Here is a 144,179-nt window from a genome sequence, read left to right on the forward strand (position 1 = left end):
ATGGTCTTCAATAGAGTGGCTCGCCTGGAAAATAGTATTGCGGCAATTAAAAAAGAAATTGGGATCCAAACCAATCCCTGATATTGTAAATATTTATTCAGCTAAAGCTATCACTCTGTATGGGGCAGCAGTCTGTGACATGATGGACGTAGAACCACTGCAAAAGTAGAGGATGTATTCAGTAAAATAATTTTCTCACTCTCCAGCACTTGCACAAACTAAGTTTACCATACCTTGAGGATTTGATCAGATTAGCCCCATTACTATTATGGCAGTCTATATGGAAAATAGACATTGAACCAAGCTATACTTAAGGATTGTTTAAAAATGGATTATGCCCATAATATACCATGGCTGAATTGCGCGGAAACAACACTGTCAGCAGTAGGCCTCAGAGCATTGTTCAACTCCCCATCATTGTGTGCCAGTTTCCCGTAGACTAGGTTAAAAGAGATCTCTTGGAAAAATGCTGCAGAGGACAGATGGGAGAAAAATAAGGATAAAAGTACCGAGGCAATATACCATACGCTTGCCCCCCGCAAAGAAGGGAACTCAGGCTTATTTGACTTTTGTAGAGAATCCCCAGCACAGACAAGGTTCTGTTTAAATTATATCTCACTTATGTTTGGTTTTCCTTATAATATTTATTCTACAAAGGAGTTACCCCCTTACCTACACTCGTATATGTGTATATATCTATATATTTCAAACTGCTATATTTTGCACATTGTTTATTATATCTTCATTTTGGTATCCACATCATTATGTTGTACTCCATATCCCTGTGGGTCTGATTGCACTATACTAATTACAAATAATAATAATAATGTAAACAAATATTTGGGGGCTGGCCTTAATGCCTTCAATGCAGCGAACCCACTATCATTAGTTCTCTTAGTTTATTGGGTTAATGGCCAACCTACCTTTTACAAGAGACTCAGACCAGACTCTGTGCCGTCACCTGACTGTAGAGGTGGATTATTAAGTGGCTAATAACGTTGTGAGTCTGTCCTTGAAGCTGTTTATTTTGGATAGAGTTTTCACTATGCAAATTTACAAAGCATATGAGCCCATGAAGCTGCAGTAACTCGCAGGTTTTCAATTTCCATCCATGAGCTGCTCCTCTGGCTCTTTAGCGTGTTTGTAGTGCTACATTTTTTATAACAGGAGCAAACTGGAGCACCTCAAGCAGCTATTGCGGGGTGCATCATGCATATATTGCAGAATGTCCATCCTGCACCCGAAGCACATAAGGTACTCAGAAATTGCTGCCCATGGAGAAATGGAGGAAGGAGCTGCAGCACATAAGATAGAAAGTGCAAGGCAGTTTCAGAAACATGTTTAACTTAAGTAACACCAATACGAATGAATCTCAACACTGCAGTTTGACTGCCAAGCTTTAGGTAAATTAACTAAATTACTAATCTGTCACTCATGGAATAAACAGGCTACATGTAGTAGAATGCAATGACAAAACCTAGAATATATCAGGTATTTGAACATGATTTCAAGAAACTTGAGCACTTTGGAGCCAGTAAATGTTTGTCAAGGACTGAGCCACAATTGATTTGTTGTTTACAATTTGCTTCATGGCTTTTGAAAATTAGTTAGAAGTGGGTCAAATCCCATCCGGGGCCAGGACAGCAGGAAACAGCAACTGGTTTGTGCATAGGTCCCAACTTTAACAAGTTTAACTAGTATGGCAACTTCAAATGTGGTGTTTGTTCCGTTTGTTACAATGCACATCTGCTCAGTGGCTCCATGTCAAAGTAGGTTTTAGCAAGGTTTTAACAAAGTGTTTCATAAATCTATTCCTAAACTCCATAGATAAATCCATGACTAATTGTAGATCCCTACAAACTTGTTTGTTGTCTAATGCTCCAGCGAATCATGAATCACAAGAAAGATCATGAGGATTCAGTGATGTCTTGGGATGATTCAGGAGTTTTCGTGGGGTTTTGACTTAGTGACAGGGATTCTTAGGGAAAACCCTTTCCAAAAATAATTGACATAGAGAAAGGGCGGAAGAAAGTTTAAGTGTAGGATAAGTCTTCATTGAGACTAACAAAAAGAATTAGTACATTTTAAGGATACAGACAAGAGAGTCCATTAAACTCAGCATTTAGATATCAGGATGTCTTAATGTGCCTGTTAAAATGATCTGTGTGTAACCTGAAAACTAAATTTCGAATGGGGGCATGGGTGACATAATGTTTTATTATTTGGAAGGTGAGAGAATAAGTAGTTGAAGAATATGCTTGGCAATTTCATGACTGGAACTTCACTTCTGTAGATCTGTGCTAGAGTCAGTTACATGTTAAACTTGCATGTTGTGGCTATTCATCCGTCTTAGGTCTCAAAAATAGGTAGCAGTGAAATGGGGTGCTCATGACGGGCGTGTCCCTCTCAAAGAGGTAGGTGCGAAGTGGCCCTATGTTATATATGACACACTCTACATAGACATATCTTAGGGCAACATATTGGCAATTGGCCCACAAAAGAGTGACAATTTGAGTGCAGTGTACATTCTGAAAAATATCACATTCTCCGAGTTTTATCACTTCAGGAAAATGTGGCACAGGTTGGTAAAATGATTTGACTAACGTCACAATTTGAACAAGTGGGGAAAACTGGGATTTAAGCTCAGGTTTCCTGGTTTCACAGTTATATATATAGGGCTTGAGAATAGGAGGTGAACCCTTTGTCAAGTCAAGAGGGTAAAGAGGTTCTTCCACCTTATGGAAGGGGTACCGGAGGGATAGGTCCTCCCAAATTATTACATATAAACAAAGAGTATCACACCGTGTATATATCTAAAAAGCGGGGCACTAGTCTCTTCAGCTGGTGCCCCGCCTCACTAAAGGCGGGAAAGGAAAGGATTCCTTTTCTCTATTTAACTCTCGCACACTCTAATAGTGTCAAGCTTCATCATCGGGTTCACCCTGACTCCTAAAGGTGTTTCAGGGAGCGCTTAAAGAATTAGACCAGAGGGCATAAAGATTAAAAATCCTCCAACCTACTCCAAGATATCCCTTTATTGATGGAGTTGTTGGGGATATTTAAAGGTAAAATAGATAAGTTGGGTATTGCGGTTAAAATGGTCCTATGACCCTAAACTAACATGTTTCAGGGCTACTCTATGGCACCTATGGGTCCATGGCTTTCATCAGGGTGATCAATCTTACCTCCCTGGTATGTATGCTCAAGAAACTTTCGAAATTATACAAATGAGATGCAAGTACCCGACTGCATCTGAGGGCCAAGTGTATACTTGCCCTTTATTTTGTTGCTTTTTGCTCTTTTTTTTAGGTCCAACCTGTAATTAAAAAAGGCCATATTAGTGACTGTATCTGGGTTTGCCAGTTTCACTTTTTGTGACTGGTCAATGCGTCATTCAGAACCCCTTAGCGAGATTCTTAATGCGGGCATACATCAACCAGTGCATGCTCATATTATCGTGACATGGGGATTCTTGTTACCCATTCAACTCATATTCATTGCACCGTGGAGGAGAATTTTCATTTGGTTTTGCTTCAGTTCCTTCAGCTCATCCCAATTTTATGATTAGTTTAGGCACTGTGTGATGTTAGTATCAGGTAGAAGGGAGGTGCCTCCAGAATTGCAGACGCTATTTCATCAGTATATGCTAGTCCGAGCAATTCAGTCATCTTGGTGATTGTTAGACACGTGTATGGGTATTGGGGCTATCAAATGTGAGCTGTATGCATCTTGAAATTTAGAAAGAAATGTTCTTATAATAAACCCTACAGATGCGGGCTGCACTTACAGTGAAATATATAGGGCCTGGAAAAGGGGAGGTGAACCCTTTCTAAAGCCAAGAGGGTAGAGCGGTTCTTCCACCTTATGGAAGGGGTACTGGAGGGACCTTTAGGAGTCAGGGTGAACCCGATCATGAAGCATGACTTCATTAGAGTGTGGGAGTATTATATAAAGAAAAGGAATCCTTTCCTTCCCCACCTTTAGTAAGGCGAAGCATCCCTGGTTTCACATCCTGACAGGAGCACTGTTGACCTGCACCTTGATACTCGCTCCATTCAATTATTCAGCCTATCACTACTAGATTAATCTTACAATCTTTTGACTAAGGGGAATGGCTTAATGAGTGCTTGTTCAACTCCTTCCACAATCAGGATTTGCCGTTGTAATGGACAGAAGCTAAGTAGAAGTGAGAATATTAGAGGGCTGCAGAAAGATACATGTGATGGTGTTAAAAGGAGGTGAAGAAAAGGGATAGAGATACTGGAGTAATGCAAGAAGGGGAATTATGGAGATAGTGATACATTAATCCAAAGGTGAAGCAACAGCTAGACAAATATGGAGGTGAAGATGGGGAGTTATGGAATGAAAATGAAATTGAAGAAGGGAGAAGTAAAAATCTGAGGAGGATTTATGTAACAGATGAGGATATGAAGGTGATTGTTATCATGTTTAATATTCCTGTCTTTGTTGGAATCATTTAAAGTCTTCGCATTCTCTTCCAACTGTCCATGGTATGTAGGTAAAAATCTAAAATTTACTGGAGTTAAAGGAGATGAGGGAGGTCTGTATGTGAGATATTTGAGTAGTAATCACAGAAAGAGGGTCCAAGGGGAGAATGCGACTGCCCAAACCATACCACTCCCTTGTATACTTAACAAACACAATGGGATACTTCTGAGAAACTGCAGACATGTCATTGGACTGTGAGCAATTATTTTACTTGGGCTGGTAACCCTCACCCACACAAGGGTGTCAAGCTTCCTCATTGAGTTCCTTCTCCTACCAGACTAAAGGTATCTGGTGTGGGCTAGAACCCCCATCATAAGGGAGGAGCTGTTGAGGTGTTTTCTTGAAGGTATTGTCCACAGTGAGATAATGGTGTGAGTGAGGAATGCTGAATCTAGGGTGTGTATTTAAGTTAATTAAAACTACCTCTTTGACAGCTAAGTCAACATAAATACTATACTCTGGTGCATCCACAGGATAGAATAAAAACTAAGAGGGCAATGAAAAACCTCAATCCAATATAAGAAAGGTCATCATGTTTCTGCAATACTTATCACCCTATAAAGAGGCTTTGGTAATTCTTCAGGACCCTGATTATATGTAATTCTGCAAATATAAAGGAATAATTATATTGAGAATGTGTTATTGGACTGATACAGTGACTGTATGTGATAAATGTCAGAAAGGGAGGGGGTCCACTGTCGTCGTCACTCACACTAGTCAGGTGTTGTGCTTCAACATAAGCCAATTTTCATGCAAATCTATAACAACAGGGCCATCGCAATCCACAGTTGCCTCCTGCTCAATGTCCCCAGCAAGAAAAGTAGCTTTTATCAGGTTGAAATATATACACAAAGTAAAATAAAACTCACTTAATGGTACTGCTGGTGGATAAATTGTCCGACAGGTTTTCTTAAGTAAGCAAATATGATAAGGAAAGATATAGGAGAATAGTGACCTTGATTGCTTGAGTACAAACCAGTTACTTTGCAGATATGAAAGTAAATAACTGAGTTGATTTAAATAAGAAGTGCAAACTCCTTCATCGGAAATATTTACATGTGGACTGTATGTCTAGCAAATATAGCACTACCGGTGTGGATAATGAGAACTTTGTCCTAGGAAACTGGTGACTGTTGTCCATATCAATTGAGTATCTACTTATCACTTTTACCTTTTCATATAGTGCTTTCCTTGCTGCTGATGTCAGTCATTTGTGTCTCCTATGTATGTTTTATTTATCTACTTTTATATGTACAAAAGGCTTTCAAGTTTTCCAGGTCCGTACAACAGTAGGTCATATGCAGGTCTGTGCTCTACATTGTGGGTATCTAGTGCTCCCAATATATTAATGGGATAATAATAGGACTACAAGTCCCACAACGCAAAGCAATAACATGGACTGACTGAGTTACTAAGTCCTGGATGTGGGAAACTTGGGAGTTCTGTGTAAAGTGATTCCCTTCCTCTTAGATGTAGTTATTGCCATATAAATACTCAAATTAAAAAAAACAACGAATTAGGGATAAAGAGAAGATGGTCGCAAAACATTTACATTTGAGGCACTGGTTAATGAGGTCCTTTTTCATTTGAGACATCCTGGCTCTTATCACTAAAATGAATAGAGTAGAGTATGGGAAGCATGTGTTGGCTTGTCCCCTATTTGGACATCACAATGTCATGATGGTCTGATGGTTTGTCCATCATTGCAGACAAAGGACCCAATGCACTATTCCTCAAACCAAACCAAGGATGTGTAAATTACATGCTAATAATTTTCTAGGCCTTAAACGTGGTCACTAACTGCATAGCTGTCCTGAACAACCAAGTTTAGGATCTCCAGCTACATAGAGGCAATTATATTGTCTCCTGGACAGTTGCTAAAAGTTAAAGGATCATCATATGATCTGGATGAGGGAACAATTTAATATACATAGCCTGGGATCTGACTCTGCTAAAAATGTCTATCTCTATTTGTGGAAAAGTTATTTTAGCTGGTAATGCTATAATCCGTTACCCCAAACTCCATCTCTGCTCCGCGGTCACAAGATTTACTGGTCCAGAGTTTTGGAGTAGCTCAGTGGTATCATGAGTATCAACTTCCCTTTTATGGAAATCAATTGATCCTGAAACAGGAATGTTAGCTTGACTGATAGTCTTCAGCCAGGTTTGCCACACCCCCCCCATTTGTATGGCTAGTTTCTTTCTATATCTACATTTTGTCCAACTTGACATCTTTGCAAAATAAATTTACAAAAAGTCAAAAACAATATATGCACTCTGAAGTGAACAATTAAAGAATTTGCAATAGAATTAAAAATGATAAAAAATGTAAGTTTTAAACAATATATAAAAATAAATACTTTTATTAATTCTTCCATTAAAACATCAGCCTTAATTAGGGTAGAAGAACACCTCTTCTTAGTTTTCAGAGCCTCCAGAAAGAGTTTGTTATGCATTTGCACAAAAAGTAATTTTGTATCTAGTAGTATAATTCTTCATTCGGTAAAAATAGATATATCTATAAAAGATATTTAAAATCCAAATAAAACAATCAATGCATGACATCAATATTTTAGGTTGTTCAGCAATGAAAAAGGGACAAAGTGCATAACCACAGTGCAATAAACATTTGCGTACTGCCATTCTACCTAGGAAACAAATAGAGCTTTCCAATCTGATTAACAAAACTTTTTCGTGGTTTATTTCAGATGCATCCATTTTTAGGGCATTGATGTGCTCTGTGCTTCGTCACCGGAGGCAGAAGAGATACCTGATCCTAGCCTCAGAGGTGCAGATAATAACAGCCTGACTGCTGCTGTGACTGAAAGCAACACCCCTTCCTGAACAGCCTGACCTTCCTCCATCAGTGTTTGGTCATCACGTTAAGTTCAGTTTTTGGTGCTGAGACTGATGCCAAGATGTGGCTAGCCTCTGGGGCTCTGTCCAGACTGATTGTTCAGGTAACTGCATGCTTCTGTCTGGTCTCTAACAGAGTCAGCACTACTAAGGACCCCTCTCATGAAACACCCTTGCATCTGGATGCCTGGTATGCTACTGAGCAGTACATGTGGGTGTTACCCTCTCAGTAGCAGCCAATTGAGACCATGAAGTGGCGCGCCAGCACCTCCATAATTGGCCCAGGCAGCAGTGAGGCAATATTCCTGTAAATCTTAGGAGCCCAATGTGGCTAGGCGAAGTGAGGTAATCGTTCCTGAACTGCATGCAGAGCCTGACCCCCGGCCATCATGGGACCGCCTTTGTGCCTTCCACAATATCACCCCATACTTTAAATTTTAATCCAGTCCCATTCCCCACCACCATACCGCGGAATGCTGGCTGTACCATCTCCTGCGAAGGCTGTCTCCTAGCTGTGACTTCATCCTTGGACTCCTTGACAAGCTCTGCTGTCTACAGAGGTGAAGTTTTTCTCTGGAAGAGCTCCTCTCAGCAGGAAGGAATTCTGTTTTCTTCACTTCTGCCTCCTCTACTTTTTCTCTCCCTCACAGCAAACAGTATACAATGTCCTCTTCCGGCAGAAGTGCTAAGAAGGTGAGAACTTCGGCTGATGAATTACGGGTTTTGTTGGCTGTCTTAGATACTAGACCACACATAATTTCATTTTTTTGATGAGCCCCCTAGTAAACTATGCTCCGCCAGTGGTCAGCAGACTTTTTGTTGAGCTTCATGCTCCAAGCAGAGCACAGAGAGCCAAAACTCTGAGAACTTTGATGGTGAAGTTGAGTTTATCGCCCACCCCTACTCTAGAACATTAATATTAATGGTACCTAAAAAGGGAGTCAGAATGTACCCCTTCCTAACACCTTGAGTAATGGGAAAGTGTTTGGTGCCTGAACCGTCCTCCTTGAATCTTACTGATGCAGACATTTTCATGTGAATGTCCCCCAAACAGGATTCCAGAGCTGGATCAACATCTAGAGACAGTAACTTTTTCCAGAGCTTAAAATGGTCCACATGGTCAAATGCTGATGTAAGGTCCATAAAACCCAAAAAAAGAGAACCCTTTTTGGCTACCATATACTTCTGGATTAGTAAATGCAGATTCAAACTCGGATCAATAGTACTCAGGCCATGCCTGAACCTATGCTGTGAGTCTGAAGTGATGTTTTTCTCCTCGGCCCACATAGATAACCTTTCCAGGTCCACCTGGCCCAGACATTTGACAGTAGTTTCTATCAGAGATATGGACCTATTACATCTTGAGTCAGCCCAGTCACCATTTTAAAAATTGGTACAGTGATGGAATGGGACCAGAGAGGTTAAGTTCTTAAGCTTTATCAAGAATAAAAGCTGCTTGTTCTCAGTGATATGTACAGGCAGATCGAGGGATCTGTAGAGTCTCGTAAAAGGTACGGGGTAGCGGGACAGTCTCAATATGGGTGCAGGAAGGGATACCCTGCGCACAGCTCTCAATCCTGAGCTGGGGGTTCCGAGAGGTCGAGCCACGGCAGCGCCAGCAGGTCTCGACAGGTGGTCTTTAACGGAGAGGAGGCCGCGGCAGCGCCAGCAGGCCTCGAGGTGGTTTCGGCGAAGATGGGCCGCGGCAGCGCCAGCAGGCTCTCAAGATGGTTCAGCAAAGGTGGGCCGCGGCAGCGCCAGCAGGCTCTCAAGATGGTTCAGCCGCGGCAGCGCCAGCAGGCTCCCAGGGTAGTTTCAGGTTACAGGAAAATGAGTTCTTCTGGTGTCGGCCGTGACAGCGTCAGCAGGGCTTTCCAGTCCAGGATACAACTGGCGTCCTACTCCGGGGCTGGCCCAGATATAGGACTGGGGTCCTTTGATGTCCGGACCCTCGCGCCTGGGGGCCAGAGGGGCCGGGATGATGGTGTCCAGACACCCAGCAGGGGGGTGGAGCCAGCGCCCAGGGAGGCCGGAGGGCGATCGATACCAGGCGTCCGGGGACGGCTGGAGGGCCATCGAAACTCCCCTTCCTCCGGGATCTGTCGAGTGGCCACTCGACCACCTGGGTGGATCTTGGTGCCTCGAGGTCGGGGCTTCGCTGGGGCCTGGACCGGGGCCAAGGCCACGTGTTCGTGACGTGGTGGGCCCAAGATGGAGTCGGGCGAGGCCTCGTGCTCAGGACGTGATGGGCCTAAGATGGAGCCAGGCCGGTAGTGGTGGTCCGGGATGGTAACCGGACCGGCAGTGTTGGGGCGTACAGGGTAGGGCAGAAGGGGCCGCCCGAGGCTCGGTGGAGGGCCGATGTCGTTCTGGGCCCGCCATGCGGGAGGGGTAGGACCACGCCATGAGGCCGGGTCCAACACGCGTCTCCCCCAGCTGAAGGCAGGGGAGAGTCACCCATCTTCTTGGGGGTTCTCCTCGCCGAGGCGGAAGAATCGGGACAGGCCGTCAGCATTGGCGTGGTCGTTGCCGGGGCGATGCTCCACAGTGAAGTCCATCCCCTGCAGGGAGATGGACCATCGCAACAGTTTCGGGTTTTCTCCCCACATCTGCATCAACCACCGCAGGGGCCGGTGGTCGGTCTGGACCCGGAAGTGGGTGCCGAAGAGGTAGGGCCGGAGCTTCTTTAGGGCCCACACGACGGCGAAGGCTTCCCTCTCGATGGTGCTCCACCGTTGTTCTCTGGCCAGCAGCCGCTGGCTGATGAAGGCAACGGGAAGGTCGGCCCCCTCAGGGTTTACTTGGGAGAGGACCGCCCCAATGCCGTGCTCCGAGGGGTCGGTTTGGACCACAAACTCTCGGCTGTAGTCGGGGGCTTGGAGCACAGGGGCGGTGCACATAGCGGTCTTTAGTGTGTCGAAGGCGACCTGGCACTCGGGGGTCCAGCGCACCTTTTGGGGTAGTCTCTTGGAGGTTAGTTCCGTGAGGGGTCCCACAATGCTTCCAAAGCCCTTTATGAAGCGGCGATAATATCCTGTGAGCCCCAGGAAGGCTCGGACGGCTGTTTGGGTGACCGGGGGCTCCCAGGCCCGGATGGCATCAATCTTGGGCTGGAGGGGAGCCACCTGGCCGCTCCCCACTTGGTGTCCCAGATAGGTCACGGACCCCTGGCCTATCTGGCACTTGCTGGCCTTTATTGTCAGTCCGGCCCGTCGGAGGGCCGACAGGACCTCCCAGAGGTGGGTCAGGTGCTCATCCCAGTGGAGGCTGTACACCGCAATGTCGTCTAGATAGGCGGCGCTGAACTCCTCTAGTCCGGCCAGCACCTGATTCACGAGTCTCTGGAAGGTGGACGGGGCGTTTTTCATGCCGAAGGGCATCACCTTGAAATGGTAGTGGCCATCAGGGGTTGAGAAGGCCGATCGCTCTTGTGCTCCAGGGGTGAGGCCGATCTGCCAATACCCAGCCGTGAGGTCGAAGGTGCTGAGATACTTTGCGGCCCCCAGGCGATCGATCAGTTCATCCGCCCGGGGGATGGGATGTGCGTCGGTCCTGGTGACTGCATTCAGCCCCCGGTAGTCAACACAGAACCGGAGCTCCGGGGGTGTGCCGGGGGCGGCGGCTTTAGGGACCAGGACAACGGGACTGGCCCAGGGGCTGTCGGAGGGTTCGATTACCCCCAGAGCTAGCATCTTGGCCACTTCGGATTGAATGCAGGCCCGAACTCGGTCGGGCACTCGGAAAGCTCGGTGTCTTACAGGCGGGCTGTCTCCGGTGTCCACATCGTGGACACACCACCGGGTGACTCCAGGAGTGAGGGAAAATAGATCTGCAAATTGCCCCAGCAGCTGTCGGCAGTCTTGGTGCTGTTCTGGGGTCAGGGTAGAGGAGAGCGTGACCCCTTCGATGGAGCCGTCTTTCTCGGTGGTACTCATGAGATCTGGTAGTGGTTCGGAGTCGTCTTCAGCTCCGTCATCGGTCGCTAGCAGCAGACTTAGTTCAGTGCGGGCAAAGTGCGGCTTGAGCCGGTTAGCGTGTAGAACTCGGAGGGGGTTTCTGGAGGACTCCATGTCCACCAGATAGGTGACGGGGCTCTTGCGCTCCACCACTTTGAAGGGCCCGTCCATTTGTCCTGGAGGGCACAAGGTTCAACCGGGGACATGACCCAGACCTGCTGGCCCGGCTCGAATTCGATGGACGAGGCGTTCTGGTCATACCAGCGTTTCATCTCCTCCTGACTAGCCTCCAGGTTGGCCTCGGCAAGTTCCCGGAACTTCCGAGTCTGGTTGCGGAGTGTCAGGAGGTACTGGTAGACATAGGGTGGAGCACCTCGGACAGCCGTCTCCCAGCCTTCCTTGACCAGGCTGAGGGGGCCTCGGACCGGGTGCCCATACAATAGTTCAAAGGGGCTGAACCCCAGGGACTTCTGGGGTACCTCGCGATATGCAAACAGGAGGCAGGGCAGCAGGACATCCCATTTGCGTCGTAGAGGCTCCTCTAGGCCCTTGATCATTCCCTTCAGTGTTCGGTTAAACCGCTCCACAAGTCCATTTCCTTGGGCGTGATACGGGGTGGTGAACTTATATGTGATCCCGCACTGTTGCCACAGGGACCGCATATATTTAGATATAAAGTTGGTGCCCCGATCACTCACGACTTCTCGGGGGAAGCCGACTCTGGAGAAGATCCCCATTAGGGCTCGGCCTACTACTGGGGCCGTGATGGTTCGGAGGGGGATGGCTTCAGGATAGCGGGTGGCATGGTCCACGAGAACGAGGATGAAGCGGTGCCCCTGAGAGGTGCGGGGGTCCAAGGGTCCCACGATGTCGATCCCTACTCGCTCGAAGGGGGTGGTGACCACGGGAAAAGGCTGGAGTGGAGCTTTGACTTTTCCCCCGCTCTTCCCGCTGGCTTGACAAGTCGGACAGGATCGGCAGTGATTATGCACATCGTTGCGCATTTTCGGCCGGTAGAAATGGGTCACCAGGCGGCTGTAAGTTTTGTCCTGCCCCAGGTGCCCGGCGAGGGGCACGTCATGTGCCAAGTTCAAGAGGAAGTCTCTGAATCGGAGGGGAACGACCAGCACCCGGCTGGCCCCTAGTTCGGCAATCTTCTGCTCGCTGTAGAGAAGGTCGTGGTCCCAATAGACCCAGTGGGACCCCGAGGGGTCTCCAGCGGCTTGAGTGGCGGCTTGTTGTCGGATTCCCTCGAGGGAGGGACAGGTTTTCTGTTCCTGCTGGAATTGTTCGCGGGTGGGGCCACCTTCTTGGCGCCATTGAGCTAGTTCTGGAAGGTGGCCGAGCTCGGTGAGGTCTTCATGGCTGGGCCCCTGGGGGCCGGGTTCAGGGTCGGTGTCCTCAGGGACGGCGGGCGGTGGAGGTGTGGGCCACTCTGGTTCCTCGGTCGGGGCATCCTCCGTTGGGGCGGAGGCTCGGGCGGACATGGAGCGGGTGGTCGCACAGACCCACTCTGGAAGGCCTAGCATCCCCAGATGCTCTCTCCGCTCGATGCCGGCCCAGGGGGAACTTTCCAGGTCGTTCCCGAGGAGGCAGTCCACGGGGGCATCGTCCCGGACGGTCACCTTCAGCATACCCGACACCCCTCCCCATTCGAAGGGGATACGGGCCATCTGGCACAAACTCTCGGAGTTGTCCGCCGTCCGCACCGGGCACAGGACATTGGGGAGAATTTGTTCTGGGGTCACCAAGTGACATCGGACCGCCGTCACGCTGGCTCCAGTGTCACGGAGGGCTTCGGCCCGGCGTCCATTGATGGTGACCCATTGGCGGTATTTCTGTGTGTTGCCTGGGATCGGGTCTCGGGGGATCATGTCTCGGTCACCCAGGCATGCCAAGATCATAGCGGCGGGCTCCCACTCGGCCTGCTCGGGGTCGTTGTCTTCTTTCTCGCCTCCTTCTGTACCCAGGACGGCGGCCGCGATCTGGCGGTTGGGCGGACCGGTGGTGCCGGGTCGCTGGTTCATCGGGCAGAGGGGGTCATTCGCATAATGACCCTGTCGCTGGCATCGGTGGCACGTAACATTCGGGCGGGGCCCCGGTCTCGCTGGGGGAACCCACCTTCGGCCCAGGGATGGCGAAGTGGAGGTAGGGGAGGACCCCGTGGGGGCGTCTCGGCCCCTGTTCTGGCCTCCTCCGCCGCTTCGTGGTCGGTGGTTCCCCGGGGATCCCCGGCCGTAGTCTTCCATCGGGCTCCGTGGGACTCGGGTGCTCACCCATCTATCCGCCTCGACAGCGAGTTTTCGTGGCTCTGTCAGTTTGCTGTCGAGGAGATGCTGCCGGAGTTCGATGAAGCAGTTGTTGGAAAGATGTTCCCATATAATGAGGTCGACCAACGGCTGGTAGGTGGTGACCTGGCTGCCTTTGATCCACCCCTCGAAGGCTCTGCTGTAAAAGTTCACGTACTCCACCCAAGTGGTACCGGGGATTTTTGTACAGTCTCGGAATCGCTGTCGGTACATTTCAGGGGTGAGTCCGTAGCGAGTGAGGAGAGCGGTTTTCATGTGTTCGTATGAGGTCATCTCGGCATCGGGAAGCTCTAGCAGGGCGTCCCTCCCCTCGTTGGCGAACTTCCCCCACAGGCCGGCGCCCCAGTCCTTGAGGGGTACTCGATGGGCGGTCATGGCTACTTCATAGGCTTTGAACCACTGTTGGATTTCCTCGTTCTTATAGTACTCTTTGACGACATCATTGGGTATGTGCACCTTCGTGTCCACCGGCGGGGGCAAGGTCTTGCCCCCGGAGGTGCTGGCCTCATTTGTCTTGGCCTTGATTTCTAGTTCCTTTAAGCCGCGCTCATGCTAGAGCATGAGTCTCTTTTCCTCGAGGTCTCTTTGTCTTCGTTTCTCCTCCAGGTCTCCTTCTATCCGTAGTTGCTCGAGTGCTATTTTCCTTTCCGCCAGCTGCAGTTCTCCATCCAGCCGGAGTCGGGCGAGCTCCAATTCGTGGAGCCGGTTCCTCTCTCGTTCTCGGGCGTCTTCGTGGGGGCCCGTGCCTAGATTTGCGGGTCTCTCCCCCACTGGGGTCGTGTCGGTCTCCGGGCTTCCGTTCGGGCCCGGGTTGTCTTCATTCTGGGGTGGCGTGTTACCGGTGTCCACCCATGCCTGTAGGGCCGATTTAAAGTCTTCCTTGGTGCTTAGGCCAGTGGTAGCGATGCCCAGGTCTTTGCAGAACTGTTTTAATTCCTTGTGACTGTAGTCTTCCATTTTCTCTTTTTCCGTAGTCGGTCTCGTTTCTTGCGTAGTCATGGTCGCGGTGTGTTTTTCTCGGTAGTGAGTGAATCACTCTCTGTACGATCTGCGTCGGCTCGGATCCCGTCGCTTGCCACCAATGTTAGAAAGGCGATCCCGGGAGAGGCAGAAGATGTCTGACTGACCACCCCTAGGTCCACCTCTCCGTCGAGAAGTAGCCGAGCGTTATCGAGAGGCCTCCTGGGTGAGGGTCCTCTCCTAGGATCGTACAGCAGAGTAACCACAACACTACAAACGGACACCACACGAGAGGTTAAGTTCTTAAGCTTTATCAAGAATAAAGGTTGCTTGTTCTCAGTGATATGTACAGGCAGATCGAGGGATCTGTAGAGTCTCGTAAATGGTACGGGGTAGTGGGACAGTCACAATATGGGTGCAGGAAGGGATACCCTGCGCACAGCTCTCAATCCTCGAGCCGGGGGTTCCGAGAGGTTGAGCCGCGGCAGCGCCAGCAGGACTCGACAGGTGGTCTTTGACGGAGAGGAGGCCGCGGCAGCGCCAGCAGGCCTCGAGGTGGTTTTCGGCGAAGATGGGCCGCGGCAGCGCCAGCAGGCTCTCAAGATGGTTCGGCAAAGGTGGGCCGCGGCAGCGCCAGCAGGCTCTCAAGATGGTTCAGAAAAGGTGGGCCGCGGCAGCGCCAGCAGGCTCTCAAGATGGTTCAGCCGCGGCAGCGCCAGCAGGCTCCCAGGGTAGTTTCAGGTTACAGGAAAATTAGTTCTTCTGGTGTCGGCCGTGACAGCGTCAGCAGGGCTTTCCAGTCCAGGATACAACTGGGGTCCTACTACGGAGCTGGCCCAGATATAGGACTGGGGTCCTTTGATGTCCGGACCCTCGCGCCTGGGGGCCAGAGGGGCCGGGATGATGGTGTCCAGACACCCAGCAGGGGGTGGAGCCAGCGCCCAGGTAGGCCGGGGGGCGATCGATACCAGGCGTCCGGGGACGGCTGGAGGGCCATCGAAACTCCCCTTCCTCCGGGATCTGTCGAGTGGCCACTCGACCACCTGGGTGGATCTTGGTGCCTCGAGGTCGGGGCTTCGCTGGGGCCTGGATCGGGGCCGAGGCCACGTGTTCGTGACGTGGTGGGCCCAAGATGGAGTCGGGTGAGGCCTCGTGCTCAGGACGTGATGGGCCTAAGATGGAGCCAGGCCGGTAGTGGTGGTCCGGGATGGTAACCGGACCGGCAGTGTTGGGGCGTGCAGGGTCGGGCAGAAGGGGCCGCCCGAGGCTCGGTGGAGGGCCGATGTCGTTCTGGGCCCGCCATGCGGGAGGGGTAGGACCACGCCATGAGGCCGGGTCCAACAGGACCACAGCAGCATTTAATATTTTAGGCAGCAGGAGAGTCCAGATGACCATATCACTTCTAAAATGGTCTGCCGGGACACCATCAGGACCAGAAGCCTTATTACAAGATAAGCACCTAATGACGCGCCTAACTTCTTCAATCGAAAAACAAAGGATGGAAATGCCCAGTTACTTTTTCCCAGTGCCTTGAATTGCAGGCTCCGTCCCAACCATAGATGAATAAATTTCTGAAAGAAATCATGCCACTTAACTTCGACTATCACTGAGGCCAAGGCTGGGGCAGCCTCAACAACTAGAAAAGGAGAGTTAAGGACTCTTCAGAAGGTACCGCTATCATTAAGATCACTGATTTTCATGAACTGTTCCCAGATATCGTCTTTAAGGTACTCTTTTCTTTCCTTTGTAACCTTCTTGTAAATAGCACGTAACCATTTTATCTCACCCCTCTCCCTTGGGGAATATTCAAGGGCCTTCAAAAGGGCTCGATGATCTTTAGAACAGGACTCAATGAACCAACGAGCCCCCCTGGAGATAGTATGGCCTTGAATAGGTGCAGTGTGGGCAGTCCTCACACGAGCACATCATGCAGAAAAGGCATCTATAAAAACAGTGGGGGTTAGATTGGGATTGAGACTACATTCTAACTCAAAGCTTCACCCCCTAAATATATTTCCATGAAACTCCACTGGTATCACTTTAGCACATTTCAGACACCTACCCTGATTTGAAGGAGCCAAATATTTAATTGAAAGGGCCGGGGTGGCCGTCTCTGGCACTGACATTTTAATACTAGTGCTAAAGGATTATGATCACTCCAACCAGACCATTTGATCTGGTTCAACTTAAGAACTTGAAAGGGTCAAAGAAATCAAGATGTAATCCACAATTGTCAGTCAAAAAACAACTTTATTTATATCTTTTTACTTCATGCTTTATGGTTATGATAAACCAAATAAAGTTGTTTTTTGACTGACTGACTGACTGACTAATCCACAATTGATTCCTACCCTGTCCTAACATAGGTAGGGGCTACCCAAGTGCTGGATATAACCAGATTAAGGGATTGGATTGATAAATTCACCTGGTCCCCTTGGTTGGTGTGTTCAAAATGCGCCAATTGAAGATCATCTCCAAAAGGGAAATCATGAAAAATATGGTAAGTTTTTAAACAAGGTCGAATGTTTAAGTCACCCAGTACCATAATTGAGATATACAAGGTGGAATGTATGCCCAGAACCAAACAAAGAGGCTTATGTTTCCACACAACCGCATCCAGATACAAAATCGCTTCGAAATGAGGAATGTGTCAATTAGAACTATAAATATTTACAAACAATAAGATTGATTTATCCATAAAAGTAAGTAGAACCATCCCTATATTTGAGAATATTTATCACCACACACCCGCTCGCCTCGAAGTAGATGGAATTGCTGAGCAGCAAAAATGAGCAAAGCCATCCAAAAATGGTATGTTCTTAATAGACCAGGTTTCCTAGAGGGCCAATAAATTATATGGTCTGATAATATCTAGCCAATTCAGTTCCATGACCTTCTCCTCAGGCCCTGGTGTCATATAAGAAAGCTAGCTGATCGTTAAAATCAGGGCCTTAAGAGAAACTCGGTTCCCCCACCATTCTTGGCAGAAACAATATCAGACTCAATGGAGGGTAGTCAATCCCCCTCCTTAAGAGAATCAAGAACCTCAAATTCATTAAATGAGCAAAGGGGGCAAGCAAGCTCCCTGGAGCACCTAAGATGTGTCTTGTGTGGATCTTGTATTACCTGGGCGAGTGGGTCTGGGAGTTCTCACCTTGAGTGCAATCCCTGGTTCAAAGAATTATGTGGTAGCTGATCATAGGTCAAGTAATCCTACAAAGCTTAACTTTTAATGATTTGAGCAATGGAATGACCATTGCATTCTTAGTTGATATAGTAGGCAACCCAAAAATACATAGTCCAAGATTTCTTCTTCTAGACATCAAGGGCCCGATTGACAAACATAAACTTAGACCAATGTCTACCTTAGGGGCTGAATACGACTTCGGCGGTCCGACCACCGGACTGCCATTGCAGCAGTCGGGAGAACGCCACCAATCTGGCAGCATCCTGACTGCCGCATTACCAGTTTACCAGACTGGCAGTGTTGCAGCAGTGGTGCCATGGCAGCGGCATGCTTTGGCTGATAGAGAGCCTGCAGCTGTGGCACCTCCACTTGTTTATCGGTACACTGTGTACCATGCACAATGTCGTGCATGGCTGAGGGATAAAAATCTGAATTCCCCTATGTTAGTAGTATTAGCCATATATATGTTATGTTAGCATGATGTATCTATATATTCGTTCCATAGAGGTATGCATAATGCCTAACCTATATCTGTTTTAGCTAGATGGTAAGGGTATATTATGTTCGTGTATTCTGTTTACATGGAGTAGGCCGAGAACCATACAGACGCAATCTTCCTCTGCTTGTGTTAGACACGAGCAGTAATCACGTGTTACCTTCCAATGGTTGTCAGTCCCCAGTTCAGTTGAGTTACTGAGAGCAGCTGAATGCACGCTATTCTTTCTCTGAACTGGGACTCAAGGTCGCATCTGGCTTTGGGTGCGATAAGCGCATTCCTGAAGGTGCCGTGCCTGCACTCCCGGGCACCGGAACCAAAGGGAGTCGCCCCTCATGACCTCCCCAATAATAACTAAGCAGAGCTTTGAACTAATCATGTGTGCCATATATGGTCCTTCCTCTTGGCCCAAGAGCCAAGTAGTGTTTTTCCATCTACGGTGACTTCATGTACTATGCAGAGAGTATATATGTGCTGTTTTGAATGTAAGCCAGCAGTCTTCTCCAAGCACCTTCAGGGGTGAGGATTGGAGAAGCTCCTCTATAGAATATTTTGCACAATAAACAATTGAACTTTCTTCACTGCCAACTGACTGGTTATTTGGTATTTGGTATTGGGGCTATTGGTCAGTATAGCTCCTTATGTTATTTTTATGGTACGTCATGGCACACAGTGCACGAATGACACTGCAGGCAGAATGGGCAAAATAGCTCTGGGGTCTTGTTTGGGACCCCTTATCTGCTTTCCACCAATCTTTGCATGGCCTCCCATTCCCGCTGCTTTCACCACTGGTGCTGCCACGGGATCCAGGAGCCTGGCAGTGGCCGCAGTCTTGTGTCGGTCTGGCCACCATGGTCATGATCTGGGATTCGGGCCACCGAGGAGGGGGCCAGACAGCCACTGCGAGTTGTGTGGTCTTCTGACCAACAAACTCTTACTCAGGCTCTCAGATCAGAAGTATCACTTTACTTCTTTTTGATATTCACAGAGGGACTTATGAGCCTGCAGAGGTCCCGCACTTGGAGGGCAAACATTGGTATATGCTACAACACACCTGCCTAGACTCACACATCATGAGATATACATCTAGTTGCACAACCAACATAGTACAACATGCCTCCCTTAAAAATTACAGTATATGTAGTCACTGACTGTTAAATATGTGTATGTGTAGGACATGGACATGTAGGTAACAGTGGAGTGTGACAACATGCCACTAAACATTGGATTACTCAGTGAGTGAGGGACACTCATTACTTGGAGGTGAAAAACACAAGTTGGTGAACAAATGTGAGGGGAGTAGAACCAATTAGTTATAAAAGGAGTGTTCTTAATGTGTAACTGTGATAGCCAAAACACACCTCTACAGCAGTATAGACAAGCATTTGCAATGCAATAGGTCTCGCAGCATTAAAGTTTGAGTTATTGGCATTGTGTATGACAATGCGTTGCATAATTTTTTTAGCATACTTTGAATTGGTGACCAGTTTGAGTGTGTGCAAGAGTGCTGTTGCTCACAGCTGTTATTATTCACGCAGCTCTAATGATGACACAGAGTGTATTTTCTTCAAACAATATTATCAGTTTTTAATCACTGAATAAGTTTTACTTAAGAGGGTCGGATATCCCTTTCACGACGGGAGGGGAGATTAGGAGACTGCAGCACTTAGTGAGTAGATGTGGTACGGGCAAGGAAGCAGATATGGTCTAGTGGGGTTGGGTGGAGCAGTGATAACTCTTAGAGCTCACACAGCTTGGGGTACAGACATGGTGAGGTGGGGCTGTTTAAAGCAGTGATAGTTGGAGGTCACATCGCATAGGGAGCAGTGTCTACTGGAGGTGCGTTGGCTCAGTCAGACCTGCATTCAAGCTTGACTTCCGAAAGTCAATGACTACAGAGAACCGCTTAAAAGTTAAGGACTCGGTGCTGAGAGCTACGGTCTTCCTGCATATCGCAGGTCTGGAGTCTCTCCAGACTGACTCAGCCTTCACTCCTCTGAAGTGAGGCCTTTCCTCTGGTCCTGGGGCAGCCTGTGCAGTATTCGTGGTGGGAACTCTCGCACTGTTCTAGGAAACTATTGCACGCCTTCCGCATTTTGCTAAAGAATTTTTGCTACACTTGCAACGGGAAAAAATATGCAACAAGAAACCACAAGTTCATAAAGGGACAGAAGAATATATTTACTGTTCATACATCAGTGGCGTGCCTGCTGTAGAGAGGGTTCTCACCGCACCCTTGAATACAGCGCCTAGAGCCCTAGACAGATGTGCGGTCTGCCACGCACAGTCTACAACACACAAAACAGAAGGCGAGAATCCGTGCGAGCGCAGAGATGTAACATGTTGTTCACCTTTTGGTATTACTGCTTGGGGTACAACTTGGCGAATACCGTGTCGAATCCGTGTTCACACCTATTCTCAAAACACACACTTAAGCTTAACTGACAACACCATTTATTATTTTACGTGAAATGCACAAATATTTCTTTCACCGAGCATGCATTTGGTTATCACCCCTGCCTGACGTGCCGCTGCCTCAGAGCGCCCGCCGCGCCTCCTCCAAACCCGACAATGTGTGCTAAACCCCAGGATCCCCGCCAGTCGCCTCACCCCGCCCCGCCACCTCCGAGGAGTCAGAAAGCGCTGGTTACCTTAGAGGCGCCTTCTTGGCCTTGCGTCGAGGAGCCTTGAACCACACCATGGAGAGGAGCATCGCTCGGTGCGGTCGCGGCGGGATCAGCGCTGCTGGCTGCCGGCTCCGGAGGCGGCCCCTGGATACTCATGGGAGGCGGAGGCCTCCGGGCGGCGCTGCCTATGATTGAAAGCAGGAAGTAATAGGCGGAGTCCCCGCTGCACGCTGGTCGATGGGATCGCTGGAGGTCCTCCCTCCGGCCGCGCGCGGTGCAGGCTGGGATCGCGGGGGCGGCTGCGGGCCCCGGGAGATAGTAGGTGGAAAGGACTGCGGAGGACCCGGCGGTAGCCCGCAAGGAGCGGCTCACACCGGGGAGGGGGGCACCCGGCACCAGCGAGCGACCCCGCCCCCCCCCCCTGGATGGGAGACAGCCGGGGTGAGCTGCGGCAGCGGGCGGGGCCATAATTTAAGGTATTTATTTTATGACTGTGTAAAGCAGGAACCATGCCAGGCGTCAGAGCACTTTTCATATTTATTCCAGCGTGGGGAGCTATGTGACCCCCTCAGGGGAAGGGGGGAATGCCTGTATGTGTGCGTGTGTGTATGCGACGGCGGAGGGGTGGGGGGGGGACGTCTCCCCGTGCGTGTATGTGCGCTTGTGTATGTGTGTGGTGCTGTGTGCGCATGCGTGCAGGGGGAGGTGTGCCTGTATATGTTGGCGCTTCCCAGGAGACAGCCGCGCGCGTGGCCTGCGCCGATCGCCTTTTGAGAGAAGCGCGCGGCCGGCACTGTCTCCTGGGAAGCAGAGTCAGTAACATTAGATCTCGGCGAGTACAGTGCTTACGCACTGTATCGCTACGAGACCTAAAAAACCATGTCAGATACAATACCATAAACATATTCAGCTGACCCTTTTAGTGGCAAAAAGAACATTCTGAGTATATTTGTTGCAACATCACTTCTTCAGTTGCACATTTAACATTTACGTATCTGTCATCTGTCTTCCACAATCAGTTCAAATGTTAATGATATACACATGTCAAAACCTTTAATCAAACCACAGATTTCCAAGTTTCTTCCAAACACTACATACACATCTGTGTGTGTGCTACCCATCCCTCACCCAGCTCCACCAGAATGTCGATGGCCCAACAACCAATCACAGCCTGGCAGTATACAAAACATATGAGGAGCCATAAACAAATCCCTTCAGACCTTAAGACATGTCGCTGAATCTGTTTGTCAGATATTCGTCTGTAATAAGAGAGAATTATTTGAGGAGGAGGAGAGCTGAGAAGATCATCAGTCAAAGGATCAACATCGTAGTGATGTCCAGCCAAGATGTGACCTTCAGATTCTGTTTTCCACATGATGTCATCTTGGACACGGTTTCTGAGTATAAGCAGGAAATTGATTCTCTACATGCAACTCCCATGCCATCTCAGCCTATGTCGAGATCCTAGCAGCTCTACATTTATTTGCTACTGGGTCATTCCAGGGGATGTCCAGTGACATGCTGGGCATTTATAAGGTAAGCGAGTCATGATGCTAGCATCAGGTTCTAGGCTGCATACATAGCAGAGTGCATCTCTACATAGGTATACCACACACACTGGTAGGAAGGCAAAGCATAGCTAGAGATTTCTACCTCTTTTAACGCTTCCAATATGTGGTAGGTGCAATTGACTGCACTCATATGCCACTTCAGTCACCTCATCACAATTCAAATCTCTTCCGCAACGAACACCGCTGGAACTCCATCAATGTGCAGAGTGTGTGTGATGACAGTGGCTGCTTTACTGGTTTGTATGCAGTGTACGGAGGCAGCCCACATGACAGCTACATAATTTGCAGGTCACCTCTAGCCTCAAAGCTGTCAGCCTGAGAATATGGCAACATGAGGCTGTTGGGTAATTACACAGGCACCATACAAGTCTGATGTGTATAAATTCTGTTTGAATATTCACAACTATTACAGATGTTTAATTTTCATGACAGATACATGACCCCAACAGACCTTCTGTTGGGGTCATGTATCCCACAGATACACAACCATCATAACCGACATGAACCACACACTGACCACCTGGAACATCCTCTCCACTTAGGACACCACAGCCACCATTAAATACATCCACTCAGGAGCTCCCACAGACCGATGCCAGCATCACATCTTCAACCTCAGAAACCAAAGGATCGGCCAGGAACTCACCAACCTACTCAACACCTCTATCACCACCACAACATTTTCCGACACCTGGAAACACGCTGAAGTCAGACCATTACTCAAAAAACCCTCTGTCAACCCCAGGGAATGGAAAAACAACTATTAGTACTTCAATGAAGGTATGCCTCCATAATCTTATGATTGTGGGTGACTTCAATGTTCATCCATGCGGGGACCCCCTGTTTAAAAGCCTCTCAGATTTGTACTGTGACCGCTTGGAGGGCTTGCATTTGGAACACACAGCGGAGGGGGAATTTTTTAATGACTTACTGAATAATCTGGATTTATCATTGACAATGGCATTGAGGGATCCTTTTTAAGCGCTTTGAGATCCCAACTTTTAAGGGTCATGGGAAGGGTACCTTCATTGATTATGTTTTACTTTCTGTGTCAATGCAGACTCTTGTGGACTCCTTCATCATTGAACACAGTGAATTCAGTGATCATAATCCACTGACTGTACATTTGAAGGGGCCCTGGGTGGGCAAGGAAGGACAGAATTGTACCACTGGTAGGCTGAGCACCACTGACGGTAGACGGCGCCTTAAATGGTCTATGATCACACCTGACCTGTTGTATAAAGACATTAAGGATAATTGTACAGAGGAAATTGCAAAATGTACTCAAGAAGGGGCGGAACCATGTCAGGTTCTAAGTGCTTTACAAAATATTTCAGACAAGGTGTCTCAGTTGATGCTAGCCCCAGCAAAGCGTACAGAGATCGGGGGACCAAGATGGTTTAACCACGACTGCTCTATGGCGTCACGTAACTTAAGCATAGCCCTGGCAGCAAATCCCAGAATAAAGGAGAATATTTTTCAGTGTAGGAAAGAATACAAAGCCGTTATTAATAGATGCAAGGAATTTTTAAGAGAAGAGGCATGGAGTGAGATTCTCGAACCCTCTATTTTGAAGTGTAGCTCTAGATTCTGGGCGGTAGTAAAAAGACCTTTTCTGGTCCAGGACCCAGGGGATGGTCTGGAATGCTGCATAACAAAGGAGGAATGGGAAACACACTACACGCAACTGTATGGTTGTACGATGAATGATAATTTCATTTTCCTCCTTGCAATAGCGGTGATCCTATTAGGTTTGACAGAGGTGAGGTCATTGAGGGCATAATGGGGCTTACAGCTGGGAAAGCTCCGGGTCCTGATGGGATCCCGCCAGATTTATATAAGTCTGAGCCCAGCTTTTGGGCACCCATATTAGAATCGATCTTTAACGCAGCTGCTAAAATTGGCTGCCCACAGTCATGGGGGGTATCAACGATTGTCCTAGTTTTTAAGAAGGGTAACCCTCTTTGTTATAGACCTATTTCACTAATCGATTCCATGGTTAAAATAGTGGGCAGAATCCTACTGCAGAGGCTCTCTGACTGGGCGTTGGAAAACAGTATTATGTCCATTTCTCAGTACGGCTTCTGCAGTGGACGCTCTACTATTGCACAGTGCCTTAATCTCTTTCTAATATTAAGCAAGTGCACTGTTGCCCAAAAGGGTACTGTCCACCTTGCCTTCATGGATCTGTCTTCAGCTTTCGACTGTGTTAATAGGGGAAAGCTGTGGCAGTCCATGAGGGACAAGGGTGTTGACAGTGGGATTGTCAACTTCCTTGTTGATCTACATAGTAACACTAGTGCTAATGTTAGGTATTCTCAAGAGCTGTGTGTAACTGGTAATTTTAATATTGGGAAGGTTGTGCGTCAAGGATGTATTCTCGCCCCCTTTTTTTTTAACTTCTATATTAACGAGCTGGATAGCGTATTGCAGAATGTAAAGGCTGACTGTCCTAGAGTCGGCAGGCGAGGTATTCCAGTCCTTTTATATGCAGATGATGCAGTTTTAATTTCTAGAACAGAGAAAGGTCTCCAAGCTTTATTAAATGCTTTTAAGAATTTTATGATGGACAGAGACCTCTTGGTCAACAACTCTAAATCTTTCATTATGCAAGTTGGCCAACAACCAAGAAGGAACTTCTTATTCAAAATAGATAATGTAGCAATCCCCATCTCGAAGTCATTCTCGTATCTTGGGGTCCTTTTTGATTCCAAACTTAGTTGGGGTCCACATCTTGACAAAAAGAAAAGGGACTTAGTAAGGGTAAATACTACTATTTTTAACTTTGCATCAAAACTGGGGAAGAAACCTAATAATGCCATGATGAAACTCTGCAATGCAAAATCAGTGGCAACTGCCGTTTACTGCAGCGAAATATGGGGCTATGTGGCCGGTGAGCAACTACAGATTGCTGAAAACTCTTTCATGAAACGTCTCTTGTGTGTCCCAGCAGGCACATCTAATTTTGTAGTACATGAAGAGCTAGGGGCGCAATATCTATGTGATATTTCTTCTTTACGCCCGTTGACTTGCTGGCTAAAACTGTGGTTGAATCAAGATATACCACTGACCCATCTGATTATGAGAGATTATCTGTCTCAGGATAAGGCAATGGGCACACCCTGGATAAAATATTTAAAATCAAACTTCTCAAGGCTCGGCCGCTTGGACTTGTTTGAGCACCCGAGCGGGATTGTAAAGGGTGATGTGGAGGCAGTTAAGCGTGCCTTCCTTGTGGACAGAAAGCTCAAAAGAGAAGGAGAGGAGCTCCTGAAACCCAGTGTAAGAAAATTTGCTATGTTAAAAACAGGTGATACGATGGAGCCCTATTTGATGGGCTCGTTGACTTCCCATGAGAAGTTCCTGCTAACGAGGTTCAGATTAAATCTCTTTCATCATCTGCTGTTTAGACCAAAAAATGATGCTTTTATTAAACCTACCGCTCCCTGTGGCTGCGACGGTAAGTCTCCAAAGGATATGCTACATTTTATATTTTTATGCAAATTTTATGAATACCCTGGCAAACACTATCTGGTAGATTTTTAAAGAAACTTAATTTTAACCAGATCAGACCAGCATTATTGTATCTGCAACTTTTGCACAGTGACAGTATTCTTCAAGTTACTGAATTTTTTAAATTGTCTATTAAGCTTGGAAATTGTTTGGACCAATGATGGTATCTTTGTGGATTTGATTACTTTTACTAATGAATTTGCTATGTATGGAATTTGCTGTACCCTGCACTTTTGCATCTCATAGCTCATGTTTTATAATCTATTGTGTGTTTTAAAGTGTCTTAAATTGTCTATATTGCACATGTACTTTTATGGTTTGAATCAAAACCGAATAAAGTCTCTCTTTACTTAAAAAAAAAGAAACTGGTTAATGTTCCTGCTCGCATTTCCAGCAAAGGTACTGGAAAAGATCATCAACAATAAACTCATGACACACCTGGAGCAGAACCAGCTATTCGTCTCCTCCCAATCTGGCTTCCACAGCAATCACAGCACTGAAACTGTCCTGAGTGCAGCCGACAATGATATCCTAACCCTCCTCAGTCGAAGAGAAACAACAGCTTTGATCCTCCTTGACTCTCAGCAGCCTTCGGTACCGTATCCCACCACACACTGTTCGAAAGACTCCACCACATTGGCATTCAAGGAAATGTGCTCAGATGGGTCATCTCATTCCTCACCGGACAATCCCAGAGGATCCACCTCCCACCTTACACCTCTGAACCCAAGGAGATCACCTGTGGTGTCCACCAGGGGTCACCCTTCATCCCCATGCTCTTCAACGCATATATGAAATTGCTGGCCAACATCATCAGATGCAACAGTCTCAACATATTTTCTTACACAGATGACACCCTACTCATCCTCTCACTCACCGATGACCCCACCACCACCAGAACCAACTTCCACAGATGCATTTCAAACATCACCTACTTGATGAAGAACAACTGCCTGCATCTAAATACAGACAAGATGGAAGTACTGATCTTTTGCAACAGCAGCAATACATGGAATCCTGGTGGCCATTAGACCTAGGACCCACACCCTCCCCCTCCAACCACGCCACAAACCTCAGAATCATCAATGACAACAAGCTCACTATGAATTCACAAACCAACACCATCTCCTCTGCCTGCTTCCTCACTCTGCTTATGCTATATAAAATCTTCATGTGGCTACCCTACACACAAGACGCACTGTGACACAAACCTTCATCACCAGCCAACTGGACTACAGCAATGACCTCTATGTAGAAATTGCTGCCTATCTTCTAAAGAGACTTCAGACCATACAGAACACCACAGCCAGACTCATCCTAGGCCTTCCCCAATAAACCCATATCACGCGCCACCTTAGGGAATTCCACTGTCTCCCTATACGAAGGAGCTGCCAATTCAAGCTGCTGACCCAAACACACAAGGCTCTACACAATCAAGGACCCACCTACATTAACCACTGCATGGACTTTCACCAACCATGGAGAAGACTACGCTCCGCCTCCTTTTCACTTGTCCATACTCCATGCATCTACAGAAGCAGAAGTGACAGATGCTTCTTCTCCCACATTGTAACAAAGACCTGGGACAGCCTCCCTACACACCTCCTGGCCATCACCTGACTTCCAGATTTCCAAATGGCCCTAAAGACCTGGCTGTTCAAATATGCCTCTGGGGCCTGCAAGCACTTGGATACCCTCTTGGGTGATTAGCTGCGCTTTATAAATACTGATTGATTAAGACTCAAAGTTGAATCACTACAGTACACATACCAATCAGGCATAGTTTATGCTAATGTTAATTGGGATTTGTAAAACGCCTAATACCGGCAGGTCTCTAAGCGCTGAGAGAGAGTCACCATGGCCCACCCCAAGAAGTGATTGTTAGCCCCAGGTCAAGGTATGCATTATGTCCAGGCCTCTGCAAAGAGGAGGGTCTTCAGTTTTTTTCCTGAAGGAAGGGAGGGTTTTTTCTGACCGGATGTTTCCAGGTAGATTGTTCCACAGCTGTGGGATCAGTATCGAAAAGGCTCAACCCTCTTTACTAGTTGTGTTGAACCGTGGGCAGGCCAGTTGGGACTCCTCGGATGACCGAAGGGTCCGACCGGGGACGTATCTCCTTACACGCTCCTTGATGTATCCTGGGGCCTATCCATGAAGGGCCTTGTGGGTAATGCAGAGGCCCTTGATTCTAGCTCGCTGTTTGACGGGTAGACAATATAGCTGTTGCAGCAGAGGTGTGGCTCTTGGTCATCTGGGGAGCTTAAAGATCAACCTAGCTGCATCATCCATCGCTACTTGCAGCTTGCCTAGCAGCTTTTCAGGCAATCCAATACATAGTGCATTCCCATAGTCTAGGCAACACACAATCAGTGCGGTCACTACCATCCGCACGGTGGAACATGAGAGGAGGGGTGAAAATTTCCTCAGCTGCCTCAGTAGGCCCATGCAGGTCCCAACCACGGAGAACACTTGGGTAGACAAGGTGGATTTGTCATCTATTTTAACGCCAAGGCTTTTTACGACTGGGGCTGGAGTAGGTGTATCGCCCAGCTTCGGTGGCCAGAAGAAGTCAGACAAAGGGTTGCTTCTTGTGGTGATAGCTAGGACCTCCATTTTGTCTGGATTAACTTTAAGTGAGTTAGCTGGCATCCAATTGACCACGTGTCTAAGGATATTTTGCACGTGTGCGTGGGCGTGTGGGATGTTATCGATTTACAGGATTAGTTGCATGTCATCAGTATAGTTGCACACCTGGCAGTCCATAAGGGCCAGGGCCTCCACCAATGGTCTGAGATAGATATTAAGCAGAAGTGGCGATAGTGCTGACCCTTGCGGGACTCCACAGATTAATGTTCCTCTACTGGACACGTAGTCACCCAACTGGATCCTTTGCGTCCTGTCTGTCAGGAAGGTGATGATCGATTGTGTGCCATCCCACGGACGCCTATGTCCCTGATTCGTGCCAAGAGTTGACTGTGGTTGACCGTGTCAAATGCCGCCGAGAGGTCAAGTAGGACCAGGGCACATGGCTTCTTGCTGTCGGCTGTGAGCCTGATTCCGTCCAATACGGACAGCGTCACCAACTCTGTACTATGGTGGGCCCTGAATCCTGCTTGCCAACCATTGAGTAACTGATGTTCCTCTATAAATACGTACAGGGTTTTAAAGACATGCTGTTCCATTATTTTAGCCAGGAAAGCGAGTTGGGATATGGGCCTATTGTTCTTCATGTCAGTGGTGTCTGCTACCACCATTTTTGGTAGGGGGGTTACTCTGGCTTCCTTGAAGTTACTGGGGATCCTCCCTGTTTCAGAGATAGATTGATTAGGGTGAGGATCTCTCCCTCAATCGCTGGAAGGGCCAAGTTGAATATCCTTGATGGACATGAGTCTGCAGGTGAGCCTGACTTTTCAAATCAAATCAAATCAAATCAAAAATAGCTTTATTCGATTTATTTGGGTATATATCATAAAAGCACAATTACAAAATACACATTCATTTATATTACATCATAAACCTGGCTCAAAAGCATGGTGTTCCCGACCTTCTGACACTACATTACACAAAAGGGAAGTATATAGAAGCCCATTTCCAATTAAAAACAATACAAGATTATACAACATACTAGCAAGCGCTTCTTGGGTTTTTTTTTTTTACCTTGTGCAAACATTTAGTTGCGTAACAAACAGAGAGGGTATCATAGCTTTTGTCTTTACATAGTATTCCTGGACCTAATAACACTTTTTAAAAATAAGGACACTGCCGCCATAATCATTTTATTTTCCAGAGATTGTAACTTCAAGTAAGCAATTCTGCATTATATTAAACCCAAGCTTTTTAAAATTGGAATTAAAAACGTTTTCCTAGGTAATGTATGAAATTTACAGAATAAGATGGTATGTATCGTAGATTGGTTTGAGATGTCATCATATGGACCAAGAGGTAAATTTCGTGACCAATCATTAACTTCTGGAAAAGTAATCTTTCTATGTAATATCCCAAGACGAAAGTGTGTCAAAAGCATGTGGTCAAAGCTTCCCTGTATCAAGTAGGGCTGTATACCTGAACAAGTTAGCATCATTTGGTTATCCATAACAGTTATTTTTCCTCTTTCTTTGTGCCATCTCTAAATAGGTCAGACACTCTGGGGCATATTACCAGGCAATAGCGATAATTATCGCTATTGCTTGGTTAGAGACAAAATTTTACCGCTGTGCTGCGGCGATTTTTATCGCAGATAAACCTTGGTATTACCAAGGTTTATCCCAAATGCGATAAAAAACGGCCGCAATGCATGAATATCGCTGAAAAGTCAGGGATATTCATGCATTACCGAGCTAATGCTCTTAGCCATGTTATCCACCTCCCATTGGATAACATGGCTAAGAACTGCTCAGGGCAGGTGTTAGCTTTTGGAGATATTCGCGCTTAGCGCGAATATCTCCAAAAGTTGGTAATAGGAGATAGCGATGTTAGCGACTGTTTCCAGTCGCTAACATCTTGGCACGCCCACTTTGCATGTCATTAGTGATAAATATCACTGACATGCAAAGTGGGGCCCAAGATGGTCGCTATCTCCTACTAGCTGTCGCTAACTGGTGTTAGCGACAGCTAGGTAATAGGGAGATAATTTTATCTCCGCTTTCTTGGCTTTTAAAGCCAAAAAAGCGGAGATAAACCCCCTTGATAATATGCCCCCTATATTTTTAGTGCCTTTCTTGAAATAGATACCATATTCTCCGGTGCCTAATAATAATCAGGTTGGCCAATTTTGTTAGCCATTTCTTTAATATAGCCAGGCCAGGGTATGGTAATGGCCCTATCTAGTTTTAAACAATCCGTGATTACATCACATCACAATTAAAACTGGTTTCATTTGATACCCAAACCATATGCCAAAGTAAAAAAGGGTTCATTTTTATCATATTAGAAATAAAAGACAAATCAAGTTCAGAGTGGCAAATAAAGTTAGCAGTTGAATTTGGTACTGCCAACAGATAACGCTTAAATGCATTTTCAAAACATTGTAGGTTTTGTGCCTCCACAAATCCCCATATGCCTGCCCCTTACACAGCTGTTGAAATGCATTTTGATTTGTAGATGGCTAATAACTCAGGGATAGGTCTGCAATCTAGTTTTCTAGAGAAATTGGTCACCACACCTATGGCTTTATATAACAGTAATTTTCCTACTTGTATAGCTGCAGACCAAGACCCCCTATGGTCAAAAATAATCCCCAAATAGGAGACCCTTTCTTGCATACAAAAATAGCCTTGCCTCACTCCTTTTCTCATTGGAAATTTGGCTGAGCACTCCCCCCTGCTTCCCAGACCGTACCCTTGCCCCTGCATCCCTATATAATTCCCTTATAAATAAAAGTAAAGGTGGGTCAACTCCCATCCCTTCGAAAACACTCTATAGCTTATTGTGCTGTACGCAGTCAAACGCAGAACTTAGATCTACGAATGTCAAAATCAATTTTCCCTCCTTTTCCATGGTGTATTTACTTATTATCAGGCTTAAGTTCAGTCCTAGCTCGATTGTGCTGAGACCAGTTCGGAACCCTTATTGCAAATTGGATAGGACCGATCAGCCCATAATTGTAACTTGTTTTAAAATAACCCTTCCCACCATTTTCAGGAGGGAATCTAACTGTGGGATTGGGTGATAGCACATTGGTTTGTTTCTATCTCCCCTTTTGAAGATGGGAATCACTATTGCATCCGACCATGAGGGAATGAAACCATGTCAACAGCATCAGATTATGACATTAGTTAAGAGTGGTGCCCACAGCTCAAGGTTAGTTTTGTACACATCCACAGAAACTCAATACGGCGCAGGGGCTTTGGCGGAAGCACTCTCATTTATGCCACTAGTTACTTCCTCCACAGAAAAACAAATATCTAGAGGAAACGCTGAGGGCTGGGCACTATCATCAGGCACCATGATTACTGTATCTGCATCATCCTATGTCTTAGGCACATCACTGTAAAGACCAGTAAAATACTGGACCCATTTGTCCTCATGTGATAGCAATATCTATGATGTCAGTATCCCTTGTAGTAAAAAATGGCGCATTGACCACTTTCCAAAAGCTATTATTGTCTTTCCTGAGGCATGCATCGTGTAGGGACTGCCACGCCTCTGCTCTTAACTGCACATTTTGTGTTTTTTAACGCTTGCCGGTATATAGTTCTGGCCTGTGTATTTCCTCATGATTTCTATTTGTCCCATGTAGCGCTTTCTTAAAAAATGTATGCGCCTTACTACATTCCCGATCAAACCAGCCCTGGTCTTTTTGCATACTCAGTTTCTGTTCTGCAGTTAGTATTTTCTGAACCTCTCCGCTTATGTTACGAAAGGCATTTAAGACATCATCATCCCTTTCCTCAGTAATAAAAACTTCAAAGTCTTCTTTAAACCTTTTTATTGGTTGCTTAATAAAAACCATAGTATCTACTTTTGACCACTTTAATGAATACCCATTTGTGCTAGCAAGGCTAATTTTGGAATTATATTGTATACCCATGTCACTTTTGGCTCTAACACGGTTCTCCAGATCATAGCTGATGCTAATTAGATAGTGATCACTCATTGCAATGCAATGAGTTTCAAAAGCACAAATCTTTCTAGCATATCTATTAGAGGCTAAAACGAAATCAATAATAGAGTTACAACCTCTGCCATTAAAGGTAGGCTCAAAATGTACTGAAGGAATGCATAAATCATTACCATAAGCTAGGTCAAACTGAAAAACAATCTCATTTAACATATCCCCCACCAGCGTATGTGCAAAGAGGAATGGCACATCTTCCTAGGCCACAGATACTATTTTGGCTATGTTGACACAATAAACAATTATATAATCAACCCCCCATACGATACACATATCACCGGACATCTCGTCTTGTAATTTATTCAGATCATTATGTAAGGTCATTAACATACTTTTTGTCTTCCCTTTGGGGATGTTATTATAAAAATTAAGTAGCACGGCACAAAATCCTCCTACCATATGCATTACTAGGATCTGATAATAATCTGTGTTGGTAATGAATTTCGATTTGTTCATCCCCACAATGTTAGAAACGTAGATGCATAATCCATCCTTATTGCGCCCATTACCACTAGTAACCGCCGGTGTATGAAACGTTCAATAGCCGTGTTGTTTTTCCTTGACCAACCAAGTTTCCTGTAGGCAGATTATAGAGTACTCATTTATAAACATTACCTATTGGGGCTCAGATGCTTTTGTGGACAACCCTACAATGTTCCAAAAGAGTATTTTGCATGCTAACTCTCTATCACCCTGAATCTTAGTATTTGGTTCCGGAATGGGGGTATCTGCCCCTGTTGTACTTGACACTATGCCCTTTAGTCTAGATTCAATCTCCCATACAGGATTATTATTGTATATAATAGTGTCCAAGACCTCAGATTTTTGATGGAAAAATAAATTACGACCATTTCCAGTGCTGGAGATCTGGTCTTGTTTGATATCACTAGGAATTAGTATATTTTAAGGACTAATTCAGTCATCCCCTCTCGGGTGCTGTACACTCAGTCAGTCTATATCTTCAAGTGTAGTTAACAGCTTAAGGCGATTTGGCAGCAGAATATTAAATGAGCTCCATGTATTAACATGAGAGCCCCTTGCTTGGTTTCTATAGTGGGTCATAGCTGGGGGCTGATAAAAGCCTGGTGTAAAACATTAATTTCAGCATCATTAATAGGTACATTCCCTACCCTTGTCAAATCAGCATGTACTAGAAGGGGGTCGCTATGGGTCAATACAATACAATCACCCTGCAAGGTTTCACGACCATTTCCTACCTATGTGACCCATCTAACCATTTTAAACTTTGTAAAAAGTGCATCTTTTAGCCCAGTTTTTTCCCCTAGCCAAGAGAGAGATTTATTCCGTAGGGCCTCCCATGGTTCATACGCTGATGTATGTAAGGGAGGAACGTTGGCTAGTATTACTATATATGGTGTAGCAGCTGGTGGTAGATCGAGTTGGTTATAAACTAGATTCTCTTTGATTTCCATGGGCCTGGTTATATGTTCCCCTGCTCTGTTTTTTGCTCCCTTCTTATCCATTATAGACTTATTAATCTCGCTATTATCTTTCAACTTATTAAGGGAGGGAATAGGTCTATGTATGGCTGGCTTTGCCATGCTGGGCATAGAGTTTAACATCGTAGTTTCTACTCGAGCTATGCTGAGGGAAGAATTATCATATGTAGTTTTGTGAGCGAACTAGAAGGTTGACAAATATTAGGTTGTACATTGTCTTCACTGGAGGTAGCCCTATTGTCACCTCTTAGGCATCCCTCTATAGCCTCCACTCTTTCTATTAATTTCCCCAAAGCGCCAACCAAATAATTATATAAATCCTTCATTTTTCCCATAATTTTGCCAATTTCAGAAGTTTGACCCTCTATTAGCATGTTCACTGTGGGTCTCCCTAAGCTAACGGTCCTTCTACCCTCTCCTGTCTTTAACTGTTTGCCAGCATTTTTTTTTAAAAATTAAATTTCAAATCTTTATTTCGATCACATGATCATAAAAGATATACAAAATAAATGCATTTGATTAAAATCCAAATTAGAAGTAAGTCATTAATATTAAAAGAATTAAGAATTAAGGGAAAAAAGGCAAAACGAAGAGACAATGGTGATGGGAGAGGTAGCAATGGATCAAGGTATAAAGTTTTCAAGATTCTCCAGCCATCTTTATCAATCGGTTTCGAGTGTGCCACATTGCAGTTAAAAATGTTGCCACAGCAAACACAATTGGCGGAGATAAATCTGTCTTTAAAACTCTGTACGCGGGTAAAAATGTTCTAAAACCCAAGTTTTTAAGGAGAGGGATGAGCCAAAATTTCCTGCTTCTCTGGTAGGCTCGACAGAAGAAAATCACGTGGGCCTCATTCTCCTTTATGTGGTCACATGCCGGGCACATCTCCGTGGGCGGCCGGCAGGACCATGCTTTGGTAAAAGACATTAAAGGAAGGGTCCCGTACCTCCATTGCAGGAATAATTTTCTAGTTAGGGCAGGAGTCATGCCATCCAAAACACTTTCAAGGTTATATGAGTCTTTGATTGTAATGAAGCGTTGTGTCAGAGAGCCCTCGCGTGCACCATCCAGAGCTCTTGAAAGCATTTTGTCGTAGTATGCTCTGGACAGCGTTTTCCTCGAAATCCTGGTGCTTGTACATCCCGGATCTGACCATAGTTCTGGTAGTCCGAGGGTCTCGCAGGTTCTCTTGATATATTTTAACCAAGGGATCTTGGTGGCATTGGGTAGGGATAAAAATTCCTGCAACTCAGATCTATAGGAGAGGAGATCTTGGCTACTCCAAAGGCGACGCCAAAATGTTAGTGGCCTGAGCCCTAGTTCCTCCGTAATGGGCCTCAGGCCCAGGTCCAGCCTCAAGGGCAGGAGTGGGGTGCTTGGGGAAAGAGCAGTCAGCTGCCTCAAAAATTTGTTCTCTGTGGTTAGCAAAGCGGGCGATGTAATATAGCCCCACATCTCTCCCCCATAGGTAACACCCCCCCGTGCCTGTGCTTTGTAGATTTGAATAGCAGGGCTGAGAGGGCGATATGTTGACTTGGTCGCAATTCTCATAATACCACCGGCCTTCTGGGCTAATTTCATGTTTGCCTTTGTCTGATGTTCCCCCCACGTAAGGTTTTGGTTAAGTGTTATCCCCAAATACTCTATTGTGTGAACCCTCTCCAAGCACACTGTACCAAGCAAGGGGTTTGAACGCTTGAAGGACGTGGGGTTTAGGATCATGAATTTTGTTTTCTGTGGGTTGATTTCAAGTCCCCTTTCTGTACAGAATTCCAGGAAGCCGTCTAACACCCGCTGTATGCCCATCTGGGATTTGGACAGCAGCAGGGTGTCATCCGCAAACATGATTGCGGGCACCCTGCTGCTGGTCAATTTTGGGGCATCAGTGTTTGCAATCCCCGCCAGGTGCACGATTACCCTGTTCACAAAAAGGCAGAACAGGGTAGGTGCGAGCACAAAGCCCTGTCTCAACCCTCTGCGAACGGGGAATCTATCAGTTAGAATACCACTTCTCCCGTACCTAACGCGTGCGAAGTTATTGTGATGTAGTTTTATCAAGATTGCGAGAATATCTGAGGGGACGCCTACCTCCTCCATTACCCTCCACAGTTTTGTTCTTGGCACCAGATCGGAGGCGGCACGTAGGTCCACGAAAACCGTGTACAAGGTGCCGCCCTCGATCAATGCAGTCTTCCAATACATGAGGTTTAATCTAAATATTTGGTCAATGGTAGAGACCCTACTCCTGAAACCCGCCTGGTATGGGCTCAGGGTATCTGTTTCCTGAAGCCAATTCTGCAACCGGTCCAGTATCAGCCTACCGAAAAGCTTCTGGGATACATCAATGAGGCTTATTGGGCGATAGTTGGCTGGGAGCAGAGGGGATCCCTTTTTAAATATTGGGACCACCTCTGCGCCCAGCCAAGTATCCGGGACCTCCATTCTCCTAAGAATTGCGTTAAATATCAACATGAGATAGGGGGCCCATATCCCTGGCGCCTGCTTGTAAAGGTCTCCTGGCACCCCATCGAGCCCCGGGGCTTTGCCTGCTGCCAAGCCCGCGATTGCTGCCCGGACTTCTTTTTCTGTAAAGGGTTCTCCCTCCTGACCACTCGCTATGATGCGGTAGGGTGTGCTAAGGGCCTCGTCCTCTATTGCGTATAGGGACTGGAAGTGATTTTGCCAAACGCTCGGGGCAATGTTGGATTCAATTGCCGGCGGGAGATCTTCTGATCCTTTGTTGACTAACCGCCAGAATTTACGAGAATCTTTGGTGACTAGTGCCCCAGAGAGTTCCTCCCAATGTTGTTGGTCCCACTCGGCCTTGGCGTTTGCCAACAGTGTTTTATATGCCCGTCTTCTGGCTTGTATCTCCTCCCTACACCTACACGCCTTGATAGCGAGTAGGAGTTCACGCTTCGAGTCCGTGCATGTGGCATTGTACCAGGACTTTTTGTGCATCCCACTAGGTCTAACAGTGCCGTTTGAGAAGAGATCTAGCTCCAAGGTGCTTATTACTTCTCTGTGGGTTCGCCATAGTTGGTCTCTATTCTCCCCATTCCCCAGATCCAAGCCAAGATAGAAAGCTTTTTCCAGCACAGGGGTAATTCTGGCATAAAGCCTGGGTAACTTTCCGCCACTTGTGGCCAATTTTCCCCACCTGACTCTTCTCCTGTTATTCTCCAGGAGTAACCCTGTCTTTAGACTTTCTTTGTCCTGTCGCAAGTCCTCGATGCCTGGCATGGCATATTCGAGTTTGAGGGCATTGTGGTCACTGTCCCCTCTATCCAGTACCCTGAAATCGATGATTCGTGGCCGGCGGGACAGTTGGACTAAGATGTAATCTAGTCTAGATTCCCTTCCTGCTTTATTGTAGGTGCATTTGCTCGGAATGTCTGATTTAATGCGCCCATTGCAAGCCCTTAAACCATGATTGAGGGTAAGGGCGGTGATCTGCAATGCGAGGGAAGTCCAAGCTCTTGGTGGAGGTGCCACCGTGGTAGGTATCAGCCATCTTGAATCCTCCTCTAGGGAGGGTCCATCAAGAAGACCAGGCAGTGGCTCATAGTGCAAATTCAAGTCCCCTCCCACCACATGTGGGAGGTCTCTTGGAATTTGGCTCAGGAAAGCCAAGAGTTCCTCAATGGTGTTCGATTCGCTTTGCAAAACTACAGGTCGCGAATAGACATTTATTATCATCAGCTTGGTCGCATTTGGCCATTCTAGAAGGACAGGTAATATGTCTTCGGAATCGACTAATAGTTGTCTCGCCTGGCAACCTAGATGAGAGGCCACCCAAGTTGTCAACCCCCCTGACGGACGTCCCCTTCCCCCCCATTTAGCGGGTTTTGAGAACACTGCAAACCCCGGGTATGTATACTCCTCTCTTGCCCAAGTTTCCTGAAAGAGGCAGATGCTTTTTGAATTGACAAAGGAAGCCCACTCCGGACAATCCATTTTATTGCCCAGGCCAGCAATATTCCATGAAATCAGGTTAAGTGTTGGAGGACTTGGAGATGGTAGGAGTGATCCAGAATGGTCGTTCATATTTGTGACGGGGTTTACCATTGGGTGTTGTGGCAAGTCCCCCTGGCCAGCCCCTGATTTCCTACACTTCCCCAGTGTGTCAGCTGTGGGGAGGCCGGGATCCTGGCACTGCGTAGTATCATTAGGAGCAGTTGTCCCCTCTCGTGAAGCCTGGGGTTGGTCACAGGAGGTAGTTCTATCCTCACTGTCGTCTATTGGATGGAGTTGATGCAGGTCCCTAACTGTGGGTTCAAGCAGTCAGTCAACCATTTCGAGCCTGCTGTACCTATTTGAGGTCGGGAGGTAAGCTGGCTGATGAATTCTATATGGCCCCGGGACTCCTCTCACTCTTCCCCCCATCCGCCCCTCCTCCTAGTGCTAATCTCCCATCCCTCTTTATCGCCATATTGGGGTAAGTATTCGGGGGCCATACTCCTGTGGTAGTGAGTGTCCCTCCTCCCTGCACGATTGTTCTCCCACTCTTCTAGTAATTCTTGATGCTATCCCCATCTTTGGTCTTCTAATTGATACATGTTCAATGGGTAGAAGTATGAGAGAGGGAGAGACTGAATTTGGCTCTCTTGGTCTTCGAGGGCCCAGCTAAAGATGTAAGAGGCTGTCCTGGGTTCTCTGAAACTAACCACCACACAATCACCTCTGATTGTTTTTCTCGTGTTTCCAACCCAGGTGGTCCGTCTCACAATAAGAACATCGCTAGTTGTGCCTTGCGGAAGAGGTCTATATATGGACAGCCAATTGATGACTTTGTTCTTAAGGGAGGCGGTTGTCTCTGTAGCAGTAGATTTTAGCTCAGGTACACCCGCCAAGATGACTGGGTAGGGGGACGCTTCTGGTGGTAGGCTCGTGGGTTTAATATTGCGGAGGTTATGTGGAATGTTATCTTTGAGTGTTGGATCACTCTGCAATTAGTCCGAGAAGTAACGGTATTTTTGGGATGTGCAGTAATATTTGAGGGGGGGTGTGGTAATACCTGGGTTTGTGTAGGTGAGGTAGTTTTGTTTATAGTAACCTGGGGTTGTGGGGTCTTGATTTGGTTAGATTTGTATTGTGTGAGTTGGGAATTAACTGGGCCTTTTTTCTTCGTTGAGGATACAGAATCAATACCCTTATTAGGGTTTGGTTCCAGCCCCCTTTTAGTTCCCTTATTTTCTATTTTCAGGCTGTCTGCCAGCTGGACTGTATATTTTTCAAGGTTGACCAGCCTGGCTTCGATCTTTATCAGCCGGGCTTCAAGGGGGGCTAGGAGAGACCTGAAGAGTGTGCTTATGTCTGTAAGTGTTATGTCCTCACTAGAAGAATCCGTTGAAGTATTGATGGGATGAGAGGATGTACCTGTTGGTGCAATGAGTACTGGTTGATCCTCGACACTAATTTTGAAAGGTTGGCCAAAGGTGTTGCTACCCGAACTGACAGCATCCTTTGTGGGGATAGCCTTAGGCGTTTTTGGCTTGCATCCTCCCTTGGTTTGCCCCCCTTTCCTCTTTTTTTGAATTGCCCCTTCCCTTGCTCCCCTTAAAAGCTCCGAAGCGTTCTCGCTCATGGTGACTATGGCCGAGTCCGGGTTGGGGGTTAGGGGTAGGGTAGGTGGTATTTGGCCCGCCGGTAAGGTCATTAGGCTCATGTCCTCGAGATCATTTAAGGCCTCCCTGGTGAGGTCTGGGCTGGTAGGTGATTGATTAGCCCCCAGACCCTCAGGGTTGGAGTTGTTAGCCTCTGGCCTTCCTTCAGGGGTCTTAGCCAGAGCCAATGGGCCCATTGATGATCTCCTTACCCACTCAATTTCCTGGGAGATGCGTCTTTCAAGCACAAAGATTTGATCTATCAAAAGTGATCCTGCCTTGACAAAGTAATTATCGATTGTACCTTTAACGGCTCCTGCCGCAGCCAGCGTGGATTTGCTCCTTGTTTCCCTGGTGCACATCTCGACCTCGATGTAGACTGGGCCTGGTAGCGACTAGGGTAGAGGAGTGATCCGGCCAAGAGGGGGTGCCCGGTCCCGGTCTCTGCCGTCCTCAAACGGCCTCAAACGACCCGCCCTTTGCCCGGGCTTCGCTCCGCGCTTTGTTCCGCGCGCGTCCCGCGTGCGCGGGTATGAGTCTGGATATATACGTGTACGCTGTGGGCGTGGCTTCCGGGGAGAGCGGGCCAGGTGTCAGTAATTGGCCTCGCAGGGACTCCTGGTCAGTGGAGTCCCTGCCGTCACGCTCACAGCCCCGTTGAGCCGCTGCAGCCCCTGGTTACTGGCCTTGTTAAGCGGGAACCGCGGAGCGGGTCCGGCAAACAGCTTCTGATGTTTTTCAGCACAGGTCAGTGCAGGGCAGCAGGTTCTTTGCTCCGTTAGTCTCACGCAATAGAAAAGAAGAGTCCCACTGGTTAGGGAGATAGGGGCTGGTTTTCCCCAGTCCGGTGCGCTGTGGGCGTGGCTTATGGGGAGAGCGGGCCAGGTGTCAGTAATTGGCCTCGCAGGGACTCCTGGTCAATGGAGTCCCTGCCGTCACGCTCGCAGCCCCGTTGAGCCGCCGCAGCCCCTGGTTACTGGACTTGTGAAGCGGGACCCGCGGAGCGGGTCCGGCGAACAGCTTCTGATGTTTTTCAGCACAGGTCAGTGCAGGGCAGCAGGTCCTTTGCTCCGTTAGTCTCACGCAATAGAAAAGAAGAGTCCCACCGGTTTTTCTTATTTAACAATTTTTTACTTACATTTTCAGCATGATTAGAAGCATGTAAACCCTCATTAATCTCTGGGTTTTTACAACGTTTCGAGGGTGGTTGAGAATCATGGTCTAAGTCACCCACATATATATGCTCTAACGTCTCCTCTATACATCTATTCTGAGTGGCTTGAACAATTAGCCCCTCAGATGCTATATTTAGGTTTAAGATATTTTTATTATTGAACAATACAAGGAGACAGAACAGTCATAGCTCGTGAGGTTAGGCAGTACGTGCAGAGCCGCACACATAGCGTTGATCGATCAAGATAAGCATCATTGGTGCAAACCCCCACGACCGCCTGAAATGATATGCAGTATCGCGACAACGGAACAGTCCCCCCCGAACACCCCCCTCACCCTCCCCTCAAACCCCCAACTCCCCCCTCCCCCCTTCCCCTCCGTCCAGTGCATAGGGCCGTCTTTGCCTGCTACTCCGATCTCGCTTGGGCGATGAGGCTGGACCCATAGGTATTCAGGAGTTTGGCTCCTCGGGTGTCGTGAGTCTCAAGAGGCGTAGGTATCTCTGGAAGGTGATTTCCCTGAATTCAGTGAGTAGTAGAGACTGGAAGGGTTGCCACAGGTCATCAACTTGGTCTATGTCTCCCGCTACTGTGAGCGAAAGTTTCTCCATCCCCAGCACATGCCATAGTCTGTGGAGCCAGCTCGTGATGGAGGGGAGTGTGGGAGTGCGCCAGTGTAGTAAGATGTTCTGTACTGCTGAGCCTAACGCAATAGCTATCTGTCTGCCCCTGCGGGATTTAAGGGGATACATCAACCTGTTCGGCAATCCCAGCAAGATGTATGCCGGGAAGCGCGGCAGCTCGGTGTCGAAATGGGAGTCAATCTCACCTATCACTTCTTTCCAATAAGACGCTAGGAGTGGACAGTCCCACAAAATGTGTGTCAATGTGCCTACTCTACCGCATCCCCTCCAACAAGCGCTATCTTTGCTGCGATCCATTTAGTGTAAGCGTTCCGGGGTATAATACCAATAAGTGGAGACTTTAGTCATGGTTTTATTGAGTCCCGTATGGTATGCTGAGTGCCTCGCTCTGTATGAAATCTGCTCCCATTCTTTTTGTCTCAGTGTCCTGCCCAGTTCCCGCTCCCAACGCTCCCTACCTGGATTATAAAGGTGCGATGTAGGCGGTTGTAACATTTTATAAAGGTCGGTTATCAGTTTCTTATCTGATGAGCGGGTCATGAGCCACCTCTCATAAGAGAGGAGCTGCCGATCCGCCGCTTCCCGCACCTGCGGGCGCAGAGCCCAGTGACGCACCTGCAGGTAGCGTAGCCGCTCAGTCTCTTGGAAGGAGTATTCCTGTCGGAAGCTGTGAAAGGGAATGACACCCTCTGAATCGTATATATGACACAGAGCCCGGCAACCAGCCGCTCTCCAGTGCGTAAAGGCCCCCCTCTCGGTGCCGGGTGTGAAATCTGGGTTATCTACCAGGGGTGTGAGGGGTGAGTGGAACGAGGTGAGATTGCAAGTGATGTTCGTGGCGTCCCATACCCGTAGGGGTACTCTGGTGACGAAGGATGCATAAATATTTGCGGGTCGGTGAGCTCGACGCAGAAACGGCACTTCCTGTAAAGGCCGGCCTGCCACTGCCTGGTCCTGAAAGAGCCAGTGCTTGTCTGATTCCCACCTGCTCCATTCTACCAGGTAGCGCAGTTGTGCAGCTTGAAAGTATTTGCGGAGATCTGGAATCCCGAGACCTCCAGCCTCAGGGGCAAGCATGGAGAGAGATCTCCTCATTCTGGGTTTCCTACCCTGCCAAATGAAACGTGCGAGATCAGTCTGCGTCTGCTGAATCCACCCAACGGGCGGCTGGAGCGGTAGCGCTCGGAAAAGGTATGGAATCTGGGGCAAGACCGTCATTTTAACCGCAGCTATGCGGCCTAGCCAGGAGATGGTGCTGTGATTCCACCGTCCGAGTTCCTCCCGGATTTTCCTGCTCAAGGCATCATAGTTTGCTGACACCATGGTTGGCAATGTAGGAGCCAGCTGAATCCCAAGGTAGGGCACCAGATCTGATGACCAGAGCATCGGGAACCTGTTCTGCAAGTGTGTTCTAGTGTTCAGGTCAAGGGAGATATCCAACGCCACCGACTTCCCCATGTTCATCTTGAACACAGCGACGGCCGCGAAGGCATCGAGTTCACTAATGCAGGCCGGAAGGGCAGTCCGGGGCTCATCCAGGGACAGTATAATATCGTCGGCGTAGAGGCTAATAGTGTCGGTGAAGCCTCCAAACCGTATCCCCGTCGCCAATGGATTATCACGTATCCGCTGGGCGAATGGCTACATGTAGAGGGCAAAGAGCAGGGGCGAGAGCGGACACCCTTGTCTAGTGCCCCTCTCAATGGCGAAGCTTTGCGAGTTGTAGCCATTCACTCGCACAACCGCCAACGGGAGTGTATAGCAATTAAGGACCATAGAGCGAAATTTCTCACCTATACCCGCCTTCAACAGGACCCGCTCCAAGTAGGGCCAGTGGACCCGGTCGAATGCCTTCTCGGCGTCCACCGCTAGCATCATCCTCTCTCCGGGTATACGAGAGGCCTTCTCAATGAGGTGGGTGACCCTTTTGGTGTTGTCCACCGTCTGCCTCCCCGGAACGAATCCCGCCTGGTCCGGGTCAATAAGACCCGGCAAAAGGGGGCCTAGTCGGGCTGCTAGTATCCCGGTATACAGTTTAAGGTCTACATTTAGGAGGGAAATCGGCCTGTAGGAGCCACACTGCTTCCGGTCTTTCCCTGGTTTGGGGATGACGGTGATGGAGGCCCGCAGGAGGTCGGATGGGACGGCCCCCGACAGGCGAGTGAGGAACGGGGCCAATAACGCACAGAAGGTTTTGTAAAACAGGGACGTATAGCCGTCCAGGCCCGGGGCCTTGCCGTGCTTAAGTCTGGCTATAGCCGACACCACCTTCTCAATCCGGATCGCCCTGTCTAAGTGTTCAGCTTGTGAGTGTGTCAGGGACGGAAGAGTGACTGAGTCTAGATACGCCATTGACGCCTGTTCAGTCGGGGGTTCCCCTGCATAGAGATCCGCGTAAAACCTTCGGAAGGTTTCTGCAATCAGTGCATCGTCCGTGACCAATGTCCCGGTGGAGTCACCGATTACCCGCACCATATGCCGCTGTTGTTGCACCCGAAGCCTATTTGCCAGTAGGCGGCCACACCTGTCACCCCCTGTGTAGTAGGCATGTCTCAATCGTAGTGCCGCGTATTCGGCTCGGTCCATATCTAAGGCCGTCAGGAGTTTCCTCGCTCCTTTGAGCTGTTTCCACACCCGAGGGGCACCCGTTCGACGGTGCATTTGCTCGAGTTCCCGGACTCGTTGGGTGAGTTCCTCCCTTTTACTCTGTCTTTCGCGATTCTCAGCTGATGCGATTGCAATAAACTCTCCCCTGAGGACCGCTTTCATGGCCGCCCATTGTGTCGCCAGTGACCTGTCAGGGTTATCATTGTGAGACAAATATTCCTGAGTAGCCTTTGTGATGCGTTGGACCACCTCCTTTCTGTGCAATAGCGTGTCCTTAAGGTGCCAAAACCTGGGAGTACTGGTCTCCGGCGGCAAGCATAACGTAGTGAAGACCGGTGCGTGGTCCGATAAGGAGATCACCCCCATCTCCGTTGCTGTGGCCAGCATCCTCACCTGGGTTGTTACCAGGAGGTGGTCCAGTCTCGCATACGTTTTGTGTGCGTGAGAGTAGTAGGAGTATTCCCTATCAGTAGGGTGTGTGCAGCGCCAGAGGTCGTGTAGATTCACTTCCGACAGCTGTGTTTTGCAAGCGGCAGAAAATTCTCCTGCCTGCGGTGTGCGCTGTGTTGACCTATCAATTCTCGAGCCGAATACCATATTGAAGTCACCTCCAATGACTATGTGTCTGTCTTGTGAAGCAGTGATGTCCACCAGCGCGGACTGTAAAAAGTGCTCTTGTTGTTCATTGGGGCTATACAATGAGCCTACTGTGAATGGAATCCCACCAATCCTAAACCTGTACGCAAGCAACCTGCCTTTGTGTTCTGCCTGTTTATGAAGGACCTCTCCCTTGAAGTGTCGAGCTAGCAGGATTGCCACCCCCGCGGTCTTAGTGTTGCTGGAGGAGAAAAATTGTGTTGGGAACTTGTGGGAGCGCAGCCTGTGGGTGTCACTGGGTAGCAAGTGGGTCTCCTGGAGAAGACAAATATCTGCTCGCGTGTTTTCCAATAGAGACAGCACCGCCCGCCTTTTCACTGGGTTATTGAGGCCTCGGATATTCAGGGTCACTATCTTAAGTGACGTAGGAGGCATGAGGAGTGTATAAAGATAAAGCGGTATCCTCTTGCGAAAGTAGGACTAAATGAAGGAGTGGCAGTAAAGCAGCTAAGTCTTGTATGAAGCACTGGACGGTTTCTTTCCCTTCCCCCCTTCCCCAACTCTCTGCCCCATCCCAACTCCCAACCTCCCCGACCCCGCAAAATGACCCTCACACCCCCCCCTTTGCCCCCCCCCCCCCCTTCCCCCAACTTGTTCAAAAACTTCATAGTCCCAGGCCGGTCCTCCAAGGACGAGTTTGTGGTAAGTCACTGATGTGGATGTCCAGCCACTACACTCCCGCTCGCCCCCCTCCCCCCAGAACCCCGAACCTGCATCTTGGAAACTGCTGAGTCGATCTCCCCCCGGAGTCATCTTAGGCTGTCAGCGCCACATCACTCGAGGCAGTGTGACCGGCTGTCTCCTGGAGCGCACTGTCCATTCCGGCCCGAATGGCCGGCGAGTCCGGTCGGGCAGATGAAGCAGAGGACCGGCGTTCCGAAACCCTCTGCCAGCCGTCTCTAGTGATGCGTCATCGGCGTGGTGTGTTCGACTCTTCGTCTGTCGCGGTAATTCCCAGCACTTCACAGGTGTCCTGGAGCGACCGGAGCTGGTGCAGGACGCCATTCCATCGGAAGATAAGACGGAAAGGGTGGCCCCAGGAGTACTGTGTTTCATTGGCTCTCAAAAAGTCAGTCGCTATTTTGAACGATTTGCGTTTCTGAAGCGTGGTCGCCGATAAGTCTTGGAAACGGGCGATTCAGTGTCCTCGGAATTGCAACGATTGTTGTTTTCTCGCTTCCCGTAGGATTCATTCCTTTAGGGGAAAGTCCGGTAGGAAGGCTAGGATATCCGGCGGGGGTGCCGATGGACCGGCGCGCCATGCCCACTCTGTGCGCCCTGTCAATCCTAATAGGAAAGTCCTCCAGTTCGCCCAGTATTTCCCTGAACATGCTCTGCAGGTACCCTGCTGTGTCCTCTCCCTCCTCTTTGGACGGCACTCCCCGGACTCGAATGTTGTTTCGGCTGGACCGGTTCTCGAGGTCTTCATTATGGGCCTGAAGGTCCAGGTGTTGCTCTCTCAGGCGCAGCACTTCCTGTTGCAGTTGCCCAATCTCCTCGTCCCTCGAGTGTCCGGTTTCTTCCATGGACGCCACTCTCTCTCCAAGGCTATCAACCTCTCTCCGTACCTCTCGCACTTCTCCGGCCACCTCCTGCTTTAAAGTTTGAAAATCGTCCCGCATGGAACTGAAGAGAGATTCTAGGAAGGACCTGGTGACCGGCGGCTCTCCTCCTCCCGCATCCGGCAGGTTCCGCGAGGGGCCCGGTGAGTTTTGTCCTTTATCCTGCTTCATCGTTCCTCTGTTCATCATCTCCGGTAATGTCCGGTCACCCTTCTTGCCGCCCCTGTTGCCGGCCATCCTGATCTTGGGTGCTGCCGGGGTGAGGCCTGTCGGATAGTCCACAGTGCACCAAGGCCACGGGGGGTTCCGGTGGGACCGCGTCGTCCTCCGTCGATAGGCAGGCCCTCTTCCCCGGCAGGCGTAGCGAGAGTCCCTGGTTCCGGGCCCGGCAACAGGTATTCACTTTGGACCGTTTCCTATTCAGGGGCCACGTGGGCGCGAGGCCCAGTTCATCCCCAAGGTGCTTGGCCTGCGATCCTACGACTGGCTCTATTCGACTCCGTGATCACTTCGAGACCGCTGAGGGCAGGGCCTCCGATTGTTCAGTCTGGCGCAGAGGGACGGCCGCCCCACTCCTAGGCCGCGTCCCCGGCCTTGCGTAGAAGCTCCCCGGCGGCGTGAGGGTTCCTCCCGCAGTGCCGGTCACCTCCAGATGATACACAGTCTCTGAGCCTTCGTCTGATCTGCTGCTAGGCCGCTCTCCCTTGGCGATATCCACCGGAGGCCTGTTGCCACGTGGCTGTCGGGTCTCAGCATCGCGGGTGGTTCGCTCTCCCTCAGCCACTGTGTCTCCACTCAGTCCGCACTTTACCTCCTTTAATGGCAGGGGTTACTTCCGCCCGGTCTAGTGCAGGAAGTCGGGTCGCCCCGCACTTAGGCCGCGTCCCTGGCCTTCCGTAGAGGCCCCCCGGCGGCCTCTGGTCCGCCGGCCACCTCCAGTCGGACTGCAAGTTCTGAGCTTCCGATCGCAGACTCGGGGGGTCTCGGAGGCTCCGCCGGGCAATCCGCCGCAGTTAGACCCGCTGCATGGTCGAGTTCAGCGTCCGCCGGCGCTTCAGTAGCCAGCTCCTTGCGGCCTCCCGCGTCTCTCGCGCCCGCACCGGTCCGTGTATCAGGGCCCCGGCGACGCCGTTCTCGGGGAAAGACTGGATATTGGCGGGCTACAAGGAGCACCGTCGCCCCCGCTACACGTTTCTGGCTGATCGGGGGGAGATCGGCGTTAAAACAGGGCTTAGGGGTCTAGGTTCGGGGGAGCTCGCAGAGAGTGCGACCGCTCACCTCGCCATCTTGGCCACGCCCCCCCAGATGCTATATTTAAAGATGTATTAGGTGAACTAGCTCGGGTAATAGTTGCAGTCAACATGCTCATCCTACCTTGCCTAAGGGTCTCTTCAACAGAATTAATTTGTTCCTCAATAGCCCCCATAGCTCCTGTCAAATAGGTCATTAAAGGTTGTTGGCCTCCCGCTCTGGGGGTAATAGTAGATGCGGAACCTGCCTTCCTTTTGCCCATTATTATCTAATATTCTAGCAAATACAGAAAGAATACAGTGCCCTAAATACAAATATAGTAAAAAGTAAGTCAATTCAACTTTGGCGGGGTGGCTCAGTCCGGCCTCTGACGAACTATGATGGGGTAAGGCAGGCTGTCTTGGCCAGGTCTTGGCCCAAGCCGAGCCCAGGCACTCCCCGCACGCATTCCGCAATGAAGGAGGCGTTGGCATCCTTTATGGTGCTACAGCACCACTTCCCAGCTGTTGGTGATCAGACAGGTCCTCCCACTCCGGTCGTGGCTCCTCCTGGTCCTTTCAGGGAGTTCAGCAAAGTTCTTGTGCAAACACACAACAGGGGCAAGGGGAAGGGAGAAAGTGCGTCCTTCTAGCAGCTAGGAATATCCAATGTCAATAAAAACAAACAATCGCGTCCCGCACCGCAGGAGGCGTCGGCGTCCTTTATGGTGCTACAGCACCACTTACCGGTTGTCGGTGATCAGGCAGCTCCTCCCACTCCGGTTGCAGCTCTTCTAGGTCCTTTTAGGGAGTTCAGCAAAAGTCTTGTGCAAACACACAACAGGGGCAATGGGGAAGAGGCGAAAGTGCTTTCTTCTAGCAGCTAGGAATATCCAATGTCAATAAAATAAACAATTGCGTCTGTGACTTAATTTGGGCCGTAATGTGGGACAGGGAGTCATGGTCTAGCCTTGGAAAAACAAGCGATAGGCTCTTCCATGTCACATTGTGGCTCCTCCATAACCAGGGGGCTCTGGCTGATGGGTGCTAAATATATACGTTAGGATGTGCTTTACTTTATCTAGGAAAAAGGTCAGGAATCTATTGCAGTGTTCCTGGCTGGTAACTGCTTCCTACATCTGCTTTTGACCGAGTTCCTTCAGAATTCTAAAGGTTTCTTTTTGTTTGTTATCTGCCTCCATAGTACTCAGCCTTTCTAGTGAGGACGTCTTTTTTTATGTGGCTAGCCTGGCCCTATACTTTTTGAGCTCCTCAGGGTCATATGACCTACTCCCCTGTCTTTCATATTGGTGTAGGGTCCGTTTCTGTCCCTTAAGTTCCTCCGTGAACCATGGGGCCCCTTTGCCTTTGTTTCTCACTCTTTCTTTACAAGCCTGTGCCACCCTATTGATGGCTACTCTCAGCCGATTGCTGATGGATTCATTCTTCTTGAGATCCTTCGGCTGTACTCTCCTCGGTGAGTTGCCTCGCAGAGCATCCCCTATTCTGTCTGCCTCAATTTTGCTCCAGCTACGAATCATTTTCCATTCCGAGGGGGTTGCGTGGGTGCCTAGCTTGGGGGATCTGGTAGATGATCAGGTAATGGTCCGACCAACCACAAGGTCTGATATCTGTCAGTTTGGCCTATGGCTGAGTGGACCAGATGAGGTGTAGGGTATGTCCTTTCTTATGGGATGGGGAATCCACGAGCTGCAGCAGCCTCAATGTGGACATGGTTTCATCTAACTGCCTGGCTTGTGCCTTTCTAGGTAGCTGGTCCCAGTGGTAGTTGAAATCCCCCACCACCAGGAGTTGCTGGTACTGGGAGCTTAGGTCGGTGACAATTTCAGTGAGGAGGTCCATGAACCGGGGGGGGGGGGGAATCGATCGAGGGGGACGGTACACCACAATAATTGCCAGGCATGATGGCTTGGAGCGTACTTTTGCCACCAGAATTTTGGCGCCCTCTAGATCTTCTCCATCAAGTTTTTCTATTGCTAGCTGTTTATTATAGAGTAGTGCTACCCCCCTCTTTTCCCATCCTGCCTATTATGCCATAGTGCATCGTACTCTAAGGGTAGTGCTGCTAACATATCAGGCCCTGAGCCGTCATCAAGCCAGGTTTCAGTGACTGCTAGGATGTCGGGGGACTCCTCTTGAAGGAGGGTAAAGATCTCTAGACTATGCTTCTGGAGGGATCGAGTGTTGAGTACTAGTGTCTTTAGATCCTTAATGTTACCTGGACCTGTGCCTTTAGGGATCTGGGGCTGTGCATCTCTTTCTTATCCTCTCCCTTGTGTAGTGGGCAGCTTCTCGGCTAAGAGTATGCCCTCTACCTGTGGTCAACGCTGGTAACTCTTCCCCTGAATTTGACCAGGGGTCCTGGCCCTTGTCCCATTGGGGCGTGCACGGGCACAGACAGGCTTGCCTAAGGCCCATCTTCGGTGCGCCAGCGGCTCGCCCGTTGCACGCGCCCGCTCCAGTGCGCTAAATATGCAGTCCCTCGCCCCTCCCCACCAATCAGCCCTGTAGGGAGCAGCTGAATTCGTCTGTAACCACTAGACCGCATTAGTGCAGCGGAAGTGGTGTCGAATGATGCCCCTGTGAAATTGAGGGAGGTATGAGCCTTAGTTTCAACCCAATAACATCAGATTCAAAATATTAAGCACATTAAAAACCCAGTAAGTCACCGGTTTTAAAATAGGGGTTAAAAAAGATTACAACAGGTTTTGTTGGGGAGTTAATAGGTTAGACAATCATCGCATTTCCGGCATGCTCGCTTCACCTGGAATTGTTGTAGCGCATCAATATGAAATGCGCAAAGATGCTTATTAAGTGTAAAGAGCAATACATAAACTGAAACAACTCAAAAAAACTACTGGAGAGGAGACCTCAATGCCAATTAATATATATTTCCTGTTGCTCTTATATATCTTTATCCGTTGCTGTACACAGCATGAAACACCCATACAACAGCTCAGATTCATCAATTTGATTGTTCCTCTTGGCATACATATGTTGTAGATGTCTCATCATACTAATTTTAGATTGCCATTGGCCAAAAGATGGGCATCAGGAAGAATGCCAACATTGTAAAATCAGTGATCTAGCAAATCGAAGCTACCATAAAAAAAAACGTATGTTCGGATTGCGCGAAAGCTTCATTATCCATCAATACTCCAACGAGTGCTAGCAATAAACTTGGCTCCACTCTTTTAGATATTCTTTGAGATAAAAAATTAAATATCTGGTGCCAAAACAAATACAGGGTGGGACAAGTAAAAAAACATAGATGCCCAATCTCCCTGCGCCATCAGGGTACATCTAAAGCAGTTATTTGGGACATTGGGAAAACATGAGTTTAAAAATTGGGGATGTAATAAAGAGCCCATCTAGTAAAAGAATTCATTCATTTAAAATTGGCCACCTTAAACAGTTTATGCCCAGAGACGAAAATGTCCACCCACCGATTTTGAGAGATAACACAACCAGTAACTGATACAGATTTTTAGAGACACTTTGGGATATAGCACTGCTGAAGTTGCAGATGCAACACTTTGTACAAACTCTCAACTCCAATCATATTATGTTTGTAAAATATTTTCAAAGAATTCAGAGCAAATAGATCGAAATGAGGATTAATATTCCTCAAACAGCAAGACATTTGATCAAAACTAAACCATAGTAATGGATTCTCGTACACTAGCTGACCTAACTGCTGCCAGGTCTTCCATCTACCATTAATAGTAAAATCAGATACAGTGCCAAACCCCAATCTATTCCAAAGCACAGTTGCGGATTGAGAGTTCTGCAAACCGAGAATAGCACAATCCTGTGGAGAAAAAAATGGTGACCATCAAAAATCTTATACCTTAGTCCTAATTCATTTTAAGCAAAATTATTGCTTTTATCATTTTATACAAGCTTTTCTTGAGGCATTTCCATGAGTTCAGAAAAAATAAGAACTGCACCATTAATCTTAAAATAAATGTACTATATGAGAGTGGATCAGCATATAGAAGTGCATGATAATCAACAATTGCTGTCTGGTAATATTGATAAAAATCAGATAGAGCCAACCCACCCTGCTCCTTATCTAATTGGATAGCCAACTAATCGATACATGGGTACTGTGGCTTCTATATCAATCTACTAATTAGACTATCCACTTCCTTAAAGAACTTCTTGCTCAGTCGAATAGGTAAATTAGAAAACAAAAATAGAAAAGAGGCTGAATCAACATTTTAGTTAAAGCAACTTGGCCGAAAATGAACAAGGTCAAAAACCTCCAGGACTCCAACATTCTCTCGACTTTACCCAGAATTGCATGAGAAATTCTCCTGTACATATCGAGAATGTTGGAAGTGAGAAAGACACCAAGCACCTTATAGGGGAGGAGGGTCCCACTTCTCTCTAAGTGCAATAGGAAGATCCTCAATGGAAGCATTAAACAACAAGATTTCAGATTTATTGTGGTTGATCTTATAGCCCCTGATTATCGTAAACTTGTTAAACGTATCTAGTGTTTTTTGGATCTTAGCTATATCTGCATCCAGATATAAAATAATATAATATGCAAATAGCTTTAGGGCCTGATTATGAGTTTTGTGGTCTTACTGCTGGACCACCATGGTGGTGGTCCCAAGAAGACTGTGGTGTCGGCGGTATTCCGCCCTCAGTAATATGATGTTGCAACTGGAGTACTCCGATGCCGCCGAGCCGATTTCATTGTTCTGTTAGTGGCAGAGTCCCTATGGAGTGATGCTTCTCTGCTGTAAAGATAGGTAAGTTCTTTGTGTGAATATCACAAAATTCATATATATGTTGTGTCATGATGTATATGTAGGTCATGTGCACTGTATGTTTTGTTACATGTTAAATATCACTAACTGCCATCATGCACTACATAGGAGAAGTGATGGTGAAGCCCACCTTCAATTCCGGTGACAGCAGGGTGGTAGACTTTTATGGTCAGGTGGAAGCTGCACAGGAAGGATCTTGGCAATTGGCATCAAAAACAGATTCTGAAGTGGAACCCTGAAAAAAGGTGAGTTTTCACCACTTTTTCTACCTTTCTGCCCAATCGTGCAAGGCACCATGAACAGCTTGGAGCTAAGGCAGATTGTAATGTGGAGGGCGGGGAGCTTGGCAGGATGCCCTCCAAGATCTGCCTCTTGCTCTACCACTGTCGATGTGGTAGCAGGCATTTCCACGGTGGTGGCGATCCAGTGGCAGTCTTGTAGCCGAGTTACCACCTGGATCGTAATTGGGATGTCGGACCCCCAAGGCAGCGGATGGTAAGACTGCCAAATAAGCAATGGCAGTCCCATTCCGCCAAACTCATAATTGGGCCCTTAGTTTAGAGATACCAAAAACTGGGTGCCAAATAGAATCATCATTTCATAAAACAATAGCCAACTTTTCAACAAAAAAAGGAAATATAACCAGTGAAAGAGTGCACCATTGATACATTTCATTTGAAATGTGAACTTGCCCTATGTTACTTGAATTGATACTGAATGTGGCTACTGCTCCTGAATACACATTTTTGAGAATGTTTATAAATTGAATAGGGAAATCAAACCTCCTCAAAATCTCAACTAAAGTTGGCCAACTGACTAGGACAAAAGCTTTTTCTGCATCGGCCATAATTATTGCAGCTTTTGTATTATTGACAAAGAGTCTATGGTCTGGATCAAATAGTTGGTTTTAAGAGGGGGCGTGGCTTGGAGCTGATGAAGATGGCAGCCTAAAAGAAGTGCTTCGCCAGAGCAGCAACAAAAGCCCCTAATATTCTGCCATCATCCTTATCATACAAGGCCAGAGTGTCTATGGCGACTGTGGAGCCCCCGCTGCATTGGACGGAGAGTCTCCCGTGCACTGTGGTCTTCGCTTACCACCCATTCTCCTGCGACTTGCACGGGAACGGGCCCGGCCGGGGCCTGGTGGAAGACGGCGGAGCCAGTGCCCGTGCCTCGTCTTGGGCTGATCTCCTGCCATGTGCGGCCTGTGATCCTGGAGGACGGGACCTCGACAAGTCTGCCACTGCCAGTGGCATCCGACCTGCACTGGCATCCAGAGGTGGGGCTGCAGCGGTGGGGCTGCAGCGGAGGCTGGTGGCCCTGGTGTGGAGTGGGAAGTGCTCTGCTCCATCCGCCATTTGCCATCTCTGCTTCCCACCTGGCCCCAACTCGAGGAAACGGACGCGAGCCCTACGGACACCGCTGCCATATACCGGGGGTAAGGATTTGCTTTTCCCACCCCCTACATACCCTGCTGCTGAACCCTGCCAGTGGAGCTGCCCATTTGCCGCCCACAGAGCTGTCTTATGCCTTGGACCGAGAATCAGGAGCCATCTTCTACAGCGTGCCGGTGGCAGCGTCGGCCCATGGTGGTGGCGCTTTGTCCTCGCTGGTAGCACCTGCCTTTTGCTCGCGGCTTGGACATCCTGCCCCACCCGGCATTTACTCCACTCATTTGAAGCTGCGACTGCGGCAGTGGAGAGCCGGTGTCCGAGCTGGCGCTTCCTTGTATTGAGCGGTGAGGGGCGGCATATGCCCTCTCTGTCTTTGCCGGTACAGTGACTCACTCCGGGGCCTTATTGACTTAGCTGCCACCCCGCCCTAAAGTGGATACGCTCGTCCCACCACCGGATGGCACATCCCCCTGCCTGCGGCCGGTAACACTGCAGCGCTACTCCGTTTCACTTATGGACAGAGCCCCGTGCACTGCAGCAGAAGTGGCTCCTTCGGTGGCCCACCACCCGGCGCCTAATAGATAGATAGACTGGTAGGTCTCCATCCCTGCACAGTGTTTACCAGGCGAGGGAGACACCAGAAGTTGTAAATGTAAATGTAAATGTAAATGTATTGCGATTTATATAGCGCACGTATCACCCGAAGGCATCAAGGCGCTTACCTTGGGAACCCGTCCTGGTATTCCCCTGTGAGATAACCCCAGCAGGGTATCCACAAGGTGAAAGCCAGGCATCCCGCCGCGAGGGGCCGTAGTGGAGATTAAGCAAGCTATTGCCCAGAGTCGCAGAGTGTGAACCCATGAGTCGAGTAGGCACCGGAACGAGAATTATCGAGTCCGTGGAATTTTTGAGCCCAGGACCCGCCGAGGCAGGGAATTGAACCCTGGTCCAGGACCGATCTCAGCTTCCGGGTCTGCCGCCTCTAACCCCTGAGCCACACTTCTCCACTAGTTGAGCAAATATTGGCTGCGATCCTGAGGCACTGAATATGCGACGGACACCCTGCAAGTGTTAAAACCAACACCACCTGACAGTCTGTGAACATCCCACTGGACTGACTCCCCTAATATGGTGGGCCGGCTGGACACTAATGTAAATCAGCTGCCCTCAAGAGCTTGTCTATAATCACAATCCTGGTGCTGCTACTCCCACACCACACCATAAACTGTGCATCAACCTGTTGTCCACCCCACACGCCAAGGTATTGTTACCCCAGAGTAAAGCCAGCAGTCAAGTGCTCGATCTGCTTCCTATTCGCGACCGCTTGAGCTAATATCGCAATGAAGCCTAAGGGAGGTCCACCTGTACAATCTAAAAAATTGGACAAATATGCAGTTCCCAAGCAACTCACGCAGGAGTATGGGGCTGCAAGTGGCACTGCTAGTGACTCTGAACCTTTACTGAGCTTCAAAAAGTCAGCAATTCAAGTACTGGGATCCCCACTGGAGACAAAGATTGATAAAGTCTCCATTGAAATGAACCTCCTTAGGGCTGATATGAATAAAATAACAGAACGCTTTACACAGACCAAACTAAATGTCTCAGAACTCCGGAACAAAATCCGGACACAGGAGGAAAGAGTACAACAGTTGGTTCAGCAACAGCGTCAGGTGGCTCTCAAGATGGAGGACCAGGAAGGGCGAGCCCCCCTCAACAATATCTGTGTGGTCGGGGTCCTGAAAGGGGCGGAGGGGCCAAGTGTGGGCCTCTTCCTAGAAGACCTTATACTAAACCACCTCAAACCTAAACGCCTCTCGACCATCTTCACTGTGGAGCGGTCACATAGGGCCCCCATTCCCATGGCCCAAATCATCAACTACAGGGATCGGGACGCAATACTACAGGCGGCCCACCTCCATGGAGATCTTAAGTACAAAGGCGTAACTATCAGGTTCTTCACAGACTTTACCCTCAAGATTCAACAAGAACGCCGCTCCTTTGACGGAGTGAAACGAGCTCTCAGAGACAGGGGCATCACATAAATGATGTTCTTTCCAGCAAAGCTTAAAATTATATTAAATTGAAAAACATGGTTCTTCACAACCCCATCGAATGTACAATCATGGCTGGATGGAGGAGACACAAATATGACGAGATCTACGAACACTGGTGACTGGAGGAATTTTCGTGAGAGTCCATCCAGCTTCCACGACGGCATAAGCCCGGATTTATCTTTGACTGGCGGAGAATGATCTCACCTTGACTAGCGACAACAACTGAGACTCTCCACGTCGTTTTGTAATGTATATAATTTGTTCTTTATGGAGGGTTGCTGACACTAAGTGTGCAGGACACTGTGCTACTAGTGATACGTAACAAGGCCTCTTTCCTCATTGGGGCTAGACTTGGGCTCTGGTGGGCCTACAACGGAGCTGCTCCACCCCCCTGTAGTAGTTTCAGTTCATTGGGGTGACAGGCGCTCTGCTAGTTGGGGATGTGGGTAGTTTTGAGCCTACACAGCAGGGTAGCAGGGAGGGAAGGGATGCTCTGGGAAGTTTTTCTTCTATTGTTTCTCCTCTCCCTATTGTTGAGGAACCGGGAATGGGACAGGGTGGGTGGGTGGTGGATTGATACTGTACAAATGTTGATTTTGGTTAAGGGTACATCAATGGTACATCCTTCTATCAATACAGAGGAACTCATATTTTATCATTGGTACAATGAGTACGCAATGGGACAAAAGTATTAACATCCTTAGCTGGAACATCAATGGGCTTAGGGATAAAATTAAAAGAATTGTTTCCCGCAATACATTAAACGCCATGCCCCGGATGTAGTGCTACTACAAGAAATGCATCTGGTGGGCACCTCCTGCAAAGCACTTCATAGGTGGGGCTACAAACTACTAGCTCAAGCAGGCTTCACTACTAGCTCACAGGGACTAGGCATCCTAGTGTAGAATTCCTTCCCTCTGGCCGTTCAATCAACCTGGTCTGATAACAGAGGTAGATACATAGGGGTCACGGACTGCTGGGAGGGTTACACGCTCACACTACTGTTAGTTTACATACCACCAGGCCTACAGAATACCACTTTCAAAGATTTGGGCACTCTTCTACTCTCTCTTCCGGAAGGTCTTTTGGTGGTTGAGGGGGGACTTTAACTCAGTTGCCTCGGGTACACTGGATTGATACCCACCACGGGTACTGGGGTATTCCCACAAGTGGCTGCCTGATTTTCTAGATAAATTGGGGCAACAATGGAGAACATACCACCCAGAAAACATCCAATATACCTTCCATTCCAGAGCCCATCATAGCCTTTCCCGCATTGACTATGTCCTGACACCAGCTTCACAGGCTGCATATATCTGTGAAATTAAACACCTAGCTAGCGGTATATCAGACCACTCTCAAATAAGGGTTTAGGTAGTACTTGGCCAGGCATGGGTGGGATGCATTGCCCCCATTAACCCATGGCATCTCCGAAACCCTAAAATCTGGAAAGCACTGCCAATAGCACTGTCACAAGCAGATTAAGATGGTGACTAGCGAGGAGCTCTACGAATGAGCTCTGAACGCTAGGGATCGAAACGCTCTAAATATTCCTGTTAGCCCATGCGAGCCCCACTGTAGCTACATTCCGGAATAAATAGAAAGCTCACAGGAACATAGGATATCGACAACAAAGACAAACTATTCCAGCAGAGACAACGAAGACACACTATTCCAGCAGTTCGCCGAACGCTCACTTACCGGAAAAGAAAATTGGGAGCACAGGAAGGCAGGAACTGGACCCAGAAGCAGTGTCACCCATCGTTCACTCACTGGAGCAGGTCACTAAAACACCAGATGGCAGGAGCTTGATCCGGCAGTAACAGGATGCCCGTGCTCATACATTCCCACATCTCCTGTTGGAGACCGAGACTCCCTTGGAGACAGCCATGATTATTGTTTAACCGCAGGAGCGCCTAGCCTGCACCCGGAGAAGAGAAGGAAGACATCCTCCCCAATTAGCCCGGGAGAGAGCTCCGAGAGCTGAACCTCCCCCTGAGAGCCTGCACTATGCCCAAGCGCAGGAGCGCCTTGCCTGCACAAAGAGCAGAGAAGGACGACACCCTCCCCAATGGCCCGGGAAAGAGCTGCGAAAACTGAATCTCCCCCCGAGAACCCGCGCTACGCCCAATCACTCCCAGGAGGTGGGTAATTATCAATTGACCTCACAAAGAAGCCCGTTGCAACAGACCCAGAGAGAAAATGCGGCATGGCAGAGGTTCAAATCTTTAACGCTACATCCTCTGCACATCAGGAGGCAGTATATCGGACCTTCGCTAGATCAACAACACAGGTCCTCAATCAGGTACCATTCCACCCTCCCTCCATCCCACTGCCCGGCCGCACGCATAATATAAAATACGGAAAGCCAAGCCCGTGCTCAATGCGCCCCCTAGCTCCCCCGGCAGCAGGGGCGTAGACTATTGTGCTGGACGTCTCCTCGCGACCACACTCTCACGCTAAGGGGCATTGAGTAGACCAATGAGCATGAGCTGCCACATTTAAACAAGCAAGCTACAAGCAATAAACTTTTTCATAAACATTCAGATTTCGCCGGAAAAACAGTGATAAGGAGTTGCCTTTTTAAACAAGCAAGCTCTACACTTGGCACTCACACATTTAAACTTTTTGGTATGACTGCTGCTGACCCATGGGAACCAAACCCTCATGTGTGGACCCCTAACTCAGTGGTGATCTGGGTGGACACACTTGGATTGATCACTACAAGCCCTACCATTTTGTGACTGAACAGATTACATTCAAAATGGCAAACTTTATGAGCTAATTAAATGAAGGACCACTCACCTCACCCCACCACATGGACAAAGACAGAGGACTAATAGACACAGCACATAACCAAACAGAAACAAAGGACCAAGCTGGATCTAGCCCCCACAGAAACAGAAAGAGGACTAGATCAAGGTAGTTCTGATGCATTGACAGAGGACTATGACTAGGTAGTTCGGATGCGTAGAAAGAGCGATAGGACTAATCACCAGATCCACTCCTTCACTAGATAAGCAAGCGGACATCTTGGAATAACCGATACATTAGGCAATCACCCCAGAGCATACTCATTGATCAGTCATTCCCCTGACCCCTATCCCCTAATGCAGTGATGTAACAAATAGAGAGGCCTATTACTCCTCATACTCTCCGAATAGATCCCATCCCATTCTAACTCTCTCACTATCAGACCTTCTCACCCCTCCCCCTAGTAATCCGAACACACACTAAGAAGCCCTAGGGGCAACACACCTAGTCCATCAAATACCCTCCTATCCTCTCAAAAAAGGTGGCCTAAGGCTTCAAACATAACCTCCTAAAAGCACACCCAGAAACTCCAATCTCTGACCCCTACTTCTCAAATAACACAGGACACATAACGAACAACATTATATTCTACACCAAAAGGAGAGCACAATGGCGGGAGCCTTTCTTGCCCTATTCGCAACTGCATCCACTAAGAAAACTGCACACAGTATTACACTATCTAACATTCCCTCTCCGTTCTACAAGGCAACTGCTACAATTTCCATTTATCATAATGGGATAATCCTCATGCAGGCATCAGACCATAACCTTAATATACTGGACAATATCTTCCCAATCATCAAAGCGAAGGTTACAAGACCCTTTCCCACCTCTCCTAACCCTCTGACTGTCTCCCTACCTGATTCCTCTTCTAGACATTCTCCCTTGGTATCCCATAGCACAAATACTCCCACCACAGGCCCAACCGTCATCCCACTGAATGACATACACCTGCATTAAAACTACTCCACCCAGCTCCACCACTATTTCTACTACACACACTTCGCCTCACACTCGCTTCACCTCATCCATAGCCTTCCTACACGCACCCTCGCCCCCACTACCACTCCCTATCTCCACAACCACATCTTCGTCACCTCTTTGGATAGCTCACTCCTCCCCACCCCCACATTAACTCCATTCCAGATTATGCTCCAATCTCTCCGTACACTGCTACTCCCGTTCAGTCCGCAGTCCCACCCGCTCCCTGCAATATGAATCTCACTGTCCCTCCTCCTACAGCCCACACCAATACACCCTCGTTTCCCTGCTCTACTCTCACCCTTCCCAGTGACTTCCACTCCACAACAATGCCACACAACAAATCAGATACTCCTAAAGCACACATCAATACCCTGTCATGTGCCCCCTCTACACCTCCCTTCCCCATGGAATAACACACTGAAAATCCACCTCTCTTTGAACCAACTCACGTCATACCCCAAGACACCTCACAAGCTACAACACCTCCTCACTTAACCACAGGCCAGGCTATCAATATGACAACCCATACACCTGACCTTAGACTAGACAAGATACAACTATCCCTACAACAAATAAAAGAGGACATCCAAACTCTTCATGACCTGATTCGGCAACAACCCAAGCCCCAAGCAAAACTCATTCAGTAGCCTTTCTCTAGCCCCTCGCCTCAGGTGCCAGCCAAATGGAAAACAGTACCTTACCCCAATGCATCATCCCGGCCGACCAGGGAAAAGAAAACCGTATCACCAAATTATCTTATTTCCCTACTTCACTCCTATGAACCTCCATCCCTACCCTCTGGACCTGTGCACTTGGAGAATACACAGAAACCGTCCTTAATCCAATAGATCCATCCATCCCAATGCCTCAAGATTGACAAGACACACTCCCAGAGGTGTTGTTGAAAACAACCTCAAAAGAGTACCCATCTCCCACGACCAGAACACCACCCCGACCAAGGCCCAGATAAAATGAATCCTAATAAACTGTAGATCATCCCGCTGATATAGCTGACCTCATTATAACCAATGAACCCAACCTTATAATTTTAGCAGAAACTTGACTAACTGATCATCCACGCCCACCTTAGACATAATAGTTCCCCCAAACTACTACATCACAAGACTAGATAGACCCGATAGGATGGGTGGTGGTATTGCCTGCATTCACAGGAACAACCTCTCTGTGAACCACTCAAACACCCAGGTGTTCTCTTCCTGTGAATACCTTTGTCTACACATTACTAGCAATAGCTAGCCAATATGCTCACTACACTCTTTTTACCATCCTCCTGGTAACAACCTCACCTTCATCTAACACATGATGGATATTCTAGCGACAAATGTCAGATAACAGAATACACAGATCTTCCTGTGGGACTTCAACCTCCACTGGAATGATCCTGACGACCCAGAGGTTAATAGCCTCAAAGCTTTCCTATCCAACCTTAACTTGTCCCAAATCTGTGACAGTGCCACCCACGAAAAAGGCTCAATCCTTGATCTAGTACTTTCCAAAGCAGACTCTACCCAGCTAGAATCAATTCTCCCTTGCGATTGGTCCTACTATTACATTATCACTTTCCATATCAAGGAAGTAGTTAAACTACTCTCTGTCCAACCCAAGAGAACAAAAATCTGGAAGAGGAACCTAGAAAACATCAATCCGGTCAATCTCACATCCGCTAGTCACATTCTCACGCCCCCACCGGATGAATCAAAGGATGTACTGGATATGACCAATCACTACTTCCACTCTATGAACAGGGTACTTGACACCTTAGCTCCCCTACAATTAAAAATAGTCAACACAAAGAACTCAAACCCCTGGTATGATGGTAGACTAAATGAAGACAGAAGATCATTGAGAGCAATTGAAAGACAATGGAGAGCCGCCCATCCACTGCCCATTACTAAGAAGCACCAGAAATGCCTACTACAGAAGGATTAGACGCTCAAAAGCTGATTTCATATGCAAACAACTAGACCAAGCTGAGAATCGCCCCCGAAAATTGTTCGAAATAATCAAAGCTCAGTCTAAGGGTGTCTCCCACTCCCCCCCAAGTCAATCCTCAGACACTCCCCAATTGTGAGGATCTTGCCTCCTTTTTCACAACAAAGACTGAAAAATTAAAGACAAACCTACGTAACGATCTATTATCCCTTACTGATACACACACACTCTCCTCATGGACCACACCGCTCGACCCCAAGAACAACGCCTCCTGGGCTACCTTCAACCTCTACAGTGAAGAAACTATCCTAAACACGCTTACTACTCTGAATCCTTCCAATGATTTCACAGACCCTCTCCCAGCATCTCACTTAAAGACCTTCATTCCACTGCTAGTGTCCCTATGGACTAGGATAAAAAATGCCTCTCTTATGCAAAGAACCATCCCTGACATCCTCAAAGCTGTTCAGGTATTCTCTATCCTTAAGAATATATCAGTAGACCCATCAGACCTGAATAACTATCGCCAAATATCCAACATCTCGACCCTGGCCAAACTACTTGAAAAACGTGTCCACATGCAGCTAAGTAACCACATAGACTACTTTAACCTGCTCGACCAATTCCAATCGGGCTTTCGATCAAGGCACAGTACCGAATCAGCCATGACGCAAGTAATGGAAGCCTCCTTGCTAATCCTACTTGACCTATCGTCAGCCTTCGATACAGTCAAACACGACAACCTCCTTGACCTCCTGAAGCATAGAATGGGGCTATCTGGAACAGTGTTAAAGTAGCTCACTTCCTTCCTCCAAAACAGAACCCAAACATTCAAGATCAACCAATCTTTATCTAACCCCACCCCAGTCACTTTGGGAGTACCCCAGGGATCTTCCCTCTCCCCAACACTCTTCAATCTGTTTATGGAACCACTCAATGAGCTTCTCAACTTCGCAAATATCCAGTATCACATGTACGCTGAAGACTCACTACTCTACATTAAGGTCCACTCTCTTGAAGACATCAAGTCCCTTAACTCAACGCTCCAAAAAACACAGACCTGGCTAGCTAAGAACAATTTAAAACTAAACACACTAAAGACAGAATTCCTCTTAATTGCTCCCCCCAACCAAACAACCATCATCCGTGAGTGGATGAAGCACCTAAAACTCGACAGTCAACCTCTCATCATTGATTCCGCTAAATCTCTAGGAATAAGCCTAGATAATACGCTAAACATGCAGAAGCACATCAGCGCTGCAACAAAAGGATCAAATTTTCAGATAAACACACTGCGAAAATTGAAACCCTTCATACCCGCAAATGACTTCAAACAGGCACTTCAAACTCTAGTAATTCCCAGAGTGGACTATGGAAGTGTCGCTCTCTGTGGTCTTCCCAAATCAACGACCGCTCCGCTCAGAGCCTCAATCAATACAGCCGCCAAACTCGACACAGGCACCAAAAGAAACTGCCACATTTCCCCTGAACTCCATGCCCTCAACTGGCTACCTTTTGAGGCCAGAATCCAGTTAAAAATCACCTGTATGACACATAAGGCTTTACATAACAAAATCCTAAGGTACCTAGTGGAGAAACTAGTACTATCAGGTGGTAACAGATCTACCAGGAGTTCTAATAACCTTCTACTTAAACCACAACGTTGCTCTAAGAAGAAAACACACAATCATACCTTCTCAGGAATGGCCCCCAGGATATGGAATGCCTTACCCCCAGAAACAAGACTTAATCCTTCTGCTGCTTTTTTCAAAAAAGAAGTGAAATTGATTCTCATGTCCAGATTCACTTGAACTTGTCCTATACACTCCTGTAGATATGTAGATATTCAGATTGTTCAGAACGCGGCGGCCAGGCTGATGTGTAACATCCCTTATCACCACCCTATCTCCCCGCATTTAAAGATCCTACACTGGCTCCCGATATCCTATCGCATCCAGTTCAAAGCCCTGGTCTTGACTTTCAGAGCCCTGAATGGGAAGGGACCAGGTTATCTCAGACGCAGGGTCAAGCTAGTCCACTCATCACGAACCCTTAGATCCAACCACCTCCATCTCTTGCTCACTCCCCGCTTCCATTGATCTGGAAAAGGTGGCAGAGCTTTTGCGGTGGTCACTGCAAAGCTATGGAATGCCCTTCCGTTAAACCTCAGACTGATCGAATCAGAATCCCAGTTCAGGGGTAAATTCAAGACATGGCTATTCTCCAGCTATTAGCTTCCATGGCCACTGCCGCTGCTGTCCTCAGCGCCGGGACACTCCCGTTGGGGGTAGCCGCGTGCTCTATAAAATTCATAAATAAATAAATAAATAAAAATGTGCTAATCTCTAATAGTTACCAGTACTGTGTTCACATAATTTATTGTATTTATATGTATATGTCATTACCTATATTTGCTCTTTAAAGCGCTCTGATACCCGCAAGGGTCTTATTCGTGCTATACAAAACCGTCAAAATAAAGATAAAATAAATAAATAAAATAGCTATCGACTCATACTTCCATGAAAATGACGGAACAGTAGATTCTTCTCAGACCATTTGGGAAGCCTTCAAATCCGTGATTCAGGGTCAAGCGATATCACTCATATCTGGCGCCAAAAAAGAGAGGCAGAAAGAGATTGTGGACCTGGAGGTGGAACTTGGCAGGCTAGAAACCGACTTAAAAGATGAGGTCACACAGGCAAAACTTCACACACCGCATCTCAAACAAGATGAATATAAAGCTCTAGTGACAGACAGTGCCAAATGCTTCGGGAGGGAAAAACTGGGAGAAATATATGAACTGGGAGACAAGGCAGGGAAACTGATCGCTTGGCTTGACTGGAAGGAGCTGGCAGAGTGGCTGGTGCCCGAACTCATAGGTGCTGATGCAAAATCCATTACGGACCCTCAAACTATTGTGAATCATTTTGCCACCCACTAACGGAAGGTCTATATATCCAGCTCATCTCACACAGATGAGGAAGCACAGGACCTGCTGCGAGACATTAAACTTCCAACCCTGTCCATAGATGACCACCACTCCCTAGATATTGCCTTAACGAATGACAAAATTGCACAGGCCATTAGAGATTTGCGTTCTGGGAAAGCCCAGGGCCCAAACGGTCTACCCATCGAGCTCTACAAACTTAAACCACAAAAATTAGCCCTGTATCTAAAATCCATATTCGATGAAAGTAAAGAGTTGGGAATACTACAGCAGGACCAGAGGATAGCAAAATTAGTCACTATCCATAAAGAGGGTCGACCCAAAACAGATTGCGCCTCATACAGACCAATCTCCCTTCTAAATGCTGAACCTAAAATCCTGGCCAGACTCCTGGCAAACCGCCTGATCAAGGTGATCGGGGGACTAGTCCATCCTGATCAGTCAGGTGTTATGCCGCACCGCAACACCCCGTTGAACCTGCGCAGACTACATGGTGTACTGGGTAGAGTTGCCACTATCCGTGAAGATGCCTTTGTGATGTCACTAGAGGCCACCATGGCATTTGACACAATTGAGTGGCCCTACTTGTTTGCTGTACTCGCAAAACTGGGCTTTGGCCCCGAATTTATCCAATGGGTATGGGTCCTGTATTCAGAACCCCATGCACAGGTCGTGGTCAACAACAAGAAATCAGCCCCTTTCATACTTAGCTGGGGTACTTGACAGGGGTGCCCTCTCTCTCCCCTCCTCTTTACTCTTGCCATTGAACCATTGGCAACATGGGTTGTCAAGACCCAGTGATCAGAGGCCTGAGCTGGTCCCCTGAAAGGGAAGACCGTATCTCCCTTTATGCCGATGACATCCTTTTTATACCTTGCCTTTCAGAGGAAATCTTTAGTGTGTGTCTTTGATATCATAGCAATATTTGTTACATATTCCGGATTCTCCATCAACTGGAAAAAATCCTTAATTTACGTGCTAGTGGGAGACCCCCCTCTTACTCCAGGTAATTGCCCGATTCCAGTTTATACCGTGGGCTTCAAATATCTGGGTATTTAGATTACATTAGATCCCAAACTTCGCTTCACCCAAAACCTTCTCCCGCCTTTGGAAAGGCTTAAGCGTAATCCCTTCCACTGTCACTGTTAGGCAAAGCCGCCCTCTTCAAGATGATGTCACTGCCCCGCTTCCTCTACGTCTTACAGAATGCCATGGACCCAGTCCCAGTGGGATATTTTAGAGAGGTCGAGAGCCTGCAGAGAGACCTGCTGTGGGACGGGAAGCCTCGTATCGCTTTGACTAAACTCACACTGAACAGCTATGACGGGGGGGATCAGCCTCCCAGATATTAAAAAATATTACTGGGCATCACACCTCATAGCCAATAATCAGGGCATCTATGGTCCGCTTGATGACCCTGGCTATGCCACGGACAGATGGACTGTACCGGGTGGCAACTTCAATCGGGCAATATATTCCAAGCCCAAGCGATACCCCCTTAGAGGTCCAACTAACCACTCTGTCCACATCTGGCACATGGTTAACAAAAATCTGGGCTGGGAGCGAAGACTTACATTGGCAACCCCCCTATGGGACTCTGAGCAACCAGGCAGCTTATGGCAATCGAAAAGATTTGATAAGTGGGATCTTATCGGAATCTCATTGCTTAAAGATATGTAGGACATGGGCGAAGGGAAGTCCTTTACCTCTCTGCAGCAGCTGTATGAGGTGGTTAACTCAGAACGTTTCAGATACACACAAATTCGTCATGCACTAAAATCCCAATTCCCTGCTGGCTCCTCCCCTCCGGCACCTTCCCCGTTAGAAGAAAGATTGTTGGACGGACACCTACCCGACAAGGCCATATCACTAACCTACAAAAAACGAATAAATAAAATGACAGACCCACTCGGACCACTACGCGCGAAATGGGTGCGAGATGGCCTTGAATTAGACAATGAGGATTGGCAGGAGGCAGTATCCTCACCTAGAGTAGTGGCCATTTCGGCGAGACTTAGCGTAGTCCAACTTAAAATCCTTCACAGAGTCTACATCACAGGGCCTACTCTGGTCCGTATGGGTAGATCCGATTCAGGTGATTGTTGGAGGGGGTGTGGGCGGGAAGGGTCATTTCTGCACTTGATATGAGAATGTGAATATATCCAAACATACTGGCGTAACATCCACGAAGTACTGAGTGTGGTGCTTTCAGTCGTCTTATACCCTGAAGCAAGGCGATGTCTTTTAAATATTTGGGAGCCCACTGACCTAAATATTTGTCATACGCAATGGGCCACGCTAGGACTTATGGTGGCAAAAAGGAATATAGCACAAAAGTAGGGGGCGCTATAGGACCCTGAAGTAAACGCCTGGGAAGAGGACCTAGGCTGGAGCAGGTACAGAGAAAAGAAAGTCTTCACGGCTCGTGGCTGCCCCAAAAAATGGTCCAGGACATGGGACCCCTGGAACGCCTACAGAGGACACATCCGTACCCCCCCAATTGCAATTGACCCTGACGATCCCCCAACCCCATAATTTGTACCCATTGTACACCTACACTATCTGTTACTCATTACTACCACTGCTGAATGTAATGTACTTGCTTCCTTTGTAATGTTTACTGTATCGTGATGACTGTTCAATAAAAATAATTATATACAAAAAAATAGTTGGTTTAACTACAATAGACCTATTAGAAAGAAAGATATTTTAATCCCCATGATTTATTTTCCCGGCAACAGGAGCCAGATGGTTAGTTTAGATCTTCATTAATAATTTACATTATGCATTCAGCAAACTAATAGGCCTATGCAAACTAGGGTTGAAAGGCAATGCATCTTTTCTAAAAAAAAAAACCTCATACAATAGATTGAGTAAATGATGGAGAAATAGTCCCACCAGCAATTATCTTGTAAAAAAGCGAAATCAATGTATCTAGGAAGAGCACAGTGAATTCTTTAGATTCTCAATGGGAATGCCATGCAGACTTGCTGCCTTAGCATTGGCCTACAGGCCAAAACCGTCCTGAATTTTGTTTCTGATGGTGGATTTACTAGACTTTTCTGCTGTTTGTTTGGTAACTAAGAAAATTGAATAATCTTGGGAAAATTTGCAATAACATCATCTACAACCTCAGGTGATGCCTGATAAAGAATGGAATGTTGCTTAAAGAATATTTTCTAGATATCTTCGCTGCTAACAGGGATACTTTTGCTATTCAGATCTATCAGCTCTGATATCCCGTTGGCATTGGTTCTAGATTTTACTGCCCAAGACATGGCCCACATGCTCACTTTCCTCATAAGCTTGCAGAAATGCAGGCTTCTCATTCAGTATTGTTTCATTCAAAAACCTGAAGATGTCTTTTAGCACGTGCTAATGATTTACTATGAAACTGAGAAAATAGACTTAAGCAGCTCTTAATCTCACTTTTTATATTTGCCTGCATTCACTAAGTCAAGGCCTGATTGGTCTTCAGTGAGTTTGCTTTAAACATGATGACCTGGCCACGAAAGCAGGACTTAAATGCATTGAATCTAAGCAATTCCTCAATAAAAATACGCACATCATTTTTCCAGTTATCAAGCAATAATAAGGACCTATCAAAACGCCATCTAATGCTTCTAGTATTAACTAACCTAATTTCCAATTTAAGAGAAACTAAAGAGTGGTCTGAGAAGCAATTTTAAATAATTTGTGAATCACATCTGCTATACTGAGATGAAATTAAGAAAAAATCCATGATGCAGACTTGAAGCATTTAGAGAATCAAGTATTAAGTCTAGCATCAGGATTCGCAGTACGCCAAAGATCTAACAAACCATAATCTTCTTTGAGTCAAGCTACTATAGAAGCACATTTGTGTTCCAGTTGTTTCTTATTCCTATGTGAGGCATTAAGCCGGTGACTTTGCAACAGATTAAAATCACCCCCCCCCGAAGATGATTAGCCCCCTTTTATCCATCAATACTGAATACTTTTGTTTAAGAGGGTGCCCTTCATCCTCTATTGGGCCATAGTAGTTAGTAAAATTAAGATGCTGGGAATCTAAATGTGCAACCACCCAAAACCATAGTATCCGGCTACCCTTCCTAATACTCTTAAGTACCCAATCAAGAGATTTAGAAAAGAAAGAAAATGGTTACCCCCTACATGACAACCCAACTGAAAAAAGAAAAGCACGAAAAAACCACAAGGGAGTATACAACTAAAGAGTATTAGATTTCAAGTGAGTTTCTTGCAAAACGATCACACTTGGGCTATACAAGTTTTACTAGCTAACTGCAGCCATATGCTTTCGTCTATTGCCTAATCCATTTATATTGAAAGAGAACACCTTCAACCACCCAACCATTCTCACCTCACAATACAAACTTTTTTGCACCTACTGTGACAAAACTTCAAACTGAAAAAAAAAACACCTGTTTTTAGAATAAACCACCCCAGTGCTGGTCTGCCCTTCCACACAGCACTACCTCCCAAACTCACCAGCCCCCCAAAACTAGGTACCTCTAAGACTTCCTGTCAGTTCCCTCCTGTATCCTATACCCCTCATTATATGGGTGACTTGGAGTAGCACAATGACTCTGCCAAAACCTCCCTTCGCTTCCCACGACCATCCCCATCGCTCTGCCTGCAAAATAATCACTTACATTAACAACTAGATGGAAACACTAATGACAATATCAACATAGAGCAAGATATATCCTTAAACCATATCAAAAGCCCCTGTAGTCTCCTCCATTCTGAATAAGATTTAAGTAAATCTTTTGCCTGTATACTGGAGGAAATTATCCAAAAGCGGCCTTTAAAGAGAACTTTCAGCTTAGCTTGCTGATAGAAAGCAGCTTGTGCTGTAGTGTAGTTCCTATTTTCCCAATAGGCTCTGCGCATTGGAATAATATCTTCAATAGTATAGACGTAGGACTGTGGTTAACTAGGTCTTCTACTGACGATATTAGACTTAAAGTTATGTGTTTGCCAGCTAGCTCAGAGTTCACTAGAAACTTTCTCGATTAGGCAAGGAGGAGTTTAACCTCCCTGGATAGACAAGAAGGGATTTACAGCCTGATTCATGTAGGTAAATTGCACTCGCAAAGGGCCAGATTCTGAGAATCTGGCCCTTTGCGAGTGCGATTTTTGCATTTGGTATTCATGATACCAAATGCAAAAATCGCTATGTAAGAATTCGCATATTTGCGTGGAATGGAATTTAAGGAATCTCTAATAGAGATTCCTCAAATGCTATTCATGACACAAAACAAAATAGCGATTTTGGACTTTTGGGGCCGCTATTTACCGACAGGTCAGACCTGTCGGTAAATAGCTAAAACTCAGAAAAATGCTTTTTAAAGCATTTTTCAAAGTTGCATGTAGCACACACACATGTCCTTTGGACATGTGTGTGCGCAACACCTGTCCAAAAGTGCATTTTAGGGGTGCTACAGGGCGTCCTTTGGACGCCCCTGCACCCTTGAAATCGCATGCTTATTTGCGATTAGCAAATTGCTATTCGCAAATAAGGAATAACTCCCCATGCATTCCTATGGGCCTGTAGGCCCATAGGAATGCATGGGGAGTTATTCCTTATTTGCGATTAGCAATTTGCTAATCGCAAATAAGGAACATGTAGGAATCGCAATATTTATTGCAATTCCTACATGAATCCCGTTATGCAAGTCCTTAATAGCGATTCCTTATGATTCGCTATTAAAGACTCGCAAAACGGGTCTTTGATGAATCTGGCTGTTAGTTTCTGACAACCATAGAACATGACAACTTTGCTCCCCCTAATCAAGAGTATATCTCTAGAGTCGTGTGAAAACAAAAGACAACTTATTTTACTCAGTCAGTACGTGCATTCTTAGTTTCACCAGATTGTAGAGAAAAGGAAGAGACGGGCGTGTTCAATAAAAAGGTGTTATTTATTGATCAGTCTCTTTTCTCGTACAAGAGAAATGAATCGCTATTATTGCAATACTTATAGTTAAGTAAAGTGCATATAGTAAAAACAGAATTATAAAATAATACTGTAAAAGCATTGATATGGTTTCTTAGCCATATAATACTTCAAAATGGATAAAATAGATACATACATATATACATTGACTAATCGTACTCAACTGGTGCTTCTAACTACGCCTACCCCAGTGTACCTGACCTAAGCCTAATACGTGGGCGGGAGTAGATAAGTAGCAGTTTAAGTTAAGTTTGCTTTGCCAAGGATCTGATTCAAGAATTCTCTGTAAGGGGTTATTCAGTTCAGTACCTGGGATGTAGAAGGCTGGAGGGCTGGTATCTCTATCTCAGGACTTGATATCCCAGCTGCCTGCGAGGGCGGCTGGAAACGCCGGGGCTGGATTTCTCGGCAAGAGAAAAGGCAGCGTCTCTCTCAGCGCGTCAAAAGGGAGGGGCAGCGTCCGTGGGCTTTTTCTGCATCAGCTGGGCTCCTCGGCAAGTCACGCTGCTCCAATCTTGTCACCACCGTGTGTTTGCTTAGGGCAATGTCGGTATTATTTATACCTGAAAGGTGCCGAGATTGACGTAAGGATGGACATAAATACGTCAATAAGGATGTCATAAGAACTGGTCGTTCCTACATTCTTTACTGGAGTTCTTGGCTAAATCAAAACAATAGCTGCGGGGGATTTCCCAGGTTGCTGGAGGTTTGATTTGTTTTGAGAACTCTGTATGCTTTCTATGGGGGCTGGAGGAATTGTGCTTGCCTAATGTGGTAGCATGCGCTATGACCTAATCAGAAAACGGGTTTCTGTGCCGGTGTATGGCCACTATTGATTTATTAACCGGACAAGGGTCAGAAACAGGAATATCGATACAGTTCCCATAGGAAATACATCACACCCACTCCACGGAATCTATGTCCATATTTACTAACCTAAGCATAGTAAACATAACTAATATTGTATGTGTATTCAAAACCGCCCCAAAAATACATTAATTTGTATTAAAAAAATGGATTAGCGTAATACATGAAAAATGAATATAGTTACCGTATGCATTCAAGCAGTGTAATCATTCAAAGAGAGGATGCACATTGTTATATCAGCATGAATGATTTGCGAAAATAACACATGAAATGGCTCTTAATACAGAAGAAAAATTGCGAGACCACTTCATCACATAAAATATAATTCTACATGTAAACAACCTAGAGGTCGAGGTAATGTCTTCTAGAGGTACCTAAAAATAGAAGTTTTCTGTTCTCTAAGAATAGTTTTACTTTAAGCAGAAGATAAGTGCCCAAAAAAAAATGTAAATATTTTGGTTTTGGAAAAAAAAGTTCTTGTTTTCTGGCAAAAAAACTGGAAAAATTCTTAGTGGCTTTGTTTTCAAAGTTTGAAGGCCAAATTCAGAGTTCAAGGAACGCTGTGTGCATGTTGCTTAAAGTTATTCCTTCAGTTCTGGTGAAAACATCATATCATTAAGATGTCCGAAAAAACAGTCAACAGCTTCTGGTGAGAGTTCGACTAGGTTGGAAAATGACGCTACCATGCAGTCATGAGCATGATTGCTTTCAGTGATGGTTTGATCAGCATTGCTGACAGAAGGTCGTACCTGATCGATGCTGCTTTCATCTTGTACTTCACTACCCTTCAATCACAGTGGTGAAGTCTCCACGAATGCCGTCATCAGGATAGGTAGCCGCTGAGTACAGCACAATGCATGAGCCTTAACTGGACTCAACAAAGTCTCTGCATCCAATGGCACTTCTGATTGTAGTGTGAGACAGGTGTCCAACACGCATTCCTCGCCGCATAGCAAGCACCTTAATACAGGCATAACACAGGTCTGCCACAAGGGTCTGAATGAAAGAAACCAGGTCATATTTAAATCTCGTAGCCGTGCTAATCCAAGGACTTTAGTTATGCGGTCCCGGTAGCGGATAGCTAGGATCGTTTCTTCCATTGTTGCAGGAGTCATGTCTGTGACACGGTTTGCCATAGCGATGCAAAAGTAGCAAAAATAGGACGCCTGCTACTAGTCCCAACAGGAGAGGTAGTCCGCCAAAGATGGAATGGACGAAGTTAGGAAAAATACTAAGGATAGCTTTGAATGGGGTCAAAGCTCCCTAAAAAACTGTCTTAAATACACTTGCGATACCACTTGTATCAGAAATATTTAAGATTTCGTTTAGTATTTCTGCGAAGTGTAGGGGGCTATTTGTTGATAACAGTGTATGAATCTCTGCCGTTGTCCTTGCAACTTGGAGATCATACGTTTCTTTTGATGACGTCAACCGGGTTGGCGTCTGTAGGAGCACAGTCTTCATTCTGCTTAAAGTATCAATTCGTATAGAAGAGATTTTCAAACTGGGCCATAACCTTGCCTCCCTGTCTGGAGCATCATTCGGGAACAATACTCTTTCACAGCACATGACCCTGGTAGTCACGCTTACGAGATAAGGTTTTCCTGGCAGCAGGCTGCAACATCTGCGATCTACAATTAGAATGTAACTCCCGTTTGAGAGTCTCCTAAAGAATGGTTCTATTTGTGTTGCAGGTGTGCCTAGCTGGTGACATGAAAGGTTATTTGAAGTCCCTTCACAGGCCCCATGCAAAATTATACCCTGACACAGAAGTATACCGCTTATTGATTTTGCACAATTATTGCCACTAAGAAATACACTCTGTCCTTTATTACTGACATATGTGTGTGTATAGGGCAAGTTCCATGTTGACTTAATGTATCCTTTACCCAACCTTTCATACTGGCCTGCCTGTATATATTTTTGGCAGTATTGAAACTGGAAAGTTGTTATCGGAATATTTATTATCCCATGTATTATCCATTCAATGACAGGTCGTTCTGACATTGTCAATGGTAATCTCTCAAGTTTTTCAATGCTCAGAATTGTATAGTCAGCACCCTTCTGTGCCAAACTGATTTGTTTATCAGTAAGGTTAAAGATATTAAATAGTGACGTTGTGTTGACTAAACGCCAAGGCACATAGCCTGAACGCAGATTTTGTAACGTCCAGCCAAGCTGTACAATAGAACGTAATTGAGACTGACCGTGTTGTGACATCAGTAAGTCTTGCTCTATTATATCGATTGTTGAAGACACAATACTGTCCAGTGAATATATTCTGGAAGACAGAGTCATTAACCCATTGTCTACAACAGAAAGTGATTTTTCCAAATTAACACGGTCAATTTCCCGTATTTTTTCTGCTGTCTCAATTTGAGTTTCTTTCCAAGCTTCGTTATAAGCTGCATATATAGAGGCCGCTATGAAACGTTTTTGACGCTGTTTGCGTGGTCCCATAATGAAATCACGCAAGTCAGCACCTTCTTTAAGTAAAGTTAGGTGTTGCTTAATTTCTGCCAGTGTGGATGTATGTAGCCATTGAAGGCAGAGTTTACCCAGACTGTAAGTAGTTACAATCCCTGGATGTTGTCTATGGGAGTATCTAGGGTCTGGCCTGGTCAATGTCAACCCCTGTATTTTGTTCAGGAATCTGTCTTGACAGTTATTTGTGTCTGTGGGCCAGATCAACCATTGTTTCCAATCAGGATGTGTTCTGTTTTGGTTTAAAATATGGTTTACGTCTATCTCAACATCCGTAGTGCTATTACTGTCCGTTGTTGGCTTTGGAATAGACGGTTTGTTTAAGTCTTTGATTTTGGCTAGGCCAAGACAGGTAGTTTGTTGAATAGTGTCATTCAAAAATATAATTTGTTCTGGGATCATGCAGGCTCTAAATAATGATTCTATACCTTGCACTTGCCAATCTTTTGTGCCCCAGATCGTTTTTGTTTCAATGTTATTGTTCCAGAAATCAAAACCAAATGTGTTCATTTTTACAATAAATGAGTCTGAATATATCAATTTTGTGTTTGTAAGCATGGTTTTCACTCCTGTCTTATTTAACAATTTGAAATAGAATGTTTCTGCATTACTTGTGTTAAACCCTGAAAAGTATGAATATTGATCGTAAAATGTTTTTGAACTGCCTTTTGGTGGAGTTGCACAATGTTCCCATTGGTTACAATTTAAAACATTTCTAGGTTGAGAAGATTTATGCAGATAATGGTTACTGTAGTACATAGAAGTAAGTTATCATTCTAGCTTTTTGTAGAATACTCAATGTTAGTGTTCTGCGTTCTGTATTCCTTGGTTGTAGATTCTTCAGTGTGGCAGTTGACTGTTGCTACCGCACTTGAAGGTCTGCTCTTACCTAACCGCTCATCTAGAATAAAGAATCATATATACAACTTTATCATCTCCGCCTCATTTACTACAATATTTTGGCGACGCAAGGGATTTCAACGAACTCTTCATCAAAAAACCGGAAAAACGAAAACAGAACAGAGCAGACCAAATCGGGACGAATCTGACGAAAATTACCATCTGAAGAAACTTGATACTGCACGGAGTACATCTGCCACGAAGCCCCGCTGTTCCCTTCGGCATAACGGCAAGTGGAAAATTTCTGTTGGGTGTCCATGTCTACTGCATTCCACTTACCGTTATAGACTCTTCGCGCTCTGGCTACTTCTTATCTCTGTCGCTCCCCTGTCTAATCTGATGACGCACTGGAACGTTAAGGGGAGTTAGCGATTACTTCATTGACGTAGCCGGCCTGTGCGCTCTATCAGTGAAAGAGTCTTCACCCTTGTGCGGCCAATACACGTCAGCGCTACAGATGACGCTTGAACGTCAGACGTCCTCACGTCAAAGTGGCCATCTTGGATTACCATGGTAACCTATTCGTCCCCGGCAAAGCAACGACGATGCGCACGTCTTTTGCGCATTCAAAGCAAGTAAACGTTTGTTTTAGAAAGTTATAAGAGCGGATATTTATGTACTGTTCATCAGCATTAACGATTGACTATTTTTAACCATAATCGACTGTGTGGAGGTTAACATTTTTCTTTCTCTTCGTTTTTTTTCTTCACTAACATTTTGCAATTCAGAAATTGAATATGTCAGAACAAATAGCTCCTCATAGTGGTGCTGTAGTTTTACCACCCAGCTTTCTTTCTAATCCAGGCCAACCCAGTGTATCATGGGAGGATTGGTTCCCCATGTTTGAGAATTACTTAGATGCCTTAGAAGCACAAGACTATTCAGCAAAGAGAAAAAAAGCTCTACTACTAAGTTCACAGGGTAAAGAAGGCCAACGTGTTTTTAGGTTCCTACCACAAGCACTACAGGCTGGCGCACAAGCTCCAGTTGACGAATATAAAGAAGCTATTGCTCGTCTTGAAGTTAGATATGCAAAAGAAGAGAATCTGGTAATGAACAGATATAAGTTTTACACCAAGAACCAAAAAACAGGAGAAACTATAGACGACTTTGTTTCAAGATTGCGAGAAATGTCTGTAAAGTGCAAATTTGGCAACATGACAGACGAACTGATAAGGGACCAATTAATGGTACAGTGTAATAACAAGAAAATACAAGAGCGTCTATGGGCGGCAAAGAACCCTAATCTTCAGACAGCAATTGACCTAGCAAAGGTTGTAGAACAGTCCGAAGGTTGTATGAGAGAATTAGAAAAGAGATCTAATTCCAGTGATGTTGGTGAAGTGTCTTGCCTTTCTCATAATTATTCTCCACAGGAGGATGAAGAGCAAGATGATGTTGCGGTTGTCAAACAGAAGAAATTGTTTAAACAAAAAGACATTGAATGTCAAGACTCAAAATAGTTTTAAACCTTTTTCTTCAAAACAGTGCATGAGGTGTGGTAGTGTGGGTCACACGTCTGACTCCAAATTTTGTTTTGCAGCCAAACAGGAATGCATGAAATGTGGTAAAATAGGGCACTATGCTCGGGTATGTAGGAGCAAAGCTCGTCCATCAGTATCTTGTGTTAACGACATTTCTGATGATACTTCTGATGAAAATAATAAGATCTTGGTTGTAGAAAATACTGAAAGTTCCCAACATGAAGATCATAAGAGAAAGAATAGACCAAAAGCACTGTTCATGATTAATAATAAAAGTGTACAGTTGATGGTAGACACGGGTTCGAGATACACCATTGTACCTAATTCTCTTTTCATGAATACGTGGGAATTGTCACTTCTTCCAAAAGACATATCTCCTGGTGGGTATCAGGGAGAACCTTTGAACATCTTAGGCTATTTTGAAGCAAGCATTAAGTTTCTCACTAGACAAATCTTTGGAAAAGTTTATGTTTCCGAATCTGGCCCAGCTATACTAGGTTGGGTACACCAATATGACCTCTACATAGTTGTTAATCCCAGGGCAAATCCCCAAGTCATGGTAGTGGAGGATATGGAGCTGCTTCCTTTATTATCTGATTTTAAGGAAGTATTTGGTGAAAGTTTAGGTCGACTCAAGGGCTATTCTCATAAAATATTACTTAAACCAGATTCCATTCCTGTCCAGCACAAAGTGCGACGCATTCCCATTGTCATTAGAGACGAAGTCAAGTCTCTTCTGGATGAAATGTTGGCGTCAGGGGTTATTGAGCCTGTAGAGGCGTCTCCGTGGGTTTCGCCTATTGTCGTCACCAAGAAATCCGACGGCAAGCTTCGGTTCTGTGTGGACCTCAGGTCTCTTAATCATTGTGTCATAGCCGACACATTTCCCTTGCCAAACATAGCTGAGCTAGTTACCACATTAGATGGTGCCAAGTACTTCTCGAAGCTGGACTTGAGAAGTGCTTATCACCAAATTGACTTACACAAGGACTCCAAGAGGTTAACAGCATTCATCACTCCTTGGGGTACTTATCAATTTACTAGACTCCCATTTGGCTTAAAGTCAGCAGCCAGTGTTTTTCAACGATTAGTTTCGAATCTTTTTGAAGGAGTACCTAAAGTCGTATATTTTCAGGACGACATATTGATATATGGACTCACTGAAGATCAGCATAATTTCACTCTTAAAGTGGTTTTGGAGAAACTGTCCAATGCTGGTCTCACTCTACGCAAAGAAAAATGTTTGTTTGGAGTGAGTGAAGTGGATTATTTGGGATACACCATCACTTCTTCTGGCATAAAACCCAAAAAAGATTTATGTGAAGCTATTCGCTCTGCACCTGCCCCTCGTGATAAGGACCAATTGCGCTCGTTTATGGGTTTAGTAGAATACTACTCGAAATTTGTGAAAAGTTTTTCTGATAAAACTGCATGCATAAGGTCCTTACTCAAACGTGGTGTTAGTTTCATCTGGGGGACTGAACAACAGGATTGTTTTGTAAATATCAAAAATGAAATATGTGATGCTGCCATGTTGTCTCCTTTTGACGTACACAACAAATCAATACTCACAGTGGATGCCAGTGCACATGGTTTGGGTGCCATGTTGTCTCAGATGAAAGGGATGTCAGAAGTCACAGTAGCTTTTGCTTCCAGAACACTCACTGACACGGAGAAAAATTATGCTGTCATTGAAAGGGAAGCGTTAGCTGCATCCTGGGCTGTGGAATATTTTCGCACATATCTGTGGGGCATGAAGTTTACATTGAGGTCAGATCACAAACCACTCATTAAGGTTCTTTCGCCTGGTGGGGCGGGAAAAGGCTCTGCTCGCCTGATGAGGCTTGCAGCTAGGTTGCAGGAGTTTCAATATACGCTGGAATACATCCCTGGTTGGAGAAATGTACAGGCGGACTGCCTCTCAAGATTGTCTTTAGATTGGCATTCTTCTGGGAATATGGTAGAACCTGGAGGGTTAGAAGATGTTGCTGTGGCGTCTGTTGAAGATGCTGTTTTTGTAGGTGAAGGTGCCTTTTCCTCTAGTGATTGGTCTAGGGAAATGAGCTTAGACGTCACTCTTCAGGAGGTCATAAAAATGGTTAGATTGGGATCTAGACGTGAAAGCTCTGTTTCAGTTTCTGTCAGGCCCTATGTCAAAGTCTTAGATGAGCTTTCTGTGGATGGAGGTATTCTTTTCAAAGGGGAAAAATTCATTCCACCATTTGGTTTGAGAAATAAGCTACTTACGTTAGCACATGAAGGACATATGGGCCAAACTTTAACTCAGAGACGTATTAAAGAACGCTTTTGGTGGCCTGGTGAGGACGCTCAGGTAGTTAATTGGATCGAGAATTGTCCTTTATGCATAGAAGGTGAAAAACGGTTGAAGACTGGTCCTAAAGTTGTTCCTGATGTACATATAACAAGTCCTAGTTTACCCTGGCACACAATCAGCCTTGATTTTATAGGCCCCATGGGTGAGTTGAGTGAGAATGACAGATTTGCCATTGTTGTTGTGGATATTTTTACTAGGTGGTTGGTCGTGCATTTTACAAATGACATCACTACCTCAAACACTATTAGATTCTTGGGAAATTTGTTCAAGGAGGAAGGGTTACCTTCTGTAATAATCACTGATAATGGTCCACAGCTCACATCCAGAGACATGCAGAACTTCTTGAAAGAATGTGGGATTTCCCATCACCGCACGTCATTGTATAACCCTCAAGGCAATGCCGTCTGTGAGAGGGCGAATAAAGTTGTTAAGGGTATAATCCAGATGGCTTTCAGTGGCGGACACATAATCAGGAAAATGGTGAATGAAATGTTATGGGCATATCGTACCACTCCCTTGGCTGTTGGTGACTTGTCTCCTTTTCAATTAATGAGAGGGCGTGACCCTGGAGTCAAACTGTTCCCCTCTTGGATGAAGCAAGTTGTCACTTTACAAGATGAAACTCAAGAAACTATTCCACAGAATTGTGTCAAAAGTCCTCTTTTTTCTGTAGGTGATTTAGTCAAAATTAAGTTGGGCAGAATGCAGAGGGGTTTATCCAAGTTCAAGGGGCCATTTAAAGTAAAGAAGGTTCTCAACCATTGTGTTATACTTAACAATGGGGAGTGCTGGAACTTTAGTAGGGTTGCTCTCTATAAGAGGGAGGAAGTAATTACTTCTCAGGTCAATAATGCTTCTTCTCCTTGCATCTCTGATACTCACACTATTAATAGTGGTTATGTGTTGGCTAATGATACTGACTCAACCATTCAGAGTGGAGCAGGCGTGTCTGGAGGGGGTGATGCTCCTTATTGGGTGCAGACCTTTGTTCCTGTTCAAGATGGTGCTGTTCTTACACGTCCACTTAGGTCTAGGAAACCTCCAACCTATTTACAGGATTTTGTGTGTTGATTGTATTATTTTGTTAAAAAAAAGAGAAAGGAGGAAGATATGTAGTACATAGAAGTAAGTTATCATTCTAGCTTTTTGTAGAATACTCAATGTTAGTGTTCTGCGTTCTGTATTCCTTGGTTGTAGATTCTTCAGTGTGGCAGTTGACTGTTGCTACCGCACTTGAAGGTCTGCTCTTACCTAACCGCTCATCTAGAATAAAGAATCATATATACAACTTTATCATCTCCGCCTCATTTACTACAGTTACCATAGTGGTTGTAGCAAAACATCTCATCATAATTAGATGAACCTTGCAAATATTCATGTTCTGTAAATTTAGCTGACATCCCTAGATCAGACATCATATCATTAATACTTTCAAAGTCCCAATCATCAGCAAATGTGCTTGGTTTTACAAAGTCACTCAATGAAATCTTAAATTGGTGTGGATACTTCAGGATTTCAACCGGGCCATATATTTCGTAATCAGTATTGTCCCATGCTACCCCGCCGGGTATAGGATTGGCTGTGAAGTTTACTGAAGAAAGTTCTCTTTTCTCGACGTGTGAAGACGTGTGTGGTTTAAGGACCAAGTTGATTTTCTGGCTTGCTGTGTCCATTTTAGCATATTTTCCCTCAATGAAATGTCCCAAGCATAGTACCATGATGAGCCAAAGTATGAGGACAAATGCACCAAATGCCACCCAAATTTCAATCCATGGAGAAATCAGATAGGCTTCTTTTAGTTGTTGAAAAAGTTCCTTTGCTTTGTCTTTTAAAGTTATTTTCGTTGTATGATCGTCAGGTTCACTCAGATCCTCAGAAAAATCATCGAAGTTGATGAAGTAACCGGATGCTGTTCTGTCAATTGTTCCAATTGCTTCTGGATTACTTTTTGCTTTTGGAATTTGCTTTGTTTCATTAGAATAGTCTGTAGTTACATCATTGTAGGTTGGTGTTTCTTGATGAGAAGCTTTGATTTGGGTTTTAAGAGGTTTAAGTTCCATTGCTTTGTTGCATAGTCCTTGTTGATTCACTGTAGATTTTTCAAATGTGATTAGTCTCTCAGTTTGAACCTCTGTATTTGTAGCAAATTTTGGTGTTCTGCTACTTCTTGGGAGTCCACTTGGCCTACTACTTATTATTGGCCACATGATTGTGGTTTAACCAGGTCGATGGATACAACTCGGTTCTCCTTTTTACCAGCAAGGGGCGGTAGTACTACTGATCTTGTCCCGTTGACAGTCAAGACAGGAACTGCTTTTCTGTAAGAAGGCCCAAATTCCTTCTTTACCGCGATCTTCTCTCTGACCAGATCCCTGATTTTTGGAATCCAGACAGGTCTTGCTGGGACAGGTGGTTTCTCTTCAGTGGTTGTTGGCTGTTGTTTCAACTTTATGTTGCTCAGGTCCTTTCTTGTTTCATTTAAGTCCTGTAAAATAGCCAAACGATCTTTGATATCAAAGCATTTTTCTTTAACCACTGAAGTCTGACTATCAAGGTCCTGGACTAACATTCTAGTCCCAAACAATAGTTCGTACGGACTGAGACCTCTCAGAGAATTTCTTGGCAGATTATTAAGACTACGTTGGACACTTATTAAATGTTTGACCCACCCAGCTCCCGAACCTAATACCTTTGCTGTTACCGATTGCTCTATGCCTTGGTTTTTTCTTTACACCATCCCGTTTCCCTCAGGAAGGAAGTGAGAAGAGTCCCGCAATGCAATGCTCATTCTGGCCAGGCACCCCCCATAAGCTTTCTTAGAGCTAAAAGAAAGATATTGGTCAGAACGTAACATGCTTCTAGCGTATATGCCATTGTAGACTCGCAAAACTTTTATAACAGTTCAGACGTCAGCCGAGAGTTGGGGTCTACATTATAAGTGAAAATAGTCTTTACATGTTAACGTGATGCATTGTTCATACTGGGTTTCATTATTTATTGTTTTTGATCCAATCTGGAGCAAAACGCCATAGTAATATACCGTCTCTGTCGCCACTGCGATCTCTGTGGCAGTCTGGGCAGTTTTTTACAAAAATGTGATGATGCAGGCTCATGCCTGGCCACCAGTACACTGATTGCAATTCTTCCAGAGAATCTTTTAGCTTAAGGTGTCTAAGACCCTCACCCATATGTGCGTCTGCTATTAACAAGCCTCTCCTGTCCTTGTTTGGAATTACTCTATCCCCCACTCCAGGGATTCGAGCAAAAGGAACGGAGTTTGCATCGATTATGTATGTATAATTGAGTGGATAGTTGATCGGTAGCGCTGAGCAGTCGCCTTTTGATGACGTTTTCACCGCCAGCACTGTTTCACCGTCAATGTATTTTACTGAACGCTTTTTTGTAGCTACGGAAGCCGATTTAGTTGCTACCGCTGTGGCTGTCTCAGCCAATTAATTCCCTGCAACGTGAACGCCATCACGCTGTTGACTCAGTGAATGTATCACGTGAGTTTTTGGTAGTTCTTTCTGTAAAAGAACTACTTGTTTCTAAAGCGCTTTTTGCTTTGTCATCTTTGTAACCGTTTTGAATCCATTTGTGTAAATCGTTATTGTATGATTTGACGCAGTAATACGAATCGCACACTATAAGTGTCGGAAATTCGCGATCGGCATTATCTAGCGCCATTTTTAACGCTATTATTTCAGTTTGTTGTTCTGAATTATTTTACACTGAGTGTGTTTTTGTCAATAGAGGTCTCAGTTTACCTCCGCGCCACACGTCTTTTACAATCTCGCATGTGGCGTTGTATGCTTGCTCTCCCCAAACTGAGGGTGGAGCATGTCCGTATGTATAGATTACACAGGCGTACTGTCGTAAGGGCAGAATGTCGATTGGCAGAGGATATTCTCTCTCATATTCTAGATGTTTTAATTTTTTCATTTCTGGATCAAAATAGTATTTTACTTTGTCTGTAGCAATAGAATTTACCCATTGTATCCATTCTGGATTCAGTGCCGTTGTCGGTAAATTACATGGGGTTGTTAATGCCTCAAAAGCTGATTCTGCTGTTCTGACTGTAATACGTCTACCGTCAGCTTGGTATTTTTCTTTTGCTATAGCCGTTTGAACCGCATGAACAATGTTTTCCTTAATGCTGAACGTCTTTTCAGCTTCTGTGTACAAGTGAGATTAGTACGCTATTGGTACCTTTTCTCCCTCATTAGAGGTTAGGTATGTGAATCCGCATCTTCCTGGGATGACTCGAATCACAAGGTTGCGTGTGTTGTCGCGTGTTTGTAGTTTTGTTTTAACTAACATGTCTGTTTGTAAAGATCTCAAAATTTCTGTATGTTTTTGAGTCCAGCTGATTCTTTTAAAATCTGGTTTTATTAGATCATAGAGAGGTTTAACTCTCTCTGCATAATTTATAATGTAAGTTCTTCCGAAATTTAGGAAGCCTAGAATTGATTGTAAGTTTTTTAGTGTTCTGGGTGCTTGGATTACAGCACATTTCTCTAGGAAATTGTCAGCCAGGCTTTTGCCTTCACTTGATAGTTCATATCCTAAAAACAGGACAGTTAGATGGGCAATTCTCGACTTTTTAAAGTTGAATTTGTAACCCTCTGCTGTGAACCCAAGTATTATGGTGTTCACTCTTATCAAGTGAGTATCCAAGTCATCATCTGTTAGATAGATGTCATTGACATAAGATAATGCCTCGTCATCATATGTTTGTAGTAACTCTGTTTCTCTCGCTGAGAATAATCCTGGGCTATTCTTGAACCCCTGGGGCAAACAACAGAAATTTTTTTGCGAGCCGTTTATTGAGAACGCGGTCAAATATCTGCTTTCTGGTGCTATATTTTGACAAAAGAATCCATTAGAGATGTCCAATGTTGTTTTGTATTTTTTGTGCACTATGTTATTCATTAGTGCTGCACTGTGTGAGTTTTGCACTGCAAAAGTTTTGCAACATGAGTTCAAGTGTCTGTAGTCCAAAACAAGATGATATGAGTCATCTGGTTTGGAGACAGGAAACAAAGGATTGTTCATTTGTGAGGTGCAAGATTCAATCACCCCCTGGTATTCAAGTTGATCTAGGATCTCTTTTACCTCTTTTTTAGCTTCTTGCTTAATTGGATACTGCCTCTGTGCAGTAGGTTGTGATTTTAACTGGATTTTGTGAGGAGGAGAGTCCTCATCCCATCCCACATGGTTTTTATATAATGCAGGAGCTTGGGCTACTGCCCACTTTCTTGTAAGTGTATATTTTTTATGTATTGGAATATGATTTGAGAAGGCAGGCATAATTATTTCTTCGCCATGAGGGCACTCCCTGACAAACTCTGGTGGCCAGTCTTTTTCAGCTAGAAGGATATCATAGCCCTTGGGGAGATTATCCCAAAATAGACCCCTTATTTTCCTAGTCTTATCCCCCTCTATACGTATTGTTACTTCATATATTTTATGAGGTTTGCTAACTCTGGTATCTGCAGTTTCCACCTGAATGTATTCATTCGTGTCCACTGTCTCCAGATGATTCATCAGGATCTTGCGAGCTATGCTCACTTCTGCTGCGCTGTCTAGCATTGTCTGAGCCCACTCTCCGTTTTTCAGCTGTGTCCTCAGTATTCTCGGCATGGTTGATTACTTTAATACTGGCTACCTTCTTCTTTGGAAATTGTAATTTTTAATTTTGATGAGCAGGTTCCTTGTCTTTGGACTTGACGTGCTCTTCCCTGTGTTCTGATCGTCCTCTTCTTTCCGATTTCTGCGAGGAAGTCTGAAAAGATTGAGAGGGATGTGTATCAATATCTTGATATCTATCAGGTTTTTTTATAATATCCCTATTTCTAAGGTTGTATTTTTTCACAGAGGGCTCCCTTTGGGGAGACTTGCGTCCTTGGTCCGGAGATCTTTCTCTCCGCCGAGGAGACCTTCCTCTGGTTTGGAATCTTTTTTCTTTGGGAGTGGATTGTTTATTTCCATCCCAGCTCTTCTTTTGAGTGTTTAGATTATTTTTAATAAATACCTTTTCCGGATTTTCAATTAGTTGGGGTTTCACCGGTATTCCACCCAAACTATCTCTTCCTAGTTTTTCATAGGATTTTTCTATGATTCTGGCAATTTCAAATGGTTGGTCTGCTATATTTGTCTCTTTCAATCTCTGGCGGATCGCCACATTTGCTGCTTCTCCCTTTATATTGGCTAGTAATATTGCCGAGACCTGCTTGAAGTCTTTCAGTAATTTCATACCCAGAGTTAAAGCAGGTTCTGGACCGTATTCATCTTGAATTTGTTTTAGCACATCTGGTATTACTGACATGGATGGAACACCATGTGTTTTTGTGTAAATGGAAGCAAAGACTGTACCCCAAGTGTCACAGTCCTCCACATGTGGTGCGATTCCCATTGGAAGACAGATAGTCAGAATCCTGTGTTTCTCAACAGGGGTGGTATCTGGAAATACCGCCTCTATTTGAGTGATTTTTTGTGCTAACCAGAATGGAATTTGTTCACGTTTTGCGGGTACTTTACCTAGACAGGACTGTATGTTCTGTGGTGTAATCTTATTTGTGTTCCCTTGATGAGGGGTCAGCTGTGGAATTTTAATAGCTGGTTGGACTGTTGAAGTCCGCATTACATATTGGACTAATTGTCTGTGTATTTTAATTAGTTGTTTTAGCTGTGCTAAAAGATCTGGTGTAGACATTTCTTCAATGTCTGGATGTGGTGTGTATCCGGCTACGACCCGCCACGTTGCTCCTGGTCTACCTAGTGGACCGAGCCTGGTGATGTGATTATTATGTTTTAGGGCGCCATTAAACCAGAGCAGGTGCTCTTGGTATTTGAGTGATATTTCCACCTCCTCGAAAGGAGTATACTCATTCGGAGGTTCCTCTATTTTGTAGTAGTGGAACTCCTTTGTTACAGCGATTGCTGCTGGAAAGTTTATCCATGAATAGAATACCTCTGTCTGCCGATATTCGTGTGCCTCAATTAAGAATATGACTGTACCACCTCTCGGTGTCAGTCCATTTTCTATAAGTTTTAATGTTATAGTTTTTCTTATGTTGACCGGGATTAGTATTGCCTCCGGGTCTTGCTGTAGGAGTTGAACTGCTATTCTAGCTGTCTCACTTTCTAATTCATTGTCTGATATTTCACTGACAAGAAGATTTTAGTTTATTTGCAGATCAGGTTTCTATGGAAACAAAGTTTAGATGCACAATATTTTGGAACAGTGTATCCTTCAACGTTGAATAAACCAAGAACCATACATAGGAGTCTCCTCCTACGAAGTTTGGCGGATTTAACCTTTCACCCACTCCAGACGTCTTTGGAGTATTATGGGAAAAAAGGGTCTGTGTGAAAAAGCACGACTGAGTTACTCTAATGTCTTACGTTAGATTTATCCCCTATCCAAACCGTTGGGCGCCATGTAGTGTAGTTCCTATTTTCCCAATAGGCTCTGCGCATTGGAATAATATCTTCAATAGTATAGATGTAGGACTGTGGTTAACTAGGTCTTCTACTGACGATATTAGACTTAAAGTTATGTGTTTGCCAGCTAGCTCAGAGTTCACTAGAAACTTTCTCGAATAGGCAAGGAGGAGTTTAACCTCCCTGGATAGACAAGAAGGGATTTAGTTTCTGACAACCATAGAACATGACAACTTTGCTCCCCCTAATCAAGAGTATATCTCTAGAGTCGTGTGAAAACAAAAGACAGCTTATTTTACTCAGTCAGTACGTGCATTCTTAGTTTCACCAGATTGTAGAGAAAAGGAAGAGACGGGCGTGTTCAATAAAAGGTGTTATTTATTGATCAGTCTCTTTTCTCGTACAAGAGAAATGAATCGCTATTATTGCAATACTTTTAGTTAAGTAAAGTGCATACAGTAAAAACAGAATTATAAAATAATACTGTAAAAGCATTGATATGGTTTCTTAGCCATATGATACTTTAAAATGGATAAAATAGATACATACATATATACATTGACTAATCGTACTCAACTGGTGCTTCTAACTACGCCTACCCCAGTGTACCTGACCTAAGCCTAATACGTGGGCGGGAGTAGATAAGTAGCAGTTTAAGTTAAGTTTGCTTTGCCAAGGATCTGATTCAAGAATTCTCTGTAAGGGGTTATTCAGTTCAGTACCTGGGATGTAGAAGGCTGGAGGGCTGGTATCTCTATCTCAGGACTTGATATCCCAGCTGCCTGCGAGGGCGGCTGGAAACGCCGGGGCTGGATTTCTCGGCAAGAGAAAAGGCAGCGTCTCTCTCAGCGCGTCAAAAGGGAGGGGCAGCGTCCGTGGGCTTTTTCTGCATCAGCTGGGCTCCTCGGCAAGTCACGCTGCTCCAATCTCATCACCACCGTGTGTTTGCTTAGGGCAATGTCGGTATTATTTATACCTGAAAGGTGCCGAGATTGACGTAAGGATGGACATAAATACGTCAATAAGGATGTCATAAGAACTGGTCGTTCCTACATTCTTTACTGGAGTTCTTGGCTAAATCAAAACAATAGCTGCGGGGGATTTCCCAGGTTGCTGGAGGTTTGATTTGTTTTGAGAACTCGGTATGCTTTCTATGGGGGCTGGAGGAATAGTGCTTGCCTAATGTTGTAGCATGCGCTATGACCTAATCAGAAAACGGGTCTCTGTGCCGTTGTATGGCCACTATTGATTTATTAACCGGACAAGGGTCAGAAACAGGAATATCGATACAGTTCCCATAGGAAATACATCACAGTGCTTCTGATAGGACCCACTCCTATATCCTGAAATCAAAAAATAAACTAGTACAGCCCATGGCTGCTTTAAGTTTGGAGGTGCATGAAACGGGACCCGATGAGCCTGCATGATAGACAAATCCACAGAGAGTAAACAAGAACATGCTTTTTAATCGAAGAGTCTAAAGTGCCCATACCTCCTTCCTGAGCCTCTTTACCCTTAGGGATACCAACAAATCTTAGGTTGAATCATCTGGAGTGATTCTCTGGTCCATCCAGCTACACAGGAAGAGAAGAAAGTTCCTTTCCAGCAACCTCCGCTGATTTCAGTCTCATGTTGATATTGTCCTCAAGGTCTGTGACCCTTTGCTCCACTAGACCAAGTCGCTTCAAAAAGAAAGTTAACTTTTAATCTATTTTGGCCATCTGTTCCTGTAGTGATGCAATCGTCAGGAGTTATGAGCATTTGAGATCTTTAATTTCTGCTCAAGGGGTTGCAAACCAATTATTGGGAAAGAGTTCATCCTAAGGAGAAGCTGTTCACCGGCAGTCGTTTTTCAAAAACAGCAAGAGGGGTGACGCATCACAGCAAAAAGAGTCCCCAGTTTGTTGACAGTATCAACCACTGATTTGTCATGAGACTCGCCCCTCGCTGGCTGGCTTGGCTTTTGGCTATTAGTTGGACTGCTGTATTGGCTAAGCGACGTTTGCTGGGAATCTTCCTTAACATCCGGCTTGTTAATCCCCTCCTCCCCCTTGTTAGGGGCCATCCCCATTTTCGGCCTCTGCTGTGTAGGGTTAAACAGCGAGTAATGATGGACTGGATTTGCAACAGCACATTTCTCCTCGCTGCACCTGAGATTGTAATATAAAAGGGAAGAGACCCTGCCAGTGCAATTACTCAAATTTCTTGCTTCAGGTGCTGCAGCAATGAAGAGGCCTCAATTGATCCCACCACTTTAGCACCCACCTTATGGCTTCAAACCCATCCCTTGGATTAAGGGGATCTTAACCTGCCACCGTAGCTCCCATAGAGATCTCTATTGAATGAAGCTCCATACTAAAGCAGGAAGGTGATTCTCTCCTCATAGTACCTTTCCCCTGGTTGATTTTCCCAAAAATGTCCAACTGTTTCATGTGCTGGGGCTCAGACAGGGGTTGAGACGTTACATTCTTAGGTGACCCCCTCAAATTATTGGGCCTCATGACTCCAGCTACTACAAGTGCCCACAGAGGCAGCTATCTCTATTACACACCACTAAAGTGATGAAACAGTGTCTGACTGAGAGGCAACGATGTATAAACCCTTCTCTTCTGGGGCACAAATGACAAGAATCCTTCTATCATAGACAATTGTCGCAGTCAAAAGGACTTGCTACAATACCTCAATTGTCCTGGGTCTTCTAAGCCTCACCCGCTTTATGGCCTCCTACTCATCTACTGGTCTTCAGAAATAGACTGCGGAATGGCATTAGGAGCAGAAATCCAAAAATATTGCTTGAGCCCAGGAGCATAGAAATGTGGCTCAGTAAAGGAGTGGACGTACGATCTGCCATAGTCTGACACTACCTACTCCCTGCTCTCATTGTAATTTCAGCCCCATGGGCTCACAGGCTCATGGGGAGCCCACTATGGCGAAGGCTGGCATCTGAATCCACTTTCACGCCTCTTCCAACTTGGCTTTCTGCCGCGCTGGACTCTATTTTGGTGTGCTGCGTGCTGCATCCTTAGCGAGGGAAAGAGGAAGGAGAACAAACCTCAGCGGTGCATGGCGGGAGAGGACTGTATGAAACCAAAAATCGGTAACATGGGTGCCATTGCTAAGAGAATGCATTCATAGGAATTTGAGATTGAACTTTTAAGAAATTTCTCTTATTCTGTTATGTAGTGGTTCAATGTCACCACCTTATTTGTTAATTGGACAGAATTCATGTACCAGCAACATGGTACATTGTGTTATACAAAAAAACATCATGGGTAGTGGTGGAAACAATAAAAAAAAAATGTAACATATTGTGTATACCATAATATCCAAAATTATATCACATTTAAAACAAGCAAAATATTGTGAAAAATAAAATGCAAAACATATTGCAAAGATAACAAGCCCCAGTGGGAGGGTCATTATAATCTATTATAATGATGAAGGGCCCTATTGATCAATATACAACTATGCCCAATTGGGCATTTAAACAAAACATTAACACAAAATAAAAACTCCCACAGACAATATTACATCCATCCTGGGATATCTCATATTCCAATAAACAATCTCATTTGCCACAATATCCATGATTTCAATCAGAAAAGAAATATTAGCAGTCTTTTACACTTCTCAAGACTTCGTCAGTCCTCAATTCCTATCTGAAACAACAAAAACAAAAAACACCAATAAAATAAAAAATAGTGTGTCTCCCAACTAGCCCATTAAAAACAATTCTATTTTAAAATACCCTAAACAAAAGAAAGAAAAAAATATTAAAAATCTATTACACACAGAAATGCTTCTGGATATGATGGCATATTGCCTAAATGATAATTACTTCATCTTTGCTTAAAAAAAAATCTATTGACATGCCCAGGGAACAGCAACGGGCACCTGTTCCACCCCCAGATATTCAGGTTTATACCTTGGCTGGTGGGAGGAACAGGTGGTCAGACTTCACCATCTGTTTGACACCCATGTTGTCCTTTTTTTTTTTTTTTGCAGAGTTTTATATAGCGCAAACTTGACCCGAATCGGGTATCAGAGCGCTTTACATAGCAAAAGTTACGTTACATGAGGACACATTCATTTTTGTGAGGCACGGGGAGATTCAGTGATTTTCCCAGAGTCACAGGATGTTCAGCATCATTGCCGATACTCGAACCCAGTGCCCCAGATTCTAGGTCCACCGCCCTAGTCGTTAGGCCAACTCCTCTACTTAGGTACTTAGGTTAGGTATATATATGACATTTTCTGTATCTGGAATGGATCAGAGGAAACAGCCGAAGAGTTTATGAAAGATTAAAAAAAAAACAATCTGAATCTGTCCTTCACGAGGAATATAAATACAACGGAAATAGAGTTTTTGGATCTCCACCTAGAGGCAGTTGATACTAGAGCTAGAGACTAAACTATATTGTAAACAGACTGCAGGTAATATTTTACTACATGCATCTAGCAACCATCCCCGGAATTTAATTTTCAGTATACCATATGGAGAACTTTAAGAGCAAAACAAATCTGCAGCTTGGAAGAGAAATTTTTTAAGGAATCCAGGTGCATGACAAACAGATTTTTCTAAAGAGGGTATTATAAAAAGAGTATAGAATATGCCTTCAAGAAAGTAAATACACTAATCCGGATGGCTACGGAGCACCACGCCTCCGTGTAGCCTCCCGTGACCCGTGATCTGGGATCCCCGCCCCCTGGAATGGCGGCAAAACGCTGGCCGCTAGCCGACTGAACGCTGCTTGGGTCCGTTTCTGCTTCTGCTCTTACGGCAGACTTCACTATTGCGGGCTTCTGCGGGGGAGCCGTGCTCTGGCGTCCCGCGAATTGTGCGTGAAGATGGGGGGATTTTCAACCCACCTATGAAGCTGCTGCGAAGCTACTACTGATTTTGCAAGACTCAGCATCCAGGGTCCCGGCGCCTCGACTAGACTCTGATTCTGACGGTGCATCTTCGCCTTTTGAGCTTGGAGCTGGGGCACAGAGGCTTTCTCTGGAGCTACTGATCTGGGAGGCTCAGCTCTCGGGGGCTTTTGCGGCTTCTTCGGGGCTTGATGCTGCTGCCTTTGGATTTTGCACTGTCCCCTGAGGTTCGAGGTTGATGTTGTGGCAGCCTGCCATTTGAACTTTTGCCAAGGGCTGGAGCCAGAGCTGAGGTGGCGGATTGGAGATTCCTGCCGTAGCGGTGGGATAAGAAGTTCTGGAACTTTTTACGCTGCGTCCATCACTGTGAGTAACGTCTGGCAGAAACCTTTATTTCTTTTTTTGCATACAGGGCGTAACAGAAAGAAACATTCAAGGGAGGATTAAAATTGTACGCAATAATGGGCAAGCTTCAAAAGGAGGGAGAGGAGTTTATAAAGTCCAGTAAAGTTGAGTTGGCTGCCCGCCAGAAAGGGAGAACCCGCTTAGCCTTAGCCAGAAAGGCCTCACGAAAAGCAGCCAAGGATAACGACAAAAATAAAGATAAAACTGGGGGAGAGAGCTCGGCTGGGGATACGTTGCCCGAGTCCTCAGATGATGAATTACCTCTGCCTTCTACCTCTCTGCAAGTTAAGGAGCCAATGAAGGCTGTTATGGGTTGTCAAGACATCTTTAAATACAACAACACAATCCGAACTAGAACTAGAAGCAGAGGTTCCAGAGTGCACCTTGGAACCAGCTTTAGAAACACCACCTCAGGCAGGAGAGGGCAAAAATAAAAGTGGTAATGGAGGAAAAGAGTTAAAGGAGTATCCACTCTTTGCAAAGAAAACCACTCCAAATACTCTCTCTGTACAATCCCCCACAACCTCAACTCTGGCCGCCTCACCAGCCTCACCAGCTAATATTGCACGACCCGACGACCCTGGCCCGACAAAAACATCTACGACTCATTGCCACGAAAAGGCACCTGAACCTCTTCTTCTACATATTTCGCAATCTCCCAGAAACTCCACAAAAGAGGTGTTGGACGAGGGGGGTTGTGTTCAAGACTGTTCTCCTTCTCCGGATATACAAAGCGAAGTATCGGGAGCTGCATGTGTAGAGGGTGATGAGTTACAGCCGTGCCTAAATGAGAGTAATTTGGGTTCTAACATAAATCTTTTGGCAGGAAAAGATAACCTTCTGGGATCAGAGGAGAGATCAGAGGTGAGATATCAGCAAGACATCCGCGAAATGCTGAATCTAATTCTTGATGAGATCAGAGAAATAAAACACAATCAGCAAGTGGAGATAGCTGCCTTACATTTAAGAATGGACAAATTTGAGGAATCAATGCTGGTGATCCCGAATAGACTTAAGGAGGCGGAGGCTAGGATCTCTGCCTTCGAAGATCAAATGAACCTGGTTTCGTGGGAAGCAAGGGAGGCAACTTGGAATCAAGCTTGAGGAGCTTGAAAATCACTCCAGAAGGTCAAATCTAAGGATTGTAGGGGTTCCGGAAGGAATAGAAGGTTCCGATACCATTCAGTGGGCCAATTCTTTTATTCAGCACACAGTTCTACCTGAATTTGAGGGGGACTTGACAATAACAAGGGCTCATCGGGTCCCGGCCCAGCGCTTTCCAAATTCAACATTTCCAAGAACTATCCTTTTGAACTTTGCTGATTATAGGATTAAGGAGAGGATTTCTTTCTAGAGCCTTCCAACAATATTTTATTCAGCACACAGTATCAGAAACAGTAAAATGTAGGATCTTTTTGGATATGACTGCAGTAGCTGCAAAAAGAAGAAAAGAATTCGTAAAAATTCTACATCTATTTAAAGCAAATGGCGCTCAAGCCTCGATTGCGCAGCAGTCAAAATTGAAGGTCCTGGTTAAAGGAAAAATCTACTTGTTTACTGACGTAGAAAAGGCACAATCTCTTCTCAAGGAGATCTCTTCAGGAGCCAGGGCCTGAAAAGGGGAAAATCTAACCTTGGTTTTGCAATGCTCTACTCTTCCTGAGATGTCTTCCTCCTTTCTTTTCACTTTGTTTTTTTCTTTTTGTCTAGCGTTAATCGTGAATAATAGTAGTCTGGGGTGGTAACAGATCTACGGGTCACTTAAGGTGTAACAAAAGGACACCCAGAACAAAAGAAGTGGGAGGAATGTGGCCAGCGTGGCAGGGAGGGGAGTTTCCACATTCCTGGGTAGGGCGTGGGAGGGGGTAAATGCAGTAGAAAGGAATAGGTGCAATAGGCATAGCATTTTTTTAAGATCTATTGTCAGGTACTTAACAGTGAAAAGACCTTTTTTCTTAGATGAAATGTAATACTTGCAATATCCTGTCAATTAATGTAAATGGAATGTTAAATAAACAGAAGTATGGGGCTCTTGTGAAATGGGTAGTATCTCTTAGATCCCAGGTGGTCTTTTTTCAGGAGACTCATTTGAAGTCTAATAGTCCGAAGCTGTTTATTCCTAGATACTTCTCTAATGTATTTTTCTCATCAGCAGGGGTGGCCCAGAGAGGGGTAGCTATTTATTTCTCAAGGGATCTAGCCTGGGAATTTTTACAGGTTCGCAGAGATGCCAAGGGCAGGTGGCTATGGGTGGTGGCAAAATTGCAAGATAAAATTATAAACTTTGTGAATTACTATGGCCCCATCCTTGACGATATTTCCGGGTTGACAGAAATGTATGAATCTTTAAGGGGAGTCCCAGGGCAGATAGTTCTAGTGTGGAAAAGTAAATTTTGCCATGTTATATGTGCCTACGTGTTCCCCATCTTATGTTATATGTGCATGATCGATATGCATGTATTCCCCTCTGATCGATTAAAGACGCAATTACAGTTGTGTCCATCTCTAGTATGCCAGTTTCCAGACCTCGTGAAAACAACGAATATTAGGCCTATGTAAACCTACGTTGCCACATTTTACAGTGTGCACGTTAATTCATTGAATTGTCCCCGTTTCTAGGCCTCAAAAGGGCCCGGACTTAGATTCAGCTCCTGTCTCCTGAACCCTCTCCAAGGAGCGATACAGCCCCCACCTGCATCCCTGACCCTTCGCTTACTTCATGCCTCGCAGTGCCCGGCCCGGCCTGGCTCTGCCTCCCAGTCTGCCAAGATTATGTTATGCTTCTAGTTATCAGCCCAGCCCTCCTTCTCTGCATTCCTAAGCTACTGAATCACATCAATAGTTTCCGTCATGGTCTAGCCTTTATGTCTCCATGTAAGAGAAATACTGTATTAATATTCATAGAATATTCCTCGCATACGCAATACATGTAGAATTATGCATGCACTAGCCTTAGTGTCTATTAGCCTTTGCCCTGATAACTTTTGGATTCTATCAACATGTACTCCAAACACCAGATACCAGATATGCCTTGGGTACATGTCGCTCTGACACTCCAGACTTTAGTCTCCTCTTCTAGCGCAGAAGTCATAGCCCCCAGTTCTCCCTGGTAACACGTCATTGCCCGTTTGCGCGCATCACTAGGTTAGAGGTCCCCGCTGCTCAGGTAGCCCCCTCCATGTTTCCGCCCCGTTTATGACATATTCTGTTACGTTTACATCACATGTCTATGTATACGCCCTGTACACGCCTTCTTGTTACATCATTTTGCCCTTATCTTTCGCGACTGCTACGAGTCACGCCTACTGCTACGCCTACTGTATTGAATGTAATGTATTTGTTTAAGTATATATATTGTGCACCCATATTAAAAGTTGCCAATTAGCCCGCCTGATTCCCAGATCCTGCCCCCGGCAGCTGCCTTCATTCCTTTCCCGTACAGGCTGTCCTGTTCCTGTCCTTTATGCATGATTAAAGCCTGTCGACTCAAGATACCTCGAATCCTGACTCTTATTTATTGAGCTACCTGTTTTATTGATTATATTAAAAAATAGTACCGGTAATTAATTATTTATTTACCACATAATGGCGCCCGAATAGGGACTTGCCCTTTCCCCACGCGCCGGCGAAGCCACGCAGGCGCCCCGATCCTCTGCAGCCGTGACGGAACCATACCGTGCACGTGCAGATATTTCTGCTTCAAGTATCCCTCAGGCCCACGGAGGAGACGGAGGTTGCGGTCCAGCATCCAGACGAGGCGGTGAGGAACGCGGCGAGTCCCGACCAGAGCCCAAGCCGAGAGTCCAAGGTCCGAGGTATCCAGAGGCCCACCTGTAACTGAAGTCCGAAGTTCGTAGTCCGTCGTCGTAGCAGTCCAGTCCAGTCCGAGGCCTTCCGTTCTTGCTGCCCGGTGAGTACCGTTGCTGGGGTAGTATCTAGACAGGGTCAATTTCATTTGTCTCTGGTCCGTGGGTTTGGGTACGCAGATCCAACACGAAGTGTTCACCTAGGTGGACGCGGGTCCTGACGTGTCTCTTTATGGGACCGGTAAGTTTCGTGCTGTTTTAGCAGTGCATCTAGTCATTCTAGTAAGTTCTGTTCTCGAGGAATTCATGTGTTCTGTCCGAACTGTTATTTTAAATGTTATTTCATGTGTTTTCAATGTCGTGGTATGAGTGATTTGTTTTTCCAGTTATTATTGTGTTTATCGTGTATTGTATTGTGTCCAGACTCCAACCTAAACTATGCCTCTATTCTCGAAGTTACGTCAGTTAAAAACAAGAAAAGGGTTATTAGAGGAAGCAGTTCCTGTCCCGCCTAGGGACAGTCCAGGTCATTTTATGTATCATAAGCATGGCTTAAGTGCCATATTATATCTAGATTTATGGGTAGAGTACACCAAGGAATTAGAAGAGAAATATAGATGGCCCGTATCAGGTACGTGGGATGCCGAGTGCATCATGCGAGTAGAAGAAGCATTATGGAAAAAGAAATCCAGACAGTCCCAGAAAGATGCCATCGAGTTATGGCGCAAAGAATCTCATAGAAGAACGGAAAAAGAAATCAGAAAAACAGAACTAAGTAGGGAATCCTCAGAAAGAGCCCGAGAAAGGGAATTAATCAAAGTAGGTGAACGAGTTAAAGTCGAACAGTCAGACAGACAGAGACATGCCCTTATTAAGGGTATGTATCCTCTTCTTGCCGAGGGCTTGCCGAAAGCAACCCCGGAAGCACCATGTAATTTTCCGCCGCCATTAGTTCCGATTAAGCTACGTCACAAACCGACCGCAGCTGATATTTTTCTCTCGTCCTATTTGGACGACACAGTCCCAGCATATGCAAATCCTGTTCCGCCAGCTCCCGTAAATAATGTAATTCCTGTTCCTCCAGCCACCGGGGCACCCGTTACAGCACCTGTTACGGTACCCCCGGTCCAGCCTACAGTACATGTACCCGCTACATCAGTCACTCTCCCAGCACGTACAGTACCCGTTGACGATTCTAGTCTAGGGGCCGTGGGGGGAAGTCCTCCTGGAACCCCGCCTCAACCTAGACGTATAACGTTACTCGAGCTACATGCACGAGCGTTACAGCGTTCGCCCAAACTTCAGTCAGTTGCAAATATCAAGCGAGCTCTTACCGAATGCCGTTATGATCCAGTCCCAGGCGATGATGATATGGTCCTGTATTCATTACGTGTAAGACGGGTGACCGAATATTTGGACACCCTGCCGAATATGAAAGGTTATCTAGACAGAATATATCGTTTCATCCGTACAGGAGCAGATCCAGGAAGTATTGGCGAGGCCATGGCTCAAAGAAAAGTCGAGATTCAGCTCATGCTTTTGAAGTTTCTAATAAATTGTTTAATAAGGGAACAAGATTATCCGAATAAAGATCCGGAAGAAATGAAAGTCCTGACCAGATGGAGTGACCATATAGCCGAGGGAAGACACAAGACACAGAACTGTATAGAGAGTATGTACAAGAAAATCCGTAGGGAAATAATAAAGTTACACGAGAAACGAGAAGCAGCACAAGTAACCGAGAAAGAAGACAACTCTTCTACTGAAGAGGTAGACGACGAGAATCCCTCCAGAATAGCGTATGTAGGTAGAACTAGACTTCCCGACCGACATTCACGCCTAGAACACAAGAAAGTTTTCCCTCCTCCAGCACCAGAACAAGGTTCCCTTGAAAAAGTATTTCAAGCTATCGATCACATTCTGAAATCACGAATCGGTTATAGTGAACTTAGTACCATGCATGAACAAGAACTAGCCCGATCAGCGGTCCGATGGACTACTGATTCTACCACTTTTCCAGACGAAATAGTGGCACAAATGTTTCTGAAACTGCCCCCAGCCGAGCAGCGACTGGTGGGTATGTATATGATCCAGCACCTCATTACACTGTATGAGGGACAGCATTCTGATCCAGGTCCGTTACATGATGTTCTGAACGAGTTACTCCAGTATAGATGGAGAGGTCTAGGTACCGATTTAATTAGTATCATTCTAGAACAACGCCACAAATATCGAACGTTTTTGAATCCGCATTTTGTCCATGTCTCACCTCCAGAAAGTAAATCATTTTACATAGATAGACAGCATCCGTTACGAGAAGTACACCCAGTTAGGACAACGGGTGGTGATCTAGAACGAGTATTTGTTTACACCCCTATCACAAAGATGGAACTCTTAGAGATGAAAAATTTAATTCCCTGTCACGACAAAGATCCAGCAGGGTTCCATCGAGAATTAAAAGACATGCTCCGTATGGGAGAATACACGTATCCTGATATCATTAAAATGTTAAAGGTCCTGTTGCCCGCAGGGGTATATGAAAAACTCAAGGAAAAAGAATGGGAGGTGGGAGAGAAAAAGATAGATTGGACAGCTCTAGAAGCTGAAGATAATTCACGAGTACCAGGTACCGGTCTTGGGGGTAAAGTCAAAGAATTGCCCGAGTTATTGATACAGGTTTTGCCAAGATTACTAGCCACGAAAAAGGAAGATTGGGATGCAATCTCAGCTTGTAAACAGAAACAGGATGAAGACACTAGTGATTTTTATTCTAGATTTGAAAAATGCTTTATTATTAACAGTGGTCTGAAAACAAGTAGTGAATCGTACCCTCATCTTTTTGTTACCAAACTGGTAGAGAATTCAAGTCCACAAGTTAAAAATCGAGTATTGAAAGTCGAAAGTAGTTGGCAAGCTAATACTCCGTCACAAATGCTACAAATGCTCCAGTATCACCAGAATAGAATCAGGGAAGAGCAAGAACACGAAAGAAGACGTATGAAAGACACGAAAATGAAAGTATTAGTTGCACAATCTGTTCCACAAGACAGTCAGAAGAGGGGTCCGAATCAAGCCAGTCATCCTGCAGCTCCCGTTAAAGGGACATGCAATTACTGTAAACAGCCAGGTCATTTTATAAACGAGTGTGCAGTTCTGAAACACAACATAGCTACTGGTAAGACTAAAGAAAGACCACGTCCGCCTAGACAAGAACAAGTTTCACAGACTTCTCAGCCACCACAGAATGCACAACAGACAGTTACAGCACCGCAGCCTATCGCTGCAACACAGCATGTTACACAGCAAATGTACCAGTATGCCCAGTCAGAGTATCCAGATTATCAGCCGTATTCATGAAATAGCCTAGAGAGGGAGGTAGGCTTGCCTCTCATCGAGATACCTGTAGATCAAGAGGGTCCCTATGTACACAGTCAAGTATTAGGGAAAGACAGAAAGTTTCTGATTGATACAGGGGCAAGTAGGACTACCATCAGTCATGACGAGGTTCCAAGGGCTCCGCTCTCAGGCTCTAAAAATGTTTCCCTTGGATTTTCAGGAAAGCCAATTGTTAATGAAATTTCGAAACCAGTTACTCTAGAAGTTGGTCCATTGTCCCGAACTACTGATTTGTTACTCACGAAATCATGTCCAGAAAATTTGTTAGGCATTAAAACATTAAAAGAATTAGGTGCAGTAATTTGCTGCTCCCCAGAAGGAGTCCGATTGTTCCTGAGAGACTTTAAAGGTCATTATGTATTACGTGATTTTGATCCAAGATTATTGAATGTGCCACAGCATTTATGGGCGCAAGGTCCAACTGATGTAGGTTGTATGCATATCACACCCCATCGTGTGACTCTCAAACAAGGTATAGTTTTGCCACGAATCAGACAGTACAGATTGCCACCTGAGGCTGTAGCAGCCTTATCCAAAATTATTGACGAGCTTATTGCTCAAGGAGTGGTTGTAGAAACTGACTCCAATGTATGTAATTCTCCTATCATTCCAGTCCTGAAACGTACTGATCCAAATGCACCTCCAGTATATCGATTAGTGATTGACCTTCGAGAGCTTAATAAATGTATCATACCCCAGTACCCAGTAGTCCCAGATATTTCTTCCCTATTGACAGCCATTGATTCTGAAGCCACGTTTTTCACAGTTATCGATCTCAAGAACGCATTTTTCAGTGTTCCCATTCATCCCGACAGCCAGTACCTTTTCGGTTTTTGTTTAAATGGAAGAAGCTATAAATTCACACGAGCTCCTCAAGGTTTCACAGAAAGCCCTAGTATTTACAGTCAAGCACTTAAGAGACAACTAGACAATATTCACATGCCAACTGACACTGCCCTGCTCCAGTATGTCGATGATCTACTGATCACAGCCCGTTCTGAACGTGACTGCGAGCGTGCGTCACTCACGGTTCTTTATTTTCTGGCCGAGCAGGGGCACAAGGTGTCCCCTTCCAAATTACAAATCTGTGTCCAGCAAGTGGTCTACTTAGGACACTTACTGTCCAAGTGGGGTAGGCAGTTGACACCAGATCGTATCCAGTTAATAGCGAGTCTTCCACAGCTTAAGACACAGAAGGAGGTACGAGCTTTTATTGGCCTCACTTCTTACTGCAGACAATGGATTCCTCAGTATGCATTTCTAGCCAAGCCACTGATACAGTTAACGACACAGGAGGCAGCCGTATCGACTGTCCTCCCTTGGACCCAGGAACATACACTTGTATTCAATGAATTAAAGAAAGCCTTATGTCAAGCACCTGTTCTAGCAACACCGAACTACCGTAAGCCTTTTACACTTTTTGTCACAGAACGTGATGGTACTGCATTATCTGTTCTCACACAAGACCAAGCAGGACAATACAAGCCCTGTGCTTATTTTTCTAGCACATTAGATCCAGTAGCCCAGGCTCTGCCTGCGTGCCTCAAGTCAGTTGCAGCCACAGCTCTAGCTATCAGACAAAGTGATTCCATAGTGTTAGGACACTCCCTGACAGTACAAGTTCAACACTCCGTGGAAGTTCTTTTAAACCGAACACAGACTCAGCACTTGACCATTGCACGTTTAACAGGTTATGAACTGACACTGTTCCAGCCACACATAGAAATCAGACGCTGCAACATTCTAAATCCTGCTACACTGTTACCGTCAGTTACTTCAAATCCTGCCACACATGACTGTGTGGAAGTTGTTAACACTATGACAAAGCCAAGACAAGACCTGACAGATATTGCATTACCTAATCCTGACCTGACACTTTATGTGGATGGTTCATGTATGAGAACAAGTACAGGAGAACTAGTAGCCGCGTATGCAGTGACTACTGACACTGAAGTTATAGAAACACATCGTATTGACACCCTGTCTGCTCAAGCAGCAGAGCTAGTTGCTCTGACCCAAGCCTGCATACGTGCCAAGAACCTGAAAGTAAACATATATACAGATTCACGTTACGCATTCGGAGTCGTACACGACTTTGGAGTGCTCTGGCAGGAGAGAGGTTTCATGACTTCTCATGGAACCAAGATTCAGCATGGTCTCCTCATTCAAGCTCTGTTAGATGCAATACATTTACCGACAGCTATCGCTATCATGAAGTGCAAGGCACATACGAAAGTTACTGACATCATTTCCCAAGGTAACGATCTAGCAGATCGAACAGCCAAGCTTACAGCTCAGACCCCAGACATTCCAGTTAACACGACACAGACACTCACTCCAGATCCGACTACTTGTATGACAGTTAAGGACCCTACACAAGACGTACTAGACATCCAGACACACGCTACTCCTGAAGAAATAAAGAAATGGTCCGAACAAGGAGGGGTCCAGACAGATCAAGGATGGTTGACGAAGGGAAAAGCCACATGGTTTCTCCCCGACTCTATGGTTCAAGTCATTATTAATACCGCACATAGTCCAGCACATCTAGGAGAAAAAGCTATGGTAGACAGTATTCAGAACATTTGGTTCAACAAGCATTTACGAGCTGCAGCCAAGCAGAAAGTCCGTACCTGTATGATATGTTGTCAGTTCAATCCAGGTAAAAGTGTCCCGGTGGAACAAGGTGGATTCCAACCTCCTGACCACCCTTTTGAAGTCCTCCAGATGGATTATATTCAGATGGAGCGATGTCGAGGTTTCAAGTATGTTCTCGTAGTTGTATGCGCTTTGTCCAGGTGGACAGAAGCATATCCAGTTCCAGATTACACAGCCGCGACCACTGCCAGGCAGTTGGTTCGTGAATTCTTTCCCCGCTATGGACTCCCTAGGGTCGTGTATTCTGATAACGGCCAGCCATTCTCATCCGAGCTTATGAAACATGTTTCCCTTCTGTTAGGGTACCAGTGGAAGTTCCATTGTGTGCGCCATCCTGAAGCAGCCGGTCTCGTAGAGAGACATAATCAAACTTTGAAAATACGCATTGCAAAAGTATGTAAAGAGAAAGGTGTAGACTGGCTAGTAGCTCTGCCAGTTGCTTTATTCTATATGAGGATGGTTGCACATTCCAGATCAGGTCTGTCCCCGTATGAGGTCGTATTCGGCCGCCCCCCCAAACATGTGGGGTACACCTAGACCCCGCAGTATTACAGATGTTTCCAGTAATATGCTGACAGATTACCTAGCTTCCTTGATGTCTGCCCTACACTCTTGTCGTTCACAGGTTGCCGCCGCATTTCCAGACAACACCGAGGTGAAAGCGCATGAAGTCATTCCAGGCGATCTGGTGTTGGTGCGGAATTTTGATCGTTCAAGTCAGCTGGAGCCCCGCTGGAAGGAGCCCCGCCTCGTTTTGCTAACAACAAGGACTGCAGTAAAGCTCGAGGGGAGGAAAGGCTGGGTCCACCTGACCCACATAAAGAAGTTCCATGGAGTACGAGAAAAGACTTTTGCTAAGGACTGCCTTATTCCTAAAGACTGCCTAAAAACAGACTCTGAACTTGACTCTGAACTCAAAGTTCCCCTGTTAGAGAAAACTCCGCAACAGGAGTATAAAGAAAAATTAAGGTCTAGTAAAATAAGTCAGCCAGTTTAATTGTCTAAGTCCCTCTCGGGTGAAACGGTTAGACAGGTTCCTGACATGTATGAGATAGACCCCCACAGTGAGAGAGTTAGTCAAAACTCTAAAAGATGTATTATTGTTCTATGTTTTTTATTATTTTTGAGTCTTATGGTTACCTGCACAAGTTATGCTTTACATTTATGTTTTCCAATTTCACATGTACAAATGTTTTCTAATACTGCAGTAGAGCACACGTTTAGTGATCTGCCTCCTCACGAGCTATCCTATCGTCTTGCTATGCGCAATAACACATTCATTAGAATGTTACACTATTCACACCAGACCAGCAATGCCACTAATTGTTGGGTGTGTGGTCGACTCCCCCCTTTCCAGACACCGAAGGGAGTTCTGCCACTTTTTCCTTATCCGTTTTCACATAATGGTTCGTGTGGAGCATGGTCCACGTTAACGTCATCTTCCAATGATATGTCCCTTCTGAATAGAACATGTTTTCCAGACAAGCAAGGTCTCTCCCATAGAACAGGGTTAGATCTAGAAAATGAAGTATATGATTTAGGTAATTATTCTTCGAATTTCATGGTCCTGAATGTTCAGTCTGATACTACTCCAGATTTGCCTGCTATTTCAGTACTACCAGTCAAAGGCGAATTATGTGTCAGAAAGAATGGTTCCGCACATGTAGGACATAGTGATTGTATTACTATTGTCAAGTATAGTGACAGTGGGAAATCTATTTTTAAAGCCTCACGTCATTCTTATTTTGTTTGTGGTCAGACCGCATATGTTCGTCTGCCCCTCGACTGGGATGGAACATGTTACATTGCCTTCCTACTGCCACCAGTTTTTCTAGCCCCATCTGATTATCACAGAAACACACATCTAGTACACGTCAGACCTAGAAGGGAGATCGAGTCCCCAATTGTCGATCAAACTGAAACTACTCTAGAACAGTATCAAGACTTTAATAAAGGTTTCTTCTTCTTTATAGGACCTATCCAGAATAGTAAGCTAATACGTAGGTTAACCAGAACCCTTGAAGCTGTAGTGAATGAGACTACTTCTGCTCTAGGTAACTTAACTGAAGAGCAATCTGCTATGAGATTTGTCGTGCTCCAAAATCGTCTCGTTCTTGACGTCATACTGGCCGATAGAGGAGGAGCATGTAGAGTCATCGATCTAGTTGTTGCATTTTCATTCCTAATAACGCGCCGTCTGTTTATTCAGCTATAACCAGACTTCATAAAATTGCCCATCAGTTACACCAGAATCCAGGCACTTGGACATGGTCCGGTTGGCTCTGGAGTATTATATCTGCCTGGGGATGGAAAGTATTGTCATTCCTAGGTATTGCAGTAATGATCATATTCAGTTGCTGCCTCTGTATACAATGTGGCCCTGCGATTTGCGGCATGTGTGCTACCTCTTGTATTCCTAGTCCTAAATCCCGTTCCAAGACAATTCGAGACGAACAAATTATGCTATATGAAATGATGGATGGTATCATGAATATTGATGTTTCCTGATGGAAACGTAGGGCACAAGGAGGGAATGTGGAAAAGTAAATTTTGCCATGTTATATGTGCCTACGTGTTCCCCATCTTATGTTATATGTGCATGATCGATATGCATGTATTCCCCTCTGATCGATTAAAGACGCAATTACAGTTGTGTCCATCTCTAGTATGCCAGTTTCCAGACCTCGTGAAAACAACGAATATTAGGCCTATGTAAACCTACGTTGCCACATTTTACAGTGTGCACGTTAATTCATTGAATTGTCCCCGTTTCTGGGCCTCAAAAGGGCCCGGACTTAGATTCAGCTCCTGTCTCCTGAACCCTCTCCGAGGAGAGATACAGCCCCCACCTGCATCCCTGACCCTTCGCTTACTTCATGCCTCGCAGTGCCCGGCCCGGCCTGGCTCTGCCTCCCAGTCTGCCAAGATTATGTTATGCTTCTAGTTATCAGCCCAGCCCTCCTTCTCTGCATTCCTAAGCTACTGAATCGCATCAATAGTTTCCGTCATGGTCTAGCCTTTATGTCTCCATGTAAGAGAAATACTGTATTAATATTCATAGAATATTCCTCGCATACGCAATACATGTAGAATTATGCATGCACTAGCCTTAGTGTCTATTAGCCTTTGCCCTGATAACTTTTGCATTCTATCAACATGTACTCCAAACACCAGATACCAGATATGCCTTGGGTACATGTCGCTCTGACACTCCAGACTTTAGTCTCCTCTTCTAGCGCAGAAGTCATAGCCCCCAGTTCTCCCTGGTAACACGTCATTGCCCGTTTGCGCGCATCACTAGGTTAGAGGTCCCCGCTGCTCAGGTAGCCCCCTCCATGTTTCCGCCCCGTTTATGACATATTCTGTTACGTTTACATCACATGTCTATGTATACGCCCTGTACACGCCTTCTTGTTACATCATTTTGCCCTTATCTTTCGCGACTGCTACGAGTCACGCCTACTGCTACACCTACTGTATTGAATGTAATGTATTTGTTTAAGTATATATATTGTGCACCCATATTAAAAGTTGCCAATTAGCCCGCCTGATTCCCAGATCCTGCCCCCGGCAGCTGCCTTCATTCCTTTCCCGTACAGGCTGTCCTGTTCCTGTCCTTTATGCCTGATTAAAGCCTGTCGACTCAAGATACCTCGAATCCTGACTCTTATTTATTGAGCTACCTGTTTTATTGATTATATTAAAAAATAGTACCGGTAATTAATTATTTATTTACCACACTAGGAGGAGATTTTAATTATATTCATGATTTGTTAAGAGATACTTCTAATAAGAAAAAGAAACAGCTAAAACCTAAAACAAAATGTTTTTTGGAAGCACTCTTACATGAGTATCAATTAAGGGATCCATGGCGCTGTAGGAATGTTGAAGGTGAATCTTTTACATGTTATTCCCACCGGTTTCGGACTGCATCCAGAATAGATTTCTTTTTAATATCTAGATCTTTTCAGATCTCACGAACTCTGATTGGATGCAATCCGTTTTCGGACCACGGCAGAATAGAATTAGAGTTAGTACTTGGAGGAGTGGATGGGGAGCGTCCCAGGTGGCAGCTGGATCACACCCTGCTACAAAATCAGTAATGGGTTTACAATGACAATTTACAATTTATTTTATTATGTTTTGGCTCTCAAAAGAGGGCCACATAAAATAAAATACAACAAATACAAATACACTTTTTTCTTAAATGAAATGACAGCTACAACACTTTCCACAAACAAGAAAATCAACGTCACAGACCTCCATATTTCATCAATAAATAGCTAAAAAACATTTAAAAAAGTTAAAAATATTGAAGCAAAACATTTCATTTGGAGGAGTATATAATGCCTGTAAAAAAGAATTCATATTAAGGATACCCAATTGCAGACATATTGGTTTTATCCACTTCAATCGAAGTGGACGCAATGCATGGCAAATGAACAATATATGAGAACGATCCTGAACAGATGTATTACAAAAATTACATCTGGAAGAAGACCCATACCATTTTGCCAAGAGAATGTTCAGGGGTAACAAGTCCTGCCTTAAAAGGAACCAGAATCTCCGAATACCATGAGGTAAATTCCAGGCGACATAGGGTTGGGCAAGCTTCATAGAATATGAGTTAACAAGGAGATCACCTCCCCTCTTTGCTTGCATAGACTTTTTATCCAACGTAAACCATAAATCCCATGACGCCTGTTTCAAGAGGGATTTTAACTGGTAAGGAGAGATAGTAAAGAGAGTACTCTCTTCTAATTAAAGAAGTGCCACAGCCTTTCTAAAGTTCTTAACAATTTGAGAGTACTCTTTTAAATTACCCAACAATTCCCCCTTGAGAAGGAATCTCAAAGACCCCATTTCACCTCTAGCGAGGCTAACAACCCATCGAACCAAAGCTGATAGGCCCTGCGCCCAGCTACTACGGAGACCGAATTCCATTCTACATGCAGCGACAGTACAGGCCGGGTTAAGAGATGTAATAGACCTTAATAATTTTCCTTCTACCTTCTGCAGAAAGCCCCAATGCTTTATGTCGACCAGTTCCATTCCATACAGGAGAGTTGGTGGAATTTTTGCCCTAAAAACCTCCAGTAAACAAGCAAAATGTCTTCTCCCTGTGGCGGAGTAAAGGGAACTCAGACTTTTGCCTTGGGATCTGGCTTTACGAGAATTATTATCAATATGAGGCTTCTCACTCAAGTTAGCGGAAATTATTTTTCCTAAAAAGGTATATGTCTTAACCACCTCCAGTTTCTGACCGCCTACTGCCCAACCAAAATTCTCAGATTTAGATTTTTTCTTCCCTGTAATGCACATAATTTTACTTTTTTTTTTTTTTTAATTTTTTATTACAAGCCGTAGGTAAAGAGAATACATTGGTACATTAATTTCTTCATAGTTAGACAAACATTAGCCAAAAATTTATAAAATCCAAGAGACAACCCTAGACAATAGAATGCCACAGTAAAAATGGAAAAATAGTGTTACAAGATTTACTTAAAATAATAATTCCAAAACATTTTTAGATTATCCAATCAATAAACAACTGGTTATGATAGGGCAACATCAAGAATAATATTATTATACCGATCGTAGAGTGCTAATGCAAAAAGTAGAAAGACCAACACTTGAAGGTGCTATTATATGCAAAATGTAACCTAAATAAAGTGACTAATGCAATAAAGTGTCAATGTATAGTAACACAATAATATTACTATACCGTTCATAAAGTGCTAATGCAAAAAGTAGAAAAAACCCGGCGCTTGACAGTGCTATTGTTATTATGCGCAAAATTTTTAGCCTGTATAAAGTGACTAGTGCAATAAAGTGCCAATGTATAGTAGCACAAATAATAAAACATTTCATAATGTAAAAATAAAATAACATACAAGAATTTTTTTTTTTTTACATGATAAAAGTACTTAGCAATTTGATATAGCATAGCAGATGGATACTTATATTTCCTCAAATGTAAATGTAATACCGTCTTACAATTAGCTAAAATTTAACAATCACCTTCCTTTTAATAGTTCAAACTGGTCGAAATATTTCCAATTCCTTTCAAATCTTGCAATCGCACCCACTCTACCTGCATAGGCTCTCTCAAAATTCTAAGTTCTTTTCATTTTGTTAACCCACTTAACATGGCAAGGACACGCCGTGGATTTCCAATTTTGCAGAATCAGGGACCTTGCCACGGCAGAGGAAACAAAAATAAACACTTCTTCTGATTCATTGAACCTATTCCTGTCCTTACTAATGCCAAAAAAGGCCACTTCCACTTCTGGAAGAAGAATTTTCCCAATTGCCATCTCCAAATCTGCGAAAATCTCCCTCCAGAAGGGTTCTAACTTTGGGCATGAGAAGAAAATATGATACCAGCCACCCTGTCCCCTGGTTTTGCATCTAAAACATTTATTCTCGTATTCGGGGAACATTCTTTGAAGGGCTTCCGGGGTGTAATATGCCAACCAGCGACAAAGAAAAGACATTCTCTTATAATTAGCTGCTCGAAGTGCCCTGCTTCCTAAGTAGCTTATTGTCTCCCAATCTTTGTCAGACAATACACACTGTAATGTGAGACTTATTTTCTCCAGATGGTTGCCTATTATATTGGATGAACCCGGAAGGGGTAACTTTTTATACCAGAATCCAATACCCTTATGTTTCTCCCCATATAACGCTGTTAACGAAGCATTGGGTGTTCTATCAAGACTTCCTATAACTTTTCTTATAAAATAACTCAATTGCAAATATTGAAAAAACATGAGCCGTTTCGGATGCGTTCTGTCTCTAACCATTTGCCAGCTAATTAACGTATTTTGCGTGAGAAGATGCCTTATTTCACAAAATCCGTCCGATTCCCATTCTGTCAAATGATTTGAAGAAATCCTAAGACCCATTTTAACACATTCCGAAAGTTTCAAATAGATAGATCCATCTGAGCCATGTTTTTCAAATAGAAGCCGTAATCTTGATGAATACCCCACCAGTGTCTTATATCGTGTTCTCTTTGGAAGCTTTGCAGTTTTTAAGAAAATAAAAATTTGAGAACCTGATTCCTCAAGCATTCTATTTAAAAAAAAGTTGTCTCTTGTCTGTCTAGCCTTTAATAATCCTGCCATTATATCGAAAAAAGCTGCCTCGTAATATGTATAAAAATGGGGAAGAGCAAGTCCACCTTGGTTAACTGGAAGTTGTATTACCGCGAGTTTGACTCTATTGGCCTTTTTATTCCAAATAAATCTTCTTATCATGGAATCTAGTTCATTAAAAAAGGCCAAATTAACTTTAATTGGGATATTACTAAACAAAAATAAAAGCAGAGGTAATATGTTCATCTTTATCGATGCCACTCTGCCAATCAATGATAGGGGCAGTATATCCCAATGTTCTAAGAGGCTCTTGATTTTATTCCTTGTTTTTATATAATTCAATTGAAAAAGTTCTTGGTAGTCACTGGTCACGTAAATCCCTAGATATCTTATTGGGTCCCTTTTTTCTGCTTGAGACTGTAAATCTGGCGGAAGGAAGTCTAAATTTGAATTCAAAATAAGAACCTCCGTTTTCTTCTCGTTGATTTTGTAGCCCCCTATCTTCTCATATTCCTGAAGCTCTTTCATAAGATGTACTATATTTTCTTTATCAGGAGCCATATAAAGAATAATGTCGTCGGCGAATAATTTTAACTTCGACATTCCGGCAATTGGAGAAGATATTGCGTCATTATTTCTTATTTTTATTACCAGGGGTTCGATAAAAAAGGTGAAAAGCAGGGGAGATAAGGGGCAACCTTGCCTAGTGCCTCGATTTATTTTAATCTTCCCTGCTTGCTTGGCATTTATTATCACCTGGGCAGATGCCCCCTCATAAATGTTTTGTAGCATATTAATAATAGGGGCGGGGAATCCAAAATAACCCAAGGAAAAAAATAACGTTGACCAGTTGACTAAATCAAATGCTTTTTCCGCATCAATCATAAGAATGCATGCAGAAATAGAATTAAGATTAAAATAATCTAGTGCCTGTAATAAATATTCTGTGTTGGCAGCCATATAGCGTCCAGCTATGAAACCCGTTTGATCTTGATGTATCAACTCCTGGGCGGCCAACACGAATCTTTGAGCCCAAATTTTCATAAAAACCTTATAGTCAGAATTTAAAAGACTAATTGGTCTATAGGAATTTACGTCCTCCGGATTCTTGCCTTTCTTAACAAAACTAATAATTGTGGACTCTTTAAACTCTGAGGGGACCCTACCACCTAGTCTAATATAATTAAATAAATGTTTCAAGGGGTCCTCCAGCTCCTTCAGAAAAACCTTATAAAATTCGATTGGGAATCCATCAATCCCTGAAGCCTTTGCTCCCGCTGTGGCTTTTATACTATTTTGAATTTCCAAATAACTTATATCGCCGCCTATTTGATTAAATCTAGATTTAGAAATTTTGGGGATATTTAAGTTGTCAAAATATTCCCTGATTAAATTTTCTTCAACTTGAATATCAGTAGAGTATATTCTCTCATAATGATCAAGGAATATTTTCGCGATTCCCTCACTTCTAGTATCTATTCTGCCTGATGGATCTTGGATTTTTAAAATGATGGAAGATTCTTGTTTTTTCCTAATTGAATTTGCCAGCAGCTTACCCATGAGTTGACTATCTTCATATAGCTTTTGTTGGAAGGCTTTTGAGCTATTTATCTCTTCCAAGATGAAGAAGTCCCTAAGTAATGCTTTAGCTTGTTCCCAGTTATTTGGTTTTTGATTTAGTTTCAAGGTATACTCATTTTCTGCAGCGTCCTGAAGGGCAGATATTTTTCTTTTTCGGTCGTTTGCTTTGTTGGAAGAAAAGGCTATAATCTGCCCCCGCGCTGCTGCTTTGAATGCCCCCCATACTGCGAAAGGCTCTGCAGAGTCCTTATTTACTAGAAAAAATTCCCTTATCCAATCTTTGAAACCCTCAACCCATATCATATTCTGTAGAAGGGTGCTATCCAGCTGACACCTTGGTCGCTCCCCTGTCGTGCCCTCTAATATTAATTCAGCCTCAATCCTCCCATGATCTGAAAATGGATTGCAACCTATCAATGCGTTGGAAATTTGGAGCGATCTTGAGGATAAAAAGAAATCTATTCTAGAGGCTGTGTGAAACCTATTAAAATAGCACGTGTAAGATTCTAGGTTGGGATTTAGGGAGTGCCAGGAGTCCAGCAATTGATATTCTGACATAAAAGCCTCTAACACCCCTTTTGTTTTTGGTTTTAGTTGTTTCTTATTCTTATTAGAGGTGTCCTTTTTTAAATCCTCAATATAATTAAAATCACCTCCTACTATAATTTGCCCAGCAGTACTCCTTAGAATTTCACTAATTTCAGTCAGGGCCGAGGTGTCATCAAAAATTGGGCCATAATAATTAACAAAACAAAACCTTTCCCAACAATTTCACTGCCACCCAAAGCCATCTCCCTTTAGAGTCTCTTTGCATTTGTAAAATTTCCCAGGGTAAATTTCTTGAAAAATAAATAGCAACACCCCTCTGGGCGACCCCAGCTGAGGAAAAAAACCCATAGGAAAAATATCTGGGAAGAAACAACTTTGGGGAGTTCGATTTCAAGTGCGTCTCCTGGAGGAAGACCACGTGGGGTTTAAAAGCAATTGCCCATTTCAAAAGTGCTCCATATTTCTGCTTATTTAGCAGCCCATTCGCGTTAATGGACAGGATATTACATAAGTCAAATGTCATTGACAAGGCTATGAAGTTCTAAACCTCTTCTGTACCAACCAATGTTAAGGATAGAAAACCTACTTCTCTTGTATTTGTTTGCTGCATTCACCCCCCCCCCCCCACCAAAGACCCCCCAGGGATGCGGGAACCCCCTTCCTGTCCACGCTGCCCACATCCCACCCTTTCTTCTACTTCGGGTGTCTTCTTGTTACACCCCGGTGTGACCCTGGTGTGACCCTGGACCCAGGAACGCCCGCCTGGATATTTCCAAACTCTCATTTTTTTCTTCCTTTTCCCTGATTATAGCTTTAGATTGTAACATAAGATTCATCGTATTCAACATTCAATTAAACCAAACCATTGAGCCTAGGCCCTTGTTGATATTTCATTAAGAAGGGTCTGAGCCTCTTCTAAATCAGTAAATAGAATTTTTTTTCCCTTGACGAGAACCTTCAGCTTTGATTGCTGTGCAATCGAGGCTTGGGCACCATTAGCCTTGAATAACTGCAGCAGCTTTACAAACTCTTTCCTTCTTTTAGCCGCAGTTGCTGTCATATCCGAGAAAATCCTGCATTTTTTAGTTTCGGAAATGGAAAACTGGCGTTGTTGATATGCCTTGGAGAGTATCCGTTCCTTAATTCTAAAATCCGCAAAATTTAATAGAATAGTTCTAGAAAATGGAGAGTTCGCAAAAAGCTGAGCCGGTACTCTGTGGGCTCTTGTTATCGTCAAGTCTCCTTCAAAGTCTGGCAAAACTGCTTTCTGTATAAAAGAGTTAACCCATTGCACTGTATCGGATCCTTCCGTTCCTTCAGGAACCCCTACGATCCTCAGGTTAGATCGACGGGAGTGGTTCTCCAACTCCTCAAGCACATAATTTTACTTTTTGAAGCATTTATCCTCATGTAATGGGACTCTGCAAACAGATGTAAAGCCTGCAGACGATTGGCCAATCCCTTAGGAGTTAGGTCCAGGATAAGAATGTCGTCTGCATATAGTAAGCAGGAAATGGAAGATCCCCCCACTACCGGTGCTATGCCAACACAAGATGAAAGGGTAGCAGGTAGATCAGCAATGTACAGGGAGAAGAGTAGAGGTGCAAGAAGGCAGCCTTGTTTTAATCCATTAATGGAGGGGATAACCCGTGATAAACCCCTTTCTCCTCTTTGCAAAACTCGGCACCAAGTGTCCGTATGTAGGGATCGCACCAGATCTAGAAGGGGAGGAGGCATGCCCAAATCAAACAATTTTCTCCACAGCAAGGGACGGTCAACTTTGTCGAATGCTGTGGAGAAATCAATAAAAGCTGCATACCCCCCCCCCCCGCACTGTTATATATTTGTCCATAATAACCTGAAGGGCTGTAAGGTTATCCAATGTGCCATGTCCCCTACGGAAGCCAGTTTGTTCAAGGGGTAATATCCGATTTTCATCAACCCAATCTGTTATCAAAGAGAGGAGACATTTGGCAAAGACTTTTCCAATGGCATCAAGGAGGGCTATCTGGCGATAATTCATTGGATTATCCCTATCGCCCTTTTTGAAAAGAGGGACCAATATGCTCCCCTTCCAGGAAGAGGGTATAATTTTGCTAATGAAGCAAGATCTAAATAAAGGAAAAAGAATCTTACTCCATGAGATAGGATCCTGCTTCAATACTGAGATGGGAAGTTCATCAGGCCCCATTGCTCCAGAGGAGCGCATATCCCTAATGGCCAATTCAATGGTTTTCTCCGAGGGGGAATCAACAGGAAACTCATCTTCTTTAATAAACTCCTTACAATCTACCGTTGCAATATTCCCGGCATACAAGTTGGAAATGTAGATGACCCATGATAATTCAGCAATGGCAATGGGAAGAGAGCTAACTCTTGCTCCACAACCCTCACCAATGAGTGACCAAAATTGTCTGATTTTACCATAAACAGCGGCCTCCCGAAGTTGTATCCAGAGTGAGTCTTCTTTTTCTTTTCTAAATTTCTTCCTAATTCTATTTCTCCTTCTTTTTAGCAAGCATATTTTCTTATTTGTTTCGATAGTTCTACACAAAAATTGTTCCCGCACTAATTTATTTATTTCCTTATTTAAGAGGAAGATTGGCCTGGGAACATAGGTCTTTTTCACAGAAAAGCTAGGCCTTTTGGCGACAGAAATGACCTCTTTCATAAAATTCTCAAAATGGGTTATTTCGGAATCCTGCCAAACATTCAGATTTAATATTGTTTGACCAAGTATACCCTCCAGGCCTTTCTTGGCTTTAAAATTCCAGAAACATCTGCCAGAGTCCTTATGAAAATTAACTATGTCACTGCTAAAGGACCATGAATCGGAATTAGGAGAATGAAATGAAAGGCTTATAGTAATCACATTGTGGTCACTAGATTGTGTCAACGAGACCACAAGATCCTTCACTAGGGAGAAAGTACAATAATCAGTGATTACATAGTCCAAAATTGACTCACTTTGGGAGGATCTATGGGTGTATCTGGCAGGGACATCGGAGGGAAGCCTACCATTCACTATTAATCCCTCCGCCGCTGAAAGTTCTTCTAACAATAGCTTCCCTCTCTTATTGGTTTTAATTTTACTAGGGAAGAGGGATTGAGGAATAAGAAGGGCTTCTTCTTTACATTTATTTCTATATAGCTCTAGGCTTGAATTGGAAACTTTACAATTAAAATCACCTACCAGCAAAACATATGGGGAAAATTCTACATCTTTTTTTTTTTTTGCAACACCTTTATTGAACAAATGCAGATATCACATCCATGCGCCTACAACCAACGTAGTGGCCGGCATTTCAATACGTTCATCATCACATCATGTCATTACTCAGCAATTTTCCAGCATCTGTGTACACAGCAAGCCGCCTACAACCGCTGCGGGCCGGCCGCGATCATTCTACCCGCTGTCATACCCTGCAAATCTTCCTAACCTCACCCAGTTATCCCTTGCGTGATGCCTACAGTGTAACATCCGTGGCAGGCGCACCATGCTTGGTGCCATTATATCCCATCACCATCACTTATGGTAACCCACACATTTGCATGACCTCTTACAGTGGTCCCTGCCCATCACTTCCAAGGGCAATGGTGTATGTATTAGCAGAACTTTGGTAACTCAAAACTATAACTGCACAACAAAAGGGCCAAAGTCTCAGTGTTCAGTGAGGGTGGCTGTTCGACCATTCTCCACACGTAACTGAACCAATCGTCCAGTATTGCAACGTCTCATACTAGTGGACATTCACCACTCCAGTGGTCCTTTACGGCAACATCTCATGATCTCACACCCCCTCCGCCGTAGTTGGGGATCCCGTTTCGGATTGAGTCTCGCCGCATATCAGGAGGTATTCCCGCAGTGGGGCCCATATGTCTCTGGGCTTAGATTTAGTGGGTAACTCCTCAGCATAGTACTCTAGTTGATCCCTACAGTACACCATGTCTTTGAGCCAGGTCTCCACTTTTGGCCTGCGCGTACTGTCCCAGGTGAATAATGTGTGCCTCTTTGCCAACAACAGCGCAATTTGTATCAGCCGGCCCATCACCCCTTTCACTTGCGGAGCATACCCCAACAAACACAATTCAGGGACATTCAACAAATCTATACTGGTCATTTTCCCGATGCACTTCAGCACTTCTGCCCAATATTCCCGTACCGCTGCGCATTCCCATGCCAAATGTACGAATCCTGCAGCACCCTTCCCGCACCTTTTGCATGTGTCATCGCCCCTCAACCCTATCCTGCATAGCCTGAGAGGTGTGTGGTATGCCAGGTGTATTATTCTCAGGTTGCTGTTGGGGGTCAGTCTTCCAGTCGTCGCGCATATCTTTTCCCATTCTACCGCCGTTATCTGAGTGTCTAGTACCCTGTTCCACTTCTCTAAGCTAGCGTCTGCTGTGCGCGGCGTGTTAGCTTGCGTCGCCCTGTACAATTTAGTAATCATTTTCTTTCTGGTGGGGGCCGTTATAACCGTTTGCAGCGGCAGTGATGTCTCCGGTTCCAATGGGAATGTGGTGTAGTGGGCCTGCATCGCTCTCCTCAGCCTGTAGCAAGTGAATGTGAATAGCATTGTCGGGTTCACTATATATGCCATGTCCTCCCTTGTGATGTATCGCCCATCTACAAACAGGTCCCCCAGGTGTGTCAAGCCTACTTCTCGAAGAGCCCTGATAGATCCCTTATCCTGTGCCACCGACAAAGCTGCGTGACCTTCTATAGGTAGCATCGGGGCATAGAGCGGAAGTTTGTCCGTCATGCGACCTATCGCTTGCCAGCCCGCCGTAGTGGCACCGATTGTGCTTATCTCCACCCTAGGCGTGTGTCTGGCTGTATGTGAAATTATCCCTTTCAACGGTATAGGGTCCGCATCGCCATGTTCCACCGCCACGTGTGGCATGTAGGCGTGCGGCTTGAACCAGTAGTAGGCATATTGTGCCTGGCAGCACAAGTAGTATAGGTACATGTCTGGAGCCTTAAACCCCCCATTTTCAAAGGGGAGTGTAAGCGTGTGCCAACTAATCCTGGGTTGTTTCGCCCCCCACACTAGGCGTAGCAGCTGTGCTTGTACCGTTCGAAAAAAATGTCTAGTTAGAGGGACCGGGACGTTACAAAATAGGTACAGAAACTTCGGCAATATCACCATTTTTATAACAGCTATTCTGTCTGCAAGCGATAACGGTAGGTTGATCCATTTGTCCACTTGCGCGACTAACGCCGTATATGCTGCCCCATAGTTTTCAGAAATTACTACCGCTGGGTCTCTGTGCACCCATACCCCCAGATACTTAACCGGTTCCTCAGACCACACCAATGGGTAGTCCATCGGTATAGCTCTGGTGTCTACCGTCAGTGGTATAATCACCGATTTTTTCCAATTGATGTGAAGCCCGGAATAAAGACCAAAGCGAACATATTCTCGAAGTATGGGGGAGAGTTTGGTGTCAGGGTCTCGGACGTACAGAACCATATCGTCCGCATAGAGGGATATTCCTACCGGTCTCAGTTCAAAATTCAACGCTGCGGCTTTGTGCAATTGCCGTATCTTGCACGCCAGCGGTTCCAGTATTATGGCAAATAGCAGTGGCGACAATGGGCACCCCTGTCGTGTTCCACGCCCAATGCCCACTGGTTCCGATGTCTACCCTCCTATACGTACTCTCGCCGATGGGTCATTGTACAGCAGTTTTACCCAATTCACAAAGATGGGAGGAAATCCCATGCGGTTCAATATGTGCACCATGTACCCCCACTCAACAGAGTCAAATGCCTTTGCGGCGTCGAGTAGCACCGCAACCGCCTTCAGCTCAGGTTTGAGGACATGCAGCAGGGAAAATATAGTTTGCAGGTTCATGGCTGTAGAGCGATCTGGAATGAAGCCAGCCTGGTCTGGCAGTACCACTAACGGCATCAATGGCTGAAGTCGTGTCGCAATGATTTTCGCCAAAATTTTAGCATCTAGATTTATGAGTGAAAGGGGTCGGTATGACTCACACTCCTCCGGGGGTTTGTCTTTTTTCAAGAGCGTTATGATCATAGCCTGTCGGAGTGTAGGCGGCAGTCTACCCATCTCGTATGCTTCCGCATACATACCCAGCAAACGTGGTGCCAGTAGCTTATCGTACGCTTAGTAAAATTCTGCGGTCAGGCCGTCCGGCCCCGGTGCTTTCCCATTAGGCAGTGAACGAATGGCATCCTCTACCTCCTCTACATCTATTGGACGGCTTAAATAGGCTTGATGTGCGTCCGATAGCCAGACGCATGCTATGTCATTCAAATAATCATTTAGTGTGTCGCAGTCTGTGCCTCCCCCTCAAGCATACAGTGTACTATAGAAGGAGCGGAACTGTTCTAGAATGTCCTTGCTTGTGCGGTATTCCTGCCCAGTGCTGTCTACTATGCGCTCTATCTGCGGCTGCATGGCCCGCGTCGCTAGTCGGCTAGCTAGTGTCCTGCCCGGCCTCCCTCCTTCTCCGTACCTCCTTGCCATGTGTCTCTTGGAAATATATTTAATTTCAGAGTCAGCCAGCTCATTATATTCGTCTATGCTTTTGTGTATCTGCGCCAGTGTCTCTCTGTCAGGCAGTCTATCATATTGTGCTTCCAGATCTCTTAGTGTGCGCTCCAAGGTGTGTAGTTGATTACGTATGTCTTTCAGTATCCCTGCCGATAAAGCTATGCATACGCCCCTAATTGTAACTTTAAATGCCTCCCATAGTGTCTCTTCGCTGTCTACAGAGCCTACATTGTCTTCAAAGTAATGTTCAAATGCCAACCTCACCGTCTCCGCAAATGATGCGTCCAGTAAAGCCTCTGCCCGGAATCGCCAAGTGAAGGGGGGCCGTTGTGTCAGTGGCAATGTGCATGTTAACATGACCGGGTTGTCATCTTACAGAGTTCTCGGTAGCACTTGTACATCTCCCACCCATGTGGCCACCTCGTCGCTAATAAGCCAGTAATCCAGCCTGGACCAACCATTCGTCGCTGGTGTTATATGTGTACCCAGCCGTGTCTGCGGGTGTTTGCGCCTCCATGCGTCTACCAGCCCAAATTCTGTCATGGCATTTGTGATAGATGCCGCCACTTTAGTCATTCTGGCCCCCTGCGGGTTAGACCTGTCTGCTTTCGGGTCCAGTTGCGTGTTCAAATCCCCACCCCATAAAATTGGCGCGTCAGGCCACGTCCTTAAGACTCTGTACAGGCCATCGTAGGCCGATGTGTCATCTACTACTGGGCCATATAGATTAATGATGGTCACTGTGTGTGCCCCAGCTTTCCCAGTGCTATAGCCCACCGCCCCTCCGTGTCTGTGGCCGTCTCTAGCAGCGTAAATTTTACTCCCTTCTTTATTAGGATTAGCACTCCCCTTGCATACGAGGAGTAAGACGACGCCACCCTGTGACTGGCCCATCTACGTGCCACATGGTCTTCCGATTTCTTGGTTAAGTGTGTCTCCTGCAGTAAAGCAATCCCAATGTTGTGTCTATCTAGATACGCCAGTACTCTCCTAATTTTCTGTGGGGTGTTGAGACCTCTAACATTCCATGTTGCCGCTCTCATAACTTCGCCCATGTTAACGAAGATAGTGCCTCAGCAGTGAGTCCATATGTCAGACCTATTAGTGTGTACCGTCGATCGAACCCTTCCCTATTACACACAGCATGTGTTGTGATAGCCCTTTGCCAAACATGAAAAACAACTCCCCCCCCACCCACCTCCCACTTCAGCATACCCCAATTGCTAAAGACATTGCCCCTCAATAGTCCCCACGTTAAGAACAAGTCAAACAAGTAAACATCAGATTGGGGAATACCCATCGGGGCTCGTGGCAACTCCCACCCTCCCACGTTGTATAAGGGAAGGGAGCCCTTAAATTTATTTCAAGTTCCAATATCCCCACTTGGCCCACCAGGGGTAGCGATCTCCGGAACCGCACATAGTTCTACCTTTGATGTATCATCCCTCGTGGTGTGAGTCACCATTGTCAGTTTCCCAGTATGCACGTCCCATTACTTATTCCGCCCTTTACACCACCTTACTTGTCAGTCGTCAATGTCCGACGTTCCGGCTTCTGCAACGTCCTTTTTGTTGCGTAGCAGTGCTTTGGCGTGGTCCATCGCCTGTTTCGGTGTCAAGCAGATTTTACCTTTCTCAAATGAGCCTATTCGCAATTTGGCGGGGTACAACATTGCATAGGGTATTTGTTCCTTCTGCAGCAGCTTCTTAACGTTCAAGTATTCCTTCCGCGCCGCTTGAACAGCAGGCGTAAAATCCGGATAAAACAACAGGGTGTTTCCTTGATGGTTTATTGTGCCTTTCTGTCGGGCAATTCTCGAAATCGTGTCTCTGTCCCTAAAGTTCAGTAATCGTGCCACTACTGGTCGGGGAGGTGCACCCGGGGGTGGCCGCGCCGCCAGCGACCTGTGCGCTCTCTCAACAGCAAAGAGCGGGGAGAGTTCCTCTTTTCCGCATATCTCCATGAGCAATGCTTCCATGTAGTCCTCCATTTTCCCTACATTTGTCGATTCTGGAAGACCTACTAAGCGAATGTTGTTTCTACATGACCTGGCTTCACTGTCCTCACTCCTCGCCTGAATAACCTCTAGTAGTTTCGCAAATTCTCCGGTCTTCTCTGCTATCTGCTGAATTCCATCTTCAGCGTCCGATATCCGTTGTTCTGCCTCGTTGAGCCTGGCAGAGTGTTTGTCAAGCTTGGAGGAGAACTGGTCCATGCGACCTGTTAGCACTTCGATCTTGCCATCTATAGTTTGCAGGCTATTCTGTATGGCCACCAAAGTTTTTTCCAAGCTTGTCGACGGTACAGGTTCCTGTGCAGTGTCCACTTCTGTCGCGCGCTGGTTTCTGCCCCCCTTCCGTACTTCAAATGTCAATGTTGGTTGGGTTTAGTCATTCTTCCCCATGACTTATCCTGGTCAAGCTTCTGCCAACCAGCGCCTCCCAGTTGTGTCTTGTTAGAGCCGTGTATGGTGGTTAAATCCCTCAGCCACAGTCTCTGGTGTTCGTGCACTGCGCCGCCCACAATGTGCACTGGTACAGGCCCCAGCGTACAAAGTTCAGCCCGTGACAACCCGTGGTCCCAGCAACGCAATCTTCCTCTGAGGGGACCCCTGTAACTCGACTCAGGTCCCCGCCGCACCTCCTGTGCAATACCACGTATGTTCAACGGTCGTAGACAGTAAGCGATGCGAGCCCCTTCCCTCCGCGCTTCTCCACGTGGTCTGGGTCCTGCTTCTAAAATGGCGCACGTTCTATCCGCTTTGGGGCTTCAGCTGCAGTTCTTGGCCTATGCTTGACTACCCCCTGGTTGCCCCTGAGTCGCTGCTCAGCACGCCTCCGTGTCGGTGCCTAACACGGAGCCTCGGTCCGATGTCCCACGCTGTAATGCGGCCGTCCTCCAGGTGTCTGCCCGCCACACCCTAGTGCGGTACAGCGGTGCCTGAGTCCCCGGGTTTATGCCCCCTGTATGGGTTCTTTAGCCCCCCTGCAGTGCGGGCCGTTGTCTGTCTAGCCGTCAGAGCGGACCCCATAGATCAGCTTTCCTGTTGCCTTCCCGCCTTCCCGCGCCACACGTACCCTGCTCCTCTCGTTTCTTTGCGGCCTGACAGTGCTAGTGCATCCAGGGGCTCACGTAGTGTCTCAATCCGCAGTTAGTGCCTCTTTCTTGCGTGACCCCCGCTGTAGATCGGCTCAGCAGCAACAGAGCCTTTATGTCGCCTCTAGAGTTCAGAGGCTAGACACGCATATCCGCCCTCTGTGTTCCTCAGCTCCCCGGCTCGCCAGCCGTTGCCTCGCTATGTCTGCCTCGCGCGGCCTTCCGTGTCTGCAGTCGCCGGGGACTCTCGTAGTCCTGCAAGCCGCCTCCCGTGATTTTCCGCCCCGGGCGTAGTCACTATTTCTGTCTCTGCCAAGCAGCCTCCGCAATCGTCGCAGGTGTCTGTACTCACTGTGGCATCGTCCGGCTGTGCACTCGGTGCTACGTACGCCCCAGTTCTGTCTCCGACGGGCAGAATCAGCGCCGACACTCTCCGCTGTTACGGGCCTCCGGGTGCCGCCGCCATTTTTCTTCGCGCCTCAGGGCTCCGGCAGGCTCAGCTCACATTTGCAATCCCTGGGCCTCGCCGGCAGCCAAACCCGCAGTTCGATTGACCCGCAGCTGTCCTCTCACGTTCCGGTGCTTCCCCCCGGCAGTGCCCGGGTCATTGGCAAGGATACTGTGCGAATTTAGTTTAACCGCTGGCGGAGCAGCACTACAGTGTGGCCATTCTCGCCGAGCTCCAAGCCACGCCCCCTCGGAAATTCTACATCTTTAATCTGTTTAATATATGAAAACATTTGCTTCAATAGATTATTAAAACATTCATCGGGGGGAATATAGGCATTTATTATTACCAAGGAATTAAAGTTTCCCCTGTTAGTTGAGCTACAAAGGGACACAGCTTGAAAAAGGTTACTGGGGTCAACATAATGAGTAAAGTTCCACTTCAATCTATTGGACAGAAGGCACGCAATTCCCCCTTTTGCACGCCCTTTCTTCGATGGAGCAACCGCCGCCTCTAAAACAAAATAATCTCTCCCTACACACAATCTACTAGCGCACCAGGTCTCTTGGATGCAAATCACACTAGCGTTCAAGGAGAACAAATACTGTAATTTCTCAGGGCTACTGTTTATCCCGGCGGCATTCCAAGAGATAACTTTCAAATTACTGCTAAAGATGTTGAAAAAGTTTAGAGTTATCTGTGGCTTTACTAGACAAAGCACCGGGCAGCCAATTCCACCGCTGATTATCTTCCATTGGAAGACTATTCTGAATTAACGGGGGGGGCATTACATGTGTCACCAAATGAGTATTTTTCGATACCCATATTTTTAAATCGTCATACGAGGTAGTAGGCCCATCTTTACCATTGCCCTGCTGGGGAAGTCTGTTATAAGGGAAACTATCTCTTCGATGAGAAAAAACAGATAAAACATCAATTCCCCTACACTGGAAGTTCTCAGCCTGTTGCAGTATAAGATTTACTATAAATTTAGAGTAAAACTTTACCCTAGCATAGGGCGAGGCAGCTGTTCCGGATAAGAAGACTAAGTCAATATCATTTGTTTGGATTAACTTTAAACTCTCTATGCTTTTGAAGCATTTGAGTAACCATGTTCTATTTAAAGGCTGATCAGAATCAAATAACGATAGAAAATCCAAAGTCAGTGTATCAACAAAAGCTTCTGATACTTTTGTGGGCAAATGGTGAGACCATGTAGCGTCGTCGCCTGAGGCATGAAAAGCGGGGGCAAATGGATTAAGGACCACAGATGCAATGGGACCTGACTCCATCAGCTCTACTGCGGGGGGAGGGATCGTCAAACGTGCTACATTTAAGGAGGAGTTTCCCGCAGGAAGGATGGTATAATTAGGAGAAGTTTTAATATTTGTTGCAGAGAGGTTCAAATTATCAGAGGAAAGAATGGCAACTTCCTGACTCAAGGACCCATTTACGTGCTCTTGAGTATTAGGTTCAATTATACCAGGAACATCAGAGTCTTCAAAAATTATTTGTCTCTGCTTTTTTTCCCTATATCTGCGGATTGGTTTTCTCTTTTTCACTTTATTTTTTCTGTGATTTCCAGAATTAGCTTTTTCGACGCCCCCTATCACCTTACTTTCGGGCACAAAAATTGGGAAAAGCTGTTTTTCAAGTTCTGGAGCGGAAACAGACATATTTTCTTCTTCAATTACAAGAACAGAATTTCTTACACAGTTAAATGCAGAAGATGTGGGTACTAGAGGGGGCTCATTTTTAGAAATAACCACATGTTTATTTTGGACTGGATTAACATTTCCAGCTAAGTGGTCACTACTCAGCTCAGACCCATGCAATCCAGCTTTAGGATCTAAATCATGATCCTTTTCCGGAAGCTTTAACAGTAAGACATTTAATATCTGAGTAACCAACTCCAGAATACAATCAGAGCTACCCACAAATTTACCCAGTAACAGTAGAATGGATGCCAACAAATGTTCCAATGCAATCATAGATTTAGAAATAGGTTTTTCCAATTTATCAGAGCCGGGGGGACCTAAAGGACCAATGCCAGAGATTTTAAGCAATGGGCTCTTCGATATGTTGTACTGTGAGGAAATATCTTGCGATTTTATGGAGGGGGTACTACTATAGAGCAAAAGACCAGATGGAGTGACACCAATAGGGGACTTAATCGCTTCAGATGGTTTCAAAGAAACATCAGCTAGGTATCGACCGCATAGCTCCAGGTCAATACTCGACAAATGGGAGTCCCCCCTCTCTTCCACCTTTAGCGGTGGATCTCCTATTAACACATTAGAATATAACACTTCATGGGTAGAAGCCACATTTTTTTTCTGTTGGCCGCCTTCAGAACTAGAAACAGAGGGTTCGATAACACCAGTTATTTCAGAAGACACTGGACAAGGCTCCTCAGTAAGCAAGGAGGCTGAAAAATCTTCATTCAACAGAAAAGGAACCTTCTTAACCACCACAGGGGCTATGCCAGAAGGGGAAGCTATATCAGAAGCTTTGTTCGCGGAGTTTAACAAAACCTTATCCTGGGTTTTTTCCCACAGATTCAACAGCTGACATTGTCCCTTTAATAACAAATTAGTGGCAGCCCTATTTCTAAGGGGGTTGGATCTTGTCTTCATACATGACCTTCCCCCCAATAATCTCCCTGAGCGTAACTTTTTAGCAGTCATCCTTGTGCGTGTAGAGAATAAAAAGGAGAAACGTAGCGCCGATGGATATGAATAATAACAAATACACTAAAAATTTAAATAAATGGAGGAAAGTCACGAAGAGTTCCTGTACAAAAAGGAAAATGTCTATGCTGACATATTGTACTATGTAGTGCTAGACACTAAATATTTGCAAACAAAATAATAATGTTAATAAGTAGGCCCAGCCCAGCCTACTTCAGCCACTGAGGGCCACAGAGGGCCCGCCCTTTGTCCGGGCTTAGTCCGGCGCGTCCCGCGTGCGTCCTCGCGGGACGAGGGACCTGCCGGTGCTTTATGCGCCTCCTGGCGCGCTGGATACACGTGTCGTCAATTCCCCCTGAAGGCTGCTGGGAATTGAAGTTCGACCGGCGGAGCCAAGCCCGGCCGGTCGATTGCAGGAAGGGTGTGGCGGAGCCAAGCCCGGCCGGTCAGCTGCAAGAGGGGTGTGGCGGAGCCAAGCCCGGCTGCTGCACAGGAAGAGGAGATGCCTCGAGACGTCTGTCAGAAAAGAACAAAATGAAATGGGGAACTCGGCCCCTGCCGGTGCTTTATGCGCCTCCTGGCGCGTTGGATACACGCGTCGTCAATTCCCCCTGAAGGCTGCTGGGAATTGAAGTTCGACCGGCAGAGCCAAGCCCGGCCGGTCGATTGCAGGAAGGGTGTGGCGGAGCCAAGCCCGGCCGGTCAGCTGCAGGAGGGGTGTGGCGGAGCCAAGCACGGCCGCTGCACAGGAAGGTGAGATGCCTCGAGACGTCTGGCAGAAAAGAACAAAATGAAATGGGTTTCAGAATTCAGAGAATGGATTAAACAATTCTTTGAAATTAATGATAACACAGCGGTACCCTTCTCTGTTTGGGGCGGATTTAAAGCAACAACACGCGCCCAGATCATCGCGTACACTAGCGCTAAGGCAAATGAAAGAAAGCTAAAAATATCTAAGCTTCAGTCAGCCGTAGAGAGGGAATATGCTTTGCAGCTCCAACAACATTCGAGCCAATCAGAGCGGGCTAAAACTCTTCTACGTGATTTTTTTATTGCGGAAGAGATTAATAGCTCAAAAGCCTTCCAACAAAAGGTCTACGAAGACAGCCAGTTGGTGGGAAAATTATTGGCTAATTCTACAAGAAAGAGGCAGGAGTCATCACTGATAGTGAAAATCCGTGATCCTCAGAGTGGTCTGGATGAGGAGGATAGAGATAAGATCTCAAGGATTTTCCTGGATCATTTTGAAAAAATCTACTCTACGGAATACCAGGTAGAGGAAGGAATGATCCAGGACTACTTTGCAAATATAGAAATCCCCAAAATCTCCGAAAATCGGATCAACCAAGTCAGTCTTGAAATAAGTACCTCTGAAATACAAGATTGTATAAAGGCAACCTCAGGGGGAAAGGCTTCCGGCCAGGACAGATTCCCAATTGAGTTTTATAAGTTTTTTTTTAAAGAACTAGTAACTCCCTTGAAAAAGTTATATAATTATGTTAGGTTAGGTGGGCACGTCCCTGTTGAGCTTAAGTAATCTACAATTATATGTTTTATTAAAAAAGACAAAAATCAAAATGACGTCAACTCATATAGGCCAATTAGCCTATTAATTTCGGATTATAAAATCCTCATGAAAATATGGGCTGAAAGATTTGTGCTCGCAGCCCAGGAGGTTATCCACCAAGATCAGACTGGGTTTATCGCAGGACGTTATATGGCAGCAAACACCGAGTTCTTAATCCAGGCATTGGACTATTTTAATATAAATCTGACTCCAGCCTGTATTTTAATGATGGACGCAGAAAAAGCGTTTGACTTGGTCAATTGGGCAGAATTGTTATACTCTCTCGGTCAATTCGGATTCCCAGACTCAATTATTAAGATGCTTCATAACATCTACGAGGGAGCATCGGCTCAAGTAATAATCAATGCAAAACAGGCTGGTAAGATCAAGGTAAATCGGGGTACAAGGCAAGGCTGCCCGTTGTCCCCGCTGCTCTTTACTTTCTTTATCGAGCCTCTAGTGGTAAAGATCAGGGACAATGTGGCCATTCAGCCCCCTATCATCGGTATGTCTGAATTAAGGTTGTTCGCCGATGACATTATACTTTATTTAATACCTAAAAAAGAAAACATCGAAAACTTAATGAGAGAGTTCAAGAACTATGAAAAGATAGGGGGATATAAAGTAAATCCCCAAAAAACTGAGGTCCTTGCTTTAAAAACTGATCTTCATTTTCTCCCTTTTGATTTGCAGGCCCAAGCTGCAAGAAGTGATCCAATTAGATACCTGGGCATTTTCGTGACTACCGAATATGATATGCTTTTTTCTATGAATTACATTAGAATGAAGAACAAAATTCGGAACCTTTTAGATCAATGGCTCCTTCTCCCATTATCAGTTACAGGCAGGGTATCATTGATTAAAATGTCGGTGCTGCCCTTGCTCATATTTCTGTTCAGTAACGTTCCCATTAAAATGAATTTAGGTTTCTTTAAAGAGCTCGAAACAATGCTGAGAGGTTTTATCTGGGGCAATAAAGCTTCGAGAGTTAAACTTCCAGTGCTACAACGTCCAGTTGATCAAGGAGATTTAGCTCTACCCCATTTAAGGACCTATTACGAAGCTGCATTTTTTGATATATTGGCAGGATTACTGAGGAATAATCAGACAAGAGATAATTTTTTTCTTACAAAGATGCTACAAGAGGTAGGTTCCCAAATTCCAGTTTTTTTAAAAATTGCAAAGCTCCCAAAGAGGTCAAGATATAAGACGCTAAGAGAATATGCCTCAAGACTGTCGCTCCTTCTTAAAAAACATGGTACCAATGGCTCTCATTATTTAAGTTTAATTGAATGTACTCAAATAGGCCTCCCAGTAAGTTTGAATCATATTAAAAATTGGGAACTCTGTGGGCTCTGTGAGTTGAGACATCTGGTAGTCCAAAACAGGGTAATTAGTTGGCAGGAGGTAGTTGCAAGAACTAATAGTCCCTTGCGTCTGACCTTTTTTGAATATATGCAGATATTCCACTTTATCAGAAATGAGATAAGTGGCCTGCTTAATGCTCCTAATGCTATACTAACAGCCCTGTATGGAGGAAAGAATAAAGGTATAGGATATTGGTACAATATGCTTCATTGCTCAGGACAAAATGTACTAGTAGACAGACATCTTGAGAAAATAAGTCTCTCAACACAATGCAACTTTTCCTCGAAGGATTGGGAGGTCCCATGTCAGTTGGGAAATAAATCCTTACGTGCAGCCAATTATAAAAGGATGTCCTTTCTATCTCGCTGGTTAGATATTATACACCGGAGGCTTTGGAGAAGATGTATCCTGAAGTTGAGAATAAATGCTTCATATATATGGCTAGTAGCCAGGGAGGGTGGCACCATATTTTCTTCACTTGCCAGCAGTTAGAAACTTTCTGGAAGGGAATATTTGCTGATATCGAACAGGCCATTGGGAAATCTTTTCTGCCAGCAGCAGAAGTAGCCCTGTTCTGTATATGCAAGGACAGCAGCGGGCTTACATGATCATTACTAACAGCCTTTTCATCTATGAATGTAATAGCTTTGTTTTGTCTAGGACATTTGCACTTTATTAGCACTTTCTTCTTACATTAGCTTGCACTAAGCACTTTTAAAGATTGTTCTTTTCTGTACTTTTGCACTTTGCAGTAGCACTTTATTGCAGTTTTGCACTTTTTTGCAGATGCACTTTATAAATTGCATATTTTGCACATAATGTCCTGAAAATTTTAATGATGTCTTTAGCTGTCTTTTCTATCTCGGTGAATCTCGCTCCCTTTTATCTTTTTATCTCTTGTCTGTTATTTTAGAAATTTATTGCAAATGTATTGATTTCGAAATTTAAAGTGAAACATGTTTTGTACCTTCGGTTACCTATTGCTCTATTCAATAAAAAAAAAAAAGTAAATACAGCAAAAAAGCAAGACTTACTGATCAATAAAGCAAAACCTGTAATTGGATCTTCAACTATCAGACACATAACTACATACAATAAAGGTTCTCAAGAAATCAGACAGGTCTTAAGAAACCATGGCATGTTTTACAAACTGATAATGTTCTTAGCAAATATTTGGACAGTCACCCCAATTTAACCTTTAGAAAGAGTAAATTCCTTAAGGATATGTAATGCAGGAGTATGTTATCAGACAGGAGCACTGAAAATCAAGTTAAGGATTTTTTGGGTGTATGAAATGCAAAGCGTGTAAATATACTGAGAATGCAAAATTGACCAACTGAAAAGTGAAAGTAAGGAATTGGAGATCCACCATCTAACACGTCATTCTGATTTCTGTGTATATTGTCCCAGATGTCCTTGTCAGAAGTACTACATTGCTAATACTAATCATATGGCTAAATGAAGGGTATTAGAACATAAAAGGGCCATTACGAATGCAAGCAAACAACATCCCGTCGCCAGACATTTTGAGACTGAACATTCAAGTAAGGCAAATTTCTTCAAGTTTTATGTTCTGGATAGAATACCTATCAACATAAGAGAAGGCAATAGATTAATGAAATTGAGAAGCCTGGAATCTAGATACATCATTGAATTTCAGACCATGCATCCTATAGGTTTGAATCACGGTGAATAGCAAGCAGTACATTTAGGTTAATTTAGTTCTCGATTTGAACTTCTAAGACTGTCTATTTTGTGCTGATATTTTTCCCTAGGGATATACTATGTAAACAAAAGCAAAGCCTCATGCTTTAGAACACCGTTCGATTTTTATTTATTTTCTCTTACTTTTGTTTATGGTATTTTAATTGTTTTTAATTGGCTAGTTGGGACACACACTATTTTTTATTTTAATGGGGTTTATCTGTTTTTCTTTCTTTTAGTTATTAATTGACTGACAAAGTCTTGAGAAGTGCAAGCAACTTCTAATATATCGTTTCTGATTGAAATCACGGAAGGTGTGGCAATATGAGATTGTTTATTGGAATATGAGAAATCCCAGGATGGACGTAATAATATCTTTGAGAATTTTCTTTTTGTGTTTATTTTTTGTTTAAATGCCCACTTAGGCATAATTGTATATGAATCAATAGGGCAATATATAATAATATTAGATTATATGACCCCCACACTCGAGATTATTATCCTTGCATTATATTTTGCACTATATTTTGCTTGATGTTTTGAATTTGATATACTTTTGGATATTATGGTATACAACATTTATTACATAGTTTGTATTGTTTCCATCACTACCCATGATAGCTTTTGTATTACACAATGTGTTATGTTGCTGTTACATGAATTCTGTCCAATTATCAGATAAGGTGGCGAAATTGAGCCACTACATAACAGAATAAGAGGAATTTATTTGATGTTGAGTCTGAAGTTCCTATGAATGCCTTCTCCAAACTATGGCGCCCATGATAACATTAACTGGGCAGTCATTTTCGGTTTTGTACAGTACTCTTTCTATTTATATTGTTACCTACACGTAGGAAAAAATGAAAAAATTAACAGAGCCCACGGTTCTGCGAGAGAAATTTTTAATACTGTGAGATCTTTTACTAACCCCTTGGCCCTCAAACGACAGTCCCCGGTATCACAATCCCTCTGCAACCGTCTTTCAGACTTATTTGAGGAAAAAATTGCCACCATTTACGATTCCTTTCCCTGCAAAAATAGCACTGACCTCATTGATAACACTACAGTTCACCTAAAACTTTGCCCAGAACCTTCCCAGATCTTTTCGGATTTGAAGAGATCTCCCTTGATCGTTCTCTGGCTGAACTATCAAAGTGTAGATCTGGCTCGCCAACTGACCCCTGGCCGGCCAAACAATATAAAGCCCTGGCCCCAATCCTTAATCCAGTTCTGAATAGTATCTGGAACGACTCATTAAATACTGGCATTTTCCCAGACTCGTGGAAACACGCACGTATTGTCCCCATCCTGAAAAAGGCTGACGCTGACCCTAACGAGCCAGCCAATTACAGGCCCATTTCCCTGTTACCAGCTCCAGCCAAGGTTATTGAAAAACTAGTACACCAGCAGCTGGCAAACTTCTTGGAAGCACATGGGTCATTCCACAACTCACAACACGGTTTTAGACGAGGTTACAGCATGGAATCGGCACTGATTGAGATGGCCGACGCTGTTCGATGGAAACTTGACGCAGGATCGAGGGCGGTGTTGGTGCTGCTGGATTTATCGGCAGCTTTCGACACCGTCTCTCATCCTGTTCTCCTCGACCGTCTCCATTCTAAAGGCATCCAAGGACAGGCCCTGAAATGGGTGTCTTCTTTTTTGTCCAACCGTACACAGGCGGTGTTCACTCCCCCTTTTACCTCAGAAAGCCGACCACTCAAGTGGGGAGTCCCTCAGGGCTCCTCCTTGAGCTCCCTTCTTTTTAATGTTTATTTCTCCCCCTTGGCCGAGCTGATTGCTCAATCCGGAATCAAAGCCACCGCATATGCGGATGACATCCAACTGATATTTTCTTATGACAGCATCTCTGAGTCTGTATTTGACCCATTAAAAGACTGTTTACGCAAAGTCGCATGTTGGATGGATAACAACTGTCTCCGACTTAATGCTGGAAAGACAGAGGTCCTTTTTTTCCACCAATCATCTCCCCTGGACTCTAATCTGTGGTGGCCACATGACTTAAGCATGCCCCCCACCCCTAAAGAATCCGTAAAAAACCTTGGAGTCAGGTGGGATTCCACCCTTTCCTTCCACACCCAAGTTCAAACGGTCTCTGCCGCCTGTTTCTCAAAAATAAGGATGGTCAAAAAACGTATTAATTTCCTACCTAGTAATACTAGGAAAACTATTGTCCAAGCATTGATTACATCTCACTTGGACTATGCTAACGGTCTGCATATCGGACTTGCCGCAGGCCTCTGCCATCGGCTTCAAACAGTACAGAACGCGGCAGTCTGACTAGTGTGTGGGATTTCCCTCAGAGAACATATCTCCCCTCATCGCCGCTCACTTCACTGGTTACCGATACAGAAAAGGGTTGAATTCACAGCCCTTACACTGGCTCACAGGGCAATCAAGGGGAAGGGCTCTGCTTATCTTTCTTCCTGTCTACGCCCCTACAAAAACATCAGATCCCTGCGATCCAGTTCTAAAAACCTCCTCACTACCCCGAGATTTAAAAAGATGCGATCAGGAGGAAAAACTTTTCAAACATGCGCCGCATCCCACTGGAATAAACTTCCGCAGGCCATTCGCTCAATCCAGGAAGAACTCCCCTTTCGTAAGGCATTAAAAACATACCTTTTCTGCTAATACTCATGGAGAAAGAGTTATCCCACCCTCTGGAGCGCCGGGACACCCCGTTGGGGTAGCTGCGCGCTATATAAGAGACACTAAATAAATAAATAAATAAATAGGTGAATATTAATTGATTGAACTTGTGTGTTGCCATAACCCATGATCAAGGAGATGCCGATCTCTAAAACGTGTTGGGAAAGTTTGTTCATGCTGAAATATTCCTAAACAAAACAGTACTTCTATTATCTGGCAGAGGAGACTTGTGGAACACTTGGAAGCATGACAGAACACTTGATTTTGTTTGGATTTTTTTCAGCATCACATGCCGAACCACAGGTTGCCGAAACAAGTGGCCGGTGTATTGTGTGAAAATGGCGATTGTATATATATATATATATATATATATATATTACCTACTGGCGGTCGCCAGTAGGTATATATAGTTAGGATTTTTTCTCTATGGGATTTTTGAAAATTCTATGTCTAATAACTTTGGCGTTTGTGGACGGAATTGGCTGAAATTTTCAGGAAAATGGCACATTTTGTTTCTGAGCAGCCCTTGAAAATTTGGGGGGGGTTCGTCAAGGGGGGGCCGAGAAAAAAGGGGGGTCCCAAAACGTGTTTTTAACATTGAGTTTTCCATAGGGCGGTTGGCCTCACTTTTAGCCCGAACGGCTGAATGGATTTGCACGAAACTTGGCAAAATTGTAGGGACTGGTAGCCCGATGTGCCTTTTGTAGGTCTCAATATATGTGCTCCAGTGGATTTTGAGAAATTAACGTTTAAAAAAAGATATATATCTGTAACAGCGGACCGGGCAGCGCTCCAGGACGCGTACTTTTCGCGCAACGGAGCTTTGTGAAGCGAAGCTGATTGGTTCTCTGGCGTCTGTCAACATTCCAAACAGTCCGTAGCGGCCGCCATCTTGTCTCTCGGTAGGATCGAGAGACAAGAGGAGGCCAAAGCGAAGGGGCAAATGACCATAAGGGGGCATAGTAGATCCTCGCTGACCCCCTAGGTTTGATGTGGAGGTTTTAAAAGGGCCCCGCGGGGCAAAAAAAATAATAATAATAATAATCGAACGGCTGAATGGATTTGCACGAAACTTGGCAAAATATTAGGGACTGGTAGCCCGATGTGCCTTTGCTAGGTCTCAATATATGTGCTCCAGTGGATTTTGAGAAATTAACGTTCAAAAAAAGATATATATCTGTAACAGCGCTCCGCTTCGCGTAACGGAGGTTTGCGAAGCTGATTGGTCATTCTGTCACTGGGCTATAGTTGGGCTACATCTGGCTGATATTTGGGCTACATTTGTTTTTTTGTGTGTCTGGCGGCCATCTTTGGGCTACATTGGGCTACATTGGGCTTCATTGGGCTACATTGGGCTACATTTGGGCTCCAACATATATATAGGCCAATGTAGCCCAATATATATTTTTCAAAGTTAATTTTCGTAAAAACCACTGGAGCATATATCTTGAGACATAGCAAAGGCACATCGGGCTACCAGTCCCTACAATTTTGCCAAGTTTCGTGGAAATCCATTCAGCCGTTCGAGCTAAAAGTGAGTCCAACCGCCCTATGGAAATGAAGGAAATGAATGGGTAATTTGTAATTAGCAAATAGCTAATCGCAAACTAGGAATGGTAAAGAATCGCTATTTATTCCTTAAAGTTCGCTATTTAGGAAATGCAAAAAACTTTGATGATACATATGGCGGTTCATCTCTAACAAGATAAGAAGCATAGGGATACATTTATGATGACTGGCGCATCACCAGGGATGTGTTAGTCATTCTGTGCCGCTGTTCCGTCACCTATGGTGTGCTGCATTTACAATGCGGCGCATCATGGGGCAAAAACAGCACAGATGCGTGATGTATCTGTGCCGTAAAGGTGGCGCATTGCTGGAGTTGTATCGCAAGTGTGATGAAGCTCCAGCAAGGGTCGGGGGTGCCCCTGTCGCAGGGTTTCTGTTCTCACACAGAACTGTGGACAGAGGATTGGAACCTCGGCGAATTAGGGTGTCCCAAAACTCACGTTAGTAATCAAAAACTCCTTAGCAAGCTAGGTACAGTGTCACATTGGCTATAACAAACTCTCAATGTTTAGACAATCCAGAATATGAACTTATAGTACCTCAGGATACGTGGAACTCATGAACAGTCGGTCGTTATATATTTCTTAGAAACCAGAACATGGAGTTAAGAAGAACACATGTGTATTTGAAATGTTTATTTACTAATGCCGTCTTCTCAGGCGTAGTATCTTAGATAATACAAGTACACATATTATCAGTAGCAAAATTACCAGCATAGTTACTAGTACATAAAAAGCGAATGGTGATAGTATGTTAACATGCTGTAAATGAATAAGAGTTAGCAACACTTATAAGCAGCCGCGGGCCGTGGAGGGAGTTACGGTGAGGCAGGGAGGCGGGGAGGGGGAGAAGCAGGGTGGAGAATACAAGTACACATATTATCAGTAGCAAAATTACCAGCATAGTTACTAGTACATAAAAAGCGAATGGTGACAGTATGTTAACATGCTGTAAATGAATAAGAGTTAGCAACACTTATAAGCAGCCGCGGGCCGTGGAGGGAGTTACGGTGGGGCAGGGAGGCGGGGAGGGGGAGGGGCAGGGTAGAGAGGGCTCCACCCTGCTTCTCCCCCTCCCCGCCTCCCTGCCTCACCGTAACTCCCTCCACGGCCCGCGGCTGCTTATATCTCACCCTCCCTAATACACATATTATATTATTTGCTAAGAAGGTCTCTTTGTGTTGGTTTAGGGCGTGCCCATACTTTAGTGTCTTAGATTTGAAGGAATCACATCAGCATACACCAGCTCTCTCTTCATGTGAACCGCATCAACTGTTGTGTATGTGTGTTCGGCAAAGCAATATAAAACCCGCCTCATGCCCAGAATTGGCAGAAGTTGCACTTATGTTATGAGTATGAAGTCGTGGAGATCAGACCTCATAACAATTCTGTATCGTGTTGTTCTTGAAACTTTAGCACTCGCTGTACAGATATAGTTTAACAAGCAAAGCAGATAGTAGAGCAATAACATATTATTCTCATGTAAACCACGATGAACTACTAGGTGGAAAGCTAAAGCAACAACTAAGTGTCGTGTGCAGAAGTTGCAAAAAAGGAAAAATGGCGTTTAAACCGGTAATGAGCCCATGCTAACTTAACACGGTGTAAAGATATCCAGGACCTAGATGACACCTCCCCATGATCCGGAAACGAACTGAATAAGATAATAGAAGTGCCATCTCATGAAAGCAGATTGCAAGTTTATATGTGGACGGTCCGCAAGGTAAAGCATTAAAAACTAGGAAAATGTAATGCTAAAGAAAAATAAAACAGCCAAGTACTTTATCGAGTCTTAAGCCAATAGGCAAGGTAAATAATAAAAACTTGACAAATAAGTCAATGAATTGACAATGAAATGCTAGTACTCAGCATATCAAACATGAAAAAGGTCTATGACATAACTGTGTATGCAAAATAAGCTGCAACAGCCTCCAATAGGAAGTCACCGTCTTCATCCGAAAACAGTTCAGCCATCCAATTTAAAAGCGGAAAAGAACATACGTGCTCTCCCAGCACCGGATCCTCTATCACCATCAGAGGACAGCTCGGTGGGTTTTCAAGAAAGCTCTGTTCCAAGAAAGACTGTGCTGCCGCCAATAAATTCCAGGGACCAATTAGTCCATGCATCAATGCCACAGCCATAATCCTTTCGCCAGGACAAACCAACTCGTGAGTAATGATAGGAGTCATCAGCTGATTAAAGTCGACGTCAGGAGAAACCGGTCCGCAGAGACACAAATCAATGGCCCAATCGAAATCACAGGTCAGGCAGTGAAATACAGGCTGGACACAGGTGAAGTAGGAGAATCGAAAAGATAATCCATATGCCGTGCTTAATATCGCCAACGGCATTGTGCCATAATATTCTAGCATGCGATTGCGGAACAGTGTCAGCAGCTGCAGGGTGGGAGGTTGCATAGGAGGGACATCCATATTTAGAAATGTAAAAAAGCACAAGAGCGTCCGCTGGTAATGCAAGTAAAAATGCCAATCCACGAAGCAGAGTGGAGAAAATAGAATGAAAGAAAGCAGGGATGACTCCAAAGATTTTCTCAAATGAAGTCACGAGACCACTGGTAACAACTTTAAAAAAGTGCGCCAGGGTCTTTGTGGAGGATGCGTTAAAGATAGTCCGAACCATCTTGCTGAAATTGAAAGGCAAATCTGAATTGAAAAGGGTCTGCACCTCTGTACGGGTGTTCGCTATGTGAAGCACGAAAGTTTCACGGGCCGAACTCAAGGCCACCTCTCTCTGAGACAAAAGAGCTCTTATTCTTGCCATGCCGTTGAAATCTCTCCCAAGGTTGGTATTTGTGGCCAGATTGAAAACTCCCTATGTTCATGTGTGGGAGAAAATAGAACATTTCTGCAGCAAATAACCCGTTCACTTACTGTTACGATAAAAGGAATACTTTTAATTAACTCAGAACAATCTTCATTATTGAGCATCAAATAACTACCATTTTCCAACAACTTGAACGTGGGGATGATAGCAGGAACTGGCGTGCCTTGCAACACGCAAGCCATATTTGGTCGGTGTTTGTTGCATGAACCGTGTAACTGTATGTGCCTACACATTAGTGAATGATCTGGCGTCTCAGTGCATTCCTCTCCATTCAGATAAACTTCTTGATCATCTTTGAAACATCTGTATGTGTATGGAAGCGACCAGACCTCATGAAGAAAAGCACTACCTAAAGGTTCATAACGACCTATTGGTATATATTTCATACAATTTAAAAACTTATATAAAGCAAAAGGCAGCGTTATTAAACCGTGGATAAGGCACGTTGCCAAAAAACCCGCAATCCTCTGCTGATGATGTCACTGAGCATGTCATGAATGATGTAATATGTGACATCATCAGCAGTGGATTACGGGTAATAGTATCTCTAGTTTACTCCCCTATAGCTGTCTTTCTTTTAACATAAGTGTCTGTTTCCTTCCCTTATACTTACTGTTTTTGGTTCGCTTCCGGTTCGCGTACCGGCGAGCGAACTGGGAAGCGAACTAAGAGAAATAGAGGTTGGCACAGTTCCAAATATTGTACCAATTTTTTAATAACGGGGAGGTAGTTCTGAAAAGAACTTTTTTTTTGTATTGTTTTTGTTGTTTTATATTTTTTTTATTATTTTTCGGAACATTTTTTTACTTTTTTTGAATTTTTCTGAACAGTTTTATATTTTTGGGGGTTTTTCTTGGAGGGGGCAATGAAAACGATTCATTGTAAAGGGCTCAACAGGAGCAACAAAACAAAAAAAGAAGTATTTATTATTTTGGGCGTTTCGTACAAACTTGCATATGATAGTCAATAGCTCTGTTGATCAGAGTGATGCTTCTTTCTCCGTAGGAAATGAATCCATCGCAAAATACGCAGATGTGTTTTACTTCACCAAATTTCATTTGTATATTTGGCACCATCTCCCTGCCCTCTGGTCCCGTTACTTCCGGTACAACAGATCTTCTGGCCATAATAGGGAGATTATCTAGGTCGTTCCGAAACTGTGCAGCACTGTAGTTGTTAGGATGCCACCTAGTCATATGGCGATGCATTGTGTAGTTTCCGAAACTGTATTTTTTCTCGGTTCCTCTGGACAGTCTATCTTGACATATAAGGCAAGTTACGTATCTTGCATTTACTTTTTTCTGACCTTTGGGAATTTAAAAAAATTGCCAAATGAAGTTTTCTTTCCGGTGAGACGTCCTGGGCTGCTCAGGCAAAAACTGCCTCTCTTCGTGCTCGTCGTCCTGTTCCTCTTCTTCCTCTTCTTGTTGAATTATAACTTGAGCAGGTGGTCCACTCTTCCTTGGATGTGGTGGAGGTGGTGGGGAAGCACCAGCTGAAGCTACTAAAGAAGCCATTGCTCAGTGATCACAAAGGGTCTTTCTCTCACAATGATGAAAGTCAGAGTGAGGAAAGAAGGAGGGATTTTCATCATTTGGGAAAAACAAGAGTTCTCAACCAATCAAAAGTGTTCATTTTAGATTATATGACCTAGTCTTACATCATTAGGAAACCAAAAGTGAAATGAACCAATGAAAAGTGTTATTACCAAGTCACATGACTTGCTGTGTTTACGTTAAGCGCTTTGCAGGGCCTCCCGGTTTGCTTCCAGAAACCTGCGCTTTGCGACTCGCTTCGCGTACCAGTTCGCTAACGTAGCACGTCATATGACGTATCACGCGACAACGTGAAACGTCATGCGGACGGGAGGCGTCACGATGTTGTTTTCTAACGCGGCACTTGCGGTAAAGAAACGTTTACCGGCTCGCGGTCTATTTCGCGGCATCAAGGTCAGCTAACGGGAAGCTTCCCGATTCGCGAAGCGGGAACGAAGAAAAAAAAATATTTAAAAAAAAAATTATTCATAAACATATAAAATATATTTTTGGATTTAAAGAAGAATACATTTTACAGCTACAGATATTAGCTGTTAAAAAACCAATGAAATTCACTGAAAAAACCATAGGTTATAGACCATATATAGTTAGGAATTAGCATTTACAAAACCTTGAAAATTCACTGAAAAAACCATAGGTTATAGACCATATATAGTTAGGAATTAGCATTTAGAAAACCTAATTTTACTCACACAAAACCATTGAAATTCCATATATAGTTAGTTGCACTAACTATATATCGCGCACCCGCAATCCACTGCTGATGATGTCACATATTACATCATTCATGACATGGTCAGTGACATCACTGATGACATCACTGATGACGTCTCAAATGACATCACTGATGACATCACTGATGACATCTCAAATGACATCACTGATGACATCATGACACACCAATACCAGTTACTACATACGCACTCACTGATTCCTACGTCTACACACACATTCACTCATTCACCCATACAATAACTCATACATACAGTCACTTATTATTACAACACTATCATATGCACTCATACACCTATGCAGACAGTCACACACTGCCACTCATCCATGGAGTTACTCACACACCAAGTCAGTCCTGTAAAGAATCAATCACACTTCCATTTCTTCATCTATACAGTTAAACACAGAACACCATACTTCAGTGACATCACTGATGACATCACTAATGACATCTGAAATGACATCACTGATGACATCTCAAATGACATCACTGATGACATCATGACACACCAATACCAGTTACTACATACGCACTCACTGATTCGTACGTCTACACACACATTCACTCATTCACCCATACAATTACTCATACATACAGTCAGTTATTATTAGAACACTATCATATGCACTCATACACCTAGTCAGTCCTGTGAAGAATCAATCACACTTCGATTTCCTCATCTATAGTTAAACACAGAACACCATACTTTTCACACATATACTAACACATACTTACTCTCTTATACAATCACTGATACAAGTACACATTGATATGCACAGAGTCACACACCTCCCAGCCAGCCACACACACACTCAGTCTTCCATACATCCAGTCATTCTTCAATATGTAAAACGTATTTAAACTTTACAAAAACACACAGACACTAGATGATGTCATCAGTGATGTCATTTGAGATGTCATCAGTGATGTCATCAGTGATGTCACTGACCATGTCATGAATGATGTAATATGTGACATCATCAGCAGTGGATTGCGGGTGCGCGATATATAGTTAGTGCAACTAACTATATATGGAATTTCAATGGTTTTGTGTGAGTAAAATAAGGTTTTCTAAATGCTAATTCCTAACTATATATGGTCTATAACCTATGGTTTTTTCAGTGAATTTTCAAGGTTTTGTAAATGCTAATTCCTAACTATATATGGTCTATAACCTATGGTTTTTTCAGTGAATATATATATATATATATATATATATATATATATATATATATATATATATATATATGTATATATCCAAAAGCAAACGTCCCTTGTTAGAGAAGGAGCGGCCAGCCAGCTGGTGCAGGTGACGAGTCAAGGACAAGGCTCGTAACACCAGCCGAAACCGGTCATGCCATCGCTGTTTGAATAAATGAATCTTCCTGGCTCCCCGCTGTGTCCCTCCGGTCTCTTTACTTCTGGTGGAGAAATCTTCTTTGTGGATATTTAGCACGCCTCCTCCCACGCGTGCTTGGGGGACCCGTCTCGTTTGTGGCCGGAGCTTTGTGGGAACATGCTTCGCGGCTTCTGGACTCCAAGGTATTGGATACGCTTTGGCCCCCGCATCCAAGGACAGTGAAAAGCTGCTGTCAGTTGCAGACTGTGATTTCACGGTGAGGTCAGCTCACTGCAGTCAAACCTCCGGCCTCACAGGACTTGGGAAATGCGGTGAGACGTGTGGGGGCCAGGGAGAGGAGTGAGTTCAGCATCGTGACTGGGACATTTAAACTGCACCGATTTTGGTTTTGTCAAGATTGCCAGCAGTCACTTTGTGTTATATATCAGTCGACAACAAACACTTACCCGGATAGCCAAGATGGTGCTTCCTGGGAATTGCAGTCTGTACATGAAGGCTGTGATCATGTGTTGACAGACACCAATCGGCTGAGCTGGGTTTCCACCAATGGGAAATAAGATGGATCAGTTGAAAAATGAGTGGTGCTAGTAACCAGTATGGGCATATGATTAAGGCACACCAGCCGAAACCGGTCATGCCGTCGCTGTTTGAATAAATGAATCTTCCTGGCTCCCCGCTGTGTCCCTCCGGTCTCTTTACTTCTGGTGGAGAAATCTTCTTTGTGGATATTTAGCACGCCTCCTCCCACGCGTGCTTGGGGGACCCGTCTCGTTTGTGGCCGGAGCTTTGTGGGAACATGCTTCGCGGCTTCTGGACTCCAAGGTATTGGATACGCTTTGGCCCCCGCATCCAAGGACAGTGAAAAGCTGCTGTCAGTTGCAGACTGTGATTTCACGGTGAGGTCAGCTCACTGCAGTCAAACCTCCGGCCTCAGAGGACTTGGGAAATGCGGTGAGACGTGTGGGGGCCAGGGAGAGGAGTGAGTTCAGCATCGTGACTGGGACATTTAAACTGCACCGATTTTTGTTTTGTCAAGATCGCCAGCACTCACTTTGTGTTATATATCAGTCGACAACAAACACTTACCCGGATAGCCAAGATGGTGCTTCCTGGGAATTGCAGTCTGTACATGAAGGCTGTGATCATGTGTTGACAGACACCAATCGGCTGAGCTGGGTTTCCAGCAATAGGAAATAAGATGGATCAGTTGAAAAACGAGCGGTGCTAGTAACCAGTATGGGCATATGATTAAGGCACACCAGCTGAAACCGGTCATGCCGTCGCTGTTTGAATAAATGAATCTTCCTGGCTCCCCGCTGTGTCCCTCCGGTCTCTTTACTTCTGGTGGAGAAATCTTCTTTGTGGATATTTAGCACGCCTCCTCCCATGCGTGCTTGGGGGACCCGTCTCGTTTGTGGCCGGAGCTTTGTGGGAACATGCTTCGCGGCTTCTGGACTCCAAGGTATTGGATACGCTTTGGCCCCCGCATCCAAGGACAGTGAAAAGCTGCTGTCAGTTGCAGACTGTGATTTCACGGTGAGGTCAGCTCACTGCAGTCAAACCTCCGGCCTCACAGGACTTGGGAAATGCGGTGAGACGTGTGGGGGCCAGGGAGAGGAGTGAGTTCAGCATCGTGACTGGGACATTTAAACTGCACCGATTTTCGTTTTGTCAAGATCGCCAGCACTCACTTTGTGTTATATATCAGTCGACAACAAACACTTACCCGGATAGCCAAGATGGTGCTTCCTGGGAATTGCAGTCTGTACATGAAGGCTGTGATCATGTGTTGACAGACACCAATCGGCTGAGCTGGGTTTCCACCAATAGGAAATAAGATGGATCAGTTGAAAAACGAGTGGTGCTAGTAACCAGTATGGGCATATGATTAAGGCACACCAGCCGAAACCGGTCATGCCGTCGCTGTTTGAATAAATGAATCTTCCTGGCTCCCCGCTGTGTCCCTCCGGTCTCTTTACTTCTGGTGGAGAAATCTTCTTTGTGGATATTTAGCACGCCTCCTCCCACGCGTGCTTGGGGGACCCGTCTCGTTTGTGGCCGGAGCTTTGTGGGAACATGCTTCGCGGCTTCTGGACTCCAAGGTATTGGATACGCTTTGGCCCCCGCATCCAAGGACAGTGAAAAGCTGCTGTCAGTTGCAGACTGTGATTTCACGGTGAGGTCAGCTCACTGCAGTCAAACCTCCGGCCTCACAGGACTTGGGAAATGCGGTGAGACGTGTGGGGGCCAGGGAGAGGAGTGAGTTCAGCATCGTGACTGGGACATTTAAACTGCACCGATTTTCGTTTTGTCAAGATCGCCAGCACTCACTTTGTGTTATATATCAGTCGACAACAAACACTTACCCGGATAGCCAAGGTGGTGCTTCCTGGGAATTGCAGTCTGTACATGAAGGCTGTGATCATGTGTTGACAGACACCAATCGGCTGAGCTGGCTTTCCACCAATAGGAAATAAGATGGATCAGTTGAAAAACGAGCGGTGCTAGTAACCAGTATGGGCATATGATTAAGGCACACCAGCCGAAACCGGTCATGCCATCGCTGTTTGAATAAATGAATCTTCCTGGCTCCCCGCTGTGTCCCTCCGGTCTCTTTACTTCTGGTGGAGAAATCTTCTTTGTGGATATATATATATATATATATATATATATATTCACTGAAAAAACCATAGGTTATAGACCATATATAGTTAGGAATTAGCATTTAAAAAACCTTATTTTACTCACACAAAACCATTGAAATTCCATATATAGTTAGTTGCACTAACTATATATCGCGCACCTGCAATCCACTGCTGATGATGTCACATATTACATCATTCATGACATGGTCAGTGACATCACTGATGACATCACTGATGACATCTCAAATGACATCACTGATGACATCACTGATGACATCTCATTTGACATCAATGACCACATCACTGATGATATCATTCATGTGACAATACAATGCATCTCCTCACATTTTAATATAACCTCTGTTTCACCCAGTGTTAAATACAGAATATAATTTTTGAAACCATTGACACACCAATACTAGTTACTACATACGCACTCACTGATTCCTACGTCTACACACACCTTCACTCATTCACCCATACTATCATTCATACATACAATCACTCATCTTTACAACACTATCATATGCACTCATACACCTATACAGACACTCACAGTCTGCCACTCATCCATGGAGTTACTCACACACCTAGTCAGTCCTGTAAAGAATCAATGACACTTCCATTTTCTTGTCTATACAGTTAAACATAGAGCACCTTACATTTTCAAACATATACTAACACATACTTACCTTGTTATACAATCATTGATACAAGTACACATTGATCTGCACAGAGTCACACACCTCCCAGCCAGCCACACACACACTCAGTCTCCCATACAAATACTTGGACAATCAATCAGTAACCCATATAGTTAATCATATAGCTACTGATCAAAACATGCAGCAGTTTACAGAACAACAGACATAATGATGCACAAATTAAGACACTTTAGTCACTAACCCATGCACTCAGTGAGACACATTTAATCACTCACTCATGCATTCAGTCATGCACCTACTAAATCCTTTGTCCAGACACTTATACTTCCACTCATTCTTCAATATGTAAGACACATTTTAACTTTACAGAAACATACAGTCACTGGATGTTGTCATCAGTGATGTCATCAGTGATGTCATTTGAGATGTCATCAGTGATGTCATCAGTGATGTCACTGACCATGTCATGAATGATGTAATATGTGACATCATCAGCAGTGGATTGCAGGTGCGCGATATATAGTTAGTGCAACTAACTATATATGGAATTTCAATGGTTTTGTGTGAGTAAAATAAGGTTTTTTAAATGCTAATTCCTAACTATATATGGTCTATAACCTATGGTTTTTTCAGTGAATTTTCAAGGTTTTGTAAATGCTAATTCCTAACTATATATGGTCTATAACCTATGGTTTTTTCAGTGAATTTCAATGGTTTTTTAATAGCAAATATCATAAGCTGTCGAATGTCAAGTACGTGGTAAGTGAAAACATTTTCGTGTTTATGCACACTGATCTGCTTTGAATGGTGCCCCCCCCCCCTCATTTCTATTAGGAGTACTCTCTCTTTGCAGATAGTGAAAGGTAGTTAACGCAGGTCTTTGCCCCCATTGTAATCCGTCGTGCCTGCTTCTCTCTCCATTTGATTCATTGTTATCCAAGTATTTACTGTTTTAGAATTAGTTCTCTTTGGTTCATTCTCTATTTACAAACAAACACAGAGTCGCAATACTCTGTTTAGTCTTTGCAGATAACGAAAAATCGTGTAAAAAAAAAGAAAAGGAATCGAGCAAAATCAGTAGGCCACTAATGGGATCTCTTTTTGACCTCGCTAAAATAGAAACATTAGGAACAACCCCTCATGACAAATACAAAACTAGTGAGATGAACTGAACTCCACACAATGATGGCTGCAAAACAGCTCTGCTCCGCCACCCACCCCGCCCAAAATAACGATAAAGAACGGCTGCCATGATTGGTTGCGGAATGACCACGACGGAGCTACGAAATGGTGCTGCTCTCATGCTAACCCCAGCTTCAGTCTGAAACATCCAGAAACACTGTAGACTACCAATTCGATCAGTTCCGGTAGCGCCCCAATGTAACCCGGTAGAGAAGAACTAGCCCTCCCCTCTTTGACTGATGGTTCTTGTTGCCTGTCCCTTCTGTTGTCATTTAACAGAACTATTTAGCCTGCTGAAAGGGGTTGTGTTCCGACCGCTGGTTGGTGGAGACATTTTGACTATATTCTGTACCTGCGTTGTCGCGTAATGCGTCATATGACGCGCCGCGTTAGCGCATCCGGAAGTCATCCGGGGCGCGCAGCGCGTAACGTAAGCATAACAAGTCATGTGACTTGTTAATAAAACTTTTCATTGGTTCATTTTACTTTTCTTATTGTAATGATGAAAGGCTTGATCATATGACCTAAAAATTACGCTTTTCATTACTTCCGAACATTATTTTTTCTTAAATATATGTTATAATGTTCCAGGCTAATGTACTTTCCCGGAAATTTTACAACTGTCCTGCAAGTAAAATATATTCTTTTTTCGAGAAAAAGAGCGTTTCTTCGTCCCATGACGGAGCCGTTGAGCAAAAGAGGGTCGACCTGCTGTCTTAGTCGCCGATACGCCTGAATATGAGATTCTTATCGATCACTTTATGTTGCAGGAATAGAAAACACAACAGCCCTTGACCATTTATCTTTACTGCGTTCCTTCGTATTATACCTTTTACCCTTCATGTAATTGGTCTGCTTTATTTCACTTGCCTTTTAATGATTCTAAAACAGTGACTATTATTAAAAACTTTACTAATGTATATACTACTACCATGTTTTCTTTTAAAAACCTTTATTGTGAAAATTTCATTATACAAATACGAGCCTATAACCACGTGGGCCGGCCACGGAGCAAACTGTAATCGTATATGATAAATAGACATTTACACTGTAGAGGAACGTAACGGGCGGGCCATTAGGTTGCAAGAACTAAGGTGTCTAACAGTTACGGAATCGGTGGACGTACATTTTATAATTAAAATACGACAGGGCCAGTTACAATAAAATTATCTAGATATACATTTGCGGGCAAGTACCATGGGTGACGTTAATTCGAACTTTCAACAGT

Source organism: Lissotriton helveticus, chromosome 7 (genome assembly GCF_964261635.1).
Source record: "Lissotriton helveticus chromosome 7, aLisHel1.1, whole genome shotgun sequence".
Classification (NCBI taxonomy): Eukaryota; Metazoa; Chordata; class Amphibia; order Caudata; family Salamandridae; genus Lissotriton; species Lissotriton helveticus.